Source organism: Gymnoscopelus braueri (assembly GCF_963280865.1).
Source record: "Gymnoscopelus braueri genome assembly, chromosome: 7".
Taxonomy (NCBI): Eukaryota; Metazoa; Chordata; class Actinopteri; order Myctophiformes; family Myctophidae; genus Gymnoscopelus; species Gymnoscopelus braueri.
Window position 1 is genome coordinate 40,378,921 of NC_137608.1, and position 131,510 is coordinate 40,510,430.

Here is a 131,510-nt window from a genome sequence, read left to right on the forward strand (position 1 = left end):
TTACTTTTCACCACTAGTAGCATGTGACTGTATAGTATGAATGTGAGGCACAGAGTGTATGGCTTGTAGATCGGCTATTTTTGTGTGTGTGTTTGTGTGTGTGTGTGTGTGTGTGTGTGTGTGTGTGTGTGTGTGTGTGTGTGTGTGTGTGTGTGTGTGTGTGTGTGTGTGATACAGAGAGAGAGATTGTTCGGTTGTAATCGCTGCTGCAGTGAGCCTACAATGTTTTTTTTCTGACTTCTTCTAACTCTGATCCCAGTGAATTTCCTCCAGTGTTGTGGCATGACCTGTTTTCCATGACATTCTGAGAGAAAGATTCAATAGGCATGCAAACATTACAAAATATCAAATTTATTATGATCTTTAAAAAATTTGCACATGCACACCCACACAATAATTTGTAACCATCAATATAGGCTGATATTTCTTATCATAAAGCTAGCACACAATTGCAGACTTTTAAACATTATGGTATTGAAGACACCATGGGGAAAGCTTGCACTGTTTGATTATAAAGTTAAATGTACAAAAAAGGCAGTTTGAAAATCAAGTATAAACATTTAAAAACAATTTACAAATGGACAAAAGTACAAAAAGAGCAACAGTCACTCAAACTGAACAGAAGCAATGACTGATAGTTATATGGTCCATAATAGGAAAAATGTACATCAATTCACTGTAGGTTCAACATGTTTGGCTGAGAATTGTACAGAAAGTTTTACAGAATGTTTTTTCATACATTCCTTTTTGGCAGTCTCAGTTTAAATGTATATAGAAAATATAGGCTAGATCTTTTTTTAAGGATCGGAGGATGGGATGAAGAACAAAATAGTATGAAGGAAAATGTGGAAAATCGTTTTCATTTCACATACAAAGACTTGGACATCTGCACAATCCTTTTGGGTAGCTTTTGATAAATACATTGGCTTTCATTTCTTCATACATTCACTACTCTATGTACTAGGGTGTTGGTATATTCAGACATACAGTACTTGGATCCTGCACATTTTAAACACAGGAGGAATCATTAATGACTGAATCAGATGGTTGGCTTCTATCAACTTATCTTAATAAATTCCAGATTTACCAGACTTTGGAAGGAAATGGGCGCTGTAGAGGTAGGCTTGTGTCTTATTAAGAATACTATGACAAAATAAAAGGGTTAAGGTTGCACAATCAAACCTCGCAACTTAGAAACCCAGTGAACTCCCCTCTCCTCAAAAATGAAGAAAACAATGTGTTGCATGGTTGGAAGTAAATAGAATGTAAGAAAGTGCAGCAAATGTTAAAATGTTAACATGACTTTACCCACATTGCTTATTACATGTGTATTGTTAACTTTATTCCAACTGTCCCTGAAACTGGTTTGATTGTGTGGAACCATCACTAGTGTTTCTTTCATAGAGTAGTCAATCTCATTTGCAAGTGCATCAATGTGGCATTGCTAACAGCAAGTTTATATCTACTGTACATCACGTGACAAAATAAAGTGCCTCTATAGTATCTTCCGTAGAACAATGATGCAACATAAATCTCTAAGTAGGGGGTAAATGTTTTGCCTTTCACCTACTGTACAGTATCTCGTGTCTTCTTTTATATTTTTTTAGGTGGGGAATTACGAACGATGGACAAGGACAACATCAGGGCCATTTTGAGATTTGAAATATACGTATGTGAGCACTGGTCTTCCATAGAATATGATGGTCACATAAAAGATTGCACATCACAAGTCACAAGTATATTTGCCAAAACCAAGACAATTTCATTTTGTGAAGTAATGCAACAACATGAATGAAAACCGGGCATACAATTGCACACTCCACTTGACAAAGTACAAACCATTGTGCATTTATAAGGCAAATACATGGAGGTTGGATATACTAGGCATTTCACCACCATTCAACTGAATGTAAATAATGTGATGCTGAATTCAGTTTAGTGACCCTGTAGCATATAGCATGTGCTTATTTAGTTGGATTCTGACCACTTCCCCACTTAGCATTCTTGTCTCTGTGTCTCTTATCACAAGTGTGTAGGGAGAGTACAACAGGAATCTATGATGTCGACTTAACTGTTAAAATCACATTACTGCATATTAGCCATGGTATACTGAAGTATTGCATGCTTCAATTACCATTCTGACATTTCCAAATCACTTTGCATGTGCTTTGAAGGGTCAGGAGGGAATGTGCTGAAGTAAGAACAGGCAAAACTCTCATACGCCTTGGAATACAAATTCAGTCGTTTTGAACGAGCTCAAGCCGGCACAGCCCCCCTGCCACCACCACAAAACCCAATTAGGTATTTTTTCTTGCATCATTTGTGGACTCCAAAACAGACTCCATGGTTCGAATGAGCCCTCTGTGTTTGTGTGACACATGACATTCTGAGTTGTGGTCTTTTTAATCTCAGTTATGTACAGAGACATTGATCTCACTGAGGACTTAACCTGGCATCAGACCATCCATGTTCTACATGGACAAATGTTGTTAAGTGCCACAGCCTAATCTGCAATTTCTAATTGCCGCTCGCTCATTGCAGCTCCCGGCAGCACTAGTTTGATCTAACCCAAGGCTTGGAGGTAAGATATTCGATTCCAGCCTACAGCATGAGGTCTCTTGACCAGAATATGAAATAATTTATTCAAAATATGTATTGTAATTAAATAACAAAATACAAATTCTACTATACAATGGGTGTACAAGAATAGAGCATTTGCCACACTGACCGATGCCACTTGAACACTGTAATTATTCTGCTGCACTGAATGAAAATAAATGCAATAAAAGAGTATTATATTCATGGTGAGGAAGTTGATGACATACTTTAGCAAGTAGATCCGAGAAATTATTTTGCAGTGCCAAGTCTTTTGAATAGTTTCTTCCCTTTGGAGAGCAGTCCCTTTTTCTTTTCGGAGTACATGTCCAGTGGGCCCCTGATGGGACTGCCAGGCCCCATGGTGGCAGGGCCCGAGCCAGGAATGTGTGGGCACACTGTGGGAGAAGCAGCTCTTCTGGGCGGACCCGATTTTTCCAACGGAACCTAATGGGAGACCCGTAAGGGACAGTTCAGGGTTGTTAAAAAAAAAAGCCAGCCGTCGCAACACGTCAGTCATTACTCACCCCGTCCACTTGGTCCTTTCTGTCTCAGAAGGGCCATCATAGCTCGGCATTTCCCCCAATGCTACTGTATTTCCCCTGTTCTTGGCAGCGCACATCGACTGCTCAATTCTTGTATTTTTGTTGTCCTGTGTACTGAGGAATAACCCCTTCCCTCCACCTCTCTGTTATGTAGGAACAGTCTTGGTCCAAACTACCACCAGTTAAGCTACAGCACCACAGCAGGTATAAGCAAGACAGCTCATATCTTCTCACTTCATTAGCAACAGAGTCTATCCAGACAAAATGACAAGCCAAGGCAAGGGCAAGTTCCTTTCACACGACAAGAGAGATACAGTTGTACGGTGTTACAATTTAGCACAAATGAGACATGTTCATAACACATTCACTTTTCTTCCTCTTAAACATATAATCACTCATACAACTGGGGTACAGAGTAACTACTAATATCTAAATATCACTTTTTTTGTAATCATGAGCTAAAAGGCTCTTTGAAATTGCACTTTGGCGGTATGATTTAAGATTTTGAATATTAGCTACAAGACAGAACTCGGCCATTGTAACATATCAAAGTCCAAATCATTAATAAGATAAATATGTGAAGCTGATTATATTATAAAAGCTTTACATTTTCAAAATTTTGACAATACATTTTTCATCAAGGTAACTTGATGTTGTTTCCAGTTTGTTTCCCGTCTCTGCGTAAACATGTCAGCAAATGTTCTGCCATTTTACATCATTGCTTCAATGAGAGAGAAAAGGTGCACCCTGCTGTTGATAAAGATATAATACTAGGCTTTAGCTAAATTATGCCAATTTCAAATTTCTTGACATCGTCATTGAGTAGAAGTTTAAGTGGTGTAGAATCAGAATTTCTCACCGTTATGGATTATGTAGGGCGGACCCAAACACAGCCGCCTGGATTTGTGCGTGGCTTCCTATTGCTTCAGCAATCTATGTCCCCGCCTCCCCTCCCCTCCCCCCCTCGGCCTGTGCACGGAACACGCTGACGTCACCAAATTTAGAGCGACGCCCCTCTGCACTCTGATTGGTAGGGAGATAACAAGGTCCAAGACCATCGTTCGTGCATCGCTCCCCCAGGCTTTTCTTTTTTGTAACAAAAAAAAATGCATGGGTTTCCGAGGCTATGGATTATGTGAGTCAGGGTGCACCACTTCAGGAAAAGGGGAAGGTATTTGTCTAGATGTCAGCAGGAAAGGTTTAACCATTAATGTCTTGACTACAGCGGGTAATTGAGGGGTGTGCAACAGATGGCCTTTTAGCTAACCATGAGTTACAGCAGGAGAGACTTATTAGGCTTAATTTATACTTCATCACACGACCGCGTTGCTTGACAAAAATGGCGTGTTTTCAATTTCTGGGGGAAAAAAGTGTCAATCCGGTCATGCAACAAAGTATAAATATTGACTGTGTGGGAGACGGACATTGTCAGGTACAACACTCTGAAGACAAACAACTGAAGATACCATACAGTACTTCCTCTTTAATGCATTGGCTCGGGTCGTTATCCTCCAACAAACAAGCACAGGCAAGATTTTGAGGGACAGAGGAAGGAAAGGGTCTAAAACAACTAGATAGCCCCCTTAAATGCAAGAGAACACCAAATGTTTCATATAAGTGTATGGTGTTGCATACCAGAAACTAAGGTTACCCATGTCATCTGCATTAGACGAGGAGTGCGTAATCTTGGTATCCTCAGTTGCTCACTTACGTGACGGTAACACAGCCTTTAAGGTGTGAAATGAACACTCTTCTTCTGTTTTGCCAAGCGGGTGGAGGAAAGAAATAAAAACAAATATATGTGGTGATGGCATTTCAATAATCTGCACTGTGAGAAATGTCAATTGTGAAACAAGGAAATAAACATCTGATGACACCTGTTGATAATCAAACAATTGCATTATTTGTTAAAACGCAAAGATTCACATCACGTTTACGAAAATTTAGTATGTGAAATTATTCTTTGATGGCAACATAGGCTAGGTGATGTTTTGTGAGCTACTTTACAAGAAAGCAATATACAAAACAAGGCTTTCAGGAGCAGATACAAAAGTACTGTACTAGCCATCTTTTTCTTTTAATATATGTATATATATATATATCTATATATATATATGTATGTATATATAAAAATGTTCAGGGAGAATCCATGCATCTTAAATATAGAACATGCTAAGCTATAGACTACATAGTTGATCTTTCAGTACATTAAAACTATTTACTCTATTAAAAATGATTTTGGATCAGAACACAGAATATTCATAAAGCATCTGTTACAATGCAAAATATGCATGTGCAAAAAATAAAATGAAAATAAATTAAATTGTCAATAGACCCCCCCTTTCTTTTCAAGACACAGTATGAATAAAAAGTCACAGGTCCATCTCTGCCTCCATGTTCCTCCATTAAATAATGCTTTATGAATAAAGTATATCCAGTTTTTTTGTTGTTGTTTTTTTGTTTTTTTTACAATGCATATCTTTCAGCAGTAAACATGAAAAATAAAAGTACCTCTGTCAAGTATTTAGAATGTTGTCTTTTTTTCTTCTTATCATAGATCTGACACATCTACAGTATTTACAGTAAAGCAATGCTCCAGAGTCAGACTTCCCATTGTACTTACAGCAATGAAACACACACAAGCACAGACACAGGAAAAACAAAAAACCCCAAAAGGAGATAAGAGGAAACTGAAAAAGAGAGTAAGACGGATGACAGAGGGGCTAGTACTGCGAAGGAGCATGTACCCTTTTGGTCTTTATCCGTGCTGGAGTGTCCTGGGGGTATCGAGATGGTGTGTCTGTGAGAAAAACCTCTACATCATCAGGCACTTCTTCTAGAAAGTTGGAAGGAACAAGTCCCTTGTGTCCATTGAGCTCACCCTGGGGGGTACAGAGAATATGAGTAAGAATCCCCTTGTCACATGCACACACCAACTGGAAAGCCCAACGCAGAGGAAAATGAAAGAAAAGGATATATAGTGCCAGTTTAACCGCTTTCTTGGTGTCCCTATTTTGGACATTAATTAATGTCACCAACATTTTCCAAAAGTTTGGAAAATAGCTGGCCCTTGGTAACAAGTTTGAAGTTGATCAGTCGGACTGTTGTGGGGGACATACACACTCACACAGAGACAGAGAGCGATACACAGAGAATCCTATGGGTGGTCGATTTGGATGCATTCTTACTCAAGAGTTAAACTAACAATGTAGATTTCACTGTGTAGGTTCACTTGCACACACAATACACTGACACAGATATACATAAAATAGCAAACATAGACTCCATGTTAAACGCGCATGTGCGTTCCCGATCTGGAACAGGCCTCCATGTTATGAAAAAGGTTAATAACCTTTTTAAAAGGTTTTAAAACATAAATGCTCAATACTCACATAGTAAAAGCCATCTTCATCTATTTCAGCAAAAACTGTTATGACATCACCGGCACAGAATGTCAATTCAGCCTGTCAGGGAAAGAGAGCATTGAGCTATAATTGAACTGTTTTTTGTGTTTGTTTTTTTCTTCAATTGCTCACAGCACCTTGGGGTTTGAGGAAGAACACACCTTCTAGGGTTTGATTATGTGAAATATTTGTAGGGGTTAATCGAACTAATTGATTTAATCGATTATGAAAATTATCAATGTGAATAAAATAATCAATAATCAAAATTTTCATAAATGTTCAAAGAATTTTAAAAAATAGTGAAAATAGCTGATCTACAAGCTCACAACACATTGCAAAACTATGCATTGTGAGTTTATAGATCGACTATGTTGTGCTACACATTGAAAAACAACTTGTAAAACGTGGCTAAAGTGATTAATTCGATTTTCTTTGGGATACGTTGATATACTGTATACATATATATATATATATAGATACAGTATAAATGCATAAAAAAACCTGCTTCTCTATTATTCATATCTAAAAAGTAAAGAAAATAATCGATAGTTGCGGCCCTCAAATACTGTGCTTCCTTCTCCAAATCAACATGATGCATTATCAATCCAAGTGTCAATTCAGTCTCAGCAGACAGACTGTTGCAACTGCAAATGCATCATATGTTGTAAATGTGAAGAAGACAAGATTGCAACACACAGAGTACATGTCTCCTACTGGGGGTGTGAGGGGGTGTGGGGAGGCTCTCTCTAGATCACACAAACCAAGCATGTGTTTACTGTAGGAGACTGCTCAACACAAAGACCAAACCGAGGAGGAGAGATGCTGGTTCAGGCAGATGCATGAGGGGTTGTGTTCATGACTACAAGAAATAGAGAGGGGCAAGGGGCGGGGGGGGGCTTGGAGCCCAATTGTCTAAAGCCCACCTTTTCTATGCACTCACTCCAGCCAGAGCCATATAAGGAGAGTTGCGTCACCTCTGTTCACTTCATCGGGGTAGTCTTCTACAGAGCCTTCTATTGGCAAATAGTGACAAAGCCCTAAACCGGAAGTTTACGGAATGCATTAGAGTCTATGAGCGTTTGTCACTATTTCGAGTTCCTATGAACCACGGGACCGGCGCTGTTTTCTGCCCCCGAGGTGACGCAACTCTCTAATACAAGGCTCTGACTCCAACAACAGGGAAGAAACCAGTGGTGGAAAGGGTACTACATTTCTTTACTTAAGTAAAAGTATCAATACTGCAATGTAGAAACCTCTGTTGCAAGTAAAGGTTCCGGTAATAAAGATTTACTTGAGTAAAAGTACAAAAGTATTGGCATCAAAATATACCTAAAGTACAAAAAGTAAAAGTACTCATTATGCTCACAACGCGTCGCATCGTGACACGTTGTGAGCTTGTAGATTGACTATTTTCAAATAGCCAAAGTTTAAATAGGGCTGAAGTGGTTAATGTATGCTTTGTAATAATAATTAAAATCTAAAAGTAACTAGTAACTTAAGTTTTCAAATAATTGTAGTGGAGTAAAAAAGTGCAATATTTGCCTCTGAGGTGTAGTGGAGTAGAAAGTGAAAGTAAAAGTATTGAAAATTGGAAATACTCCAGTAAAGTAAAAGTACCTCAAAATTGTACTTAAGGACAGTACTTGAATAAATGTACTTAGTTACTTTCCACCACTGGAAGAAACACACACACACCCACACACACACACACACACACACAGAGAGAGCAGACAGTAACCGTCCTCCTCGCCCTCTCACTCACCTCCTCATTCAGTCTGTGGCCCGCAAACTGTCGGTGGCAGTGCCAATACAAAGGTGACAATGAGTAAAAACCGGCAGGGGGACATGGGGCCATCAATACAACATGGGAAAGTATAACTTTGAGACTGACTTTGAGATAAGTCTCACACACAGAGTTGGGAAGCAACATAATGAAGAAATAACAGAGTTAAGTCATTCAATTACAAACTAAATGCAACTTACAGTAACGGAACAAAATGTGTTGTTGACTGAATAACAGTTACTAATCAAAATACTGGAGACTACAAAGGGTTACACTCAAATCTTTCCACAATAAGAAACATTATAATAGCAAAATCGAAAACAATATTTCCATGCTCTAGGTCTAGATTCTTTTTTTAATGTAATGGGTAATGGTCGGGGAAGTGTTCTTAAAGCTAGCATTATGTCCTCAAGCAAGAATGCCTAGTGTGACAACCTTGATCTTATATTTGAGAACTTTCATTTATCTATAATGTAATCAAAATGTAATCAAATGTATCAGTTTACATTACTTTGATGAAGTAATACAAAATATTATATTACTTACAGATTACTAATATAATAATCAGTAATATAATACCTATTAAAACTGACTATTAATATAAAAATCTGTCATCTGTAATGGGTTACATTTAAAAAGTAACCCTCCCAGCCCTGTGGGAAGCTCATACATGGTGACCTGTTTCCAATCCTGGGTCTAAATGAACAAATCCCCTTCCAATTAAACAAAAATACACAAACAAACAAACAAACAAACAAACACACAAAACAATGCATGTCTAATAGAAAGATGCGAAAATTGACAGCAGAATTAAAATAACATTTCTGTCTCGTTCACTTGACATAGCTCTACCTCACGTGTACACAGTATGCACTCAGCCAAATAGGTCTTAAGGATGTGTTCCCAAAGCACACATTTATGTCATTGTATTAGGGGACTACACTGGACAAAATTGTGTACGGCACTTTTTATATGAATGTATGGAGAGAGAAAATGTCATTATAAAGACAGTAAAGATCTGTAGCTGGAAAAAGTTGAGTACCTCTACATCAACATTAGGAGAACTCTCCCGTGGGTCATAGTCATAGAGGGCCACCATTCTGCGTGTAGACAATTGGTGTGGACGCCCACTTCGCCTGTTCCTCTCTAGAGACAAAGGGGGGAGAGTAAGGAGTGATCAGTTGAAATAATAAGTAAACCCTATTGAGAACATTGAGACATGACTAACAGCAATTATTCCCAAGCCTCATGAAGCTGATGATGAGTTTGTTTAGTCTATGGTCGTATCTCACTCTGGGCTTAGGTCACAAGATTGTCTGGCTCACAAAGCGAACTATTCCTATGGTCATAATGAATGTTTTTTGATTGTGATGAGCATATTAAGGTTAAAGGCACAGACATGCATGCTCTCACACACACACACACACACACACACACACACACACACACACACACACACACACACACACACACACACACACACACACACACACACACACACACACACACACACACACACACACACACACACACACACACACACAAAGTGTAAGTAAGTGATTGAAGCAAAGTTTGGAAAAACAAAGAGTGAGGATGAAGCTGAGGGAAGAGGAGCATTTCACTGGACACAGACCTCTCTTGGATTTTCTGGATCTGCGATTTATTGAGCGGCCATCTTTGAAACGGTCGCAGTTCACTTCACAGGAGAGTAGAGACAAAGAAAATTTAAATTGAGAAGGAAGAGTAAATATAAAGAGAAATGAGTGTTATCGGGAAAATACAGTTCCATATTGCGGAAAGCTGGCCAGGTAGAGGGGAACGGCAAAGTAAAAAGAAAGGGGTGGAAAGAAAGAGGTTCAGCTAATGAGAGGGATTCTGACCTAATTTCTCCACAGGAGTGTTGAGTGGGAGAAAACCCTGTTTGATCAGCTGGTCCATCATCTCGTCATCCTCCGTCTGGATCTCAGAGACCATGTTACAGGGGATCAGACCCGCACGATCACGAACCTCTGCCCTGTAGAACCCGTCTGTGTCTTTATTCCCAAAAACCTGAGGAACACAGACCAGATTTCAGGTGAAAAATAAATGGTGGCTGTTTGGTACTCCTAATTAAGCCCAATTTATACTTTGTCGTACAACTGTATCGCTCAAAGAAAATAACAGATTTTCCACGGAACAAGCATGTAATCCTAGATAAACTGTGACTCACTCTCAGTTTGCGCTTGAAATGTTTGTACAGACAGACAGATCGACCGACCGATCAACCGACCGAACGGCCAACAGAGTGGCATATACTATACTACCTTCAGCTACATGGTCGCAGTGCAACAAAAACTCACAACATGGCTGTTCAACAAAGTATAAATTATGCCGGCTTTAGTCAATCAGAGCCACATAGCGAAACACATCCATCTCAAGTTGTTATACATTTAACACTCCAGTGTTAATAGTCTTAAAAGTATTTACTCAGTAAGAGACAGAGATTAAATTAAATTAAATTCCCTGACAGTCTGTGTGTGGAAGCCCTACCTTTATGATCTGTCCTTCTTTGAAAGGCAGCTCCTCGTCAGCAGCATCCGGGTTTGGGGACATGGACAGGGGGTCATAGTCAAACAGGGCCACAAATATACGGCACAGTTCTTCTGGTTCTGATTCCTCATAGTACTCAGGTTCGCGCCGCCCCCTCCCATGTCCGTGGCTACGGCCGCCATAGCCGTCTGAAAGAAAAAGAGAGACCTCTGCTGCTACTACCTGCCTTCTACAATGATGGCAGGTAGTACAGTAGGCATTGATGGGAGCAGACGATGTCTCTTTGTTAGCGCTGACAGGGGAGAGGGACATGAGACACAAAGAGCCAGAGATCAAACGATACATAATAGTGGCTTTGGTTTAATGTGCTTTGCTTTCAACAGCTCAGTTGTGTTGTGATCACATATTCAGGACGCCTTTAGCATATATCTGTGCCAGAACTTAGAAAAAACACATCTGATTTCTGGCTTGATAGACACTCCTCTTTACAGAACAACTTTACACTCCAGCTTATGTTATGCTTAGCAAAAAAGTGTGCAATGTTACTCGACAAAAATAAAAATGTCAACTGAAAAGGTGTTGAGTTAAGTTGGACAAATCGCACCACACATTTTCACTGAAGCATAAATTAGGCTATGGTGTACACACAGAAACATTGACGCAAAGACAAAGGTAGGAAGGACATGTCAAGCCGCGTCGTTTGGTGCAAGGGAAAACTAATGACCATGCATGTTAAGGGAATGGAGGGAAACTGTAACAGCGCACTACCGTTCATTGCTGTTTCACTGCCTTATCTCACAGAGGCTGGACTCATGCATGCTTTCCTGGCATAGGCAATGACGTTTGTATTCAAGTATCAATGCAGAAGGGACATGCTTTACATGTCTGGAAACAGTCGTTAGCAAATGAATGAATGAATAAATAAATAGAGAGACATTCCAAAGAGAACTCAGAAAATCAAATGCCACAGCAGTTGGTGGCTTTACAGATATCAGTGACAGTGAGGGGAAAGGGTGAACCTGATATCAATTAACCATGCTTCTTATGGACCACCTCAAATGTTTCAATGGCAGAATTCTGGACTCGGCCTCAGTAACTCTGTCGCACTGCGACCAAAAGTGAACCAATAACAAATGCAGCTTATGATGAATATTTTTTGAATGAAATTCATGTTAGAACACTAGGTTGATTTTGATGGCAGCAGGTTTATGAATGGCTGATGGAGTGATACTGACAAGGCAACAATGCACTAACTCATCCAATGATGACTTTCCTTCTCACTGTTGGTGAATAACTTGTCATGCAAAAAAAAGAAAATAGTGAAAAAGAGGCAAATGGTCCTGGGAGACAGGAGGGGAAGGAAGAGCAGGGTTTGATAGGCAGCAGGGATGGGAAGGGTAGGTTGGTGGAGGATTCCTGGGACAGATGCTGTAAAGGGGAGAGGGAACATACAGTGGAGGCCAGGATGATTCTCATTGTCCAGCCACGGGAAAAGTGGCCATCTTGTCTTCTCCCGTCAGCTTGGCATCTGCTAAGCTAAAGCTAAAACAAAACCCATTGGCTACCAACAACCCAGAACAACTAGGAAAATAAAGGATCCGCCATTGATATCACTGCAAGGAACTCAAAACAAAAATATTTTCTTTTTTACCCCACTGCTTTTTTTTACCCCCCTAGTTATTTGTCAAGGTGAATTATCATCTGGAGATGAGGCTGCACCACATACCATATTGATGCTCTGAGGACATAGGCCATATCCTGCGTCGAGCTACACTGCCATAGTAAACATCCTCCTTGACAGGTGAGAGGTTCCCCTCACTCCCCTCACTGTTACTGTCCATGGTGATCTCTACAGAAGACACCAATCACAGTGTTACCATCAGAGACCCCATTCCCCAAAACACACACTCTGCACTGCGGTAACCCCCTTCCAAACATGCGGAGGGGCCAAGGAATGAAGGCGGCTTGGGGGGAGGAGGGGGGGAGGGGGCAGAATACCACAGGTTTCACTCTGGAGTTATTTGGTGTAAAACAGCAATGCTTTCACTATTGTGACAAGAGGGAAGGCAGGGGATCCTGATAAAGCAAAGACAAAGCATAAGATCTACAATATAATGATGTATCTACAGCGATTCTCTGCCAAACAACAGCACATGAACAGTTGGTGTGAACACTGACTCATAATGAAGATGAACAGCTGCTGCAGCGTAACATTGGTCTACAAAGTCATTTAACCACATGAACCCTAGCAACCCTAATTCTGAGGGGGAGAACGTTCTGTGAAAATAGCCGATCTACAAGCTCGTGACGCGTAACATTGTGACGCGTTGCGAGCTTGTGGATCGTCTATCTTCGGGCAAAGAGATTTGGTGTGGAGGGAGATGCTTGCGGCCCTAGTATGGAGCCCTGGGGGACCTCAGTCAACTAGGGCAGTGGTTTTCAACCAGTGGTCCAGGGACCACCAGTGGTCCTTGGGGGGGTACCAGGGGGTCCCCAGCTAAATATACAAGCTCATAGCGGGGGCACCGAGTGCCGCGCTATGAGCTTGTAGATCTGCTATTTTTGAAAAATCTTGAAAATGTGTGCATATCTTTGAATATTCAGTACATATATTTTAAAGGGAACACTTTTAACTCAAATCTTTGCTTCTGGGGGTCCCTGGCACAAAACATTTTCAGATGGGGGTCCGTGGCCAAATGTATATCAATTTAGGGGTCCTTGGCATGAAAGAGGTTGAAAACCACTGAAATAGGGTTTAAGTGGTTAAGCTTCATGTTGTCTGTGCCAGAGGGGATGTTCAGCTCGGCTCACGCAGGTCAAAGGAACACATCACTACACAACATCAGCGACCCCTGCAGGAGGCGGACGAGGCGTCTCTCCTCGTGTCGTGACCTCACTAACCAATGGAGGGAATGGGCCGTCGCTGAGGGGGGGCGCCGATGTGCGACGACCTCCTCCCTGAGTGGTCCAGATGGTCGGCCGAGCGTCCGTGCGACGGCGGGTTTCCAATGATCTTTAGAGTAAGAGACAACACAGCAATATGTTAGAACAGGTTCCCTTGTCCTGCAATAGCAAAGCAATTATATAAACACCAATTTACTGTAAAAAAAAATAAAACATTTAAACATTAAAAACAAACACTTAAAACAATTGAAAAAAACATAAGAGCAAATGTTGTGGCTTCCATTTGTCCTTAGGGGAGGAAAATATAAGAGCAATAAACCCATGGAAAGAGAAATAAAACACAGTAAACCAATAGACCATCAACAAAAGAAAACAAAATCAAATCAGCCCCCACACAACTGCATGGATTGGGGGTGGGAGGGGGTGGGGTTAGGCAGGGTTCAGATGTTTAGCTAAAGACCATTTGTTTTGTTCGTTTCGTTCTTTGCATGTCAGATACCTTGATGAGAAAAGTAAGTGACTGAAAGCGATAAAGAGAATGACAAAGATGAGAGAGAAAGAGTTAGAGTAAATGAGCATGGACAAAAGAATGGACACAAAACAAAATATGATGAGACATGGTTAGCTGAGCAATTCTAGTATCAGCCTGGGGGCCACTATTACTGCAGACTAAAGCTTGATTTATACTTAGTTAGGCGCCAGTGTCGTGCGCCGAAAACAGAAGATCTACAAGCTCACAATGGGTTACATTGCAACGCATTTTGAGCTTGTAGATCTGCTATTTTTTGGCATGCGATACTGGCGTGCAACTAAATATAAATACCGGTAGGTCTAAAGGCTTAACATGTGAGGAATTTGTGGTTGCCCTGCAAGCAAGCCTCTATAGTGAACAAAAGAAGGGTATTCTTTGCTTCAAAGCCCGAGAGAAGGAAAAGAGAAAATAGACCTAATATGATGCATATCAGCTGGAGGACTGAAGCAGAGTCAAATTAAATCTGCACAGACCACAAAGGGAACAGTTCTGCTGTTGTTTATTGTATGCAAGGCGACCAGAGTTGCTAGAAGATTCCAGCGCGACATAGAGCAATAAGGCTGCAGTACTAGAGGTCTAAAAGTAAGATGAGACACATCAAGCTGTTGGCTGGTGGAGAAAAGGAGAGGCCAGGGGAGAAGAGGGGAATGGTACAGTACATCCCCATGCATTGCAGAGAAACAACCATTAGTTGAGCTGCCATTGTCCTTCTCCCTCAGAGACATGAGAAACCAAAACTTAGTTAAATGGCCTTTAGATAATCAAAAGCTTTACTTGAAAAAAAACACAAAAACACTCGACAATCTAAGTAGTATATTAGCAAACTAATATACACACAAAATAAAACATCAAATAAGAACAACCATGAACATGTAATGTAACCTTTACAGAAATAAGTGAAAATGAAAGGAAAAGGGGGATACCCATGAACAAAAACAAACAACACATTAAGAAAATAGAATGACTGCTGCTTGCTGATGAAATGTACAGCAGAAAGCCTGAATCACACACCAGCGTCTGGTCCCGGTTGAGCCTGGACATAGACTGTGCCCTAGCCTCTCTGTGTGGACTGTAATAGGCCCTGTCCAGTTCGTTGAGCCTGCCCTCGCTCAGGGCTCCTTCCCTGGAGAAGCTCCTGGGCCCTGCTCCTCGCCCAGGGCCAAAGTGCTCCCTGTTCCTGAAATCGCCCCTGTGCACCGACGTGGCTGCAGGCACTGGCACGTCACAGTAGTCCTCCTCCATGCTACACTGACGTGTCAGAGTTCTTTTTCGACCCATGGCCAGGGCCCGCCGCTCCACTGGCCCCTCACAGTGGATGATGCGGATGGGCCCCCGCACGGGGCTACCATGGGTGTAGTAACCCCGGTAGCCTCGTCCCAAAGAGCCCTCCTCCTCGCTGCCACAGTCCAACCCACTGTCAGGACTCTTGGTGTTCTGACGGCTTGGTCGGCCCAGGCCACGCTCCTCTGCCGTGTATCCATAGTGGCCGTCGTGGAAGCGCGGCGAGGAGGACTGGCGCTGCAGCCGGCGCACGCTCTTACCGGCGGAGACGTGCTGGTCCTGCTCGTAAATGCGATCTCTCCTCCGCTGGGAGCGGGGCGTTCCCGGACGCCCTCCGTCCTCGTAGCACAGGCGCTGTCCCAGGCCGTCCACGCCGTCTGGCTCCTCCTCGGCCACCTCTGGGATGCTGTGGAGACGCTTGCTACGCAGCGACTTCTGTTTCACCACCTCCCTCTGGAGGTCCCAGCAGTCTCTCTCCTCTGCAAGATCCTGACGCTTGTAATAAGCCTTTAGCCGTGAGAACCGGGAAGCAACATGTCCACATTTCCCATAGTTCAGAATTCAGTCAAAAAACGTTTGGTTTAGATTTGAGGGAGGGTTTGTGCAGTTTTTGAAGGTTTTAGAACAGGTAGGAAACAATAATGTGTGTGAATAGAAAAATAAATTGGGGGAAAGACAAAATAAAGACAGAATTAGTTATTTGTGGCAATGCAGTAAGACATGCAGTCTCATTCCATGATGGGAAATGGCATGCTCTGGACAGGAAATCCGTGGAGTAATAAACGATAAATACAGCACTATGCATGAGTCTGGACAGTACACAGTACCCACACACATATGGGAAAAACTATCCATACTGCAAAATGAAGTGACAGCCATACAGATACATACTGCTGGTGAGGAGCAAACAAAACACTGAGGTCGATGAATTGGTGACAAACAAAAAGCCTGAAGCTTTGATGTGGATCAATGAAATGAAGTGTAAAAACAAACTATACTGTATGTGAAGGTAAGCAAGGAGAAACACCTACAAACAGTAGTACAATGGGATCGACAAGTCCAAGGTAAAACATTTTTTTAAACTTCAAAACAATTAAAGTATCTCCGCTTGTAGTGTAGGATGCATGCCCTCATAATAAGGATGATGTATGCAGTTATATTTCTATGCAGCCATGAAAGAATGTGTCATGTGATTACCAATTGTGCATGGTCTGTCTTCCTCCCTTTCTCTCTCACTCATTCATTCATTGTCTACATCTTTCCATCTGGGGCCAGTGATGACAATGTTTTGCGGTTGTGCGTGAGTATGAAAAGGCACAGGGCAATGGCGGGAAGGAATGTAAAAAAGATTGTCATTACATCATTATGGTGCAATTATGTTTAAATCAGCTTCACGGTTGCAATTTGAGATGTAAGTGTTAGGTTTTCGCTGCCACACACTCACTTTACATGTCCTTTGTGAGAGGAATTATGTTGAATGACAGTCAATTGTGCTTGAAACTGAAAAGGAAAGTAACAGCTATATCTGAAAGGTGGCAGACCATGCCCGCATAATCTTGGGGAAGACACCAATGTGTGTGTGACAATCTCCATGAGAGGGAGAGAGAGAATAGCATTTAACATTAAATTAAATTAGGGATGTCCTGATCAAATCCCACAAAACATGTCTCTTTTCAAATCCAGCATTCAGCAAGTCTTGTCAACATGTCAAAGACGGTGCTGTATTACGGCTATAGTAGTTTTGGCGCAAGCTTTGCCGATCATCTGCACTGTAAACTCTGTAAAATGAGCCAAAGATTGAAAAGGTTTTATTAGGTGTTAATCTAGTAAATTGCACACGCAAACTTACATGTCTTGTCTGTGATTGGATAGTTCTAGTCCATAGTATGGACCCTAGGCCCTACTCCCTAGGAACTACTGCTCTGCATGTGGGTCATTCCAGAATTGGAGGACATTTTACGTCCCACCCAAGAAATGTCAAATAATCCATTTACAAAATACTAAATAATGCAGTTGTCGTGTAACTTTGACTTGTCCTGAGACCAAATCTAAATCAACATGGAGAAAAAAATGTTTGAACATATCTAAAAAAAATACCAAATAAGTCTGTAGTACCCCTAAAATGCTACTTTTCTCTTGTCCCACCCCCTTGGTGACCAAATTGAATCTCAGATAAAACTGTTAAAATGACATCTAAATCTACTTTCTTTTGCATTATTTTGTTCATAGATGTCTCTTGTAGATGTGCAAACATATTTTTTAATTAACATAATATTTTAAATAAGTATTATTATGCAAGGAACCTGTGTCCCACAACTTGCATGCAACCCTGTTACCTTAACCTTTTTAGCATGGTAAAAGAAGAAGAAAAGTGTGAGTCACATGACACACTAGAAGTGACATCATCAAACACTTTCCTAACAGCATGGGTAGAGCAAAGGTATCTCCTCTCTTCTATTATTCATATTTTTATAACATTGTCAGCCTTGCTTGAATGTCTCAACCTACCTCACGCAACCCTGTTATGCATATTTCCAGAATAAGATAAATACTTGACAAAAAAATCTGTACTTATTTACTTATGTGAGTTTGTCCTCTTGGTAAATCCTAACAGCTATCTAAACAGCTAGCTTCTATTCCTGAGAAAAAGCTAACATTAGCATAGATTTGCAATCCTGTTACCTGCAGCCCTGTTACTGTGATTAGAGTAACAGGGTTGTACATCATTAACAGGGTTGCATTAATAGAATTAAAACACTATTATTTATGGTTAAATTAAAAACATTACATAATCTAAACTATAATTTAGGTTAATCTACGTATTTTAAACATTATTGAATTTTACAGACTATATTGCTTCATTTTATTTTAACCATGTAGTCAAAATGAGTTATAGTTGTTTGGTGGCAGTGGTGGGATGGTATGCCTTTATGAATTTGACAACTGTGAAGTAGACCATGATGCCAGGTGGTCGTGGAAGAGGCTGAGGCTACCAGGCTGAACCCAGTTGAACTGGGGAGTCAAGAAAGTGTTTGGCGTGAGGGGAGCATGGAGTTGGGGCCTCCAGTTAAAGGGGTTGTCATCTCTGTTCCCGATCCATCTGACTGTTCTCTGGTAGCCGCCAAACCAAGTGATTAAGGACCAGTGGTGCGACCAAAAGAGGCTACAGTGAGTACTCCAATGGCACCACCTGTTGATACTAGCTTCATGGAAGAGATGAGGAACTTTATGTGTCGTTCTAAACGGACTGAATAAATCTTGTTCTGGCCGTAACCAAGTCCAAACAGCTTCTGGTGCAATGGACACAGAGACATCACGACAGCCCATGCCACTGGATCAGAGACCTGATAATCCACCTAACCGAACTGTAGCCTCTCATGTTTCAGAACTGAGAATCCCAGACATCAGAGAAGGTGAGGATGCTGAGAGCTTCTCTGTGCGGTTTGAGTGCATGGGGGTGGAGGCAGGGAAAATGGGTTGCCCCGGTTGTCACTTTATTGACCAGACGGGCCCTTGAAGCATATGCTGGCATGGATGAACAACAACAGTCAGAGTCATATGAAGCTATCAAAACAGCAGTACCAAACAAATACAATGCTACTGAAGAGACTTATCGACAGAGGTTCTGCAGCACCATTGTTCCAGCAGAGGAGACTGTCAGAGAGATCTGACTGAAGGGGCTGTATAAGTGATGGATGCGTCCAGGCAGTCGTACCAAGGACGAGATTGGAGAGGTCATCATTCTACTACTACTACGCTACTACTTGCTGGGGAGGGAGTTCAAGCTGCTGACTGACCACTGAGCCCTAAGGTGGATGCACTAGCTCGATGCAACATCAGAATGCCTGCATCCTCCAGTCATAGTCTATAGCCCTCCAACCATACCAGTTCACTATTAAGCATTTTTGTGGTAAGAAAAACCTTATTATTTTTCAAGGTTATGTGTGAGCCAAAGGGAGAAGGGGTGAAAAATATCATGGAGGCTCATTTCTCCAGTCCCAAAATTCCAAACATGTAATCACATTCATATTCAGGTATGAGGTCATTGATTGTGTAATGTTTGCAAGGGGAAGGTTTGGATTCCTCTTGCTCTTGTTTTCACTATTCACTTTCACTATTCTTTGTCTACAGACTTAAATTCCTGGACATAACCATTTAAGAAGGAGTGTTCATCCCCCTTAAGTTGTCATGTGATTTCCTGGTTATATTGATTTTCTCGTTGTATTATTAATTTCACAGAAGGAAATACTTTGTTAATTTATTAACAATAACACAGTATGTGTTATTGTCTGCATTGTACACATGGTTATGGTAAATGGTTATGTCCTTTAACTTAATAGGCTTGACAGGTTAGGTCTAATTGAGGTGTGATCAATGCCACCTGTGTCTAAGTGAAACTACTTAGTTAGAGTCTTCCCTCAAGTTAGCTGGTGATCAGGTATAAAAGGTCTCCTGTTTGCAAAATAAAACCCTGATTTTCTGGAACAGCTCTGCTGCATCCTGGTCCATTTTCCGTTTCCACACTACGTACCAACCATCCTCATGTGAAACATATTAAAAGTTATTCAAATAATATTTCATTTTCTGTTATTAAAAGTTATTAAAAGACTAATTATGTGGTCATTTATTTGTCATGTTGAAAATAATCTATAATCAGAATTAATGTAGCTATTCAACCCCGTTACTGTAATTTCAACCCTGTTACCACTAACATTTTAATCAAATATTAACATAAATGTCTTTCTCAACGCATAAGGGCTTGACCTATTGTCCTTTAAAGAGTTTAAGTAATTATATGCATAATGGGTTAGAGCAAATATTTGAAAATTAATACTTAAATTAGTAAAGTGAAACATGCCACAATTGAAAAGTTGTGCAAGATAGATTTCAAAAGTTGCTTAAACTAATTGAAATAAATTCATATCTGAAATCAAATGTTTATTCGGAGAGAATGTTACTTCTTTAACCTAATGGTAAAGGAATTATATTTAAAAAATACATTAATGCACTTTTTGCAGGTTCCTGAGTGTTGGTAACAGGGTTGCGCCAGGTATGGCAAACAATTAATAAAACATGTAATACAAAAAATATCTTTAATGCCTGAGCTGAGCCAATCAAGCTTTTGATAGTTTAGTACCTATTATTGATGAATATATAACAGAAATGTGTCAAATAGAAGGTTAATTTTTCAAAAATTTGAAAGCCAAAATGTCCTCCAATTCTGGAATGACCCATGTAGTAGCCAAAATATGCATATAGCTTGTGCTGTTTTTCTTTTATTTATATAGGCTACGCACATTTGTCTTGGTTACTATCATTTCCGGTAAATTAGCCCCTTGGTGTGGTTTCTCCTTTTTACCTGTTCATTTGTATGGCGGGTTTGAGACGAGTAAGTTTAATAAACAGTATAAAACCCAATAAGTTGTTGGTATGGATTTGTTTGAATTTGTCACAGTTAAGAGCTTATGCTTAGCCTCTAGTGGCACCTTTAATCAAATGAATTGATAGTAGTTGCTATACTGCAATTATAAATGTTTGAAAATTATAGTTGTCGTTGACCGATTTGAAAAATATTTGAGAATTGAGGCGCACGCACGCACGCACGCACGCACACACACACACACACACACACACACACACACACACACACACACACACACACACACACACACACACACACACACACACACACACACACACACACACACACACACACACACACACACACACACACACACACACACGATCTCCTAATGGAGATAATAAGCCCGCACAAATTCAACACTAAACACTAAACTTAAGCTATATCAATTTGATTTGTCCTTTACCACTACAAGTATTTGTTAGTCAAACTAAATGGCCTTTTTCCACCACAGTTTTTTCATACAGATGGCGATAAATTGGGATGCAAGTACAATGATGAACTGATGGCAACATAGAAACAGGTGGATGTTGGCAACAAAGAAACAGGTGGATTCAACATTGATGTGTTTCAACCACACCAATGAAAACAAAAACACTACTGTACAAATATAGTTGACAAACACAAATCATTCACATTTCTCATAACCTCTCATATTAAGCTGAACAATAAACATAATTGTAATGTTTACTTTTTCAGTACAATGTCCTATTGGCCATACATCCACACAAAGTCAAAGACTAAATGACAAGATCATACATTGAAAACAGAGAAATTATACATTTGGACATGGGACAGACAAAGAAAAGTGAACAAATTCCATTTAAGTACTCACTTAAATGAGATTCCCATATGCACTTGATATGCCATGACCCTTTCTTTGCAAATTGTATACAACAAAACTCCAATTTCAGTGTCACACTTCATATTTCTTTAAAAAAAAACATATGTTGAGACATTTTGGTTTTAAGAAATCTAATGCTCATTCAATGCAATAAATACAATGCATCAAAATGCAAGCCAGAAGAACAGTAATTATGCCCTTATAGGTTACATCGTCTATCTATGGTTACATGCGGCATGCGAGGCATTCACATGAACTCAGCCTTAAATGAAAACAAGAAGTGATAGGGATTGAATATGGGGCTGGGTAGGTGGTTTGGGTTTGGGGGGGGTGGGTCATTTAGCTAAGGCAAGACTGTGCAGCTCAGCCACGCAAAGCCACGGTGGGCCTGAGCGTAGAGCCTGTGAGAAAGACAGATGGAGCCATCCTCCATAGAGGCCTTAGTTGTTCATTGTGGGGGTTGTGCCGTAGTTTACCTTGAGAGTGTTGTGGGAGTTGATGCTCCGCCTGCGGCCCTCCTCCAGCTGCATCTCAGAGTAGAGGTCCTCCTCGTCCTCCTCCATGATGTCGGAGAGGTCGGAACCCCGGCTGCTTTCCGTGTGGTACTCCTCACTGTGGCTGTAGTGGTGATGATGGTGCTGCTGGGGGGAATAGAGGCAGAAAGAGAGAAAGGGAGAAAGGTCAAACAGGAAGTGGTTTGTTTAAAAGTAAACCCTCTATGAGGCTTTGTCTGTCCCTCTTTCATCCATATATGGACGAAAACGGTTCAACGTTTTCGTCCATATATGGTCCTTTTGATTGGTCCCCTAGTTTTTAAAAATGTAAAGGACTTATATATACGTACGTCCTTGGCAGGCAATGTGTTAAAAGACAAATGTGTGCAGATAAAAACACCTGCACAAATCAGTGTTGTTCCACATGCATGACATCAGTTTGTGTTGTGAGTGACATCAGATCAGAGCTTTGTCAGCCTATATAAGCTGTTGCAGACATCTAGAGAGTTCGAGAGGAATATTGAGAGATTATTTGATTAAGGTGGTGACAGAGACACTGATACAGATACGTTGACAGAGAGACACACAGAGAAGAGACAGACGTGGACAGAGTGAGACACAAAGGAAGAAAAGAGAGATACAGAGATAGAGATGCTGTGCTGGTCGGTGCCTCTGAAAAGAGGACCACAGACAGGCTACTTCTATGGTTGTGCTGCTGGGCCATTGGAGGACAAGGTGTATTCCTTTGGAGGGTTCAAAAACAGGCTGGCCTACAACAAGGATCAGATTGATGTTCACGTCTTCAACACAGTGACTTTGTGCTGGATGACGTTGCCCCCAGTGACAACTGGAAGAGGAGAATGTTCCCTTGATGTTCCCACCATACGCTACAGACACACAGCTGTACTGATAGAAGATATCATCTATATCTGGGGTGGGACGGTGAATTGTGAGATAAAAGAGGACAACAACTGGTTTAAAATCACAGGAGACCGTGACAACGTTCTTTATGCATTTGATGTCGACGCCCACAGATGGTTCAAGCCAAAGATTTCTGGAACTGTTCCAGAGGCGAGGTCCGGCCACTCAGCCTGTGTCTTGGAGAAGGTCATGTTTATCCATGGAGGATATAACCAGCTGACTGAATCCACTAATGACATCTACAAGTTGGACACCACCACAATGGTCTGGTCTTTAATTAGCACCAGAGGAACTCCAGCATCTGTTTCATCACTTCACTCTGCCACCATCATCGGGACAAAGATGTTTGTATTTGGGGGATATGGGCACCAGGACAACAACATCAGAGTGTTTGACACAGAGACCAACTGTTGGCTGAGCACACCTTCTGCACATCTTCTTCCAGAACAACGTCACAATCATGCAGCCTTTTCCTACAATGGAGAACTGTACATATATGGTGGATACAACTCTGATCTGAGATGGGAGTTCAAAGATCTCTGGACATTTAATCCCAAGACCTTCTGGAGGAAGGTTGAGCCCAAGGGGAAAGGCCCGGGTTTGTTGGGTAACATATTCTGTTGCATGGTGGGAGATCGCATCATCCTCTTTGGAACAGAGCTCATCTTACATATCTTACATGTAGGTCCTAGTCTGAAGACCTTATGTAAGCTAGCAGTTCTTCAGAACGGTTTGGAGCAGTCAGGACTCCCACACAACATCAAGTGGGAACTGGCAGCCATGACAACAGACGAAAACGTAAAAGAGGCCTAGTTTTAAGACGTCTGGAGCTTGGGAATCTGATTAAACATCAGGAACTGGCAGCCGTAAAAAAAAGCAAGTGAAGGAGAAACTAGAAAAAGTGCTCCTCGGAGCACAGGTCTTCGCCAGGTCAGGTAGGTTGTTGTGGCCTCCTGTTGGCGCTATAATAGGCCAATGTGAAAAAGGTGCCATTTCTTCTTAGGCCTTGCACGGCAATCGGACACATGCATTCATGATTCGAGGCATTTTGTTCAAAAAATGTGTTTTGCTAAATTAGACCTATTGGTGGCGCTATAACAGGCAAATATTAAAAGGGTAGCATTTGTTCCTCAACATAGTGTGAATGTGCGTGCAAAGTTTGACCACAATCGGACGCTGCGTTCATGATTTGCGGCATTTTGTTCAAAACGGGCCACTCCTGAAAACTTCAGATCCGTCTTGATCACATGACTAAAGAGATCATGTGTACCGATTTGCGTGAGATTTGGATAAAATCGGAAGGAATAATGTAAAGAAATATGTTTTACATAGTCGGCCTCCTGGTGGCGCTATAAAAGGCAGATGCGAAAAATGCAGGGCAAAGGTTTTTCCTTGACCTCTAGGGAGTGTGCATACAAAGTTTTACACAGATTGGTGCAGTTATAGGTAAAAACACGAATCGGGCTGTTATAGCGCCACCATGAGGCTGATTAGAAAAGTCTCAAGTGGTATTTCATCCTCGGCATAGTGGGAATGTGCAAGCAAAGTTTCACGGAAATTACATGCTGTTTTCATAATTTGAGGCATTTTGTACAAAACGGAGCAGTCCTGCAAATTTTGGAAGCCATTTTTAGCCAATCAGGATGGAATATGAAAAATCTGAAAGACCTGTTTCGTTTAATGACTATAGAGATACTGTATACCGATTTGCCTGATGTTTGGACAAAATCTGTAGGAGTACTGTGAAAAAAAAGCAGCCTCCTGGTGGCGCTATAACAGGGCCATGTGAAAAAATTGGGGCAGAGGTTCTGAATTGGCATCCAGGGAGTGTGTGTGCACAGTTTCGCTGCGATCAAGCCAACGGTACGGGAGATTAGCTGTCCACAGACGGACAGACGGACGGACGGACAGACGGACGGACGGACGGACAGGGGGTAAAACATACTCTCTCGCCATGCCTTTCGGCCTGACAAAAAACTGAAAAAAACATACCAGAACAGTGATTCTAAACCTGTGGGCTGTGAGGATATTGCAAGTGGGCCCCCAAATAATTAACAAATTACTACGATTCTGATAACATAACATCTTATCTTACTACTATAACTGACAAAAGATCCGAAAGTTCGTCAACGATTCGCAAGCACAGGATCACTCCACATGCCTCCAAGACCCGCCACAGACTGTTGATCAGAGCTATGGCTATGACTCTCGGCTTGATTGATTCTCTGATTTGCCTATCAGACCCTCAGCCTGATCTGGCAGGTTGCCATAGCAACCAGATACAGGAAGTCTGACCTCTTTATCACATGACCGAGGTTGGGAGGTTGGGACTAGAGGTTAGGGCCACAAAGCAAAGCGGGGAGGGAGGAGAGGAGAGGAGAGGAGAGGAGCCGAGAGGAGAGGCCAGAGGGGCCGGACTTTGCATGACGTGTGTGCAGAGTGACTAGACCAGCAAAGGTCGCCGTCCTGAGGAGGAAATTGACTATTTAGAAGGGATGACAGTCGAAATGTTTTGGGACGATGATGAGTTTGGGACTCTGAGAATGGACCAACCTCGGATCGGGCCTAGATGTCTCACATCTAGTTAATATAATTAAAACAAAAACATAGGATATTTGCCAGACCCAGGGGGTCGGGCCTACATGAGGCTTTGTCTGTCCCCCTTTCGTCCATACATGGGCATAAAAGAGGTCTGTCTTCTGTCCTCTTTTTGATTGGCCAAGCTTAGCGTGACATAGCGCTCTGATCTTTCAACCACTAGGGGTCTGGCAGTACCAGGTCTCCTGGTTCCCTTGTTTTTTGGGCGGTGAAACCGCCCCTATAAGTGAGGTTTGGATATTTGTACAACAAATCCTGCGCTGTGATTGGCCAAAAATGTACCCCGCCTAACCCTGCACCGTGATTGGTCAATCACAGTCTATTCAGGACTGTGATTGGCCAGTGTCACATGACACATGTGCATAGCCCTATATAAGAAACCATAACTTTAAAAAAAACATAAATATGTTATGTTATGGTTTCTTCCATCATAAAGAGTGTTTCAATAAATGTATTTATTTTTTGTACATGATTGGTTGACTCCATTCAGTATTGTGATTAGCTAGCAAGACACCGCCCACTTCACACAGGGTGTGATTTTTTAATCTCAAAGGAACTAGGAGAAAACGATTTTCAAAAAGTTAATGCTCCATCCACCATTTTTCCTACCATTGTAAACACTGTATTTCTGAGTGAGACATGCCACTTTCAAACATCATACAACAAATGTCAACGAGGTCACAATGACCTCGTTGACATTTGTGAAACCACACCTGAATCACCTCAGTGATTAGCAACCATCAGGGGATCAATCACACTGAAGACAAACACTCTGTGACCAATTGAAAAGGTAAAATAATAGCCTAATCCTGGCACAGGGATCAACAAGCTTGAAATAAGCCTGACACTGAATGAGTTAATACTGTAGGATAGTAGATTCAGGCAAAGGGTAACCTCGGTCCCAGCCTCACTCATCTGCGAAGAGAAGAGCCTGGTCACGACCTAAAGCAGCGAGTGTCTAGGAAGTCCTGAGTGGACAGGATTTCCGTTTCCCCCGGAAACTATATTTTTTGACCAATCACAACACTCGTTTCATTCACGGAGAATGTTAACAGATTTGTGAAGCATCAACGTAATTTCCTTGGGTGGTACTTCCGCCAAATTCAACCATTTCCGGTTGTCAACTTCCTAGACAACCAACATCCCAGGTCTTGCCCAGGGTGGGCAAAGGGGGGAAAGACTCCAGCCAGAATCAAACCAGGGACATTGTAAGCATCTGGTTCAGCCAACAGTGCACACCAGAAATTGTATTTCTCTTTGGTATAGAACATTTTCTCCTCCCAGAGTGCAAACCTCCACAAATGCCTCAATCTCAACTCTGAGAATCCCCTGTCCAAGTTAGAAGCAGTACAAAGACTGGTGTCACCACATTCTACTGTACTGTAACTACTCTTTGTAAATAGATTTTAGACCACATTGTGTCAAATGAAAGTAGGAAAATTGTGCCAATGATGCTGGGGATTTCATAAACTCCTACAAATATACAATGTTCTACCATAGTGAATCAAGCAAGCATATCTTATATTATTGCCTTTTGTGTATAATACCTGTCTGCCAAGCTCTGAGCCTCTCAGGAATTCATCTACTGAAGCCCCTCTTCTCCTCGCATGAGGAGAATCATAACCGTCTTCTTCCTCATCAGAGTTCAGTGAATGCAGAGCATTACCACGATCACTGAAGATGTTCCTCTTCTCAACCTGAAAGACACAATGTATGTATGCATGTAATGTTTGCAAGCATTATTGCAATGTTTTGCTTAATTCATGTCATTAATTTTTAAAAAAGATCAAAATGTTCATCATGGTCTACTGTAACTTAAGCTAACCCATAATGGTGACATAAGGTAATTTAAGAATAAAATGACGGTACTGTAGATGCTCATCAGTGCTCTAAACAGACCTCTTGACGTTTACCCAGCAGTCAAAAACAACATTTCATGATGGATTTTATGATTCAATCACAATTTCAATTACAATTTCGTTTCAATTTATTTTATTAATCTTCTGTCGATCGATTAAGTAATTCTTTCACACGGTTTTGATCCATGTTACAATTGTAACATGTAACAACAATTGTTACAAAGCCGTGTTGATTTCGTCGACTAAAACTATGACGAAAAATGTTCGTCGACTACCCTTTTTCACTGACAAAAACTAAATAAAAACTAAATAAAAACTAAATATATTGACAATTTCATCAACAAATAAAACTAGACTAAAATGTTAGAGAGGGACTAGTGGAGAAGATATCTAGTAGAACTAAAAGACAAGTCATTTTATGTTTGGTTGTGCTCGGGTGTTGCGCTCTGAAAATAGCAGATCTACAAGCTCACAACGTTGTGAGCTTGTAGATCGGCTATTTTCAGCATGCAACCAAGTGTAACATCAGCCATTACGACACCATCAAGGCACTGCCAAAATACATTTTAGTCGACTAAATCAACTGTAGATTTAGTCGACTATAATATTATATTTAGTCGACGAAACTAGACAAAAAGTTAAACATTTCAGATGACTAAAATATGACTATATTATGAAACTAAATGGAATAAAACTAAATGGAATTTTATTCAAAAGACTATGACTAAAACTAAATCAAAATTTGTTGTCAAAATCAACACAAAGCACTGTAACTCCTCACGTACCCGGTTGCCCTCGGCGAACACCCTCTGCGCAGCTTCCCTGGCCATGGCCTTGGCGATGGTGTTGGGGATGGGGACTCCCTGAGGCTGTGGCAAGATCCTCTGCGGAGAGGGCGAACGGCGTTGCTGGAAGTGCGGCGGCGGCTCCAAGGTGTGCCGAGGCAGGGGTGAAGGTGAGCGCTCCCAGGGCTGGCCGGGCCGCAGGCCAGCCTCGTGCTCTTTGGTTTCTGGCTCTCTGGCACTTATTAAAGGTTTGGACTTGGACATGGGGTGGTGGGGCGGAAAATGCTGGGCGTGGGGATGGACTGACTGCATCTGTGTTTGTGAGTGAGGCAGCGTGTGGGGCTGTTGGGCTCGAGGCAGGGCCTGGACCTGGGGTTGAGGGTGAGTCGGGGGATAGGTGGACGGGTACGGCGTGTGTGATTGCACTTGGTGGGGGGGCATAGAGTGGGGAGACGCGGTGGTGGTGCGGCGGGCGAGGCGCGGAGAGCCCAGGAGATTGTGTGGAATGATGCCCACGGGCGAATCCTGGGACTCCCCTTGTGCTGATAACGTCCTTACTATGACCTCCCTGGCCTCCAGACACTGGATCCTGTTCAGCTCCACGGTCACATAGTCCGCCGTAGGGTACATAACCTCTGCTATCTGCACACACACAGGAGCCAGGACAAAATTAACTTAACTGGAAGTGCAATACCAGTGTATACCAGTGGTCTGAAACCCCTTTTTGACCTACTGTAGGTAGGCCTATGTGCAGCTTCTGCGTCCATTTATGAAGCTTATTTTCTAAAGATGTACAATAACATACATCTATCATCATGGCAAAAACTGGTGGTGAAACCGACTGAACTACAAAGCAAGGTCGGCCATATGGACCTAAAAGATTGAACCCTGGCATGAGTCACAAAGTTTTATATTTATTGTAATTATAGCAGCCCATTTCAGACAAATTGGGGCGGGTAATATAAACATGTTTGCCTGCCTCCCTCTTTCCCTCCCCCTCCAAAACAATGTTCTGATGACTCAATCCTGAGTGGCTGGAAAGACACACACATGAATGTGAATGAATACACACACACTGACACAGACACGACAAATGCCGTGCATCTCTGGCTGAGTATGTGGGATGCAGTATAATGACACACCTAAAACATTACCGCTGTTGTTAAAAGAGCCAGAGAGCCTATTACAGCCTAGTTCGCAAACCGCCTTACATAACTGTTGTTGCCATGGGCTAGAGACGTCAGTCTTCTATCAATTATGTCCAGCAGATGGCAGCACAGTCACGCTACCCTGACAATGATGGGGATTTGAACAGCTGACACCAGTGGTGGAAGATGTACTCGGATATTTTACTTAAGTAAAAGTAGCAATACCATAATATAAAAATACTCTGTTACAAGTAAAAGGCCTGTGTTAAAAATGCTCCTTGAGGAAAAGTACAAAAGTATTGGCATCAAAATATAGTAGTACCAAAAGTAAAAGTACTAAGATGTTTGAAAATAGCAGATCCACAAGTCGTTGTGAGCTTGTAGATCGGCTATTTTCAAATAGCCTATGTATAAAATAGGGCTGAATATCTGCAAAGTAACAAGTAACTAAAGTTTTCAAAGAATTGTAGTGGAGTAAAAGTACAATATTTGACTCTGAGATGTTGTGGAGTAGAAGTAAAAGTATTGAAAATTGGAAATACTCCAGTAAAGTAAAAAATACCTCAAAATTAGTTTCATTGCTCAAGTACTGTACTTGATTACTTAAGTAGAGTACTTGAGTACATGTACTTGGTTACTTTACACCACTGGCTGACACTGGCAGAATACATAGAGAAAACAGGCTTATTCTTATTTACCCCTACCTTTTGTCCCTTTGTCCATACCACATAGCCAATCACACTGGCACCATTTGAGGTCCCTGAAGGGGTCAGGGTTGGGGGTTTCCATCTAATCTGCACTACCCCAGGTGTTTGACCACCCTGGACCTGCACCTCCTGGGGGGGGAAAGGGGGACCTGGGGAACACAGTACACACACACACGGATCAGAAGAGAAAGTGTAATACATACAACACTGACTAAACCAGGGGTTCCCAAACTTTTTAGCTCGAGACCCAAAAGAGAAATTTGACGTCTACGCAGGACCCAAGCTAGTGACACACACTGACACACCTACACTTAACCGACCTACACTTACAAGCTCACAACACGTCGCATCGCGACGCGTTGTGAGCTTGTAGATCTGCTTGTAGATCTGCTTGTAGATCTGCAACTTCTTTTGGGTGCTTTTTTAAACATTTGTTTTCAAATTTATGGAATTTCTTAGATTTTGTATTTATTTATTTATGAAATTCTTTTGAATTTGTTTTTAAATAATTTTGAAAAAAATTCATTTTTGGGGTTTCTAAAATGTTTCGAAATAATACTTTTACTATTATATTACTCGCGACACATAAAAATGTGTCCGCGACCCACAATTGGGTCCCGAGTCACAGCCAAACAGTGAACTAAACCACTGGTGTTCTCTTTCATCAAGTGGAAAATAGATTTCTCATCTGATTCTGTAACTGTTCTCATATTTAACAATCATGACAGGATGTTATGAAATAAGTTATGTGAGGGATAATATATATCCACTGAACATGATTTTCAAATACAGTCTAATATCGTGCCCGCATATGGTATGCATGCAGGCATTATGTTCAGGCTCTTCGAGAGCATAATGCATAAATGGATGAATGTATTGGTATCAGAGAGCCTATTACAGGTATCTCAGGTATCTTAATCATCATATCATTTATTTAACAAGGTTACATGTCTCATTGAGATTAAAATCTCTTTTCTAAGAGTGACCTGGACAAGAGAACATTGTTACAACAATAAACACAAACAATACAAACAGACAAATTCAACTGTATTGTGTCCAAGTGAACACAATACAGACAGGGTCAATGACACAAAACAAGTTAATTGAAAAAGTTAAAAGCAAGCGCCAAGACAACTAATTTCTCCATTTTATATTCCCCCATAGTAATCAGCTCTGGCAAGTTCGTTTTTTGTGTGTGCTTTATGTCAGGAACATTGTTTGTAAATTTGTTTGCATTAAATGGTAAGGTAAGTGATTGCTTTTTTGTTAAAAAGGTCAAAGTACTATATTCTGATATGAATCATTGCTACAGAGCGTTTCTTCGGTCACAGGGGTCTCTCCAGCTCTTTAGTAAACAGAACATAGTACATTTTCAGGTAGGTGACAACATTTAAGCCAATCAGGTGAGAGCACTGAAAATGCAACAAACACGCTATAGCATTAATGAGTACAATCAGAATATAGAGCTATTTAACACTTATTTTAACCAAAGTAAATCACTTACCCTACCTTTAATACAAGTGAATTCACACGTAAAGTGGATATGCACTATAAGCAAATCTATGCATAGATTTTCAAAATAAGTAAATTATTACAAGGACCCCATGTAATTAAACCTTAAATGTAAATGTCACATTTTAATGCATTTATGTATACTATACTGTATCTATGCATTTTACTAGTGTGATTGCATGTACAGTACTATCCTGCAGCCAGTTTGCAGTCTTCACAGTGTATCAGTGCTGCCTGCATACTAACCAATAAGAACCTTTGTGCAGTGCTACCAGTATCTCAGCATATATATATAATATATTCAACCTATAGTCTATCTAAAAACCTTCATCAATACATCTTCATCACAATCCTGCACTCAGGGTCAGCCCAGATACTTCTTTCTAAAAGCAGATGTGAGCACTGGGTCTTTGGAGCAGTCGCTTTTCATTTCCATGTCATTTAACTATGCCTGTCAACCAACAAACAGCTCCTACGAGAACTAAAACGAGCGTTTGAATTCATATTTCAGTGTAGCTGACAGGCAGTTGAGTCGGCTTGTCGTGACTTGAGATAACTGCTGTACCACTTAAAGGGGAAATCCACCCATTTTCAATATTTAACTATGTCATTAATATAGCATAAAGGAGTTGTGTGGAAATAAGAAAAAATTAAAAAAAAAATTAACATTGCAAAAAAAATTAACATTGCAAAAAAATTAACATTGCAAATTACACTGTGATGACTCATCATGGTGTAATTTGCAATGTTAATTTTTTTGCAATGTTAAATTTTTTTGCAATGTTAATTTTTTTTTTAATTTTTTCTTATTTCCACACAACTCCTTTATGCTATATTAATGACATAGTTAAATATTGAAAATGGGTGGATTTCCCCTTTAAGCCTAAGTCATACCAGTGTGACTCGCCGAAAATAACAGACTTTTTTAATGGTAAAACGTGACACATTGTGTTGCACCACAGTCGTACAAGGTAAAAAGTAAAGTAACACATACTGTACGCCTACCATGAAGTCATATACTGTACCTACTACAGTATGCTACATATTGACAGACAGACAGTCCCAAAAGGCTGATGCAGAGACCGGCGCAACTCATTGACGTGTTCAGTTCACTTAATGAGCTCAACCTCACCGTGGGTGGCTGACGGAAACGGTCAATTTAAAGAGTTCATTAAGCTTTGTTGAATTATCCGACCGAAAAGACTAAATGTTGCATAAACAGTAAAGGAGTGGATGGAGGCATTAAAGGCTGCCATTAAGGCAGGACTGGAACGACACATGACAATGTGTGGGCGACAACGTGGGTCACGTAATTGGTGTCATCATTCCATGGGAACGAGATCATATCCTGGTAATTGAAAGCCTCTGAAATGCTGTCTTTATCTTATCGTGTGCCACCATCGCATGGCGGTACGGTGTTATGCCCCCTGATGTTCCCTGTAATAAGATCACTCCCAGGATACACTACTGCTATTTACGCAGAACTCCAGCAGCTTTCCCTGTTCATCCACACCTGCCCATTCTCCAACCTTCCTTGAAGCACTTAGTCACTCAAGGCAGTGGTTCTCAACCTTTTCAGGCCGTGACCCCCCAAAATAATCATATTTGAAATGGGGACCCCCCCCCCTACCCTGACAAACACTTGGAATCTTGGAGTTGAGATTTAGATTACGTTTAGTTTGACTCAGTTCTCCAGATAAATATTGTGAAAATAGCTGATCTACAAGCCCACAACGCCTTGCAACGCGAGGCGTTTTTCAAATATTTTTGCGTCTTTCTTATTTTATTTGATAATTTGGCCAATGTTTGACCAGTTTTTATAGTATAGTTTGTTGATTACTTTTGATGCAGTAATGGTCTTTTTCTTCCCTTTCTTTTTGAGGTATTAAAAAGGATCCCCCCCTGCCCAAATCATGTGGGGGTCCCGACCCACAGGTTGAGAACCACTGCTCTAAGGTACAGTCTTGGAGTTGAAATGCACTCTGGGTAACCAGACCTCTATAATTGTACTTGATGCAATATGTTTTGACCAAATCAGTTAGGTATAAGCAGAGGCTCATTCTGGTTATATCCTCATTCAAAAAATACTTTTTATTTTTTAGATCCAAGCTGTGAGACCCAGGTATAATGGTGCTGGCATCAGCTGTATGCTGTAGATGTGATGTCTCTCTCTCAGTGTGCAAAGCAGGAGGGGGACACACATACGGTGGCCTGGTATTTGCACTTTATCCACTTAAACCCTAATGTATATACTTTGTTGACCGGGGAAACCCATGGGTTTGTACTTGGGCCTCTCCTTTTTTCCGTCTAATCTCCACCTAAAATAGCTGATCTGCAAGTTATGCAACTACCGATTCAGATTTTCCTCTTGCCTGTCATGGCAGCTTCGTTCAGTGTACAATCCTTGTGGCGTGTATCTGTTCAATTTACTTTCCTCTTGTTGTTATTTTTCTATTTTCATTGATATCATTTATGTTGCTAATCACACTCTTACATACTCTAGAGGGTAATCTTAAAATGGCAAGCGAAAAAGGAAAACAAGGCTCAGATGTTCATCAAGTTCAAAGCTATACAAGTAATGGAAGCTTGTCAGTAAAGGAAGTATAAATAAAATGTTACCGCAGTACAGTATCAAATGATTATGATGATAAAGATCATGCACACTGATCTTAATCAAATTGATTAATACAATAATAAATACAGTGACTAATAACCGTTTAGGCTTTTTTTCAAATTTGTTTATAAATACACCCTAGAGGGAAAATACATACGAGAGAGAATCTGTATGCAAAGAACATTGAGCCTGCAAGTCTGGCAGAGTGAATGTAACAATGCAGAAGATGCAACAACTAAAATCCCTTAACGAATAGTGAGACATTTATGGTTTAATTAACGACATGGAGTCGCACTGAGTTTAAGAATTCCTTTTTCAATGTAGCAGCGGGAAAGATAGATAGATAGAAAAGCGAAGTGATGTGAAAGCAATGCTGACCTGCATGTTGCGTGCAGAACTCCACAGAGATCTCCCTCTTCTCTCTATGTTCCATTGGAAGCTGCCAAGGCACCTGATGTGGCCTCCCCACAGCCTTCACCTTGTAAACTGTCATGGGCTTCAGACTGAAAAATTGGTACTTGTAGCCCCCCGGCTTGACCATGTCATACTCTGCGCCATTGAGGAAGATGGTGTGGCTGTAGTTGCTGTTGCTAGGCATCCAGGAGAGCTCCGCCGAGACCTGTGTGATGTTGTCCACCCGTAGATAGTAAGGGGCCACCACCACGTCCTTGCCCACGAGTAGAGTGCACCGCAGCTCGTCCGACGGTCCCCGGTCGGTGATGCTCTGCACTGAGATACGGTAGGTGTTGGTGGCCAGGTTGAGCTTCTCAATAAGAGACTTTGTCCTGCCCCCGTAGGGGACACTCATGCGTACCTCCTTGTCAACCAAGACATTGTAGCCACTAATGGAGCCCCAGCCAGGCGGCAACACGGGGGGATCCCAGCCAATGATTACGCTCTTGGCCAACTGTTTGATCAAGTTGATGCGGCGGGGGTAAGGCACAATGTCTTCGCCGACCTCGTCGGTGCTGACGTCCAGGGTTCCCGTCCCGTTGCTACAGGTGCCCAGGAGGTCCATCCCTAGGCTGCTGGTGCTCAGGCAATCCAGCTTACTGTCGGACAGCAGGCTGCTTATGCTTGTACCCGTGCCAAGGCTGGAGCCCGTGCCAATGCTGGAACCCGTGCCAAAGCTGGAACCCGTCCCGATGCTTGAACCCGTGCCAATGCCCGAGCTCGAGCTCATGCCCGTGCCCGTTCCCAAGCCAATGCCCGCTGCTGTGCCAATTCCAATGCCCATACCAATACCCAGCCTCTGGGAGCTGCTCAGGCTACTGTGGTTGAGGTAGCCAGGTTCTTTAGTCCCGTCCCTGTGCTGAACAGAGGATGATGTCTCCTCGTCTTGGACAAAGTCCACAAAGTTGGAGGGGACAAGGCCCTGCTGTCCGTCCAGCAGCTCTCCTGAGGAGCAGAGATAGGAGCAGTGTTGATTTTGACAGCAAATTTGGATTTAGTTTTAGTCATAGTCTTTTGAATCAAATTCCATTTAGTTTTAGTCATATTTTAGTCATCTGAAAGGTTTTACTGTTAGTCTAGTTTTAGTCGACCAAATATCATAAACTAAATCTACAGTTTAGATTTAGTCGACTAAAATGTATTTTGGCCGCGCCTTGATGGCGTCGTAATGCCTGATTTTACACTTGGTTGCATGCTGTAAATAGCCGATCTACAAGCTCACAACGCGCCGCGACGCGTTGTGAGCTTGTATTGTGAGCTTGTATTTTCAGAGCGCAACACCCGAGCGCAAACAACCTTTTAGTTCTACTGGATCTCTTCTCCACTAGTCCCTCATTAACATTTTAGTCTAGTTTTTATTTGTTGACGAAATTGTCAATATATTTAGTCTTAGTTTTAGTCATCGTAGCTTAGTTTTTATTTAGTTTTCGTCAGTGAAAAAAGGTAGTCGACAAACTTTTTTCGTCATAGTTTTAGTCGACGAAATCAACACTTGATAGGAGGAAAAGAGACAATAATGATATCGCTGCATTGTTGTGAGAGGTTGATAAAATAAGACAATACAGTGTGGGGATGTCATACCGTCATAAAAGCCATCCTCGTCCATCGTCCCATAAACGTAGAGGTACTTCCCCGCCACCAGGGGAAGTTCTGCCTCAGGATGCTCATTAGGCCCGTCATAGGGATTATAACTAGAAAAACCATACAATGCAGCAGTCAAGGTGACATTACTGTACTGTATTTCAGACTAATTGAAAAGAAATCCCATCCAAGCATTTAAAACATCCTGACACTGGCATTTGTTTACATCTACAACACCACAATGTCCTATACAGTATGTGTATGTGGATCCAATAGGCTCCAAGAGAGAAGTATTGCTCAGCATTGGTTAAAACATCCACAGTATTTATTTTTTCCAGGCAAAAATGTGAAAGCAAAAAGGGTGTTGGTGGAAAATGCTGGGCTACATTGTTGTATTTATGTTCTAAGGATTCCAATTATTTTTTGTGCTGACAGGTAATTTTCTTCTGTGGGAGAAGCACTGCATCATTATTAGGCGCTGAGCTTACACCCCGTGAGACAATATAAATACTATACACAAGGTATGTCCATGCAGAGGTCTACCAAGGGTTTTTAGAAGCCTGCCCTGTTTATTATTAATCACACCCCTCTCTTAGGACATTCAACTAGCTCTCACTTATCTGCTCATGTACACAAGACCGTCTTGTCAAGACGTGTCATGTAACAATAAAGAAGAACACTGTGAACCTTGTGATTGCTAACGCTTACATCAGTCCGGGAGGAACTTTAGTTTGTTTGTGGCTTGTGAACACGTCTCTGCTTGTGTTGTGTTGGGAGCTCTAGTTAGATATCCTACCACAGTGGTTCTCAACCTTTTCAGGCCGCGACTTGCCAAAATTATCATATTTGAACTGGGGAACCCCAAAATGAATCATATTTGAACTGGGGAACCCCCAAAATAATCATATTTTAACTAGGGAACTCCCCAAAATAATTTTAACTCGGGACCCCCAAAAATAATCATATTTGAACTGGGGACCCCCCACCCTGACAAGCACCAGGAGTTGAGGCATTACATTTAGTTTGACTCTTAGTTTGACATTTGGTTCCACAGATAAATATTGTGAAAATAGCAGATCTACAAGCTCACAACGACGTTGCGAGCTTGTAGATAGGCAATTTTCACAATTTCTGCCTCTTTCTTATATTATTTATTTGACAATTTGGCCAATGTTTGACCAGTATTTATAGTATAGTTTGTTGATTACTTTTGAGGCAGTAACAGTGTGTTCATTAAAAAAAAATATGTTGGTATTAAAAAGGTCTTAAAATTCCTTAAATTGTCACTTTACTATCATCTGGGGACCCCCCCCCCAAAAAAAAGGAAAATAAATCATGTTGGGACCCCACAGGGGGGTCCCGACCCACAGGTTGAGAACCACTGTACCAGACCACACAATACATACCTATAGCGAGCAACACACAGGCGAACCTTGCCTGTGAACCTCGGTTTGGACCTTGTGGTTGGCTCCTTGTCCATCTAATAAAGGAAAAGAAAAGTAAACAAATAAATACCCCATTTTAAAGGAGCAGTTCGCCCAAAAAAATACTTTTTTTCAATCCATTACACACCCAATGAAGATTGTTTTATTTTTGTCGCATTCCTGAGCCAATAATTTGATGACCAGGTCTGGACTGGTCATCAAAATAGGAATGCGACAAAAAAAAAAAAATCTTTATCATGAATTCAATCAAGGCTTCATGGGGTGTGTAATTGATAGAAACTAAGTAATTTTTGGGGTGAACTACTCCTTTAATTATATATTTCTTGCCAGTGTTTGCTTCAGAAGCCTCACCTTATGTACTGTACAACCCCTAAAGGAACTACTGCACTTTCTAAGCTCCAAGGATTTTGCTTCATCTTGTGATAGCAGGCTACGAGAGACCATCATCATGTGATGGGATCACTCCAGCTGTGACATCATCAAATCGTGTAATTGCATTGGTTCTCAAAGTGGGGTCCTTGTGGGGATACCAGGGGGTCCCCAGCTAAATTTGTTATAAAGCGTCACAATCATTTTAACCCCTTTATCCATATTTGATACTTTGGCTATTGAAAAATTGCAAATCTACAAGCTCATAGTGCTGCGCTACAAGCTTGTAGATCTGCTATTTTTGAAAAATCTTGAAAATGTGTGCAAATCTTTTTTTCTAAAAGATTTTTTTTTTAACACAAATCTTTGCTTCTGGGGGTCCCTGGTACAACATATTTTCAGGTGGATGTCCACGGCCACATACATATCAATTTGGGGGTCCTTGACATGAAAAAGTTTGAGAACCACTGGTGTAATGGGTAGCTGCAGACTAACTTGGTTCTGGAGCATGGGTGTGTCAAGATACTGTAGGCTACAGTAGGCACAAGTGGCAGGCTGACACCAAGTTGTGACTGACTGGTCAATCTAAGTCCAAACTATGTAAAAAAAAATTGGCTTTTTTCCACAAGGAAATTCTGCTTTGCTTAGACTCACTTTATTTTTCATTTTCAAATATTAACCTTAAGACCTGAGGCTGATTCTACAAATGCCTTCTAAATCAGTAGTTCTCAAACTTTTTTGAGCCAAGGACCGCCAAATCGATATGTATTTGGCCGGGGACCCCCCCCCCCCCCATCTGAAAATGTTTTGTGCCAGGGACCCCCCCGCCCCCAGTAGAGCAGTTTTGTGTAAAACCACTGTTCTAAATCCTAAGAGTGTGTTGCTATCTATACTGTATAGCTACAGTACAATCTAAAATGACACAGATGCTTTCCTGGTTTTAATGGGTTAATGCAATTTCTCTGAGTTGCAACACTCAGCCCAGGCACTCGCACAGCTTATGTCTAGCTTGGATTGTAGAATACAACTATTCTGTATTTCAAGAAGTTTAAGAAATTATTAGTTAGTTATAATAATCTGATATATTTTATTACCCTATTAAAACACATAACACGTAATAGAAAACAGCTAAAGCTAACAGCCAAGCTAAAGAAAACAAACTATAGGCTAATGCTCATGTACAATGCCTGTCTGTAGCTACCTATTGTCTTGCCTTTGACGCCATCACATTTAATTGACAACATCTGTCCACAGAAATAAACAAACAGACTCACAATACAAGATGAAAACACAACCAAGCCACGCTGTTGCAGCTGGTTAATATTCCCCATATAAACCTTGAGACAAAACTCTCAGCAGTAAAGCGTGAAAACAAATTACTGGGTCTTTCTGACTTCAGTTTCTGTTCCCCACACTGACAGAATGATAGGTTCATATTATTTGCTGCATCAGCCTGGCCACTCTATCACAGTCACTCTAGCGTAGGGTGGTGGTAGCCTAAGGTTTGACAAGTAGACTCAAGACTGGATGGTCAGCAATTGAACTCTTAAAAAAACAGTCAACTGAAGTAATGAACCTCATTGTTCAACGGCCATCAGTGGAAGAAGAATATGGCTGTATTGGGCAGCAGTAACAAACACTTTCGATGGCAAAGAAATTAGAGCTACAGTATGTTTTGAAATGAGTATTGGGTTTTGACAGCAATCCAGTTAAAACAATTATGGCTACAATGAATATCTTTTCATCAAGCCTCCAGGGTGTTCATGGGGTATTTGTTAGCCTTCTGGACTCGGCTCAAATGTAATTAGACCTTCTTTATTGTTCCTCACTATTCTATTGTGCAGATTTCACTGCTGTATGTCTATATATTTTATATTGGGTTGTCACTGCACCACATGCCAAAGCAAATTTCCCATACAGCACTTGGCAATGGAGTGATTCTAAAGGTGATTCAGATGTTGGATCTATCTCCCTCATAAATCAAGGCCAATTACTCTGCAATTTGTTAGTCACTGTGATACAATACTTGAGCAAGCTTATAATGAATGAGTGGTGCTTTGAACGAGGCGTTGGTTAAACAAATAGAGGGTTACTGGGTCAGGGACAGAGGGGTCAGTGGGAAGAAATTAGTATGAAGTGACAAATGAATCATTTATTCCAAAATTAGGTATCATGAATTAAATAAAATAAATAAGCTTAGATTAGAAAAAGAGGACGCACCTCAGAGAGGAAAGCCCGGCCAGGGCTGCTGCCTTGACTGCGGGTGAGGAATGTTGGCTTGACAGACAGCAGCTCAGGCTTGTCCCCACTGATCTGGAGTGGTCGTATGAACTCAGATATCAGCGATCTGCTCATCTGCGTGTCATTGCCTTAGGGACAAGCAAAGGAAATGCTCACATGAAATCATAGCAACAAATGAATCTCGCTTGAGAGATTATAGCTAGATTTAGAACACTTTTCAGAAGAGTAGACATAGAGTAAGTATTACCATATAAGTTTAGATTTCTACTTATTCTATTTTCAATTGTATGTAAATGATTAACATTTTGAGTTTAACAATAGCACCATTTTATATATACTAGAGGCTCTATGGAGATGTCTGTTTCTGTCTGTCTACCTGTGTCCCCTTTATGCCCATATGGAGGTCTCTGTTTCTGTCAGTCCTGGTCCCTTTTATGCCCATATATGGAGATCCCTGATGTCATCAGTATATGCCCATACATTGGAAAGCCATATATATGGGCATATTGGTTGGATCAGTGGTTCTGGACAACTAAGATATCCGAACTACGGAGGGACGTATGCATATATGCAGGGTAAAAAATACGGCATAAGTCTGAATTCAGCCAATCAAATGAATAATGGGTGTGTTAGATTTGGGTGTGTTAATGTGCATTGGCACACCTGTTGACTACTGTGAACCTGTGCACACCTAAATCTAACACCCATTATTAATTTGATTAGCACTTAGCAGCAGCTTCGTTGCTTACTAGCCTGCTGTAGTTTTAAAACTGAACTGGAAAACAAACTACAAATTCAGCTTAGAGTTTCATGCCCCTTTAAGGGCTATTTCTCATCATGATTGATTTACTAGTAATTTAGAGTTTATTCTAGTGTACATCACAAGTACAGCCTTTCAGACTTGAAATTCCAGCAGCAGTTTCTCTCTTCTTAGACAACTTGATTGTTTACCCGACCCTGAACCATTATGAAGAACTGGCTTGTTTAATGCAGCGCAGAGTGGTTGCAAACAGCTCTCAAATGACAACAATGATGGATTTATTCACTAGCACTGTGGTTTTTCTAAGAGCCTGTCCATGACATGCAAAGTAGTCATGCCTAAAACCAAGTCCTTTTAAGAAAGTACTGAGGTTCGATAAGATTCCACAAACCTTTCCCTATTGATTCCAGTCCATTAAGGAGCTGGGACAGGGATTTGTTCGGCGATCCGGGGGATTCGCATAGATTTATGGGTTCAGTGCTAAGGATGTCAAACTTCCCAGCCTGCAGCCGGAACTTCTCCAGCTCTTTAGACAGGAGATTGAACTGCTCAGTCTGAGTCCGACATTTCTCCTCCAGCTCTCGGACCTTGGCCTGGTGTGACATATTCAGAGGAGAGAGAAGCGAGAGAGAGAGGATGGCAAGAGAAGGACATGACGAGAATGAGAGAGTAAGGGAAAAAGTAGCATGCAGGATAGAATGCCAGAGTACATCCATAGATCTTTACGTACATACACAGTGCTATACTAACATCTACACACAAACAGAATGTGGAATGGGGTCTGGGGACATTACTGTAAATATGGGGATAATTCAGTACAGAGAAATAGATGCAGAGACCTAACGAGCAAAACAAAGCAAACAATTCCTAAACACCTAAACTACAAACAGTGTGAAAGTCACATGCAGGACTACAGTTACTGCACAGTACACGATTCTAAAGAGTAGCCTCTTGCTCAGAGTCAGAATGCATACCAAAAACTGCACCGTGTTCAAGGTGCGGGAAACGCTCCTCAACTTCATTGAACAGGGATCGTAAAATAAAGGCAAGAAACCATCAGAAGTAATGAAACGAAACAAACGGGCCAACAGTAATTCAGTAAGACACCGTAGAACCATGCAGTCAACCCCATTGCATTTTGCAAAGTGAAATACTGCTACCCCACGTTTATTCTTTTGAATGTACGGCAGTTGCATGGGCAGGCGTAGTGGAAATTCCAGGTGCTAGTGCATTATGTCCTCTTATACGTGTAACAATGGTTTATTGTGAAGACGAACTCTTAAACACCACACAATCTCACATCCACCTAAGACAATCCTAAACCATGGACAATGGAGGGGACACACTATGTGGAATTTTCAGCACTGCCCAGTGCATAGCGACAAACTACTTTCTTAAGATGCTCTGTTAAAAATACTGTGTGGGCATCTCATGCAGGTGTTAATATTATTAGTCATTATAGGACGTAAACATGCAACTTGAGGTAGGACGACCCTGACTCATTCCAGCGTTTGATGTTGTGCTGACTGAGTACAGAAGGTGACTAGCTTGTTTGCATCATTCAGTTCTCTCCCGTATGGTGAGTCACTGCCTTACTGTATGTGAATTACATGCTTATAAGGGCATACTGTACATGCAATGCTCAGTTGACAATGAAAAGACAATCTCATTCATCACTGTCCAGCTGTTTGATCTCTGAATCAAATAAAGTAACATATTGTTACAAGGGGCAGTTAACTGTAACTGTATTAACTTTACCAAGACACTTTTAGACTGTCTTCCCTTTAGGAAGGGTAATTCTATATAACAAATCTGAAAGATACCAAATTAATCAAGTTTTAGTTCAAATACTTTCTCTTGGCATTGTTTTTCATTGCATTATAATTTAAAGTATTTTAGCTGTATTTATTTACAGGTCATTTGCAGCTTCTACTGCGGACAGGGATCCCTCAAAAAAGAGATTGTGTAATCTCAATGTGATTTACCTGGAAAAATAAAGGTCTAATAAACTAAAACTTTTAAATATTTTTCATACATATATATATATTTCTTTATATTTTTTTACTCAGATAAAGGCTCTATTAGCTGAGGTAAAATGTTTTATACGGCAATTGAAATTGTTTCCGTAAATATTCACCAACTAGCTGACTTTTTCCTTCTATTCAAGACTAAAAGGCTCCCAATTTATCCATTTAGAAATGTCAGCCCCCACAAGTCCACAACCCTACAGTAGGCCGTGCATGACCTTTTATCACTGTCCAGTGTTGATGAAACACTTTGATGACAGATAAGTGTGCTACTGTATAGCCTCTAGAAAGCACAGGGTTGAGACAGCAGAGTATTCACATTGAAAACCAAATTCAAGTTAAAAGCAATACATTATTTCAATACTACAGTCATTAAGATGTCTTTCACCTTCGCTGTACTACAGTGTATGCATTCAAGACACAATGGATCAGTTGTACCATTGATACTGATAATACTGATTCCAGTTATGGCATTGCATTCGGTAACCATACCTCCTGGGCCAAAGAAAACTAGGGGAGATACAGTATATCTAATGGACTGTACAGGGAGAGGTGGAAAGATATCAAGTAAATAAATAAAAGCAATTGTGAAATACCTGCATGCTGTCCAAGTGGTTCTGTATATGCATAAACACACAGCAATAACACAGTGAAGATCAATGCAGGAAATACATGAATCACACTATGAATATGTTCACTCATACAAATCTGGAAATAATTAGAATTTAAGGCACACGTGCATAATTCTTCATCAAACTGACTGTAACAATAGTAGGAAGATTAAATAATAGTAAAATGTTCATGTGTGACACAAATACAATAACTGTTGTCGTGGACTACAGTTTTATTAGAAATAGACTGATTAAAAGAACACTGTTGAGGCTTAATGACTTGAGCAGATAATCCACTAAATAATTAGGTTAATTATTAGCTACAATAAGTGTTAACATGCTAGCAAATGTTTTAGAGCAGTGGTTCTCAACCAGTGGTCCGGGGACCACCAGTGGTCCTTGAGGGGGTTCCAGGTGGTCCCCAGCTACATGATGGAGAGTTGGTAACTAAATGGACCTTTATAGATCATTAACTCTTGAGAAACCAAATGGACCCTTACGGGTCCATTTGGTTTCATTTTACGCTCTCAATAGTTAAATTATTGTTAAACATCTGCACTACTTAATTAAAGAATTGTTATTTTGATCAACGTTTGCCTGTTATCTCTCCACATCAATACAGCATGGAATTGTTGACAAAATCGTTTCCAACAATAACAAAATATTCTAAGTTTTGGGTTTGAGAGTCTGACTCTCATCAAAACGGTGGTCCATGGCTCAGACGCTGAATAAATAATGGACCTCGACATGAAAAGGGTTGAAAACCACTGTTTTAGAGAGGCATAGGGAATGGCTCCAGGCTTTGCACATGTTTGACTGGCAGGCTGAACCTGTCTCACTCAACTCCGGCAGCTGCCGCACACAATTTGACTCAGCGCCAAGTTTTCTCTCCTCTTTCCCGTCTCACTTCCCTCCCCTCCCCCACCCCCCAGATACTCACCTCTAACAGATGGACAGCGCCCTCATGTTCCTTCTTCGCTGCAACCTGAGCCTGAGATATACAGTGAAAACAGTGAATACATAACTATGCACAGCATGTACAGTACAGTAGTATCAAGAGACTTCTAGAAACCTTACCGGAGCCAAATAATGTCTAGTTTTAAATCTTAATCTGAATTCCATAAGGAACATGTGGAAAGTCTGACACAACGCTACCACAGTGGTAAAGTGCCTGCCCGCCACCCCCGTGTTTGGGGGAGGAAAGTCAGGTGGGGAGGCCAGGAGGGTGATAATTGTCACCACACGTATTCCTACGGGCTGGGGTGGCACCCGTCAGCAGGGAATGTTGGGCGGGAGGAGCACAGGACGGAGGAGGCTTCTCACTGGCAGGTGAATCAGTAGGAAACAACAGCAGTGACAACACACACACATGTGTGTGGGGAGGAATTAATTGGCATAACTGACTCAATTGGGGAGAAAAGGGGGTAAAAGAAATAACAAAAAAAACAAAGCCTTCTGTGGAGAGCATTCTCCCTTGTGTGTAAAAAAAATAGGAAATGTCCCAGTGCCAAAAAAACAAACTCTCGACAAATAGATGGCATTGGGAAGTTTTATGGCAGATTTTCACATGTTCTCCTTACAAAGAAATGATAAGATTCTGTTTAAAAACCAGCAACAATCTATTCTGAAGGTTTGTTTTAGCCAAATGAGTTGGTTTTGGGTGGGTGGAGTTTGCCATGAGAGAACAATGAGGTCAGGCTAATTTAGGACGATGATAGGATAATATTTTTAAATTAATTTATTACACTTTTCTGTGCTTAGCAACACACCATTTGAATTGTTCTGATCCAGCAAACCCCACCCATCTGATGCTCCAAAAGGATTTACAGCTATCGGTGGGCCCAGGTCTGAACCTGGCTACTGTGGCTAATTTTGCCTTTTATATAATAGCAACCTCTGTGGTCAGTGAAACGGTTAAAATGCTGTCAAAATGTCTGTTTGAGTGGCTGCGAACTTGTGACAGCGCTCTATAAGTGCAATGATCTGTTCTATGATTCCGTGCATATCAGTTATGTTGAAGCAATCTGAAACGATGCTCCCTTGAAAATACATGAAGATTTCCAGTGCACTCAAGAATAATAATCTTTGGGTAATATGGAATCACTGTACCGTATATAGAACATAAAATAATACATTCTATTTTAGTTTTGGAGACCAGGAACATCTGTTGGGAGAAAAACTAACGTTCCACTCGAATTAAAGAACATCTGTGGACTTTCCAATTTCGTGAATCCACTTCGCAGGCAATTAATTGAAGGGAATGCAGAAATGCAGGCAATGTCTCTGCAGGAAGATCACCCACTAATGAACTGCTGGTAAACGGAGGATTCTGCCTGTTAATGACTGACTCCAATGTTAATGGCAGGCTTTGAGCTCTGTTTCCAATCCAGACGAGGTGTCTGCGACAATTCCCATCACTTCCACAGCCTCTGCTTTTTCAGCCTTACTTTGAAGTCACAGATAGATCCTCTGCATATAGCAGGCAGACAAACTGCCAAAGTGTGAAACGGCATTTATTTACTTATTTTTAGACCCACTAACGGCAGGGCTCTTAATTAGGACGGCTGTATTGGTCTCTTGATCCGCCCAACACTTTGGTCAGAAAAAACACAGGCTAGATTGCCATGGAATTTGCTGTGCGCTTTCATACAATTCTGCTCATGGACATTCCTTGAGCGACACCAAAAGCCCAAAATGTCCACTTGCACACAAAATAATACTGGACAGTGGACATGTCCAACTTCAGCGCATATCGGCAAATAAGCCCATATATGTCACCCACTAATGAACGTCACCACAAATCAGTGTTGTTAGGCAACGCTAATGTCAGCGCAAAACACTGTTTTTAGTTGTGTGTGACGTCAGACTAGAGCTCGATCAGTGAGAGAGTCAGAGAAAGGGAGAGGGGGAAGGAGGGAGGGAGGGGGTGATATGGAGGGAGAGCTCAATCAGCAATATAGAGAGCAAGAGAAGGGGAGGGAGAGAGGGTGGGGGAGGGAGGGAGGGAGAGGGGGATGGAGAGAGAAAGAGGGAGGGAGGCGGAGAGAGAGAGAGACTATTTCACCCATGCCATAACCCAGCCAACTGAAACCTGAACATGCTGATCAACGCATCACTTTGTGACATGTTAGCACAATAACCCGGCAACGCGAGGGCAAGCTGACAAAGTGGCAAAAACACCACGTTTTCTGCTTGTACTGTGTGTGTGTGTGTGTGTGTGTGTGTGTGTGTGTGTGTGTGTGTGTGTGTGTGTGTGTGTGTGTGTGTGTGTGTGTGTGTGTGTGTGTGTGTGTGTGTGTGTGTGTGTGTGTGTGTGTGTGTGTGTATATATATATATAGACACACACACACACACACACACACACACACGTTTATAAAACAAAAAATAGTACAATTCCTAAATTACCCCGAGCATCTTTTTCTGCATTATGTTCTGTAAAAGAAGTTTTCATATCAGCGCCTTTTGGACAATATATGCAGATTCTGATATATCTGATATATAGGCCAAAATCATCCGACCAATAAATTGGTCAGGCTCTACTAACAAGAGAGGGATGGCCTTCCAATAACGTTTCTGTAGCGATGACTCCTAGTATCCCACTTACCTTCCGAAGGAGTTCAATCTCCTGCTGCTTTGCATGGAGGACAGCCAAGGCTTGCTCATGCTCCAACTCTAGCTGCTGCCGCCTCTCTGCAGCCTCGCGCATATGCTGTCCGCAGGGGGAGCCATGGATGAAAAGCGGGAGGGGAGGGAGCATAGGTTGGGGGGGGGGGGGGGGGTATAGAAAGGGCTACTGTTAGTAGGACTAAACATCTGCTGGCACTGAATCACAAAAAAGATCCCCAGCATAAATGACACAGGTTGACATGTGCATAGAAATAACGCACGTTACACACACACACACACACACACACACACACACACACACACACACACACACACACACACACACACACACACACACACACACACACACACACACACACACACACACACACACACACACACACACACACACACACACACACACACACACACACACACACACAGTCTGAGTATATCTGCTAAAAGTACTGAGACCCTAAAACCCTTTAACGTTGAGAATGACATAAACTATGTCACGGCACATACAGTATCATGTCAGAACAGTTTATGTCAACTGATCCTTTAGATTAGAAATCTGATCAGGTTTTTTTTTTATAAAGGAAGGACGCTTATGGATGAGGACTAGAGATGCTTTGCTGTGCAGAAGAAGAAAAACAATCATCAGTGCACAGATACTGTTGTTTTGCTGCCCCCTTTATAGGTAACACGATCCCTGATAGAAGTCTCATTACTGACACTGTGTGAAAAGCTGTCCTCAGCGATGTTGTCTTTGCATGATCAATACAGGGTTTTCAGTTACATGAAACGGGTGAGCAAAGTCCAGTACGTGGTCATCCATAACATAAGAAGCCATACAATACGACTGGATTGCGAGGCTGCTCACAGCCACATACTGTATGTATGTAATAGTGTCATCCAGTCTTCCTACTACTGTGCAGTACATGTGAACAATCAGGAAGTAAACATATTAGGGGAAAATAAGTAGATGACATCTTCATGCCAATATCAAACTCAATGTCAAGGATACTTGATGTCATCAAATGTCTACTGTATGTGGCATTATCATCATATAAAGCTTGATTCAATTAATCAGTTAATGTCGCTTGCCGACATTAACTAAGTTAGCTTCAAATTCCGTTTTTTCGGCAAATGACACTGGCCGAGCAGATAGGCTTATATGCTTAGTTTATACTCCGTTGCACAATGGCGCTGCCGTCCAAAAATAGCAGATCTACAAGCATCACAATGTGACAAGTTGTAAGCTTGTAGATCTGCTATTGTTTTAGTGTGACCGAGTATACATTAAGCATTACCCTCCCGAGATGCCCCGCCCCCAAACCCAGCCCGTCTATCTCTCCTCACCCACCGTCTGACTGGTGCCAAACTCTTTGGCCTGCCTCATGCACAATCGCATTCCACAGTGCTCTGGTCACATAGCCAGGTGCCCATTCGTGTGCCTGCTCGGTAAGCAGCCCAGAGATTACAGGGAAGGCGTAAGCACAGCCAATGGGGTGGAGAAGGAGCATTCAAAATGGGATTGAATAGGGATTCTCCCTAACATTTTGACATAGCAATGATACCTTGGAAATCTAGTTGGGGAAGAGAGGGGCTGGGGGCGGGGGGTGGGTGCGAGCAGGGATGGACGGGGCTGGGAAAGTGGGATAATGTTAAGGAGTAGAGGGGCAGACGGGGCAGACTGCTCCGAGCTTCTACTCTTTCACAGCTCCCGGTGAGACCTCCCAAAACGGCACTGGAAGGCAACAGACAGGTCAGGGACATTAGACAGATAGAGGAAGATTATCAGGCGGAGTCACTGTAGTGCAGGCAGGGAGGTTCAGACTCTGTAATAACACCTGAATTGGGACTGGCATAATACACACAAACACAATAGACACCACATCACAGAAAACACACAACATAACATAACATAGCATAAATAATAGGAACATGCATGCCCTGGAAACTGGTTTTCTTACCTTGAGCACCTGCTCTAGGTTCTCCAGTTTGCCTTGGAGCAGGTTCTTCTCCCACAGAGCTGAATTTCTCTCCTGGGTCACAATACCAAGGGTCTCTTTGACTTGGGCATACTCAGCGTTCACCTGTACATAAAGAATGAGCCAGAGAGTGATATAGATCAGTGGTGGGCCTTGCAATTTTGTGACAACCACATATTATTGTTGCAATATACTGCGTACAGCTATACAACTTTCGCCCCTGTCCGTCTGTGTGTGTGTGTGTGTGTGTGTGTGTGTGTGTGTGTGTGTGTGTGTGTGTGTGTGTGTGTGTGTGTGTGTGTGTGTGTGTGTGTGTGTGTGTGTGTCCGTCTGTCTGTCTGTCTGTCTGTCTGTCTGTGAGCAGCTAATCTCAGGCACCGTTGGACTGATCGGCGTGAAACTTTGCACGCACACTCCATGGAGGCCATGAGCAGAACCTCTGGCCCAAATCTTTCACATCAGCCCGTTATAGTGCCACACAGGAAGCAGATTATCTCTATAGTCATGTGATCAAGACGGATCGGCCTAGATCAGCTATTTTCTATTGGCAATTTGCTATGTATACATGTGTGTCTTGAGATTTTGACTTGCTCATTGCTCTCAAGTTTGAAAAACCCCTGCTGTAGATGCACACAGAGGGTAATGGCTAAGCCAGGACACCTTGTGCCCTGTTTGACGATTACTTATTTTTGAGGTTGTCTGTGAAATCCAACCAATGGTAAATAGTGATTGTCATGATTTATGACCTTTATCTGCTTGACCCAGTACTCGTACATGTGGTGACTCACTCATCAAAGTACGCATATTGATATCCGTGATACGATGACCATCAGCTACTTTATCAGAGAGACTGGCGTCTGTGCACGATGATACGAGATGCATGTTCTATTCCTATCCATTCTTGTCCTTCTGGTCACGTCATGTGTCCACTGTCCAATACTGTATATGCATTCTCTATGTGTGTATTAAACTTCAGAGCTTGTCGTGTGATACTGCCTGCTGTCATCTGGTTCTCCACGCACGTGACTCAACAGAAACATCACTCACCACCCTTAGTTAGAGGGAGACTCTTTAGGGACCACATGGTTGGTCAACCGAAATCACAACAGTGATGAAGGCAGTTAAAATTATTATAATGTGGCAATTTCTCCCAATCCCAAAACCAAGGGCTAAAACCTAGAATTCAAAACAATGTACACTATACTCACACTGTACAATAATTTAAAATAGATACAATCTGTATTGCACACTGTATGAAGTATCTGACAAATGTGTTTTGCATATTCTTATATTCATATTCTTGTGCATAGTCCAGTCACAGACCAATTGCATTCATAACTCAGAAGCTAGTGTGTTGCAATCAGCCTCCTGATTGCCATAATCACCAAGAAGGTGACTGGCTCCTGCAGCAATAATGTAGTGATATCCCTTTCTCAGTGCAGCCATGAATGACTAATGACTACTGGGAGAGGCTGCTTCAACAAACAACAACAGCAGCTATGAAAACAACAACACCTAGGCAATGGACCACAGCGCAGCTCAACCTCCACAAAGTGAAAAGTATCTATGGATACAAATGACTGTACAGACAGCTGGAACACACGTTTACAGATACAGATGTTGTCCATGTTGGCATTGGTGTCCCATCACCAAAAGGTTCTATTTGAGAGAAATCAGGTTTTGCAAAAAAATAAATAATAATACGGTAACTAGTTTCACAGAGTGCCGCGCTACGAGCTTGTAGATCTGCTATTTTAGAAAAATCTTGAATATTTGTGCAAATCTTTAAATACATATATTTTTTTGAAACAACATTTTTAACTCAAATCTTTGCTTCTGGGGGGTCCCTGGAACAACATATTTTGAGGGGATCGGTGGCCAAAAACATAATTTTGGGGGGTCCTTGACAAGAAAAAGTTTGAGCAGCACTGATATAGCAACAATAGTAAAAAAAAAAATGTTCGCTTTAAAATATATATATTCAAAGATTTACACACATTTTCCCGTTTTTTCGGCACTCGGTGCTGCGCTATGAGCTTGTATACGTATCTGCTATTTTTTGAATAGCAAAAGAAATCTAAAATGACACAGATGCGTTCCCGGATCGAATGGGTTGTAACTGTATCAGATGCCTTGGATCCATGTTGGGAGTGACAAGCTAACATGGGAATGAGGGAGGTTCTGCTCACGGCCACACCTTTCAGGCAAAACGATAACCATCTGAACACAGGGGGGGGTGCAGGCGAGGGGCTAATATCCGCACTGGCCCTGCAGAGTGGTGCTCTCATATCCGTCCGTGTGATAACACTAGGAGGATCGCTGCTGCGAGAGACGCCTGATAAGACATCAATAACCGGCATCCCACCCTCCTTCAACCCTCACAGCAGCCAACCTGCCAATCGCCTCGTCCAGGAAATTGCTTTCCCACCCGTATAGCGATGGCCTAGCTAGTGCTCAGTCTGTGTCCGTTCATCTTCTCCTCTGGCCCCCCTGTGTTATCGTCGAAAGAAAGCCTTTGAGGTCTATGAGCTAAAAAAAGGAAGGTGATAGTGCTTTAATCCATTAAGACCGGGAACGCATCTGGGTCATTTTAAGATTTCTTTGGCTATTCAAAAATAACAGATATACAAGCTAATAGCGCAGCACAAGCTTGTAGATCTACTATTTTTTTTAAAATCTTGAACATTTTTGCAAATCTTTGAATACATATACTTTTTCAAGCAAACATCTTTAACTCAAATCTTTGCTTCTGGGGATTCTACAAATCCTCGAAAAAAATAATTCGGTTCTCAAACTTTTTTCATGTCAAGGACCACCCAAAATGAATTGTATTTGTCTGCGGACACCCCCATTTGAAAATATTTTGTTCAAGGGACCACCAGAAGCAAAGATTTGAGTTAAAAATGTATATATATATTCAAAGATTTGCACACATTTTCACGATTGTTTTAAAAAAATAGCCAATCTACTTTAGTCTCCTTTCTTAAAGGTTGAAAGGCTAATCCTTGTGGATGACCCGTGTCGCACGTAATCTGGGGCAGCACTTCTGGGGAGAGGGAAGGGAGGCGGGAGGGTCCCTTTGTTTTTTGCTTAAGTTTGAGTGTATTCTTTTCATGTTACCCGTCTATTTTGTGTATATGTCTGTTTGTTTTTGTTTAAAAAAAAAGGAAGCAATCCATATATATGAACAGAAATGTATAATCTTACCCTGTGCTTCACAATAAAAAAGATTTGAAACAAAAATAGCAAATCTACAAGCTCATAGCGCGGCACAGAGCCGCGATCCCGGTCTAAATGGATTAATAGAATTGGAGGCTACAGGCTAGCTGGTGAAACAGCTCAACATCCGCACCGCGATCATCCAGGCAGCATCTTATACTGATGTACCTACGGCACCTTTAGTCTGACTGGCAGTGCATGGGACTAAAATATCGTAGAGGAAATGTGACGACAGGGGCAGTGCAGCCTAAGGTCAGTGTCTGAAGCAAACAACAGGTCATTTATTAATGTGACAGAAACACCATTAGATACACAACCTGGGGAAATAATGTGTCAAAGTAAAAACCCAGGAGATGTGGGTGAAGATAAAAGGCTCGGAGGCTCATTGTACAGGCATGAAAAGCCATGACCCAGTTTGTCATCTCTTACCTTCTCATACTCGGCTGCCTTTTGGCTATTGCTGAACAACTGGAGAGTCAAGTGCTTCTTCTCCTGTAGAACATCGTGAAGCTCATTCTCCTAGACGCAAGAGGAAAGGAAACGGTGTTTTTGAAAACCCTCAAAACAAGGTGTGATTGGAGCACTCTACTCTAACTAATGTGCTGTTAGCCATGTAGCCATGTATTATTCATCTGGGCAGGTTGTTCTTTCATCATCTGTCCTAGAAAGCATGACTAAAAAAGAGCAAAGGGAGGGGTCTGACAATAACAACAAGACACTTAACCCATTAAGACCGGGAAAGACAGTCATTTTAGATTTCTTTGGCTATTCAAAAATAGCCCAGAGCTTGTAGATCTGCTATTTTTTTTAAATCGTGAAAATGTGTGCAAATCTTTGAATATATATATTTTTTAAAGCCAACATTTGTAACTCAAATATATATATTCAAACTAAAGATTTGCACAAATGTTCACAATCCCCCCCCAAAACAAATTGCAGATCGACAAGCTCATAGCGCGGCACTCTTGTACAGTATATCTGCTTTTTTTGAATAGCCAAAAAAAAAAAGACAGATGCGTTCCCGGTCTTAATGGGTTAATGTGTTTGGCATACAACAGTGGAAGCAGTAAACTCATGAAAATGTGATTAACATAGGATGTAAAAATAGATTTGCATTTTTTATGCAACCCTTACCCTCCCCCACACCTCCCTGAAACCACCCACCACCCCCACTCTCTCCATCATCTCCTTCGACGCTCTTCTTCTTCCCGTCTAAGTGTGTCAGTCGTGGAGAGATTAAAAAAAACATTCCCTCAATGCAGAGGAGGAAAACTTAATTACATTCAATCAACAGCCATAAGGCGTTGCCACAGATGCGATTTGCAGTGTGAACTGGAAAGCTCAGCTCTGTTTCTTTCTCGATGGCGCGTTTTCACTTTAGCTACAGCAGCGCCAGGCAAAGTGTACAACACAAGGCAAAGTGTTGTACAGCAAAGAAAGCTCGCTGCTCATGCATGATAGATTTACAGTAAGTACAGTGTCCCTTAATGGCTCCTGACTGTGCACTGTGCTGTACTGCAGCTGCTTCCTGATGTTTTACTTATGAAGGTCAGCCATGTTTCAATGGAGGGCAAATGTGGACTGGGGAAACAACTGTTTATTTACAGCAACCCAATCAGTATACATGCACACAGTATGTAATTACGCATAATCAGTGTTGGGCTCGTTACAAAGAAAAGGTCATTTCAAAAGTAATATTATTCTTTTACTTTTTACTCCTTGCCAAAAGTAACCTGTTATATTACTTTTCCGTTACTGTGGTTTAATGTGCGTGCCCTCATCAGTTAAATTAATACTATCTTAGACTGGGATCAAGTTGATTTGCAGGTTGCTAATCCGGTCTGGGTCTAGAGCAGATACGGAAATGAAGCGTGCATGTACTGTATGTGTGCGCGCGCAAATGAATGGATACAGTATGCAGGCCCTAGACAGGATCATATTGGTTAATTACAGAAACCAAGCTTTCCTCATGACAATGTAACCTATTGCGGAGCGACGCTAGTATTTGGACAAGGAATAAACTTCAATGGAAATTCAGCTGAAGAAAGCATCTAAGGAGATGGACTATGTCTCTTCAACTGCCGACATCTGGACAGCTAAACATAACATAATATTTCTATATTAACTATCTTAAAATGAATTGCTGGACACACCAACTATAAACCCTCCCAACACACGCAAATCACGTTATACGTAACACATATGTCTCGGGTCTCGACCCACAGTTCCACCAAGGCGCAAGAAAAATGTTACTAGTTACTTTTGGTGAAAAGTACTGTAATATTGTTACTCAAAACTCTATAGTAGTAATATTACTCGTTACTGGAAAAGGCAATAAAATAAATGTTTTTGTTACTTTACTCTTGTTACTTACCACGGCTGGTGTGCAATGCATACATTACCTACAGTATATGCAAGTGCACACACACACGCACGCACGCACGCACGCACGCACGCACGCACGCACGCACGCACGCACGCACACACACAGCATTGGTATTTCCAATCAAATCTTTTGCTCTTTCAAATCAGAGCTAAATACAGGTTTTTACCTGGAGACTGTGGCTAAGAAAATGAAGTTCCTAATTGATTTACGTATTTGACTACCGTACATTTGTGTGCATGTCCTAATGAGAGGGACTGTTTTCTTCAAACACATCATCACTCATTGGAAAGTGTGAGGAAACTCTGAGATACGTCAATACTCTGTAATCACTTCCAGTGTGGGCTTCCTGACCTCAAGCTAGGGTGAGGTTAAGGGGCGAGGCACATGGGCCACATGGGGGAGCTCGCATCTGTTGGCCTTTGAGGTTGTAAAACTTAAGTTATTGACAAGTATCATTGTGTCACAAGCCCTAGTTTTAGGTAATTCACCGGCCATGTTTGAACAGCTGTGTGTATAAATGTGACATTGTGTCCATATAATGGAATTGAAACCCCTTCCTGTTACTCCTTTGAGTAATTGCGTTGATTGTCTAGCCATCTGTAGTCAGTCAAACAAACCACGCACCAGTCAAACGAACTATACACCAGCAAATAGGCGCTGCCCACAATATGCAAGACACCATGGATGATTGACGTGTTTGACACGTCGGCATGCGTTGGCTAATCCCCTGCAGAAGCATATGTGTGACTGTGCTTAGTGTGCTACAAGCTCACTAGAGCTTGTTGATCTGCAATATTAGCATTTGTGAAACATTTTGGGACATTTTTGGAATGCTTTTGACATTTTAACCTGCTAGAGGTTCAGGCCGCTACGCGGCCCTCACACCTACGTCGCACCACCGATCCGACCGAATGTCAGAGTACCCGGTGACGCATATATGGGACCGACCGGCCGATCGACCGACCACTATGCCCATATATGGTCATACGCGTATTATGCGTATGACCATATAGTACATATGCATAGTGGTCGGATCTGTGGCTCTGGACAAGGATATGCCTATATAATGGGCATATCAGGTTTGTTTATATGTATATATTATATGTCTGAGTCATAGTGACATGACCGTGGTCCGCCCCTCACATTAACCAATTTTAATATAGGATAGGAGGATAATGACATGCCCAAAATAGGGACCAGATAGAGCACCGAAGTCCTGACGTCACTCGTTCATCCCCAGGTTTGCGGAAGTAATTTCTCTATGGAGAATAACATTGGGTCGTCTTAGAATCGTCTCATATAAGAATTGTGGTCCAAAAATAAACACTGCGTGTCGGCGTTATTGTCAGGGAGGAGGTTCTGTATAGTTTATGATAGTCAGTCACTTATATTTGATACAGTCTGTTTCTGGCGAAAATGTAACTAATTCGGCGGAAGTAACATTATCGTTTTCTCACCGTCAGTTGATGCTTCATATCCATAAGAGTCAACCCGCCGTGGTCATTTGTTTATTTTTGGAACACAGTTCTTATTTGACGCGATATTAAATACGTCTATGGGATTCAGAACGGGGGTGGAAAACTGCGAACCAGGTAGACAAACAAAGGATGTGTAAATGACGTCAGACTTCGGCGGTCTATTGGAAGTGGTTAAGGCTTGACTGAACAAAGAGTGTTAGATTCTACTATTCTACTCTATCTAGATACTGTCTGGTGTGTGTATCTCATATGAGATCAAATGCTGTCTCATCATAATTATTCTGGTCTCACTTTTTGAAGAAATTAGCGAGGGAAAGGATCAATTGCAGAATACTATGGCAGCCTGTGGCCTACATTCACTGGCATTTCTAGAGCGCTGCTCAGCATGACATGGATGTTCATCTTATTTGAAAGCCTCTGCTTCAAAAAAAATCTAACCGCATTCCAACATCAACATTCTACAATCGATTTGTGCTGCCAGTGAAATCACTGTGTCTTGAAAAAACAGAACGCTAATATGACAGCACCAATGACAAAAACAACAAGAGAGTAGCTCATGAGTCAAAATGTAATGATTTCTGAAAGGGAAAATAAAGCCCTTGATGTTTCATCAATGGAGGAAGTCATTAAAATGTATTCCATTAATTCTGAGGAGCCAGGTTAGCTTCCTGAATAATGCAGTGTATGTCACTCTTTTAATTAGGCCCACAGTGTAGAATACCTGAGATTCTCCCTCCGTTTTAAGGCCTATATCAGTGTGTAGGCGGATGTGGTTTCTGACCAAACATGGTCAGGCTCGACCTACTGAGCTAGTGCTGTGTCTAATTAGAGCAAGGCTGAGGGTTGAAGCAGCCCTGCTTCCCTTCAGTAAACAAGCATTAAACATTTCACCTGAGAACTCCCTGTTTGCTTGACTTACTCAACACACAACGCAGGATGTATACTTTACTTCAAGATACTGTAAAACAGCAGTCAATTGCACGTTTGTAATAGTGATATGATTTCATTGCCTTTCTGGCTGGTCTTTTATTATACAGTACATGAATATTCTAAAGACAATATTGGGCCCTATTTTGTGCGTCTTAAGTACCAGGTCTTAAGACTTAACTGAAGACCTGGAGGCGTGGCCAATGCTGTTTGGCCACTCAAAATAGCCAAACAGCACGGGCCACGCCTCCAGGTCTTAAGTTACCTGGTCTTAAGTAGACCTGGTACTTAAGACGCGAAAAATAGGATCCCAATATCTGCATTCTCGCTCCTTAATGTTGGTTGCATGACTGCAATCCACACACACACACACACACACACACACACACACACACACTGTACATCAAAGTCGATTATTAGATTCTTCTTTTTTCAGTGGCTTTTCTACAGCAGACACGCAGCTGTGAGCTCTGGTGTGACGTCAACTCGCATTCCTTGAGTCGAGTCGTCAATTGGCAATTTTTTTTTTATATAATCAAATCGATTAATCGAATATTCGAATATTTATAGGTCGAATAATTCGAATGCTAAAAATCACTATTCGTGAATGCCCTAGCACACACACACACACACACACACACACACACACAGTCGTCTGGTACACACACATAAGCCTGTATGAGTGTGTGTGTGTGTGTGTGTGTGTGTGTGTGTGTGTGTGTGTGTGTGTGTGTGTGTGTGTGTGTGTGTGTGTGTGTGTGTCTGTGTGTGCACGCACGTGCACTATGACTAGGAAGGTGGAAGCGACAGATGGCTGTGTCAGTGTTTACTGTCAGCATCTCTCTCACACACGCACGCACGTGTGCACGCGCACACACACACACACACACACACACACACACACACACACACACACACACACACACACACACACACACACACACACACACACACACACACACACACACACACACACACACACACACACACACACACACACACACACACAGATGTGCGTGCGTATTACTGTCACAGCTATGCTCCAGGATCATTGCAGAGACGACAGCATTAGTGGCATTAGTGGCAGTGGTAATTTGTACAGTTGATATTGAATGTCGTCGGCGTGCAATCCTATAGGCTTTTGGTGTAAATGCATTATCACCCTACGCACCACAGCGAGAGGGTTGCATACGCTTACTTCATCTAGCCGTGTGCAGGCTCTAGTCAGTGAGTTTTCACCCGACAGAAGGAGACAGATAACAAAACAGAGACAAAGGCAAGACAGAGCCAAAGCAGAGCTGGAGAGAGATAAGACATTGGACAAGGACGGATGAGAGGACAGAAAGAGAGCGGGACACATACAGAGAGAGACGGACCCAGAGAGAGAGATAGAAACAGAGAAGGAGACAGATGGAAAGTGAGAGAGAAAGAGAGACAGAGAGAGAGCAAAGGAAACCAGAGCTAGCAGAGACCAAACAGGAAGTGACATTTCTGTCTAACCTCCCTGCCCTCACATTGGGGTTCACTTGTCCTGTACCTGTTTGTCTCCGTCCTCTGAGGACAACACATGAGGAGACGAGGACGGCACTGTGGCGCCATGGAGGCCGGCCTGCCTTTGCTGCATTCCATTTCGGGGACAGTTTGTCCTTTGGGTTAGTTCCCGCGGACTGAGGAACCTGACAAGGGAAGGAGAGGGAAGTGCTGCTCTGGGCTGGGCACGTGAGAAGATGGCAGAGTGTTAATGGAGTGTTTATCTGGGGCACGCAGGCACAAAGACGACGCGTCTAAGGAAGACGAAGGCCTGTAGGACACAAGGGACAGTGGCGTAATTTACATAGGGTTGCTGGGTTATGTAAACCCATACGCAAGGGGGCCCCCCTGCTGGCGAGGATTTTTTTAAATTTGTTTTAGTTCATACATTTTGTTTTTAATATATAAAAATAGCCATTTTTTTTACAGTTCCATTAGTTATGGTTATAGTTAAAATATTTGGACCGAATTAACTGATTTAAAGTAACAAAAACGCTAATACCCGAAACTTTTCGCGTGCGCGCACGCGCAAGGCCCGCATGCACGCTGCACGTGCGTGCATGCGTGCCAGGGCCCTTTTGATGAAAACCCATGTGTAATAAGGTCTGTGTATGCCGCTGACAAGGGATATGGAATTCAAATACTTCCACGCAATACCACTCACTGTAACACACTGATGGACACCCCCCCACACACACACACACACACACAGACACACAATTTCATTCCAGACAACTACAGCAGAACATCTATATTGTGTAGGTGATCTAAAAATGAAGTCTGAAATTTGGCCTTCTTGTTCTGCAACAGAAACAGGAACCTCTGCCAAACCATGATTTGAGAACCTCTCAAACAGGGTTCCTTCCTCCCGCACCACCATATAGCGATCCTCAATCCTTTAAATGAAACTAGATAGTCACATACTGTAATAGCAGCATCACAGAAAAGAGAGCTCATTTCAGAGGCTGTGTGTGTGTGTGTGTGTGTGTGTGTGCCAGCAGAGCTGCAGATGGGTGGGGGGGGGGTGGAGCATTCATCTCAGTATAATATGGAGTGATTAGTCATTGTGCATGCTGCGCTTCCTGTGGCTGTGGTAGGGAATGCCTTCAGGACCACAAATTTAGCATTAGCTGTGTTACTTACAGCTCATGGTACTGATGTTCTACATTAGTGAGGTCCTGTGGTGGATGAGGCCTGGTGGCCTGTGTGTGTCTGGCATGTTTAGCTGACTATGACTCACCGTATCCTTGACATTACTGCAGATTGTTTTCCAAAGCATTTTGTTAGATTTTCAAGGAAGCCATTGGATTCTATTAATTTCTGTATGGTATGAAAATCAACTTGCAGAGAGTAAAGAGATTTGAAACTAGTTCAGCGCAGTGAACTTTATTGTTGTGTTTTGAATAATGTGCAGACTATTTGAAAAGTCTAGCGAAAAATAATCCCTGAAGAAAAGGATGATTTACAGTACGAAAGAAATTCACTATTAACCCACACAATGATCCCAACTTTTACTCAGTTATTCAGCTAATTGTTTTATTACTGTGGGAAAAAGAAGAATAGGCAAATGGCTTCTGAAGTACAGTACATGCAGCTGATATAGCCATTATTTTTAATGAACCATATCTTAAAATGTCATGGTAGTCAAGGCCCACTTCATAAAGGTCCTTTAGAGGAGGGACGGTGTGTGTGTGAAATCTGAATGTTGCAAACACGCAACCAACAGTAAGGAGCAAATGCAGATATTGTCACTAGAATATTCATGTATTGTACAGTATCTGCTTCATCTTCTTTCCCTGGCCTTTTAGTCTGGAGTCAAGGCGAGCCCACAAGGCAGAGTGACATTTCTAGTACTTTCTCAGCAAATGTCCTTTGAGAATAGAAAGACGTATGGAAGCAGTGGATTTGTGTAAAACCTTCTTCAGAAGGCAACAATTACATGTACAGCATGAACAAATGGTACTGTACTGTACATGCAACATTGCTGTAGGCACATGAATTGTTATAGTATTATGCAAAAACTCTGTGCCCACTGTAGCCACAGCCTGCAGAAACCACGTATAGCACCCTGCATATAATATTATTCATACCCAGGTTTTGCCAGTGATGTACAACGCAAATTATTTCAACACTCACAGGGATGTAGACATCATAAAATTGTCTTACAACAATTGTCATCTAACCACTTAAACCCTATACTTCATTGGCCAGGATCTATGCATGGCCTCCGCTCCTTTTCTCCCTCTACACCAAATCTGTTTGCCGGAAACAGACGCCCTACAAGCTCAAAACGAGCTTGCAGATCTGCTATTTCCGCCTATTAATCATTCACTGCCTGAATTATTGCTGGCCGCGTTTGCCCACTGCCAGAGATTTTTCATTGAAAAAAAAAAGTACTCAGGAGCCGAGTTAACAAGGAAGTGGATGGGAGTGTAGATCTTCGAAAAATCATATCTCCTTGGTCTTTGGGTCAAATTTAAAAAAATGAAAATTTGAAAAAAATTAAATTATGTTTTTTACGTCAGTGGCAGTATTGGTAAACGGGAATAATGACGTTTATTACGTCAGTGGCAGTAAATGAGTTAAGACATGCCCAGAATCATGACGCTAGGGTTCATGTGGTTAAACATTTAAGCCATCATCAGTGTGTGTGTGTGTGTACTGCACAGTATACTATAGTATACATACTGTATGGGTCAAATACGTTTTCAAGGTATCAAACATTTTAAACCGCAATTAAAATACCTTAAAAAGGTTTTTATGTATATTATTTATATTTGAGAATAAATCCAATTGTTATATTTTATTGTCATTCATGCCATAGATACTTGATACTAAATGTGATTCCTTCAGCAATAACAATTATGGCCCTATGAACTATTATTACTAACAACACTATTCTTTTTCTTTTACCTATTTTTTCAGTTATAAAAACTATGCATACTAACAGGATAAGATGTTCAAAATGTGCAGTCATTATTGTTCTTGCTGAAGAAAGCTTTTGCATTTTATTCAGTGTAAGGCATATAAAGATGTCTCTTATAATACCTTGAAATGCCATAAATAGTTTAAAATTATGCTTTTATAGTTATAATAGTGTTCATACAACAATTCAATATTATTTCATGCAATTCATTTTTAATTAAATGTTGTGAACTAGTTAAAACAAGGTCTACGATAACAGGCAATTCCTTGGCCACCTATATAAAGTAGTTACCTTGACCTATAGAGATTATCATTACTGTATTATTATTATTTAATACATTTATGATTGAATAATAGCATTGAAAGTATTTTTTCTGTGTGTTGCACTGAATGACATTTTTTGTTCCAAAGCCGCGTGTGTGAGAGATTTAGTCAACTCAACACATTGATAGAAGGACTTCAGTAGGTCCTCTTTGTTATGGCACATACAGTCACATGGTTAACATCATGTAATATGCTTTAAAATGGCTTTTTACCTGTGTTGCCCTGAATAACATCGAGTGCAAGATTCCGGAAGTTTTAAAATACTTTTTAGATATAATATATCACCCATTTGTTCATGTTGTTGTGAACACTAGCACAATTATGCCATGGTGTTCGTTTATTTTTAAGGATGGATTAGAACATGTATCCTTTTTTATGGCCTCTGGAAAACACATTTGCACGTCTCGTCTTTGACCCATATACAGTATACTATATATACAGTATGAATGTGCGTGTGTGTGTGTGTGTGTGTGTGTGTGTGTGTGTGTGTGTGTGTGTATGTGTATGTGTATGTGTATGTGTATGTGTATGTGTATGTGTATGTGTATATATAAACTGCAGCTCATTGTCCCCAGGGAGCACAGTGTTTGATTGTACCAGGCAAGGCTATTAGGGACAAATCAATTTGAAGCCTCAGACTTTCAGCCAGGGGCCGGGGATAGTGGGGTGTGTGGGTGCGGCGTTATATTTCTGGAGCACTTACCAAAGTCTGACATGTCTGACTCTTTTTCTTCACCTCCTCCTCAAGTGTTTCACACTCCTTCCTTTTGGTGCTGATCTCTGACTCCTGAGGAGAGAGAGAGAGAGAAATGGTGTGTCAGGAACACTGAAAGAAATCAGAATGCAGTGAAACCTCAAAGGCTTTGGGCATGTCAATATTTGGCACTGTGTAAGGTGTGTGTGTGTGTGTGTGTGTGTGTGTGTGTGTGTGTGTGTGTGTGTGTGTGTGTGTGTGTGTGTGTGTGTGTGTGTGTGTGTGTGTGTGTGTGTGTGTGTGTGTGTGTGTGTGTGTGTGTGTGTAGGTAACTGTCATACATACGTACAGAGGATGCTATCTTTATTCTTTACAGAGTACACAATGAATGCTATTCTTACAATTTGTAAGAATTTCTCTTACAATTTTACCTACTATACAGGATGTCTCAGTTTTATTCTGTTATGACTTTTTCTAAATTTTCATTGCAGCTACTGAATCCTCCAAATGGACTGACTTGTTTAAATAAAGGTAAAATAAATATGTAAAAGCTGGGAGGGTGTAGCACATGCAGAGGAACACGCCTCTCTGTGACCTTGTCCCCCCTAAATTCGAGACACTCAAGGGTAAAAATGTACTACTACGCACTGGCCACCAACAGTGGAATGCTCTACCAGCAGCCCCGAAACTTTTCCCTACTAAATTTTAAGTCTGCCCTAAAATCATGGCTCTTCTCAAATTCCAATTGGTTAAACATGCTCTCCCACTAGCCTGCCTGCCTCTGGGTTGCAAACAGCTCACTCTTTTAGTGAGCTTCACAGCGTCTCTTGCGAGTGGTATCCTCCATGTGTTCGCATCCATGGTCCCGCCTCTCCTTTTTAAGTTATCGTCATGAATTGTTTGCATATTTTCTATATGTATTTTTCTTTGTGACGTTTATTTGTTGTATTGTTGCTTGACCACACTGGAAACAAGCCCTTGGCTTTTTTTGTGGTTATCCATTTGGCTTTTTAATGTACTGCTGTACTTTTAAGCGGTCAATAAAATGTTCAATCAATCAATCCCTGTTCCTCTCCTTACTGAACAGGGGACCCGACCAACCATAGAGTCACTAGCGCAACGACAATCCCCTCCCCGGCTTCCCGCCCATTAGAGCACCCAGCCAACGAACGGTGGTGGGTGATTAATTTACCTTGTGCCCAGGTTCCCACGTGTCATGTCATTAAAATCATGCTCATCCTACTATAAATGTGTAAAATCTCTGTCCGTGCGTCTGTAGTTCACGTATTTCGAGAACCGGCCGACCGACTGACTTCAAACTCGGTTCCACCATTCATCACATCTTTGAATGCCTTCTTTGCTGATTACTTTTCTATTGATCTGTTTAATTGAACAAACAAATACAGTGTTATCTGGAAAATTACAGAGGAGTTAGAGGTTCGCTTGTATCGGGTTCCGCAAATAGAACCAAAAGAATAGTCTTTAGTTCTATTCTGTGGCAATTACCAGAGACTGGCTTTTATAGTCTGTCATTGTTATCCAGAGAGTTATTCATCACAATTGGCTTTTGACTGGGACCAGGCAGCCCAAAAAGAAGATGTTGCCCATCAAAGCTGCCTGGGTGTTCTGACCGCCGTGGGGCTGCCATGACTAGCTGCGACAATAATCCAATCAAGAGATCCCGCTTCAGTTTCATCCACCCAGTAGTGTAGAGAAGGGCACAGCGAAAAAGAAAGTAGCACAGTGGAGGGTATATGGACACTCAAGAGCATTCCCAGCTCCTTTTCCAAGCATTTAGTGTACACCCGTCTACAGCAAAATCCTACAGATTTTCATGCCAGCATAATTGCAACTGATGAGAGATAACATAGCAGGGTCAAAGTAAATATGTGTCCAGCTCTTCCATTCAAGTACAATTCAGGTTCAATCACATACATTTTCAGCTTTAAAAAAATATTTATGAAAAATGTAGGATGAAAGAATCAGTTAATAGTAAAAAGAAGAAGAAAAGGAAAACCAAGATGATTTTACATGCAATTCTATTTAGGTTTGGTAATTTGTTCATTTTAGCTAGTTTTGCATTGTTCATTTTGGTTTTAATTTTGTTTTCAGTTAAAATGATCTTTTCCCTTTAAGTTTTAGTTTTAGTCTTAGTTTTAGTTAAGTTTAATAATCCTGATCCTTACCAGTGATAGAGTAACAAAAGAGTGCCAAAGTGCAGCTGGATCTTCTAAGATTAGTGAGTAGAATTAAAGGGGATTTTATCTGTGTCAATGTGTTCTATAGACACACACTCCCTGATGGCATGGAACCACATCCCAAGATAGGGCTAAAATAAGCACGGGAGAAGCCACTATAGGAGTCCATGGAGAACACAGTGAATGATGTACAGATGGATATGCACTTATATAGTGCACTTCTAGTGCTTAGAGCTCAGTTAGATTTTTGATACTGGAATCCAGTCAAATGGCAGACATTTTGGCTCTGCTACATCTCTGTATTCCCCTTTTGACCTTGGAGTGTTAGTTCTATTTAATAAGACAGTGAGGAATTAAGGCAAAGCAGAGGCAGAGAGTGGGTGGTGGAGGAGGAAATGTCATCCGTTACTAGTGGTCGACAAAGTACTCAACCCAAGTACTTGCAAAGTATAGATCCTCCTGTATAAATATTTCTCTACTAAAAGTGAATGTTGCTCAGTCAAATTTGTACTTGCTTAAACATTTTCAATACAATTTATATATATTTGTATAATATTTTTCTTTGAAATGTAGTAAAAGTAATAAGCTTTAAAAAATACTCAAGTAAAGTAACATATACTAATACAATGTACTTAACAACAGTACTCAAGTAAATGTACTTTGTTACTGTCCACCACTGCCTGACCTTTGATCAGACAAGTGACATTTGGTATCATTGCAGATTTGATCCCTTTTCAGCAGGTCCACAAGGCCATGATCATGCTTAGTGAGAGAGAGTACATTTTATGTACCTTCATGTAATCAATGTATCATCAATATGCTACCACTTTTATTGGACTTATTTACTTTTTTGTATGTTATTATACTGCCTATTCATATGCTTTATCATAGCCAACATTAAATAAATCAAATAGGAATAGGATATTATGTTGATAGATGACTAATTACGCTGGCAAGTTCTAAAAGATGACAAACTGACTGACTCACACCAAAGATACTCAAAAGAGAAGATGAGTCATTCCAAGCTGGTATAATATTGTGCACACTTCCAGTGTCCTAAGTGGGCGTCGTGACCTTCTGCAAACGTGAGCTGTGTTGCCAGATCTCACAAGAGTGTGTCACTGAGACAGAGACAGGTCTCGAACAAAGTTAACTTTGCATTTAACCCTCCTTGTATCCCTTCTTGATGCTAGTTCACTATGCAGATACATAGTATATCTTGATTACTCGTTCTCTTTTTTGTTTCTTTGATTTGTTTTTCCTCTACCGCAAATGTTAATGTTATTCTGACCTGGCATTCAAGCTTCTTCTTGCTCTCTCGAAACTCTACTTACAGTATATGACTATTTACTGAATAGATATTTATTGAATAGAGTGCATGCTTACTTACTTACTGCTAAATGCCTAAATTGTAAATTGTTCTACTAATTTGTCTCTGAAAAATGCAATTTTTGTGTCAGAATGTTCAGAAGATATGTGGCTGGAGAAAAATGGGTCTAATATTTACTTACAAAAATATGGGCCAAAGGAATTGGTCATAATCTGTGCTCATGTTCATTTCTCCCATGAGAAATAATAGACTCATGGGACCTGCCACTGGTCTCCCAAAGGAGCGAGGCACTCACGTGACGTGACACAGACACAGAAAAACACACATACTCAATGTACACTCTTTCCAGCAATTCCCCTTCAAATGTCAAACACACCGCATTACTGTCCTATCCTCCTCCCCTTCTCTGAATCGTGTCAGTCACACACCTGCAACGACCCGAAATGACTCGGCCTCTACTGACAGTGACACGCCACTTATCACTCCCTCCTTCTTTGCTTCTTTTCTGAGTGGGAAGCAAGTCACACAGCTATAACCTTAAAATACCCTCATCTTCAGGTCTCAGTATCTAACTGACGCTTTGATTCACAATAAATGATATAACCATCCCACTCCTGGTTATCTTGACCGATCGTAATCATGTCATTTCCAACTATGGCTTAGTGTCATTTGCAATCATGCACTATACTAATGCATTTACTGAGTTCATATGGGTAGGCTTCTTGCCTTCTCCTGGCACTCTTTTTCTTTGAAAAAATGTGTGTACACATTTTGTACTGTTTTTAAAATTGTGCTTAATAAATCAAATCAAATCACTTTATGAATGCATGTGGATCCTTAAAAGACAGACAGAAGAAGTCTGTCTGTGTCACAGTTATCATCACAACAAGCTACAGTATGTCTCCTCTTTCCTCATAAACTGACTGCATTACTACTGTGTAGCCTACTCTTCCTTTCCCTTTTCTTTTCAAATCATCTTGTGTCCTCCTCATTTCCAGTTCCGCTCTCCGATTCCTGTGCCGATGCCATTTTCTGTCTCCGACTCCCCCCTGTCCCTCTGCGCCACCCTCCCTGTTGCTATCCTTAAGGTGGTCTCCTGTCAATGGAAGCAACATATATAATGATATTGTTTGGAAGACAAAACATACACAGTGTGCACATGAAGAAATATAAAGTCTACCATGCTAAAGAGAGGTAGTTGTGTTTTCTAACATTCTCTCGACATCATTAATTCATCGTGAATCATCACGTACGCCTGGCAGACACAGCTTGCCATCTCCCTTGTGGCTGGGTATATAATGTCTTCTTCTTTCGTGTATCTCTGGGTCTCCTGAAGGGATGACCGTCAACGTGTACAAGCTTCCAGCATCGACACTGTCCGTGGCCCTCCCGCTTGTCCTGTAACCTGCCATCTACGCCGGTGGTTTCAACTGCGAGCACACCGACTGGGATACTCCCACACAACACCAGGCGGTGAGACACTGGGTGAGTGGGCCTAGCCTCGCGTAGCCAGACAATATCACACTGCGTGGATATTACTGAGGCAATTTTTTTTTTACAATGGCAGATTCGACTGGAACCAGGCTAGAGTGGGCCTCCAACACCGATGCTCAGCTCCTGTTCGACCTAAAAGAGCCATCCAAGCTTCTACTCCGCTAGATGGGACACTTACACCAACCTGGACCTTGCCTTCGCCGCGTAATCAGCTTACTGCGACGTGCTACGTGCATGAGGGCAGCAAAGACAACTATTCCACGAGGCTACAACGCAAACTACATCCCGGGCTGGGATGAAGAGTTCAACCACCTCCTGCATGACCACCAGCAGACCAGTTAGAGGGAAGAAGTGGACGCGACAGCAACGGCACTATACTGCAGAAGCTGGATGCCACCCTTAAGGCCAGATGGACTGGAGTCGTCGAGTCAATCGACTTCACCCACTCCGGTCTTAAGGTGTGGCAGACCATCAATCAGCTGACTGGCAGAAAAACAACGCCCCCCAAGAGTCCGGTAACAGCAAATGCCTTCGCATCCCAGCTCCTGAAAAACGCCCGCTTCCCAGATGCTGATAAGAACTTACAGTACATACTGTATCTTCTCTCTCTCTAGAGTGGCCAGTGTCGATACTGACTTATCAGGAGACTTCTCAACATCTGAACTCAGTGCGGCCATCTCCAAACCCAAGCAAGGCAAGGCACCTGGCCATGATAAAAGTGCACCCAGAGTTTGTGATCCATCAGAGTGATACAACATCTACGTGGCTCTGCGCCAGTGATGGAAGAAGTACTCACATATTTTACTTAAGTAAAAGTATCAATACTGCAAGGTAGAAATACTCTGTTACAAGTAGAAGTCCCGTATAGAAAATGTACTTGAGTAAAAGTACAAAAGTATCTGCATCAAAACATACTTAAAGTACCAAAAATAAAAGTACTCATTGTGCAGAATGTCCCATTTCACAAGTTCAAAATGTATAACACATATTTTTTTCAAAATAGCCGATCTACAAGCTCATAATGCGGCGCGATGCGACGCATTGTGAGCTTGTAAATACTGGAGAGGACGATCCACAGCCGCATCGAGCCAGCAGTGGACCCGCAGCTAACAAGCCGGTTTCCGACGGGGCAGGTCGACAGTGGACCAGGTAACACCGCTCACGCAAAGATTTGGATGACAGCTTCCAGGCCAAAGAGAAAGCTGAGGTCGTTCTACTGGACCTGACAGCCGCATTATGATACCTCCAGGATACGCTCCCTTCACCATACGTCAAGACGGCGAACCACCCGCCTATGCACAGCCACGCAAGAACACCAGAACCTGCTCTCGGCCTCCCAGGCTCCAATACATGCAGTTCATAGAGATCTCCTGACCACCCCTCACACTGACTGTTGAGCTGCAGTGAACCGGAACCGTTTGATTGGCCAATGGAGGCATTACAGTATCTTACTTGGCTATTGTTCACAATTGCATCTAATACATTTTTTTTTCTGGCACTGCGGACTCCATCTGAAGCTACTGAGGACAATCCCATATCGGCATATGGTGAACTTCGTCAAGGAGATGCTGCCAAACTGCAGCTTCACCCTACAGACCAGTATGTAATGTGTACAGTTTTCAGAACCAGACGGCTTGACATCGTGCCAAGCTATGAATATTTATTTTTCTTTCCCTCTCTCTCTCATCGCGTGGACACACACATACACACACCCACACCCACACACACACACACACACACACACACACACACACACACACACACACACACACAAAGCTCTCAGGCTGCTTACAGGCCCATTTGTTTGGAACACATTCGCCAATGTTCAATTAAAAAACCCTGTGATAAAAGATTCAAATGGCTGCCATTGTGAGTAATGAGCTCAGGGATAAAGTGAAGAGGCGTTTACTACACATTAAATGAAGACAGATGAGGGAGTCTGAACCGCTGTAAGCTGGATCTTGCATTTGTGCCTCAATGGCACTAATGCAAATACACATCCATAGCGATCCATATTCCTTCCATGTCAACCCACATGCTCTACAGTAGGTGGGAATTATTGTTTGCGTTCCAGACTGCTGTGTTGTGCTGGCACAACCTTGACGTCCCCGTTTTGGGCATGTCATTATAGCTTGTTGTCATTTGTTATTTATCATTTGAATTTTTATTGACTGTTGTTGTTTATCCCTTTTGGCTGTATTTTATCTTGCTATTGTAATGCACTTTGTAACCCCGTTTCAAAAAGCGCTTTATAAATGAAGTTTGTCTTTATTAACAACATTCAAAAATCTTCAACATTCTTTTGAAAATAACAAGTCACAAGCAACTCCTAATCACTGACCCACTGAGCACAACAGCAGACAAAGTTAACAGCAGGAATGGCAAGCCAACAATTTGTAACTATGCTTCAGCTGCCAGGCCTGAGCACACGCACCCACGCACCCACGCGCGCACGCACACACAGACACGCACAGAGCTCAACACATGGTCACTATACAGTAGCTCTATGTGTGGACGAACAATTTGTACGTACAGTATGACAATCCACTATTAAAACCACAATATCACCCTTTCAACAAAAATTCGGTTTAGATAATATTTCTTCAGCGATGACTTAGTAACAGGAGGATTTCCCCGCTTTCTCATTTCCCTACTTTGATCTCCTGATCGTTTGTAGTTGGAAAAGCTCTTCTTACAAGCTCTGCTGAGGAGGGGTAACCTCATTTTCTCTCTCTCTCTCTCTCTCTCTCTCTCTCTCTCTCTCTCTCTCTCTCTCTCTCTCTCTCTCTCTCTCTCTCTCTCTCTCTCTCTCTCTCTCTCTCTCTCTCTCTCTCTCTCTCTCTCTCTCTCTCTCTCTCTCTCTCTCTCTCTCTCTCTCTCTCTCTCTCTCTCTCTCTCTCTCTCTCTCTCTCTCTCTCTCTCTTGCTGAGCTCAGTGGCTTGGACAGGTCAGTCCCTGGCGACGGTGGCAGCACGCAGCTTCATTTGGATTCTGGCACTGCATGCCAGGGCCTCTGGTCCTCTGGAGGAGAAGGAGGAGGAGGAGGGCGTGTCTGTGTGGAGCTGCTGTTGCTACCGCTGCCTGTGTGTGTGTGTGTGTGTGTGTGTGTGTGTGTGTGTGTGTGTCCGTGCGTGCTTGCGTGCGAGGGAAGGAGGGAGTTGAAAAAAGGGAGAGGGAGTGATGGAGAGACAGAGATTGGGAGAAAGAGAATGAAATTGGACCGTCTACCGTTCTTCCAGGCCGGAGGATTCAGAGAGAGGGAGAGAAAGTGAGAGATACAAAGATGGGGACGCAGAGAGAGAGAGAGAGATTGAAAGAACGAGAGAAAGACAGAGAGAGATAGAGGGACGTCGAGATAGAGAGAGGGGGAGGGAGAGAGATGGAGGGAGAGAGAGGGCGGGAGATGCAGAGAGTGGCAGACAGACCGGAGAGCAAAAAACAAGGAGACGGGGAGAAAATGGAGAAGAGAGCTGGAACCCAGTGGAGGCTGCCTGCCACTGCTGCATGACATTTAATATGCCTGATAGAGCGAACACACTCTCATACCCAAGACAAAATACTGCATAGCCGAGAAGCTTAGACGCTAAATCCTGACTGATGACATTTTTCATATCTCCCCTTCTACCGTCCCTTCCCCATCTGTTTTCACCTCTCTCGCTCTCTCTCTCTTTCTCTCTTTCTCTCTCTCTCTCACAAACCTACTCTTTCAATTGCTCACCCCTCATTTTCACCACACGCTCACCCTCTCATATTTATACAGCTATCTTTTTCCCCCTCCACACGCACGCATGTACGTACGCACGCACGCACACTCTCTCTCACTCTCACTCACACACACACACACACACACACACACACACACACACACACACACACACACACACACACACACACACACACACACACACACACACACACACACACACACACACACACACACACACACACACACAGTCTACACAAACGCATGCACAACAATCACATGCGCTCCACAAATCGCACCGCACGCATAGACACAGCCATTCCCACAGCAGCAGATACTGTATTAGCAGAGTGCACACAGACTTAAGCTGTTGGCTTATGTAACTTGCCCTGCCATTTCAAATGATTCCACATCATGATGATGTACTACGCAGCAAAATCCTCTGTGAGAATTTAACCCTGACAGTGTAAAAATGGTTAAATGAACACTAAGGACTTCCCTGCGTATGTGGGACCAAAGGACTCGATTAGTCCTGTGTCTGAATTCTACACTGTAAATTCCTGAGCGATAATTTAACTCACTGAGAGTGTACAAATGTAACCAATTACTCAGTATTTTGCCATGTACAGCCTACAGGACATGTACTGTAGACAGTGGTGCTGTGTAGTAGCTGGAATCCCTTGGAATCCCTTGAGAAATGTGTGTGTGTACTTGTTTTACCACATTTCTGAGCTCCACATGTCCCCACAAGTATAGAATTTGAGAAATAGTCATTGTGAGGAAAATTTTCCTGATCCTCAAAAGGTTAAAAAGTGGTTTTGGGGAATTAGGCTTATAATTAGGAAAAGATTCAGGTTGGGGTTAGGGTTAGCCGGTTAGGTTCACGGGTTGTCACGGGAGTTATGCCTGATTTAAACATAGATGCGCACCGGTGTTGCTCACCGGAAAAAGCGGATCTACAAGCTCACAAAGTGTCGCACTGCGATGCGTTGTGAGCCTGTAGTTCGGCAACGTGTGTGTGTGCGCGCGTGTGTGTGTGTGTGTGTGTGTGTGTGTACGTACATGGGTCTGTGTATGTACATTTGTGGCTGTGAGGGGATTCTCTTGGGGGTTTTAAACCCTATAACCCACCGCAATGCTAACACTGAGCACTGCTAGCTCTGTATTTTCTTCCACAGTCTGCTCTGGCTGTGTCGGTGTGGGAGCAACCCCTATACGCTGTAAAATCCCAAGGGCCCTATTTTCCGCCCGGTGCAATGCAGCGCTAGCGGAAGCACACATGTTAATCCTATAACTTCCGAATTGTGTACAGTAGGTGCCCTTTGCGCCCCTGTTATCTAAATATCAAATGATCGTGCCGATGAATTTAGGCCGGTGGGTGTGTTGGCCCTAAAACAAGGTGTGGTCAAGCTCTCTCCCTCTCTGCCCATGGAAGTGCAACATTGCCTTGGAATAAAACTATATTTGATACACAGAATTATCACTCACACATTCTTGTTATAGAGAACTTTAAATGACAGAAATCTGCTTGTGTTCTGGATTAAACAAAATGGTCTGGTGGGAATTTTAGGGATAACGCAACAACACACCCACCACGGGCACACCTCCAGGCGCAAATAACGGAGTCGGCATAATGTACTGTATAGCGGGTAGTGCGGCCGTAAGATACCGTTTAGGGACAGTGCCTGCTCCCTTGTGCGGGTAGTGCTAAGGGGTAAGGCGCCGCCCAAGATAGGGCCCGACGTATTAAAACCCTGATGTCTGAAAATATTGATTTGAAGATTTTCAAAAATAGCAGATCTACAAGCTCACAACATGTCGCAAGTTGTGAGCTTGATCAGCTGTTGATGGAACCTTTTAAATAGGCCTTAATTTTCACTCACTCACTCTCAAATTAAGGATTCTACTGTGTACTGTAGCTTGGCTGTGGTGTGGCTGTGCCGTGGATTTTCTGGAGAAAGCATGCAGTGAGCACAGCGTAACAGGGAGCCAATGTCTATAAACATGTTTATTGTGTCAATCGCTGTGTGTTTGTACGGTATATTAGAACAACAACAATGGCATTTTGAGAGGCAACAAATTAGCTCCGAAGCTGTGTGCTCCTGTCAGTTGTTAATGTACAGTGCTGTTGGTTTCTGGATGTTACTGTTACTGTTACAACTAGAGCCAGGCTTATATATCGGTTTGGCCGATATATTGCATCATTCAGCTGCTCTAAAATCATGTGGTCCCCACATGATTTTGGGGGGGTCCCCAGATGACCGTGAAGTGACAATTTAAGCCTTCTAAGGACTTCTACATCTACTGTACATGGATCACAATCAGACATCTTTGATAAACGCCAGAAAGAGGCATTCTGAACATTGTTGGAGGCAGAATTGGGATCAGAGAGAGAGAGAGAGAGAGAGAGAGAGAGAGAGAGAGAGAGAGAGAGAGAGAGAGAGAGAGAAGATTGGGAGAAGACGGGTCAGAAAGAAAGTGGTCTGCAGCATTTAGACTTCTATTCTCGTGTATGACGTGGCGTAAATGTTCCCTGAGTGCCGCAGCGAAGGGTCAACATGAGGAAAATACTGTATAAAGTGACGTGATGACATTGGTTGCATGGGAGCTGAACAAAAATAACATTATAAGATCTAATATTGATGATGATGAAGAAGAAGACGACGAATTAGCAGTAGAAGAAGCAGTTGTAGTGCAAGGTGTAGTAGTACACTCTTGCGCTTCTTTTCAGTGTTATCAAATAAGCGAGTGAAGAGAGAACACTGAATGGAACAGAAGAAAAAAGGGATGAACTAGGATCCATAACAAAACCTAGTGCCGTTGGAATGGCGGCCTAAATTGGATGAGAGCTGAGTGAACGGGATTTGAGGGATAGGCCTGTAATTCTGATAATCCCGCTGCAAGAGCACCGAGCTTTCAGATGACACCTTTATTTTAATGGAAACTAAACAATGACTCATGAAGCCATAATGAGACAGCAACCGACAGAGGAGAGAGGAGGGAAATGGTGGGGGTTTTGTACCTTGCTGAAAATGTCTATTAACAATGCTACCTCGAATAATGCTCTGCATGCTCTATATCGTTGCTGTCGGGCAGAAACCTTGTATCTCCTTATCTCAACTTTTAGTTTTCTTTTATAAATGAATGCCAACATTGGAACGCGGGTTCTTCTTTCCATTACCTGAGAATTAATGGTTTTGGACATACACGGTTTCCACCCGACAGGGACGATATATAGAAGCCCTTATAACAGCAAACAAGGAGCTTACTGTGTGTGTGTGCGTGTGTGGGGGTGTGTGTGTGTGTGTGTGTGTGTGTGTGTGTGTGTGTGTGTGTGTGTGTGTGTGTGTGTGTCTGTCTGTGTGTCTGTGTGTGTGTGTGTGTGTGTGTGTGTGCGTGCGTGGTGACTGGGGCCATTTAGCTGAGCTAAGGCGCATGTGATGATTAGCAGCCTAGCCTGTAGCGGCTGTCTGCCGACTGCTGCTGCCCACTCACACACTGAAGCTTACTCATCCACAGACTGTGAGTTGTTCTTGGTCTAACCTCTGCAGACTGCCATTCAGTTCGCATGGTAACCTAGAACAGCACATCTCTGCTGGGAGAGCAGTAAACACCATGCAAAGAAAGAAGCTCCAGGGTATTGCCTTTTGACGTTGACTTGCTGGTCAGCCTTCCAGGCTGCACAAGGCCGCAAGCACGCACTGCCCTCTATGTGCAATTTCAAAATACGTTAGAACTGATTTCCACACTATTGGTATGCAACTCGGATGGTGCATACCAATAGTGACATAGTGTCAACAGCACGGCCATCACACCGTGCATTCGCTCAGCTAACACCTCGTTTGGACGTGCCTCGTGGGGCTCAAGCTCCTGTCCGTGCGCCTGCTTTGTTTTCAAGGGATGTAAAAAGTCATGCATTTATTGTGAAACCGATCTTTTTTTTCCAAAAGACAGGAGTCGGATTCAGACTCGGGTCCACACGGCTCACAAGGAGAATTTGGTCTGTGCACTATAACTGGCTGAGCCACCAGGGCTCGGCATCCAGACGATTTGGTTCGTGATCTGATTTGTTGTACTCAAGGGTGTTGCACGTACAGTCTAGTGTGTGTATTGTGGGCACATGAGTAGGTGTGGTTGTGTGTGTTTGCATGTACACACAATTGCGTCAAAACTGCATCTGTGCGTGTGCATGCGTGCGTTTATGCAACTTCACCCTACGGCAAGAAAGCAGGTTCCTGCGCGCACGCACATGCACACACACACACACACACACACACACATTTTGTCTGCATCATCGCTCTCATGTGCATCACATTTTGTTCTGCAATCATTGTCACACATGCACGCACGCCACCCACGCACGCACAAACACAGTGTGGTTGACTCAGGTCTGTAGTCATTGTGATGAAAACATCGGCCAAAGGAATAAAAGACACAGCGGTGATAGGTGTGTGCAGGACCCTACTTTCACTTCCAGTGTTTTTTTTTACTTTTTGACTTGACCCAATTATTCATAATGCCAATTCCTGATTTCCCTCTTGTACTGTAGTCCCTTGTCACTGCTGACCCTGCTGGTTTGTTAGGGAGGGCGTAGGCCGCGACCCCCCAAAATAATCATATTTGAACTGGGGACCACCCCTCCCTGACAAGCACTTGGAATTGTAGAAGTTGAGGCATTACATTTAGTTTGAGTCGGTTACACAGATAAATATTGTGAAAATAGCCAGTCTACAAGCTCACAGCACCTCGCATGGCTATTCACAATGTTTGCCTCTTTCTTAGGTAATATTTGCCGAATTGGTGTTAAAAAGGTCTGAAAAGTCATTAAATTGTAACTTTAGAAATGTGCAGATAGCCTTTATACACTTATACTCGTATGATGGTTTGTTTACTGTTGAGTGAGAAAACATTGTTGCACATTATGCTAATCATCCGGGGACCCCCCAAAATCATTTGGGGACCCCCTTGGGGATCCTGACCCCCAGTTTGGGAACCATTGGCGTAGGGCAGGCAATCATTTGTCTTCTCTGATACACATGACGCCGTCAGTCCATTTATTTTCACCTGACCAGAGTTTCACCGGAAGGTCGTAAGGCACATGGAGGAACACGCTACTCTTCTCAGTTCAGCTTTGAACTGAGACCAACCTGCATGTAGGAGTCTCTAGCGTAGCAGCAGAGATCTCCCCCTCTAGTCTCCACCCTGCTTCACACCCATAGCCGCGGGAAGACCTTTTAGGTTAGGGGTGCGGTATGCGCACCTCATGCACGCGCGCGCAGAACCGCGAAATTTTTTCGTGGTTCTGGGCGGATTGGGTTCGTTTTTTCCCCAGTTTTTGGTTACTTTATTTCGGTTTTAGGGTTAGTATTAGGGTTAGGTTAGAGTTATGTTATTTCATTCTTATTTTTGCCTGATTTTACCGATTTATTATCTTTGGTACCTGGGGGGAGGGGGGGCGGCCGCGGTACTGTTCACACCTCACACCCTCGAACACCGCCACCCGGAACGCTCCACATAACATAAGTGACATTAACCACTTAAACCCTCTAGTCTTGACCCGAGTTGCAACTGTACTCAGATCGCTTTTGCCATATACACCAAATCTCTTCACCAATGAGCTTGTAGATCTGCTATTTTTGGTGAACGTTCCCCCCCAGAATAGGCCTGCTGGGGCTCAAGTGGTTAATTAGCAGCAGAGTACACTTCTTTTTTTTTTACCCACGATTTTGTAACTCTTTTTCACCCGGTGTCAATTATCTAAGTGATCCTGGGCGCTACACTCCCCCCGCCAGCCTAGGGAGCCCAGAGCCGAGCTCATGCCTCCTTCAATGCATGAGAGCCAACTGACCTTCTTATCACCTGACAGGGGAGAGTTTCCCCGGTACGACGTAGCGCGTGGAAGGAACACGTTATTCCAACCAGTTCCTTTCCCCACCATCATACGCCCCGGCTGTCATGGGGGAGGCAGTATAGCGACCAGGATTGCTACATGTTTTTGTGAGGGTATTACCTACCCTAGGAGACACGGGAGAACATACAAACACCACACAGAGTAGGTCCTTTCGCCAACCCCACCTAGGGTATGGGCGCTGATGACGCAGAGGAGAAGACACGCCCCCAGCGCCCCCAGCGTCCCCGGCGTGAATCGAAACCAGGACCTTCTAGCTGTGAGGCGACAGCACTACCGACTGCGCCACCGTGCCCCCGCACTACACTTATTCCCTTCTCATCACTTCACATCCATGAATACCAAAGATCTTCGTTGAACCATTTCTAAACCATGTACTGGTTAAAAAAGCATTTTGCTGTCTGAAAAAGCAATATAAAAAATAGGAATTAACCACTGATCTGGGCCGAACATTTTGTGAAATATGTGATCTACAGGCTCACAGCACGTCGCAGCGTGACACGTTGTCTCCGGTCAACGTAGTATATAGGGTTTAATGCAGTTAAAATAGCCGATCTACAAGCTCACAATGCGTCGCATTTTCAGCTTGTAGATCTGCTATTTTAAAACGATTTTTATACATTTGAAAACTTGAAATGGGACATTCTGCATGATGAGTACTTTTACTTTTGGTGCATTTAGTACATTTTGATGCCAATACTTTCGTACTTTAACTCAAGTACATTTTGAATTCCAGATTTTTACTTGCAACAGAGTATTTCTATATTGCAGCATTGATACTTTTACTTAAGTAAAGAATGTGAGTATACTTTTTCCACCACTGCTGGAAGCATTGCTATAGAGTTTCACGGCTCAGTCCCCCATTAGAGCAGCCACTGACCAGTGAGCTCCTGAGGCTATCCACTGTTCTCCCACTGAGCAGCAGGGACAGAGTGTTCATCAGCACGGCCTCAGGAGACCTCCTCTGCACAGGTGCGCGTACATCCAGCGTGCAGTGGGAACGTGCTAGTGGGGCTCACAGGGAGCCCGTAGCTGGGTTTCAACACAGGGAGAGCAAGGGAGTGCGGGGAATTAGGCATAAACACTCTATAAATAGAGTCAAGGCAATATGATGCAACCATAAACACGCACCATGGTCATCCCAGGTACTTCTAGGGTAAGCTGTAGCGCGGCTAATTCACTTAATCATTCCACCAGTAAAGTACCATTAGTCCTGTTAGAACCCTGCAGAAGATAATATATATCCACTGACAGAACAGGGGTTTATTTGATCAAATAATTTATCTTAAACCGGCCCGCGGACATTGGCTGCCAGCCGTGACCCACAACTCAACTGACCACTAATACAAAATCAATGTACCTCCCACTCTACCGATGCAGTCGTCTCGCTCTCATGTGCAGGATTGCACACAGCGGTGCCTTCATTCCCTCCACGTTGCACACAATGACTGCTATTAAGTGTCAGGTAAGAATCTTATGAATAAAAGGTATTTGGTATGAAATTATGATGAGGAGGATCTGTCTGTCTGTCTGTCTGTCTGTGCGTTTTCTTTTCTTTTCTTTTTACTGAGAAAACGGTCATCCCTTCTGGGAGGGCCAGGTGGAGAGAGAAGCCATCTTTCGCTTCATTCTGTCCTGACTTCATGCCAAAACCACTCTGTGTGTGTTCTCACATCTGAGACCCTCTCAATCAGGGACCCACTGAGAGAGAGAGCAAGGGAGAGGGAGAGAAACAAAGAGAGAAGGGAAGAGGGAGAGAGAGAGAAAGAGAGAGAGGGTGGGGGGGGAGAGAAAGAGAGAAACAGAGAGGGGGATAGCAAGAGATAGAGAGAGAATCTCAAAAACCTGCCATGAGCACATTAATTCAGATCAAACACAGGCTGCATGTTTGTCTGCACTCTTGGGCCCCAACCAGATAAGCTGATTATGACACAAAATATTACATGCTGTCCTATTTTGTTCTGATCCAGTGTTATCACAATGTACCTGGTAATACAAAGTCACTGACCTATGAAATGTCAAGGTAGACAAAGAAGGATAATTACCGGACAGACAATGGCGATCCTTCAGGAAGCTAAAGGGCGCACGTCTGGCCAATTAGAAATGTTGAAAAACATGATTGGTTTTGATGAAGTAAAACTGAGGTCAAATTATTTCACCTACTGTACATGGTTCATGTTTGAATAACAGGGATAACAGTCAACAATGTTACCATCTACTTGTATGTGTATTTATGTGTATCATCTACAGCGGTGGTTCACAAACTTTTTCATGACCCCCAAAATGATATGTATTTGGCCACGGACCCCCATCTCAAAATATTTTGTTCCAGGGACCCCCAGAAGCAAAGATTTGAGTTACAAATGCTCGCTTAAAAAATATATATTCAAAGAAGAATTGCACACATTTTCACGATTTTTCAAAAATAGCAGATCTACAAGCACATAGCGCGGCACTCGTGCCGTGCTATGAGCTTGTTTATCTGCTATTTTTCAATAGCCAAAGTATAAAAGATGGATAAAGGGGTTAAAATGATTGTGACGCTTTATTAACTAATTTTGCTGGGGACCCCCTGGTACCCCCCCAAGGACCCCTGGGGATCCCCGGACCCCACTTTGAGAACCAATTATCCACAGTACACAGTAAATCGTAGCACATACAGTATCAGACAGTAGGGGCACTTGCATGCTGATTCTGTGCTGGTATTGAAATTCACATCACAGGGATGGCAGCCTTTGAAGTGGAATCGGCTCTAAGTAGCATATGCTGCTCCGGAGGCAAATGCCTCTTGCTTTGCCTCAGATGAAGGTCCTTCCCCCACAGTATGAAAAACTTAACTGCAAGCAAAGACTAATTCCGTGCCGCCACTTCCCTCCCGTCAAAAACAGCAAGACGGTACGTGAGGGGGGGGGGAGAGAGAGAGAGAGAGAGAGAGAGAGAGAGAGAGAGAGAGAGAGAGAGAGAGAGAGAGAGAGAGAGAGAGAGAATGCAGGCTGTAATACTGCAGGTAGAGAGGGCTGTTACTGGATGAAGAAACAGTGATTCCCCTTTGATCCTGTGCCAGACACAGTGTATGCCGTCCAGCCCCACAGGGAAGAGATGTACTGAATGCAAAGAACAGCGTTCCATTCTATTCCATTCATTAAACTCGTGTTGGTATGAGCTGATTATTGAAGTCCCTTTCATCAGACAGCAAAACAGGATGCAAAACCTACCTCACTCGAAAAAGAACCCCGTAGACTGCTATGTTGCGACAGGAAGAATCTACTCTGTTTCTTTTGTTTTGGAGCTTGAGATAAATGGGTCTGCAGAATGCTGGCAGTAGACCCAAACTCAGCACCAGGCTTCAATATTCTACAATTTAGCCAAACCCCCCATTATTCACCAAAGTTTCCATCACTCTGGGTTCCCACCCAGACAGCCAACAACTCCCATTATCGGTACCATGCCAGAGAGGTAATACCGGACCTGTTACACAGTAGTTATGTGTCTGTAATAGTTTGTCTAGACTCTAATGGATTAGTAAGCTAAATGCAATTTATTTTGGCATATTATTCTTATTTTATTCATCTATTTATCTTACCAACTACTAAGCTAATTACAAAGCTCATTAGTATAAATAAATAGTAAAATACTAATAATTATCTTCATTTCTTACGTTGTGGTCATAACACCTGGGCTGGTAGCCAGACAAGCTGAACTTTCACATTGGAGCGAAAGGGTGTGGGTGCCCTGTGTCCTGTAATGAGAGACAGGTGGTGCCTAGGAGGAGATAAAGAGGCTACACTTTCACCCGCACAGGATCCTGGCACAATCACAGTAGAAACAGACGTCACCGCCAACCCATCTGGATGCTCTCTTAACTCACACTCAATTACTGGCCATTACATGGATGAAGGACACACCCAGCACCTAAACCCTTCAAGTGCCAAATCACACAATTCGACGGGAAATGGAAGCCGCATGGATTGGACACAGACTGATCTAATTCTGCTCCGATAGCATCACACTGTGTGTGGAGGTTTATCGTTGTGCCTTGAAGAAAATCTCAGGTAATGAATTGATGCAACATAGTAATAACGGTACACTTCCCTCTGTGGTGCTTCCAGTAATTTCTTTTATCTGTGCATCAGGAGGCCAAACGGAGAGTGACAGAAGTGCCTAGACACTTAAGTTAATGGGGCAAAACGTCCACAAAACATAAAAAAAAGAAGTCACACAGGTTTTCACACACACTATGGTCCGTGGACACTATATGGTCACATGCATACAGTACAGTAGGGCTGCAACAGTTAATTGAACTAATGGATTTAATCTATTACTGTATATAGATATATAAAAATAAATGATGATTTTTCTTTTCTTTTTTTCTGGTGAACGTTACAGGAGTGTATGGTGTGTGATATGAAATCCAATCTTATCATAATGAACACAATCAATATTTAGCTAACATCAAAATGTTTCAGTTTTGCATGGAAGGGGGGGAAACAGTCCATTACATTTTTCATTACATTATTATATTATATTATGTGGCATTTCTTTTGTTTGTCCGCTTATTAGTAATTATTTCTAGGCTTGAGTAGTTTGTAGTCAATTGAATATACTGTAACACAATACACAGACATAATACTACAGTATGTTGTTTGTACACGTTGTATGTACCATGAAGTATATAGAACAACACATTCTCACAGATAGTCGTCAGTTATTGCCGCTCTATCATTTTCACTCCCTATTGCGTCACTATAGAACAACTAAAAGGCAGGTATTGGAGCTTCAAATAGTACTTAAATCGAGCTTTGGCCAGCTGCCTCGGTAGCTTGCCCCTGGTAGCATCGCATGATCACCTCTGGTGATCGAATCCCACCGTGGGTACGTCTTTTCTTTCTCCGCATAGTTTTTGTGGGGTTAGGGTTAGGATTAAGGTTAGGTTTAGGCATATTTTTGTGAAGTTAGTATGGCATCCCGTCCCGTCAGGGCTACTGATAGAGCGGCAAAATGTGACGCCTTGAGAGTGAGAACGGGTTAATATACACACACACACCACGCACACGCACACGCACACACACACACACACACACACACACACACACACACACACACACATTGCAGCCCTACATGAGAGTGGAACAAATGAGGAGGTGTCCCCGTCGAGGCACAATTGAAAACAAATAGGTTATATTTTCTACAGCAGTCCTGTAACTCCGGGGTGGATGAGAATTGCAAATCTGAATCAAATTTTCTCTCCTGCTGTTTTCCCATAAGCCACGGGGAACTGCAATCAGCAGCCCTCCACTGGCAGACCAAATTCAGCTGGTATTGTATAAGCCTATGTGATCTCACTCATGTTACAAATAAAAGAGATGATTATCATCAAGGGAAACATTCTCGTCAGCCATATGCTGGCCGATGTGATTTGAGATTAATGTGAAGAGGTATATCCTGGAACTCGGGACCACCGGCGGAATAGAGAGCCAGTCAGAGTCACATGCAGTGGTGGAAAAAGTACAATGCATTGTGAGCTTGTAGATCGGCTATTTTCAAATGGCTGAAATGTATATAGGGCTGAAGTAGTTAATGTATGTTTTGTAATAATAATCAAAATCTACAAAGTAACTAGTAACTAAAGTGTTCAAATAATTGTAGTGGAGTAAAAGTATCTGAAATATAGTGGAGTAGAAGTAAAAGTACAGAAAATTGGAAATACTCCAGGAAAGTAAAAATACCTCAAAATTGTACTTAAGTACAGTACTTGAGTAAATCTACTTCAGTTACTTTCCACCACTGGTCACATGCGTGTGTCATCGCTGTGCATTAGCATATAAACAACAGTCCGGAACTAGACGGAGGTCTCTGCCGCAGCCACCAAGCCACTTGATTGTCAATATGCTTCACCGGTCCCTCATCCAGAGGGATAAGAGAGAGAGAGGGAACTGACAGAACCCTGATTCCCTCGCAGTCACGGAGAGAATAAACAGCAGAGAAACAAGACCCCTGCCTGCCAATCAATCACCTGTCTCTACCATTTCATTCTCAAACAGTTCTGTCTCGTCTTTTCCGAGAAATGGTTTGAAGAGACTGATAAGAGCGGCGGGGTCAGATTGGGGGGGTAGTAGAAAAGGGCTAGAACGGTTTCATATTATGTAAAGAACAATGTCAACCTAACAGTAGACTTTGTTTTTTGTTTTGTTTTTCAGCATTAAACTAATTCAGCTCTTCTGAATGCATCCAAACACTGAGGTTAATCCCGAAAGCATGAAAGTCATTGTTTTTGTGTTAATCAATTTCAAACTGTGATGCTTGCTGTGTGACCACTGTGCTTCTCACACTCTTTGTGACTGTGTATGGTTCAGTCTGATTTAATGCCCTCTCTCTCTCTCTCTCACACACAAAAAGGTGACAGCATTTCTCTCTGAGAACACAGGACCCACCTGACCTGATTGAGAGCAGAGCAATATGACTCATTTTCCCATACAGAGAATATTAGTGGATTACAATTAAAATGTGTGCGTGCGTGTGTGCGTGTGCGTGCGTGCGTGCGTGCGTGCGTGCGTGCGTGCGTGCGTGCGTGCGTGCGTGCGTGCGTGCGTGCGTGCGTGCGTGCGTGCGTGCGTGCGTGTGTGCTTTCTGGGAGAAGCTGTGGTTGTTTAGACCATTCATCTCATCTGCCGCCAGTCAGCAGGGGGGAGTGGCAATCTATACAGTAGTGTGATACTGGAACTCACAATGAATGTCTGTGTCCTCATAACACTGGTGCTATAACCCTGTTTACAAAGGCTGCACAGAGCAGCCATGGATTGTTATCATGTTGACTTTTCATAGCTCAGTAGTGACTAGTGTTGGCTTACACGGTATAACAAACAGCATAGCCTATGCCATTTGGCAGTGGTGGCAAAAGTACTCAAATGTTTTACTTAAGTAAAAGTATCAATACTGCAAACGTAGAAGTACTCTGTTACAAGGAATAAAACATTTATTTGAGTAAAAGTACAAAAGTATTGGTATCAAAATATACTTAAAGTACTAAAATGTTTGAAAATATCAGATCTACAAGCTTACAACGCGCGTGTAGATCGGCTATTTTCAAATAGCCTATGTATAAGATAGGGATAAAGTCTATTAATCTGTGTTTTACTATATAATAATTTATATCTGCCAAGTAACTAGTAACTAATGCTTTCAAATAATTGCAGTGGAGTAAAAGTACAATATTTGCCTCTGAGACGTAGTGGAGTAGAAAATACCTCAAAAGTGTACTTAAGTACAGTACTTGAGTAAATGTACTTAGTTCCTTTACAGTCATGCTTTATGGTTCAATGAAAGCATGCTTATTACACGTACACTAACCTCTAAACCCCTAATTCTGATATCTTAATACACAGACGTGCCATGCTCCCCATTGAGCTTGATTTAACCAATTAAGCACAATTTACATTTCGACACACGCCGGTGACAGCGTCAACTGAGAAATCATTTCTGTCAGGCAGAACCCTCTTATCACCATATTTTAACCTTTTATGTTTTTTTTTCATAAATGAATGCCCTAGTTCGTCATACTACAGTGTGTCGCATAAAAGTAGCAAAAATAGCATATCTACAAGCTCAAAACGTGTCATATATCGCATTGTGTTTTGAGCGTGTCGATTATTTTATTTGAATCCTGAAAAGTAACAGTTTGGGACATTTTACTCGGTCAAACGAGGACACCATTCACAGTCACACAGTGGTCACTGCATCACAGTTTGAAAATTGATCTCAGATGTGATTGTTTTTTTTCTCACTCCTTACCATCTGCTGAATTAACACAAAAACAATGACTTTCATACTTTCATTGTCCTCGACCACAGAAACTTGTGCCATGTCAAGGTCCTCTGTGTTCTGCCTTTTAATGCTCCGTGTGGAGAACGCGTGGTTTTGGTTCTCGACACAGACCATTGATTAACCTATTAAGACAGGAGGCCGATTCCACTAATGCTTTCTAAATCAGTAGTTCTCAAACCTTTTTTTTGTGCCAAGGACCCCTCAAATGATATATATATGGCCCCCGGACCGCCCATCTGAACATGTTTGGTGCCAGGCACCCCCAGAAAAGAAGATTTGTGTTAAAAAAATGTGTCAACCACTCAAAAATACTGCAATGTACGAGCTCGTGGCACGGCACGAAGTGACACGCTGTGAGCTTGTAGATCTTTTGAAAAGCCAACGCTACAATCTAAAATGACACGGATGCTTTCCCGGTTTTAATGGATTAAAAGGCATTTTTTTATGTGTGTGGATTTGAGCTTTCTTAGAAGTCACAAATCCTGGGAGCAGTTTCCATTACATACACTGAAGGCACCCGTCAGGATGCTCTGGGCATCAACATGCATGTGGCATCGCAACCATATGGCATTGTCTATCATGCATGACTTTTAATCACTTAACCCTTTAAGGCCGGGAAGGGAACGCATGTGTGTCATTTTAAGATTTCTTTGGCTATTAAAAAATAGCAGATACACAAGCTCATAGCGCGGCACCGAGTGCCGCACTATGAGCTTGTAGATCTGCTATTTTTAGAAAAATCTTGAAAATTTGTGCAAATCGTTTTTAACTCAAATCTTTGCTTCTGGGGGTCCCTGGAACAAAATATTTTTAGATGGGAGGGGGTCCGCGGACAAATACATATTATTTTGGGGGTCCTAGACATGAAAAAAGTTTGAAAACCATTGAAAATATAGCAAACATAAGTTTAAAAATAAAATAAAAAAATTAGGAAAAATTTAGAAGACATTTATAAAATCCCCAGAAGCAAAGATTTGAGTTCAAAACTTTCGCTTTAAAAAAGTATATATATTCAAACTAAAGATTTGCACACATTTTCGCGATAAAAAAAAAGCAGATATACAAGCTCATATCTATGAGCTTGTGTATCTCCTATTTTTATAGAGCCAAATAAATCTTAAAATGACACAGATGCGTTCCCGGTCTTAAAGGGTTAAAGTCGATGTTATACAAGTTGGGCATACAATGTGCTCGGGTGGCGCAGCGGTGAAGTGCCTGGCCTGCCACCGCATAGGTTGTGGGTTCGAATCTACTGTGTGGTGCATTCAGCTTTGTCGAGCATTTATACGAATATACAATTGGCCCGTGTTCGGGGGAGGGAAGCGGCGGGTGATATCAACTCCTACGGAGTGGGGGCGGCACCTGTCAGCGGGGAGTGTCGAGCGGGAGGAGTAGCACGAAGGCTCTACCTCCTCCCCATTGGGGCTCCTCACTGGCAGGTGAGTCAACACAAATGTGTGTGGGGAGAAATCAATTGGCAAAACGACTTGTGAGAAAAAGGGGTAAAAAGCGCCCCAAAAAATAAATACACTTTATGCTGTACTTATGTAAATTAACTCACAGTGGCCTCTCCCTACCAGATCTGCTCTAATCCTTAAAACACTTGAATAAAGCTCTTACTTGTAAAACAAACAAACAAACAAACCAGCACTGCTCTCTCTGACCATTAAAAAAAGGCAAAGAGATTGAGGTCAATGAACAGCCACTAGATGAGTGCTGTAATAATAACAACAACACAAAGAGCAAGTGAAATGGACACATTGAATTGGTATCCCAAGACGTTTTAAACCTTCAAATATAATTATCACCTCCTGCGTCGTTAGCGTGTTACCCGGGAGACAGCCCATTAGGGCTTCAGTGCACGTGTAGCTCTTTGTAACTTAACTGTAATAAGAGCACGCTACGCCATTAGAGACAATGAGAACTGGCCGAATGGACCCCGTTGGCCGTTTACAATCCACAGAGTACATCCACAACACGTGAGAACTCAACCATCTACTGTACGGTAGTTACTTAAGCCCTGTACCCTTCGTTGAACAGAGTCCCCCAGGGGTCTATACTAGGCCCCCTCCTTTTTACCTCTAACAAATCTCTTCGCCGAAAATAGGCGATCTACAGGATCACAACGAGCTTGTAGATCGGGAAACTTTGGTCGGACTTGGTAGGGTTCACGTGGTTAAGAGGTAGCGCTACGTGCAGGAAGATGGCTGACAACAGAGGACAGAGCGTATCATCCTGTCTTGTTCCTCTGACCCCGCTGACCTGTTTTCACACTTCAATACACTGAGGAGAAGCCCTGCTGCATGCTAACAGCCATCCACGGCACCTGGGGTCTCCGCCAGACAGACTGATAAAAATGTGGTATGCAACAACAAATAAATCAACGCTGCAGTGCAGACTCCTTTAGTTTGGGAGAGAGGAGATGGGAGAGAAGGACAACAACGCTGGGACAAGAGACAGACAAGGAGAGACAAGGGAGACAGACGGAGAGGGAGGAAAAGAGAGCGACTTGAAAGAGAGAGAGAGTGACACAGGACGAGGGGAGACATAGTCATAGACACACAATGACAAAATAGAGAGGAGATGAGAGAGAAAGGGAAAGAGAGAATGACAGACATAGAGACAGAGCGAGAGAGAGAGAAAATATGGGCTGGAATGTGATGGTAGTAGCTGGCCCTGCCCTGCAGCCCAGCGCCTGAATGAACAGCGTTGCGTAATGGGACTGCTTAGTGTGAACCACAGCAGCCAGGGCCTGAGCCCAGGCAGCCAAAGAGACCACTACAGCCTTCTGGGGAAGAGGAGTTATGTCAGCCGATGCACACACGCACATACGCACGCGCACACACACACAAACGCACGCTCACTCGCACATATGCATACACGCACGCACACATGCACGCACGCTCACTCGCACACACACACACACACACAAACGCTCACTCGCACACACATGCATACACGCACGCATGCACGTACGCACGTACGCTCACTCGCACACACACACACACACACACACACACACACACACACACACACACACACACACACACACACACACACACACACACACACACACACACACACACACACACACACACACACACACACACACACACACACACACACACACACACACACACACACACACACACACACACACACACGCACGATGAGACAGCCTTGTTTTGACACCATGTGCTAGAAGTAGCATATTGTTAATAGGAAAAAACTGAGTGCCAGTCAAATCCAGACTGGCATGAGAGAGGGAGAGAGATCAAATATTCCCCTGCAACTGTGGACGGGCCTGGGTGCTGAATGACGACCGGGGGAGGGGGGGTGGGCGTGTGGTAAATAAAAGTACAATGTAAAAAAAAAAAGCCAGTTCTTGTGATTGTGATCTCACCTGACACCCGTGCTTTAGCGCGAGGGCCATGCAGCCGCTATCGGATAAAATAAAGCAACTGCATTCAATTAAGAGCGGGCATGAGTAACTTTTTCAGATCGGTTATGTAATCCTCAGCCTTCGAGGTCCCTCCGTACGTTAGGAAAATGGCGGCGGGCCCGGGCAGGCTTGTGTTTTCTGCTGCACACATACATGACCATTAATCACGCTCCGTCTCTCTGCTCTTTTCACCATTTTCCAGAGAGAAGCAGATTGGCCCGAGGGCAGAGGACCTACAGCACTGCAGCACGTGCAGACCGGACCTCGGCATCACTAGAAAATGTCACACAGCGTTAGCTCACTCACTGGAGGGCAGCCTACAGTGACAACCACGGCATGGGGATCATGAGGACATTCTATAAATGGCCACTTTACACCCAGTTCTTTAACCCATTGAGACCGGGAACGCATCAGTGTCATTTTTTGATTTATTTGGTTATTCAAAAATAGAAGATATACAAGCTTGTATATCTGCTATTTTTGAAAATCTGTGCAAATCTTGTTTTTTTAAGGTTGTTTTTGTTGTTTTTTAAAGCGAACATTTGTAACTCAAATCTTTGCTTCTGGGGGATTCTACAAATGTCTTCTAAATCCTAACAGTTTTCTGAAACACTTATGTTGTTATAATATCAGTGGTGCTCAAACGTTTTCATGTCAAGGACCCCCCAAGATTATATGTATTTGGCTGCGGACCCCCATCACAAAATATGTTGTTCCAGAAGCAAATATTTGAGTAAAACATTTTTGCTAAAAAATATATATATTCAAGGATTTGCAGACATTTTCAAGATTCAAATAAAATAGCAGATCTACAAGCTCATAGCGAGGCGCTCATAGCGAGGCACTCAGTGCCGCGCTATGAGCTTGTAGATCTGCTATTTTTGAATAGCCCAAAGTATGAAATAATGGTTGAAGTGGTTACACTAGATGCGTTCCCGGTTTTAATGGGTTATGTATGCCATGTCCGTTGATTCATGTCATTGACGCGTCGCTCACTCTGCCGAAATAGGCTCCTACATTTCAAAAGTGTCATTTAGGTCTTGACTCATCGTCTCTCTCAGTCGCACTTAACCACTACTCGTATGATGAATAGCAAGCGCTTTTTGAATAATAGGAAATCTTTGTACATTTATGCCCAAAGAGTGCAGGTTGAAAGTAGTTAAACGTGGTGGATACATGTAAAATGCACTTCTGAAGCCCCCCGTCAAGGAACATCTGTTGCCTGGATGGATGAATGTATAACGCACATTCTGGGGTTTAAAAGTACAAAGAAACACCAGCTGCATTGCCAGCGCTGGTGGGAACCACAGAGAATAGTATGTAGCATGTAGGTATTCCCGGAGCAGGCAGGGGAGGCACAGATAGAGCAGGTACAGTGCAGCAAGTTGCCTACAGGAATTCTATGCATCGAAGGCACATCAAAGAATGCATCTCTCTCTCTCTCTCTCTCTCCCTCCCTCTCCCTCTCCCTCTCTCTCTCTCGCTGGAGAAAAGACTTCTGCAGGGTGTGTTGGAGTGTGAGTCATCGCCAGTGCAGGGAGAGAGAGAGAGAGAGAGGGAGAGAGAAAGAGAAGTGGAGAGAGGCATTCTTTAAATCAAAGGCCGTGCTTACAGCAGCAATGCAGCAGGGAAACACCCTAAGCTGGAATTAAACCCTTTAAAAAGGGCTTGGATAGGATCTGGCGCAAACATCAAGCAGCAGCATAGGTAATGCATTGGACTCCTCCCAGGTGATACAAGCTAGGCTCTGTGTTATGTAACAGCAGGGTACCGCTGTGTGCCATGAAAACCACGGCTTATAAGGGCTGCAGTGATGATGGTCAAAATCAAATATCATTATTTATTTCTTAGCTTTTAACCCCATTTTCTCCCCAATTTAGTTGTTATTAGGGATGGGACGATATGAAAATTTAAATAATTGCGATTTACAATATTATCGCGATAATCAAAAATATGCTTAAAACTCTTAAAATGCCACTTTTGTAAACCACTTCTTGAACCCCAGAATTCCATAGTCTGGAGTGGAACGTTTGCCAAAAATAGCAGATCTACAAGCTCACAATGCGTCGCAGCATTGTGAGCTTTTAGATTGGCTATTTTTGTCAAAGAGATTCATAGAGTGAAAAAAAGACTGTATCAAGTACGTTCTTTACAGGTGCATTTGGCCAATTCTAGAGGGTTTAAGTGGTACCGGATATGCACCTCTGCAAAGGTGAATTGATCCCAGTGTATGACGGTGGACAATTTATATCTCTGCGATACGATTAATGTGATTTTTTTATCACGATAAACGATAATAACGATTATCGTCCCATCCCTAGTTGTTATGCCAATGAATTCCTCCCCACACACATATCTGTGTGTTGTCACTGCTGTTGTATCCTACTGGCTCACCTGCCAGTGAGGAGCCCCTCAGTAATCATCAGTAATGCCTATAATAATAAATCATTGGGTAAAGGCAATAGAACAGCTATAGGACACTCCTTGGCCTTAACAACCAGGAAAACAACGTGCTACCACACGATATTACAATATCGGAAAATCTAGTCTCATATCACAATATCGATATAACATGAATATATTGTCCAGCCCTATACCACAACGTGAGCAAGTCATCAGACAGTGTGTATAAGGCTGGGCCGCGGCTTCAGCTTACTGTTTCAATAATGGTGACTTTCCATTGACACCCCTGATCATGTTACTGTAATGACGACACAGGCCTGCATGTACCGAAGTACCTTCACAACAACACACAAGGTAAATGACTGGCTACAGACTGCAGGGCAAAATACTCTTTCAGTTGCCAATATTTATTTGATTGTCTGCATTATTGAAGGAGCAACAACATATTAAATCATACAAATATCTGTAATTTATCAATTCTTAGTGGCAATTCTTTTTAATTCTGTAAGACGTAAGGATGTCGTTTAAACTGACGAAAGGCAGCATGCCAGCAGTTTTTTCTGTGTTATTGCAGAGTGAATGGACAGTGCTCAAGGAGGACAGTAATGGAGCCAGTGAATTAGGTTGGCAACTCTTACCATAATAATACATTGCATCATAAAAACACAAGCTGCCACAATTCAATTCAATCTGCTTTCACTCCCTCCCATCATCACTGCCTTCTCTCCAACTCTCTCACCAACACTCTACTGTACTGTATAGAACAGATAAACTCAATATACAAAAGTCTCATTTTTTCCTACATGGTTGTTGAATTAAAGTCGCATTGTTTGTTTATCTCCATGAGAAATGTCTTGAGTGGGGAAAATAAAACATTTCGGGATATATAAAGCATCGTCTGCGAACCAGATATACGAAAGACACTACATTTCAACATTAGAAGACACTCTAAATTGACTTGAAAGTGAAGACAACAATACATTTCTGCACCACAGCACAGGTTCGAGATGAAAGAATGAAGGCGTACTGTACATCTACAGTATGCTGGATACAACCAAACAAAACATAGCTACTGTATATTTCCCAAGCATTCTCTCGCTATATAGCCTTACCTTCTCCCACACACAGACAGTGCAGGACTGAAAAACGAGTTCCCTCATTTCCAGCGAAACAACGAGAACCTAACAGCGAGCATCCAGTCTTACACAGAGGGCTGTCGGGACCAGAGGCGAGAGATACCTGCTCCTCTCAACAGAAGTCTGACACCGCGCGCCGCGCGAGACTGCAACCCAATCCCAGAACTTGGGCTGAAGCACCGGCATCATGGTGCTACCCGAGCCTGCCGATTGAATTACAGCACGCTGCCTAGCTCTTTCTAGCTCTTTCAGGCACCCGGTAACACACCGCCCCCTGCTAGGAACAGACTCTAACTGATAGACTGTGTGTTTGACACAGTAAATGAATATGGAGAGACACACTGCCAGCATACCAACGCGTCCAAGTGCTTGAGAGGATATCATTGCCATCCAACTGTTTATGAGCTCTTCAGCAAGCAATACAGTAACAAAGCGCCAAAGCACTTTCACAATACAAGCAGTAAAGGCCACCGCTTTTACCAGCTGTCATTTCGATATGCTTCAGCAAAGTATAGAATACATTATAAATGCTATATACTGTCTGGAAAGGTGCATCAGATTGCATGTGTAAAGCAGTGGTTCCCAAACTTTTTAGCTCGAGTCGAGACCCATAAGAGAAATGAGTGGTTTACCTGGGACCCAAACTAGTGAAAATAGCAAATCTACTAGCTCACAACGAGTCGCTTCGGGCCGCGTTGTGAGCTTGTAGATCTGCTATTTTCACTACTTCTTAAACAGTTTCTTTATTTATAGAAATTATTTGATTTTCTGAATTTAATTATGAAATACTTTTGAAAAATGGCAGAATTGTTTTTTAATTGATGAAAAGTTGTAATTTTTTTGTTTAAACTTTTTTAAATCTTTTGAAATAAAATATTCTTTTAAATGTAGGAACAAAAAAAAGGGGGGGGATATTTACTCGCGACCCACAAAAAAAATGGGTTCGCAAGTCCTGACCCACCGTTAGGGAAACAGTGGTGTGTAAAGTGTGCAATATGGTTTGACCTGCAGAAGGCAGGCAGTGTAATTCGAGAAAGGCCTCTGGTAATTTGCTCACGTCTCCAGACGATGCTCTGATCTCTCTCACCACCCACAGCGCCTCTGAGGAACAGCAAGTTGGCAACATTTCATTCCTCTGCGAGTGACTCATTCCTGTATGTCTCGCTTGGTCAGGGGGGTGATGGAAACAAGAAAAAAGAAAGAAATGCAGCCTCGGATCCACACAGTCAAGTTGTCGTGGTAGCTCTCACCTATTACAGTATCTAACTTTGTGTTTGGTGAGTCAATTGAGAACGAGATTGATGTATATATGTTTGTTTGGATTCAGATGCAGTGGAGTGTCAGTGTCTGGTTATAACAGGCATGCAAACAGCCCCGAGGTGAAAAAGGTGACAACATGTTGTTTTCTTTCGGGTCAGGTCCCTATTTGGGTTAAAAAAGGTGACTGTAGCTGAAAAGTGACACTTTTGCATGTCTGTATAAACGGTGACCGAGGCCCACTGGTACAAGTTCAGGTGTGTCTTGGCTGGGATTTTGTCACAAGAATTATTATTGCAATATACTACAGTACATACAACTATACAAAACGTTACTTTGTGAACAATAATTTCCCAGTAGAAGGCAAATCCTAAAACATTATATACATTTGAACCGATTTCAACCGGCATCCTTATTTTGTGTAAGGGGATTATTATTATTACTATTATACATTTTTCCCATAAATACAACATAATAACAGCAGATCTACAAGCTCACAACGTTTCACGGTGTAATGCATCGTGAGCTTGTACTGTAAATAAAGCTATTTTTGCTATGAATACAGGTGTGCCTTGAGATTTTGACTAGCCCGTTCGTGTGCCTTGGCACAAAACGTTTGAAAAACACTGTGTCAGCACATTCGCTGGACTCTCCCTTTCAATTCTGAGGGGATCCTGAGCTGGCTTCCATTTCACTGGAAAAGCCTGTGACACCTAAGCCATCAAATGAGGACCAGACCTGGGGCTGAGAGAGAGAGAGTGGGAAAAAGAGAGAATAATAGTGGGGAGAGGAGTGTAATCCAAGCAGATGAACTAGCAAACAACCTTCTCCTGGTGAATTTTGGGAACAGAAACACCCGCCATCAGCAGCATGACTCATCCTGCCAGTCAGTCTGTCAGACTCAGGACTGTACACCTCTCAAGCCCATCCTCAACCAGTGCCTGAGAACGAAACATAGGCGTCAAAAACCATAGGTGTCCAGATGACGCATCAGGCATGCAGCCTTCCAACCGGTTGTGCCTAATTGGAGAGGGGGGGTTCTGCAACAAACCGTGACATTTGTAGCATTTGTGGCATCCCTACGGGTGGATGGGAGATAGTTTTTCGTTATTTTTAGAGGCCCCTCTATATGCGATTCAAATGTGGGTCAGATCAGATGCTCTGTTCAGGATTGTTGCAATTTTTTGCAAACGGGAACCTCCTGCAAACTTTGGAAGCCACATTGATCACATGATTCCAGAGAGAATGTGTCCCGATTTGCATGAGTCTGGACAAAATCTGTAGTACTAGGAATAGTAGCAATTTTGTATTGTGCGACCTACGGTTCAAAAGTTATAGGGCAGAACGTGAAGCGGCCTGTTATAGCGGCACCACAAGGCCTGATTTGAAAAAATGTGGGCTTCTTCCTTGGCCTACTGGGAGTGTGCATGCGAAGTTTCACGCCGTTCGGTCCAGCGGAGCCCGAGATTAGCTGTTAACAGACAGACAGACAGACAGACTCACAGACAGACAGACGTACTCACGCGAGTGAAAACATAATTCCCCACCCCACAGTTCCAGCCTATAGAGGTAACAAAAGAACATTAAACAGTAAAGACGGGAAGACCAACAACATTTTTGGTCTGATGTAGATTTTGCACTGCAGAACATACTGTACTCAGTCTCCGAGTGTTATGAGAACGGGCTCCTGAACCGTGAATAAAACTGAGAAGGGTGTTGAAGGGGTACAGGGGGTCTGAGGCAGTGCACAGAAATAGTCAAACAGTCACACTTCCCCAGCCCTTCTGACACCACGAGTAGCTGGAATAACAGTTGGCACCGATGTCTATTAGAAAAGGGCTGGCAGCCATCTTTGCCCTTTCCTTCCACCCAGACAGCCAATCTAATTAAGGAGCACTAGATTGAACCCATCCCACCTTCTGATGGCGTGAAATTAGATGTTAAAGGATTTGAAAATGCAATCTAATTTGCCACGTTGTGTTTGTTTCTGTCCCATGGAGTGTGTGTCTGTGTAAGCCAACAGTGCGTGCGCGTGTGCGTGTGTGTGTTTGAGAACATTCGTTTTTTTTAACACTTTCATTATCCCATTAAAACGGTCATTTTACATCATTTTGTCCCACAATAATTTTAACCACTTTGACCATATACTTTGGCTATTCAAAAATAGCAGTTATACAAGCTCATAGCACGTCATTTTTGCAAAATCGTTAACATTTGTGCAAATCTTTGAATATATTTTTTAAGCGTTTTTCTTTTCAAATCAAATCTTTGCTTCTGGGGGTCCCTGGAACAAAATATTTTCCAGGGTCCGTGACATCATTTTGGGGCTCCTTGACATGAAAAAGTTGACATTTGTAATGGCTTAATGTGGAATGGTCGAGCATATCTAAAATCATGATCATAATAATTAGAACTAGTAGGACTTTTGATGCCGTAAAGTATTTTCTTCTCCGGTGTCACAGTGGTCACACTTGAAAACAGGCTTATGATTTTCTTTCTTTCCCAGCTCTTTTAGTGTGTGTGTGTGTGTGTGTGTGTGTGTGTGTGTGTGTGTGTGTGTGTGTGTGTGTGTGTGTGTGTGTGTGTGCTGTGCTGTGGTTGTAATACTGTATGTATGTCAATATGTTGCAACGTGCAAGAGCTTGACTTGATTTGAGCACTCGTAGAATATAATGTGAGAACTTGTGGAACAAAAGTCTCAACTTGTATGTAGAAATTTGCACAATTAAAATGGGCTAACTCCGCCACTATGACTAAGACCAAACCATATATAGAGTTCCCACTGCAGCTACATCCAAGACTGTAGCTGCAGTCTTGTAATATGCATGTATCATGCATGATAGACTAGACAAGACTTGTATCATGTATCAGCATGATACGCATGTATCATGCTGACAGCATGACATCAGACCCAAACAAACAATGTCATCATGACATCAGACTCAAACAAATAATATAAGGATCCATATAAATTAGGCGGATAGGCGGTTGTCAAGATCCGACAATCCAACCGACAATCCAATCCAACCAATCTCCATATAGGCATAATATATGGATATCCAGTTGTCCAGAACCGCCGATCCAAACGATATGCCCTGGTAAACTATATTCACAGAATCTGAATGTGAAGTCACAGAAGAAATATTCTCAAAATGTTTAGGTCGACAGTTGCAAATTCTGACTTCCAAAACTTTGGAAGTCAGATTTAGATTTAGAACCTGGAGGTTGTCAGCATGATCCCATCCCCATGCATGTGGTATCATTGGAAAGCCCAGGATGTCCTCTTCAGATGACAACAGGATTTACTATTTTTACTCAAATGAGATGCAAGAATAAAAAAAAGTCCACTACAGAGGACGAAAACCTCCAGCTGGTTCTCAAGTTCTCCAGCTGGTTCTCTCTCTCTCATTTTTTTCACAACACAAAGGTTTCCTGTCCTAAATTGATCTTTCACTTCACAGTGAAGTGGGTACTTCAGTTTAACACAATGTAATTAGCCATCACTTAATAAGAATGACCCTATTTAGGTGCTACTAGGCCTGAGGCAGATTTATACCAATACTAATATGTTACCAGTATGGATTATTTTTCATTATAGTCATTATGTCAATTCCCAATTCCCCCATGTAGTCCCTGTTACTGCTGTTGACCCTTACTGTTTGGTTTTGTGTCTCAGCAGCTACTTTTCACCAGACAGCAAGGAGTTTTGCCGGGAGGGTGTAACACATGCAGAGGAACACACTGTCCTCGCATGTTCCGCTCCCCGCTGAACATGCAAGTTCCGCTCCCTGCTGAACTCGCAAGTTCCACTCCCTGCTGAACTCGCATGTTCCGCTCCCTACTGAACACGTGCCCCAAACAACCAGTAAGAGTTGTTAGTGCTGCAACAGAGATTGCCGTCCCCAACCAGCTTCCCATCCTCGAACATGGCCAATTGTTTGCGCACGCACTCACACACACACACACACACACACACACACAGGCAGGCAGGCAGGCAGGCAGGCAGACAGACTTTAGTCTCTTACTTTTATCAGATGCCATTTTATCAATGTATTATTTCTTTATTTACTTTCCCCACACACTCCTATGCAGACTGTGATCCTCTTTAGGAGGGTAAGTATCAATATTTATGCACTGGTTGAGTCCATAAATCTCTGTGACTGGTCCAAAAATCAATGCAAACCTGAAACATATTTTAATCTCCCTATGAAGGTCACATTACTCTTACAGAGCCAAAAAGGACGAGGCATGCACGCACACATGCATGCATGCAAGCAAGCACACACTGCACACATTGATCAGTTTTTGCCTTCATGCTCTAATACAGCCAATATTGGAGGACCACATTCCATACTGAACAGGTCATCCCTTCGGCCAAACACAGACAACCTAAGCCATGACAATAATAGACAGTCTAACTTGTGCCTGAAAAGGTTTAGCCCAGTGAACCACATGTATAGTACATTATGGATGAGGCAGAGAAGGGGAGTGTTCAGAGGAGCGCTATCGGTTACCAGTAGGCCATTCTGAATCTCTGCCGTCACGGTTAACCTCTTTCTCAGAGCCACAGGTGTGCCACAGCAGCAGGTAGGGCTCATCTCTCCCGCTCCCTGCAGTCTAAACTTCGGTACAACGCTCACAAGCTTGTGTGGAGGCATAGCCACTTAAGCCATTAAGACCTGAGGCCGATTCTAAAAATGTTTTTTTCTGAAAAACGTATGTTGCTATATCAGTGTTTCTCTAATCTCTCAAGAACAGATTCTGCTCTGCGTTTGAATCTGTCGGGGGGGTTCGTCATATCGCGTACGCACTGGCCTACAAGTGGGCGTGCCTTCAGATCAGGAAGCAGGCCGCGCTTTACCCAATCAAATGTAGTGGGTGGGATTCACGTGTCCGTCGATCCTTCCCCACTCGAAACCAACCGAAACTAATTTAACAATAGCGTCCGCGGAGCAGACAAAACCACGGAAAGATATTCACATTTTAACTTGCTCTTTCATCATAGAAACAAGTGGGCTTATAACCAAAACGATCCATGATCTCTGGGAGAAGTGGTGTTAGTGTTCCGTGTAGAAATATTGTTAGTGGGAATAAAAACATAGTCGCACCACCGGAAGTGATGCGCTGAAGGCAGACCAAAACCCTGGTTTCCTTGCGCACGGGTGCTACGTCAACTTCCTCCCAGAGCCAACTGAGATAGTCAAAAACAGCAGAGGGCGCTGTTTTTCCTTTTCATTTGGCGCTGGGTTCCCAGATTGGTGTTTCTCAAACTATTTCATCTGAAGACCCCCAAAATGATATGTATTTGGCCGCCAACCCCTATCTCAAAAATATTTTGTTCCAGGGACCCCCAGAAGCAAAGATTTGAGTTAAAAATGTTAAAAAATATATATATTCAAAGATTTGAAAATAGCAGATAGCACGGCACGAAGCTTGTGCCTTGTATATCTGCTATTTTGGAATAGCCAACCAGTGTGCTATATATAGTTAAAATCTAAAATGACACAGATGGATTAAGCCCTATATACTTAGTTGTGAGCTTGTAGATTGCCAATGTTTTAAACAAAATGTTTGAAATGTTTTTAACTTTTTCAGATGTAATGACACGCCCAAAATGGGGATGCCAGGTTCAAAGTGGTTACGCTTCTTTTATACTCCATAGCACAACAGTGTTGCTTGCCTAAAAGAACTGATCTACAAGCTATAACAACAGATTGATGTGCTGTTAGCATGTAGATCACTTATTTAAGCCGAGCAACACCATCATACGGCAGAGTATAGAAAAGGCTTTAACCTATTAATACCTGGAACGCATCTGTGTCACTTTAGATTTCTTTGGCTATTCAAAAATAGCAGATATACAAGCTCATAGCGCGGCACCGAGTGCCGCGCTACGAGCTTGTAGATCTGCTATTTTTGAAAAATCGTGAAAAAATATTTTTTAGATTTTTTTCAAAAAACTGTTAGGATTTCGATTTTTTTTTACGAATCGCCTCAGGTCTTAATGGGTTAATCAACAGTGAGGGGGGGCTGTCATCGCATTAATTTGTCACTTGGCTAACAAGGCTTATGAAAGTTAGATGAACATTTTACGATCTTGTTAAAACCGGCTACATTATTAAAAGGGCACATTCATCCTAAGAGAGGCGAGAATAAGAGCCCCTGCAGCAGATTGAAATTTTAATAAACTCATGCAGTGGCCGCAGATTGAGGAACTTCGCAAGGATTTAGATTTGCAATCCTGAATATGGGCAACGAGATCATTTAGCTCCATTTGGGTTTCAGGCCTACACTTTTGCAACGGTTCAAAAGAAAGGAGATTATGCAAATCTTTCTTAAATACATTAAAAAGCTACACTTACATCATTTCATCTCACATATAAAAGCAGTATTTCCGCCGAACCTTTATGGCATAATGAACTATGCTGGGAAGTTTTTAAGTAAATAAAATATAGATATAGATTCTATTATTAAGTAATAACATTACTGTTATTTTGGGCTTGGGAGGTACATGCCTCAGTATATTAGGCTAACATTATGGTATTATTTCTGTTTTCCTTTTTTTTAAATCAAGCTAAGGCACCACACCATAGCGGAATTGAATATAAAAGAATAGTAATGAAATATTATGACCATAATGGCAAACTAGCGTCTAGACAGAGTAGAGTGTCAGCAGCACTAGAAATATCTGACCCTGGAGGAGACTAGGAAGGACTCTCAGAGAGAGACAGAGAGAGTGTGTGCGTGTGCGTGTGCGTGTGTGTGTGTGTGTGTGTGTGTGTGTGTGTCTTTCGCTCTCTCTCTCTCTCTCTCTCTGCTATCTTTGAAGCTGTAGTAAATGTTATCTCGGCATCCTAAGTATAATCGGGTAAATGCTCTCTCAGTAGCCATACAGGACAGCATTCATTGTGTGTCTGGCGGGGTTGTGTCTTACAATGCTGGTGACATCATGCTAGCATGACACCAGCCCCCTTCAATATCACCCTGTGTTTTTTCTGTTAACCCCTTTCACCCTGGAGTCCCTATTTTGGGCATGTCATTATAGGCTAAACATTTTCCAAAAATGTTCAATAGAGCTTAAGAGGTTGATGCACAATGGCTAATGGCCTTGCAGACCTATTACAGCATAGAAAGAAAGGCTGCCCTGTCCAGTCTTTAGCCATCATTATTTTCTATTGTGTGCCATTTGTGAATGAAGCCACACAAACCACAATGCAGTATCCAATGGTAAAGCTGCACCAAACTGGCTGGCTGCTTAAGTTCACAAGAACAATGTTGGTATAATGTATGTAAGACATAAAAAAAAGTCACATAGATCATCACAGAGAAGCATATCTAAACTTGTACTGTATTTTGGTAGCCTGTCAAGAAATGTCTGCTGTCAACAGACTGGATAATACAACATTTTCGCTGTTCGTCATACAACATATTATGTTGTATGACGAACAGCGAAAACAGCTGATGTACAAATTCTCAATTCTCAACACATTGCGATGGGACGTGTTGTGAGGTTGTAGATCTGCTATATTCCTTTTTTTTAAGTGTTTAAACAATTTTGAAACTTAAAAAAATAACAATAACTAAAATTGAATAGTGATTTTAAAGACAAGGCAATATGGGGTGCACCTCCATCAGAGGATCAATGTACAGTACAGTGCAGCAGCCATATGACTGTCTTCCCCACTCTGCCGTCAGCTTCCTGTCTTTACTCTCTATGCTCTTCTACCCAAAAAAGAAAAGGACAAATAAAGAGCTGTACCCCGGCCGCAAGTACTTGGCTGGCCCTTATACATCGACTGTGCTCGGCAGGACTATGGCCAGTGTGCTTGTTATATCAGAGTGGTGCAGGATGCTGAGAGTGAACGGTGTGGCAGAAAGCAGCACGGTCCTGGGCCGTCCAGCAGCATCAGAGCGTTAATAAGGGGGGTAATTGAATTAGGGGATCAGTGGAGGCCTGTAGTGTTGGTGCCACGCGGCTCTAATTTCATTACAAGTGATGTAAACACGGGGCATTCGAAAGCTGGCCCCCAGCACAGTTGCCTCCCACATCATCAATACACAAACACATCGTACACGCGCTCACGCACGCACGCACCCACGCACGCACTCACTCACTCAGAGTCCTTCCTAATCTCACACACTGACAAGAACACTAACACATTTTGGGGCCACAAGCCCACTCCCATATGTCTCTCTCTTATAACAGATACAATATTATCCCGTCTCAAAATCTGTTTCTGCCTATGTGTGTGTGCGTGTGCGTGCGCGCGTGTGTGTGTGTGTGTGTGTGTGTGTCTGTGTGTGTGTGTCTGTGTGTGTCTGTCTGTCTGTCTGTCTGTCTGTCTGTCTGTCTGTCTGTCTGTCTGTGTGTGTGTGTGTGTGTGTGTACATTCTGAGTATGCACCAATGCAGTAATAAAGACGGATCAAAAAGTGCTCAGCACAGTATGACACGGGCGAAACAGAACACAGCGAACTCGAAGCAGCGTCAGCTATTTCCCTGTCTTCTACACTGCTGCTTATTATGGTAAAGTATTCATAGTGTCATGATGAGCTCTGAGTATCAGTATGTGCTGTGACTGCTACTGTAGCTCAGTGAGCATAGTATTAAGGAAAAGAATTGACAGGACTCGCAGACTTTGAGACTGCGCTTAGTTACGGTTGTAGTGCAAAAGTTCATGTTAACCCATTAACAGCCTGAGGCCGATTCTGCAAATGCCTTCGCAGTGGTCCTCAAACCTTTTCGTGACTAGGACCCCCAAAATGTATTTGGGCGGACCCCCCCATCTGAAAATGTTTTGTGCCACCCCAAGAAGAGAAGAAAAATTCAAAATGTACAAACATTTCCAAAAATATCAGATGTACAAGCTCTCAGCGCAGCACGAAAACATATGTGTAAAAGTAAATAAACGTATGTTGCTATATATAGCTAAAATCTAAAATGACACTGGCTTTCCTGGTTTTAATGGGTTAAGCAGGCATCCAGGTGGATTCAGGGTAATGTTCCGGCCCACCACCGGGGAGACCGTGGTTCAAATCCTCCACGGTGCATTACGATTGGTCGGACTCTCCAACAAACACAATTGGCTGTGTTCGTGGGTGGGAAGCCGGGCAGAGAGAGGTCCACCACTGACTCGCGAATCGTACAGGTTGGTCTGGCCACCTGGCCAGATGGTAGTTAAACTTAGAGGGATAGCGTGTCGCTACACATGCATTAAGTCCTCCTAGTGAAATTCATCACTGTAAGGTGAAAAGAAGTGGCTGGCGACATCACGTGTCAGAGGAGACACAAGGTTTTCTACGCCCGCCCCAAGACCAACCAGTAGGGGTCATCATCACCAGTGACAAGGACTATGGGGAATTGGGAATTGGCATAATGACTAAATTGAAAAAAAGTTTGGGCCGAAAAGGTGCTCTTAAAAGGGATATTTCACTTTCAAACATGTTTGGGGTCATTTTAACGTCTACTCTGGCTTTTGTGATTACCCCAGGCGGTTGCTTGATTCAGTATTTAGATATTTGATATTCATTTTATCTGACACACCCCCTTCCTATACAAACCCACTGTAACTTGAAACTCCATTTTAACCATGATAGATTAATCGAAAACACCTGTCCTTGGTTCTGGTGACTGATATTGTCCTTCCAATGCATGAGGGGACGTGTTTTTTCAATTACTTTATGTATTTTATTATTTTTTGTTTTTTGTTGTTGTTTTTTTAATTTTCTTGTCACCAGAACCAAGGACGGGTGTTGTCGATGAATCCATCATGGTTGAAATGGAGTTTGAAGTTACAATGGGTTTGTATAGGAAGGGGACGTGTCAGTTAAAATGTATATCAAATATCTAAATACTGAATCAAGCAACTTAAAAACTGTCTGGGGTGCTCACAAAAGCCTGAGTAGATGTTAAAATGACCTCACACATGTTTTAAAGTGAATTATCCCTTTAAGGTGCGTTATGAACAAAACAAAAATCCCCCATATGACCGACTCATAACTATGAAGTGCCATTGTGCGGTCGGATGACTGGCTTGACTGACAAATCAAGCACGGCACATGTCAACCTGTAGTCGCCTGTAAGCCACACTCCAGGGATGAATATTTATGACAGTGTCGAGGAGACTCATTATAATCTCATGTCAGACTGAGCAGATTTAGCTTGTGTCCCCACCTAGGCTCTTTAAGTTGAAAATGAGAAGCTCCCAGAGACAGTTGGGTGATGGGTCAGATTCCGACCTGCTTAATATGCAGGGTAATATGCTCCAATCACAGCACTGGAAGAAAAGAGATGCAGAGGCTGGAATAGTCTCTTGCTGAACAGACAGAGCCTCATTCATACTAAACAGGAACAATAGGCCAAATCAGACTCTTCACTCTTAATCTTTCTCTGGCATAGTTTTCACAATAACTATTTCACATAAATGTGCTTTTCTCTAAAGAACATTTTAGTCACCAGGGTTTGTCCCCGACACTCGCACCAAAATGACGCAGGCACCGGAAATGTATTTATTTATGCATTTTCAAGTTAATACATATATAATTTCTGACGACGCTACTGTTGCTTTCCAAAAATATCCTCAGTGTTTGGACCCTGCAGCATTTGTTTTGGAGCGGTACTTCCTTGGTTTTGTTTCAAACTGAAGTTTGGGAATAGCAGTTCTAATAGGCCAGACAGAGCAGAGGTGTTACCAAAAAGACAACTGAAATGAATATTGTGCAGTACGACTTTAAAATGCTTCCTCAATATTTTGTCTGTTATGAGTCACATTGCTTGTACTAACATTAGGCAGAGCGTTAGATTAACTATAAAAATTACCCATAATGATACATTTGCAGAATAACAACCCAAAAGTAAATTTTCATCCCAGAGCATCTTATAAAGACAGCAAGTATACGACAACATTTCCAGCATAAAGAAAGATGGCCACTTTATGAAGACTTCTCTGTGTATGGTAGAAATGCTGCATGGCATGGAAAGACGTAATGGTCATAGACAGTCTGTGTAAATGAGAGTGATACCTTTGCCAGCATGTCTGCAGTTTGTTGATGTCATCTTCAGATAACAGGCCTGCAGCCTAATGGGGCTTGCTGCAGATGTACCTCATGCTCGGTCAGTTTTCCGTTAACCACGTCACTCAGTCTTTGACATGAGAGCATCCCATTTTAGCAATTACTGATATTACTGATACCACACCAATCCATAAGCGGTTATTTTTCCTCTTAAGGGGATGAACACAGCAACCCCAGCACCTACCCTCCAACCCCCAACCCCCAACACACACACACACACACACACACACACACACACACACACACACACACACACACACACACTCAATTCTCTCCTCTGCCCCTCTACCTCCTCCCGCCCCATTTCCATGTTGACTGTGCAATGCAAAACACACAGCTTAATGACACGATAGCATGACTTCAAAAGCGCTCGTTTCATAGCAACCACCAGGTACAGAGCATTTGCCGTGACCAGAGCTCATACAAGGATGCTTCCATTTTTGAATGACTCACCGCCTTATGCCAGGATGAATGTAACACCTGCCAATAAGCCTCTCAGACCCCGCCAATTATTTACAGGTCCAACGAGACGAGCGGCATCATCCAACACACACACGCACGCGCACGCGCGCGCACACGCACACACACGCACACACACACACACACACACACACACACACACACACACACACACACACACACACACACAATTATGAGTGTCGGTGATGGATATTATATTATAGTCAGTCTCTCAGTCTCTGGCAGACATCCTAAGACAATGTGGGGTTCTGAGAATTAAAAAGGGCAGGCAGTGTTCATGAAGATGTTTAATTATTAAGTAGCCCTATGACTAACCAGCTGAAAGTACAACACTGAAATTCACACTGCTCTGACTTGGCTACTGATCGCATTCAGCGGCCATCAAAGACTTGATCCTGATGTGTTGAAGAGAGAAAACCCTGATTGTTGCTCATTGTGTTGGAGAAATGTCACATAGTCCAAACTGGAAACCTCAGGTGAAGCTTTGAACAGAGAACATGGAGCAATGACGACCATCGCTTTCCTTGACTTATTGCTTATTGTCTGTCTTTCCAATTCCTGGAACTCTTTTCCAATTCCAGCATTACCAAATCCATTTTGGCAACATTGTGCACTCCTTACCACTAGGCTGTAAGCACAATACTCTGTTTATAATTCAACCAAAAGAGCTTTTTCTGTCATGTGAACCATCTATGAATACAGCCTGGAGAGTGCCAAGTAAACACAGGACAGTGAGCCAGCAGACCAAGACATGAGAAGCCCCTTCAACACATACTACACGTGTGTGTGTGCGCACACACACACGCGCGCGGGCGCACACACGCGCACACACACGCACAAACACAGCTCATCCCCTCTATATGAGCACTACACCGAGGGCTAATCGATGCAGCTCATTCATATTGAACCACAGACGTCAGGGGAAGCCAGGGGGGAATTACAAGCAACCTCCGCTGTGAAGTCACAGGGTAGACGAGGAACCCTGAGGAGGCGTAAATGAGCTTGTCTATGGAAACCTGCTGTTTTACTGCACAGGACATGTCAGCAACATGGCTACTGTACTGACTTGTCTTGCCTCACACCATAGGATGCGTACAGTACCACTGTTGGGCAAACAAGAACAGCAATACCAAGCAATAACTAAAGCCTTTGATTCTTCTAAAGACAGTCACAGGTGGAGTTTATGAAATGTCTAAGCACAAGCTTAAAAGTATTTATTGACTGTGTGCTGATATACAGTAGCCACTGATAATTAAGACAAGATAGAGCATTGAGTGGAAATGCATGGTGGAGAATGCCTATTCGCTGAACAAGAAACAGTGCCAGCCATAACCCTATAGGCTCGTCTTCCTCTGTATCATCTTGCATATAAATGATACAATGTATGAAGATACATTTAAGACACAATAAGTTAAGAAGCATTTTCTCTCCTGACTGTCTAAATCACACAGTCAGTAATAATTAAATTTTGCCCCAGAAAAAGGCACACGGACTCCAATTAATCCCCCAGACAACTCAAGACAAACAGAGGAGAGGAGCGCTCAAACGTATTGAAACTTAAACCAAACACCGGAGGGTGGGTGGAAGTAATTCATGGTTCACGGGTTCATATTCCAAGCACGGGGTGGGGTTGGTGGGGGGGGGGCACGAAAGCCAGACAATCGCCGAAGGTCAAGCGCGCCGATGTCTGTCCTCAACCACACTGCAGTGACCCATGCTTGTTGTAGCATCAAACAGGCCTTTAACTCCATCTTACTCACGGAACACTCACCAGTAGTAACTCCTGCTGCAGCTGCTGGTGGCTGAAGGTCCCCGGCTTGAGTCTCACAGCTCTGTTTTTGTTGTTGTTGTTGTCCACTAGAAGTCGGAAGCTGTCCGTGCACTGTGTGTCTGAGAAGTGGAGGGGCCAGGCTTCATTTCTTAACTGTGGGGGGAGAGGACACAGATGGCAAGAGCTGCAGTCACAGTCACTTATATTCAGTCGGGAAGATGAACATGGCGCTGTGCTATACTTTCAGCATACCACACTTCAGTACTGTAAAAGTGACATCACAGGACACAACAAAAACAACTTTTCTCCCAGCTTTGTGTGTGACTAGAAATATTACATGAATTTGATAATAAATGTGGTGAACTGAGCTATTCTAGAATGACCCCAGAATGCTGCTGTATATATAGTAAATTTTGATTAATGAAATCAAATTGATTTCAAGATTTTGCACCTTTTGGGCAAAATCATTAGTTTTTAACAAAATATCAATACAACATCTGTAATTGGTGATCCATGACTCTGGAAAACAGGATTCTGCATCGGACTCAAAAATGCGGCATTGGTAGGGCTCTAAAACTGGCCTCCTAGGTTCGCTGTCAGTCTAGGTGAGGCTCAGGGCCAGCAGGTGTTCTGGCTGGAAAAACAGCCAAAAGCTATGATCATGCAATGCATAATGAGTGTTTATTCCCTCTCCCTGCTGCACTATAGGTTGGGTTTTTACAATACGAAGGATTAAGAGGCTGTGCTGGACCACCTGCACACCTGCTGCCCAGAGTAAACACTGTTTTCCAAAGAGCTTTCCACATGAAAAATCAACACACATTGAAATGCAATGACACGCTCTCCAGAAACAATTCTGTGTAGGAGAAAAGGGAAATAAATATGTAATGAATATATTTCCATAATGAATGAAGTGAAAGATTAAGTCTAAACAGAAGCATCCTGGTTGTTGGGTGCTTGTGAGTGACATTGTGTAATAAAATGGTCACAACGCATCATCTGTACAAACAAAGGCGGTCAAATTGACCAAACCAGACAATAAATTGCGTCACACAGTCAGCTAAAGTGACATGCTGAAATCTAGCTTTAATTACACACATTCTCCATTTTGAAATCGAGCAAAAGAAAACGTCATATGACATCCGAGAGAAGCAGGCACTCATTACACCAAATACTTACAAAACCACACAAGTATAAGTTGCCAACGTGGTAAAATAACATCCTCTCTCCATGTTCAACCACTTAGAAGGCAATGCTGATAGTGCTCCCTAAACTGCTTGTTATTGCCAAGCCAGTAGAGCTGGCTGGAAATAATAATGCCCTCTTTTCAATTATTCATAGCTCCGGTCAGGTGGAACCAGATGCTGCTTTTGTGTCATACAGGGAGAGCTGTAACTCGACTCACGGAGGGAAGGCCATCTCTGTGTGGTAAGGGGTTCACTTCATGGGAATTTGGTTGGATCTAACTAGCATGGGCCTGGAACCAAACATTTAATGTCACATGCTCAACAACAGTATGAGTGTTTACATGTGACTTCTCCTGACTATGTACAGAGGATGGTGAATCAGTGGGCCGGCCCATATTGCCCTCACCCTAAGGTCCTGCCACCCTTCCTTATGTTGGCATTGCTCTGTACCCTGCCCTGACATTTTGTGGCCATGGCCGGAAGATGACCTCTTTGAGCCCATGCCATGCTGTGGAGCTGAATGCTAATGCTATGTGTGTCGTCTTCCCTCATGGGAAGAGGCAGTGCTATTTTTAGCCACTTGTCCCCAGCTGTACATCTGTAACCCGAGGCCAACCGGCAATTAGTGTTTGTTTCTCCTGGCAGGGGGCCGCTTCATAACCTCCCTAACGCAAATGGACATCTGGGCTCAGGCTGTCTTTGTCCCGCCCCATGCCCCTGCCGTAAGGCAACGCATTTCCTGTCACACAGCCCTCTTTCAAACAACTTCAACCGTCCATGTAGGTGCTCGCTCAGTAGCCCGTTTTTATGACAGTCACGGTAACATCTACTACTCTTTACTCTGGGGACATATTGACTCATTTAGCATTTCTCTTCACGCTCCGTGGCCTTGGCTGAAGATTAAATCTTCCTGTGTTTACTTCATCAATCTGGGATAAAAGCGACTCCTCTGCGAGTCCATGTTGGAGTTTCATAATCAGATGAGGCAGTCTTGACACACAGGAATGTAGAGTATAGAACCCTATATGTCCGTAACTTTGTTAGGACTGTGATTTTCATTGAGAGGTAACATTTATTCACAAACACGTATTATCTATAAGAGTTGGTTCACTAATGCACATCACATCAGCAAATTAATTTCATTTCTGAGCGTGTTATCCCGTCAACAGTCCGAGGACTGGGTCTCTGTCATGAATTATGACCGTTATCTGCTTGACCCAGTACATACATGTGGTGAATCACTCATCTAGGTAAGCATAATTGATACTCTTGGTACGATGACCATCAACTACTTTATCAGATAGACTGACGTCTGTGCACAATGATACGAGATGCATGCTCTATTCCTATCCGTTCTGTTCTGTTCTTGTCCTTGTCTCATATCTTCTGGTCACGTCATGTGTATTAAACTTCAGAACTTGTCGTGTGATACTGCCTGGTGTCATCTTGTTCTTCGTGCTTGCGAGAAGTTGCGACTCAACTGAAACATCACCACCTCTGTTCACCCTTGAATTCATCGATATTTTTTTGTTTTTGTCACATTCCTAAGCAAATAATTTGATGACCGGCAGCGGTTCGGGTAGGAGACAAAAAGAGTCTCCTTTGTGTCTCCTACCAGAACCGCTGCCTACCGGTCCGCTGGTCATCAAATTATTGGCTTAGGAATGAGACAAAAACAAAAAAATATCCATGAATTCAAGTCTCCATGGGGTGACTAATTGATAGAAAAAAAGTTATTTTGGGGTGAACTATCCCTTTAAGGGACCACATGGTTGGTCAACCGAAATCACAATCTCTGTCTCAGTTTTCATAGACCAAGTTCAACACAATATAAAAAACATCACATGCTGATTTTTTTTATTCCATCTGTACTGGAGGTCTGTCTGGGCTGCAGCCCTGGTATGTCAGCATTTATCTGAAATATTACGGTATGTTTAGTTGAACAGGTACAATGAGTCAATTTAGGAGTCTGCATGTCATGTCTACCTCTTTAATTCATTTTAGTCAGGGCAAGGCTAATTCAATCCAGCTTATTACAGCTTCTTCATGCAATTACCCTGTGCCCCTGTTCATCGATGGGCCTGTATAGAGACCGGAGATTAGAGACAAGGCTTACAAACCCTGTAGAGACCTATTACACTGCTGTCTGTCCTACTAAAGGGTTAACAAAGATTTATAACCGCAAAATGGCAGAAGAAAATGATACTTTTCTAGTAATCTAGTGTGAAATTCCACTTGATCAGGACCTGTGAATCAATTACATCCCCACACCGAAAACAAAGCATTAACAACAGAGCATATTAGCATGCCATTAATCATCTTTGGAATTAAAAGTGGTGTGAAAACAGCCAGTGCGCCTTGAACAGGCTGGCAGAGTGGGTTGGTAGCACCGACTGCCAATAGCTCTGTAATCAAGGCTGTCCAAATAACCTCAGACATGGTGGACAATACACAAAAGGACTTAGTTGACCGGAGTCCACCAGGGCTCTATACTAGGCCCCTTCCTGATTTTGCGCCACACTAAATATCTTTGCCAAAAACTGCTGATCTACAAGCGGCTATTTATATTTGCAGGATGTTAAACCCAGAATAGGAACGATAGGGTTCAAGTGGTTAAAGAGAACTAAAACACAGACTGGATATTTTCACCATATAACTTTCAAATCAGGGGATTATGATACTGGGGACAGTTGTACTAACTAAAGCATATAATGAAACAAAAACACGAATCGATCAGTGTGAGTATTTTCAGAAAATAAGAGTCCTAACAAATCACCTGAAATTCACTGCTAAATCAATGTATGATGTTTCAAATTTTGTTTTAGTCAATTAATAACTTGGTTAGTCTGGATGTCTCATTTTGGACACACACACACACACACACACACACACACACACACACACACACACACACACACACACACACACACACACACACACACACACACACACACACACACACACACACACACACACACACACACACACACACACACACACACACACACAAAATAAAAGGATAATAAACTAGAAAGATTTGCTGCTCACCAGGGCGGGTAGGTTCATGATTTGGGGCATTTTGTCCAAAACAGGCTTTCCTGCTAACTTTTGAAGCCAATCTTAGCCAATCAGGATGGAATATGAAAAATCTGAGAGATACGTCTTAATCACCATAGTTAATGTGTACCAATGTGCGTGATGATGTTTGGACAAAATCTGTAGGAGAATTATGAAAAAATGTTTTTTTAGCAAAAGTCGGCCTCCTGGTGGTGCTATAACAGGCCGATGTGAGAAATTTGGGGCGGAGGTTTTTTACTTAGCTTCCAAGGAGTATGCGTGCAAAGTTTCACACCGATCGGTCCAACGGTGCCAGAGATTAGCTGCTGGCTATAGTGCCACCATGAGGCCCATTTGAAAAATATAGGATGGCATTTCTCCCTTGTCCTAGTCGGAATTAGCCTGGCTCCACCCCCTGAATCCTTTGCCTAGCATTCAGGGTCTGGTGACGCTTTCGAAGGCGGGTGTTTCTCGGTTGAAAATCTGTACGACGAATCGGGATCGGGACAATCCAGTATGAACCAATCGCGTTGGTTCATAGTGGAGTCCCACTTTGGCCACGCCCCCATCTCAGAACTCCGCTGCATTGAGAGGGCTTTCAGACTGAATAATGGAGTGAAACGAAATGAAAATTCAGGCTGAGTGTCAGGCTAAGTCGGAATGTGTGGTGCCGCAGATTAGTTGCTCACAGGAATCTGCCTGTTATAGGGCCACCATGTGGCCAATTTGAAAAATGTAGGGTGGCATTTCTTCCTTGGCCTAGCGGGAATGTGTAAACAAATGTGTTTAGCAAAAATCTGCCTCCTGGTGGCGCTATATTAGGTGAAAACAGTCTCGGCCACACACTGGCGGAGTATCTGAGACAAAAGAAAAGGAAGAGTATATTCATCACTATTTTTGAGTGCAACATGGGTGACTCCTCGTAATGTTATTCCTATTTAAAAAAAAGGCTAAAGCAGTGACTGTCTCTGTCTGATAGAGACAGAGACAGTCAGAAATTGAACCCTTTGGAGATAAGCTTTTTTATGACAATTCAAATCCTAGCAAATAATCACTACCCTCTCTGGAGTTTGTCAAAACCAATGTAATCATCCACCACAACCCCTTAGCATGATCTGCTGCCTTTGAGGACAGATCTCCACCTCCCTGACCCGAATAGACCCCACAGGCTTACTACCACCTGAATAGCCTGCAGGCTTACCAGAACAAGAGAGGAGCAAGAAAGGCTAGCCTGCAAGCTCATTATGCAACTGATCCCTCTACCAGTAGAAATGATATAGCCTAAATCAGTGATTCTCAACCATTTTAATTTCGGAGACCCCCAGTTTAATAAGCATTAGGCCGCAAACCCCAGATGTGACTGTGCCCGTCCAAATCAGTGAGAGCGGGAAGAGGTTTCAAGCAAGCGGAGCAAACCAGGCTGTGAAGCGTGACATTCAAATAACTACCGAAACCAACTTCCTCAAGCTGCCTCAGCGGTAGACTTCCATTCACAACATCATGGGATTGAACCCCATTCTCGACGCTACTTTTTCACATCAGGCATAATTTCGCCACTTTAGGCATAATTTTGCCACATTAGTAGTGATGTGTCGTTCATGATCGATTCGTTCAAAAGAACTAGTTCATTTGCCGTGAACGTGAACGAGCTCGTTCACTTTCTGAAACTGTTACGTTCACGTGCGACGTAAAAAAAAGCTCCCGCGATGGTGTTTTACACACATTATAAAAAACACACATTAACCACTTTAGCCCTATTTTGTACCTAGGCTATTTGAAAATAGCAGATCTACAAGTTCACAACGCGTCGCATCGCGACGCGTTGTGAGCTTGTAGATCGGCTATTTTCAAATATGTTAGTACTTTTACTTTTGGTTCTTTAAGTTTATTTTGATGCCAATACTTTTGTACTTTTACTCGAGTAAATTTTGAACACTAGAAAATAGCGCTACTGAACGAGAACGTGAACGAATCATTTGAACGAATCATTGCCGTGAACGTGAACAAAATCGTTCGTTCACTGAAATGAACTTTGTTTCCCACCACTACACATTAGGCATACTATCTCCATGGGCCGGACCCCACATTGAGAACCCATGCCCATGTGGCCAGGAACAGCTCTAACACCATCATCAAGTTTGCCGATGATGACACAGTGGTGGTGGGCCAATCTGTAGGAGGTGGCAGGCCCGTCGCCAGGAAAACAACCTCTTTGTGTATGTCGGAAAGACCACGGACATGATGGTGGACTTCCGTACGCAAAGGCAGAGGTCTAATTACACGCTCATCCTGATCAACAGGGCACCAGTGGAGAGGGTGAGCAGCTTCAAGTAGCTTATTGTGCACATCACTGAGGACCTGACTTAAACTGACATGCTTCTGCTCTGCTACCACCCAGAGCATCCTGATAGGTGCTATCACTGTTTAGTATGGGAATAGCTTTTCTATCCTGAGGGAGGTGGTGCAGTCGGGCCGGGGCGTACCCCAGGGAGCTCCCTGGATGCATAGTATGACAGCAGGTGCTTGAGTAGGTCAAAAGGTATCACAAAGGACAAACACCACCCCAGTAACAGACTGTTTGTGACAATGCAGAATGGCAAGCGCTTGAGTTGTCTCAAAGCCCTGAGTTAAGGCTCAGGAACGGTTTTCCCTGAGGCTGTCAGTGTCAGAGCCCTCAACAAGGACAAGGAAAAACAAAACAAGACAAAAGAACCAAAAAACTAAATAAAATGAAAACTGCATTCAATCTGTAATAATCCCGAGCAGTTTGCTCGGGATTTCATATATGTATGGCACATCTGATATCATTATTCTATTAACCCCCCTCCCCTTATTCTGCAAGAGATTTTACCATACCTGCCTAATAGAGGTTTTGTCATACCTGCCATTCTTACCTGTACAATTTAAAATTATCTATCACTTCTTTAATTTTTTTAATTACATTCCAGTATTATTATCTTTTTATAATTTATTGTAAATTATTACTATTATTATTATATTTCATTGTTGCGGAACATTTTGCTCCTTGTACATTCATGTGACAAATAAATCCCTCTTGATTCTTTAAGTTTTTTGTTCATTCATATACAGTAGCCTCTTCCTGTTACCGATGTTATGGTTTGTTACAGCATCGCATGTGCTGCCTGCTACAGACGTTAGTGCTTGTAGTAGTACTGATGGTAACATTAACCTACGTAGGAGGACTAGTAGCACCAACTAGTGCAGATGCTAGTAGTAGTAATGCTTGTACTACTAGTAGTTTTTGATGATGATGATGATGATGATGGTGATGACGACGGCAATGGTGATATTCCTGTTACAGAACCAAGCATCCATGCTGGCAGTGCCACAGCCACAATCTACTCTTTATTCATTGACTTAAATCAGTGGTTCCCATAACTTCCTAAACTTTTTTCATATCAAGGACCCCCAAATTAATATGTATTTGGCCGTGGACCCCATCTGAAAATATTTTGTGCAAAAGACAGTCAGGCCCTTCCCTCCCCTCCCTCCCTCCCGGAGGTCTAATACTTTTTTTTGGGGGGGAAATAATTTAGTTGATCTACTAGCTCACAATGTGTCGTGATCTTATAGATCAGCTATTTTCACATAGCCGATGTAAAGTATATAGGGTTAAAGTGGTCAAACTGATTTTGATGAGATCTTTTTAACACATTTTGCTGGGGACCCCCTGGAACCCCAATATGAGAACCACTAACTTAAATAACTATCTACCGATCTACCCCCTCATGGCTTGCAATATGCATAAGCCATAGCCGGGGGCCTCATACTACGGTTCGCCCAGGGCCTCCAAATCACTAAGACCGCCACTGCTTGTAGATCAGCTATCTTCACTGAATGTTCTTCTACTTCAGCTGAATGCTTGCCTATTATGACATGCTCAGGATAAGGACACTTGGGTTCATGTGGTTAACTTTTCCCTGCCATCTGTAACCAACTGAGGATGAAATAGAAGCTTTCGTTCAGCCAACTTCCCAAAATAGAATTAAGATCAACCTTAAGATATCATCTAATTTCATGATCTTTAAAGCCAGATCAGTGTGGACCATCTGACTGAGTGGACAGACAGGCCCCCCTGATCAACTCTAGAAACAATCAATTATGAATGCAGTCAGATCCCTGAGGTGATTACTGGCCACTCTCCCCTGACCTCCAGCACTGTCAGCAGACAGTCGGTCCCTCCCCTCCCTCCATGAAGTCTAAAAAGCACAGGTTTTCAAACAAAGTGGGGGCCGCAGCTCCCAGGGTGATGGGTGGGGGGGGGGCAGTGGGCACCAGGAGGGCCCTGGTGCTCTCTCTCTCCCTCTTTTTATTTTTGCTATTTTCAAGGGGGGCGGGGTGTTGACCCATTAAGACCGGGAACGCATCTGTGTCATTTTAAGATTTCTTTGGCTTTTCTTTGGCAGATATACCAATCTTTGGCAGATATACAAGCTCACTCGGCACAGAGTGCTGCACTATGAGCTTGTAGATCTGCATTTTTTTGGGATATTTTTTTGCTAATCTTTGATTATATATTCTTTAAAGCTAACATTTGTAAAATATTTTGTCCCCAGAAGCAAAGATTTTAGTTCAAAATATTCGCTTAAAAAAACAATGCTCAAAGATTTGCACAAATGTTCACAATGAATTCGCTTTTGCAGATCTACAAGCTCGTACCGCGGCACTTGGTGCCGCGCTATGAGCTTGTAGATCTGCTATTTTTGAATATCCAAAGTATAAAATAATGGTTATAGCGCAAATCTAAAATGACACAGATGCGTTCCCAGATTGAATGGGTTAAGCCATTTGGCAAGGGGTCCACAGCCAGAGGCTATGACAATTTGGGCCCACTGGCATGGAAAAGTTTGGGAACTCCTGGTCTAAAGCAGGGGTTCCCACACCTTTCAGCTCACGACCCAAAAGATAAAGTGTATCACCCTGGGACCCAAATACCTTATGAATGAACCACTTAATCCCTGTTAAAAAAATAATGAAAACAGCCGATCTACAAGCTCACAGCGCATTGCGATGTGATGCGTTATGAGCTTGTAGATCTGATATTTTCACTATTTCTTAAAGGTTTGAAAAGAAATTGGAGCAACTGTGTGCCTGTGTTCCCCCTGGTGTGGTCCCTGGTCCGACAATTGCCATGGCAGACCCCCGAACAGTGTTTGTACCAAGGTTGGTGTGGATCAGAGCAACGGTGCCCCTCGCAAGTACGGATGTTCCATTTGTGATGTCCACCGTCCATGGTCTACCCACCCTCTGGGCAATTTTAACACATTCACTGCCAGGGGTTTTCTAAAACAGGCTGTAGCTTCTGCCAGCATTTTTAAGCATTCTGACTAATCTTTCAAGAACCACAGAATATTTATCTCCAGTATGATCGATCCCCTGATGGTTGCTAATCACGGAGGGTTTCACTGTGCTTCCGTGAGAAAAAATATATATCATCGCAACCTCCCGGTCGCTTGTTATACCCAGTTGTAAATAGCATGTCTCGCCAAAAATAAAACACAGGAGCCGAGATACAGAGTATTTCCCAAATACTTTAACCAGGAAGTGAATGGAGCAGTAGATCTTTGGATCACGTTATCTCCTGGTTCTGTGTGAAAGAAAAAAAGAAAATAATAAATAATAATTAAAAAAGAAAAAAATACGTTTTTCAAATTATGGAGATCTCCGTCAATGGCGGTGAACGGGTGGATTTGAAATGACGGAGATCTCCGTCAATGGCAGGGAATGCGTTTGGAATGTATTTATTATTATTATCATTATTATTATCATTTATTTTAATTTTGTATTCTTTGAAAGTTTCTGACTGTTTGACTTTTTGTTTTAAAGTTCTGAAAAATCTTAATTGTTTTTGTTCTCTTTTGAAATAATGACTTGATTAATTTTTTTGTAGGAAAGGTCAAATTTAAAAGGGACATTTACTCACGAGTCACGAGCCATAAAAAAATTGGTCCAAACCCATTGTTTGGGAAACACTGTTGTAAAGCATCCTGACCACAGCAGCCAGCAGTACGAACTACCGTCACGATGACAGCTGGCCCAACATATCCACTTACATTACATTTGTGCTTTGGGAGCTGTGTGAGAACACAAACATGCACACCGTATGTAAACATAACATACACACATATGGGTGTGTGCAAGCGTAAACTAACACACACACAGAGAACATATGTATGTGTGTAAAGGATCTAGCATAAAGAGGAATTACAGGGCTTATGAATCTACTGAATAGTGAATATTTACATAAATCTGACCACCAATTAAACAGACACCCAGCTTGCCAGCTTTCAGCAAGAGAGAGTAGAAAACGAAAAAAACACACACACACACACACACACACAATCTTGCTTCGTCATGCACAGGACGACCAACGGTGATGGTTCCAGAAATAATCTGTGTGTGTGTGTGTGTGTGTGTGTGTGTGTGTATTCATGCATGTGCATTTACATTTGTGTGCGTCAGTGTACAGTATGTGTGTGTGTGTGTGTGTGTGTGTGTGTGTGTGTGTGTGTGTGTGTGCCTCTATGCGTGCGTCTGTATGTAAGAGTTATGTAACAGCGGCCATGGCCCCTGCTGTTCATGTCACTAATGCCTGGTCGTACCGTGGCAAGGCAGCCACGTGCCTCATCCAGGCCACATCCAGGCGCCAGCGGCAGAAGCAATACCTCCAGCTGTTACTACAACTGTAGCGTCGCTCACCCCAGACCATGCTGAGCCATGCTTCTCTTCACATAACCCCCCCTCCTCTACGAAGCAGCCATGCCAGCCCTGATCAACACCTCTGCCCCAGCTCTGGTGAATCCACTGTGGACTCACCTTTTTCGATTTATTAAATAATCGAGATGCCTGTTTTATTTTATTTTCAATTTATTTTATAGAGCAATGATAGAATAGATTTTTTATAATAGACTAAATAAATTAGTCTGCTTAACCACTTAAGTCCTATTTATACTACATCATATAACGGCATGTACAAAAATAGCCGATCTACAAGCTCACAACACGTCACATCGTGACCTGTTGTGAGCTGGGCAACAGTCCCCATGCACAATTCCAACAAATTGTTGCATAAAAACACAGTTTAAAGTATTATGGAACTCGAACCTTGTGGGTTGTATAGTTACTTGGGCATGATGTCAGTCCAAATATTGACAGTCATCTTTATCTGCGGAGTGATCAAGGAACCGGATGTAGCATATCCATTCACTCTCGCTGTATGATGAACAAGGTCTCAAAATCACAAAATGAGTCGGTACGTAATGTTTTGTCACCTATTAGCGGCGGCAACACTCACAGTAAACCAATATTGTTGACCTATCATCAATGTTGTGTACAGAACATGCTAAAGTGTGATTTGGAGATCAGCTTTGCCAAACAAGGTTCAGTATCACTTTAAGGAACTGAAGAAGGATTTGAAAAGACTCATGTGTCGTCTCATTTGGTTCCCTCATAAGAACCCATTTACAGTGAAGTTCCAGGTAGAAAAGGACGAAAAAAAAGGGTATAACAATGGCGCTGCTTCTCTGTGGATCTCTGACATCATGTCGATGACGTCATGTTGATGATGTTAGTCCTGCCCAAAAATGGAGGGATGGATGGCGAGATGGTTCTGAGATTATGAATTCAGAAAATGTGAGGAATAGCTGAATATTCACACACAATCAAATATTCCCAATATCTGAAAAATATTCAGGGATTTACTTCCTTGTTCTACTGGCAGTGTGCACAAGACTTTTGACACTGATCAATGTAGTGGTTTGTCAGGTTAGCCGCGGATAGACACACATACAGTACATACAGACACACACACGCTCTAGACGGCTCGCCCCCTAGACGCCACACCGTAAAATAACCTGCACATAATGTATCCACAAAACAAGGAGCTGTTGCAATGAGACTGACACAGCTTTAATATGTCATGCAAAGCCTGCACAATAATACTGGAATTGAGGCTTCTTAGCAGTGTAGTGCTGTATGTTGCTGGTGTATACTGACAACACAATGCAGTCAAATAAAATAACTGTGATGTGATGCATTGGAAAACTTGGGGCAAAAGATATTTAGCTAAACATTTATAGAATTTGCTTTAATTTGCGTGGGTGGGGGGCTTTATACAATTACATGATGAGTGCAAAAACATGACTGGCAGCTTACTGAATTATCCTATCAACGTACACCCTACACATCAACCACTCCCAGTAAATTAAAACCTACATTAAGTATGATTCACAATTACTGCAGTATGTGACCTATGTGTGCATGTGTACTACATCTCTACTAGGTATGATTTCCCTTCCTCTCTCACTTCCACCTCCTCTCCCTCTCTACCTTTCTCTTCCTCTCTCTGTCCTGCAGTCTTCTTGCCATTTCCTTGCAGGGCGAGACTTTTAAGTTAGAAATATGGATAATTGGATATCTGTGCACTGTGCATAGTGAAGATAAAAGGCAACTCGCTGGCAGCTCAGGGATAACCAGTGAAATGATGAATGGTCATTCCTCTTTGTCAAGGTGGGCTGAGGGAGCTATGAATGGGAGTCTAGTCTAGGATTACTCTCACACAGCCCAGGTGTTGGTTGAGAGTGACAGGCCTAATTATGGCACCTCTTCAAGTGAGTGACCTTGGGAAGCAGCTGAAATATAGACGCGCGCACACACACACACACACACACACACACACACACACACACACACACACACACACACACACACACACACACACACACACACACACACACACACACACACACACACACACACACACACACACACACACACACACACACACACACACACACACACACACACACACACACCTACTGTACAGTATTACATATTGTATTCCAGTATCTATTCTCTCATGCACTCCTAAATCACAGATCAGTGCTTTTCACTATCTCTCACCACTGCCCTCTAAAGGATCTTGTCTCATTGCAAACTGCTGTTCAGTTCTGAAGCTGAGAGACTGGATCCATAATGTCCCCGACGTGCTATCAGCCCATCAAAGACACAGATAAAAACTGACACACAAACAGTACAGACACATATAGGCTGCTGTACACATACACATGAGTGTACACAGCCGTGCACACACACACACACACACACACACACACACACACACACACACACACACACACACACACACACACACACACACACACACACACACACACACACACACACACACACACACACACACACACACACACACACACACACACACACACACACACACCCCACACACACACACACAGTCTTGTTCTTGAAATAACGCCCTCACTATAGCAACTGCTTTAATCTCCTCTAAAAAATTAATATCACAGGCCTTCTAATAGCCTGACGTCAATGAAAATAATCTGTCAAAAATCAAATTAAAGGCAAATTAATCAATCTCACACACGGCCACACTGTCAAATCCCAATTTGAAATCTCCCTAATTAACATGATGTCACACGTTCCAGTCATGAATACAAGCTCGCTCCCCCAAATGATAGGTCTCAACTGAACACCAACACAGAGCCATTAGCCACGACACTGACAGGCTTTCCACACACACGGTAGTGAGAAGAACCATTACCAACATTAACACCACAAGCCATGTCACCCCATATACTGTGTAGAGCAGTGATTCTCAACCATTTTCATTTCAATTTGAAACCACGGACGGATTTAATAATATTTGCTATATCTGGGACCCCAATCTACACTGTAAAATCCTCTGTGTTAATTTAACTCTGAGAGTGTACAAATGGAACCAAATGGTTGGGGTCCATTTGGTTCCATTTGTACACTCTGAGTTACAGACCGGTAAGGGTCCATTTGGTAAGGGTCCATTTTGGACCCCTGGTGAGCCCCGGACCGGACGTTGAGAACCAGTGCTGTAGAGCAAACACACTGCCCCCCCCCCTCCTCTACACACACACACACACAACTACATCTTCCACATCCTCAATAAGGCAATGGAGCTCATGTAGCCAAACACAGAAACCTGGGAATAATTCCTTATCGTTATAATGACAGAAAAAACATCCATCCGGTTATTCTAGCGTTTGTCAAACCCAAGACAACCTGCATTCCTCTGTGCAGCATCTCTAAAATAGGCAAATCCGCGGCTCTCTGTGAAGACATCCTCATATGTATGTAGGGCATAACATATATGCATATGTAACTAGATGGAGTGTGCAGAAACAAAAATGTAAGCTGCTTTCTCTGTGAATTCTAATCTTCCCCCTGCACAGAGTCTGAGAGACACGGCTGGTGTGTTATGATCATCCTCCTTATTCCCCCAGCAGCAGCAGCATCAGCAGCAGCATCAGCATCAGCAGCAGCAGCACCGCGATCCTGCAGCAGAGACGCTACAACATGCACCCCTGCCTGAGAAAAACACAAGGCTCGGAGAGGAGACACACACACACACACACACGGATACGGTACCTCAGCAGTGGTCGGTCACAGGACTAGTGTAGAGGCAGCTGTTTCCCCCTGGGGCGGACGGACAGCAGAGCAGCAGCCGGCAGTGGAGCCAGGTCGACTGTCGCTATGGCAGCTCTGTAGCATAAAAGGGTTCATCAGCACACAGCAGAGAGAAAACACAGTCAGCAAGGCAACGCAGAGAGAGAGAGAGAGAGAGAGAGCGAGAGAGAGGGAGAGAGAGAGAAACAGCGAGCATCATTCAGCTCACACAACCGTGGCCGTGCAGCAGAGCACACGCATCTACACGCCCCCACCCCTCTCTCTCTCTCTCTCTCTCTCACTGTCTCTCTCTCTTTCACTCTCAGCTTATGCTCTCTCTCTCACTCTCTCTCACACACACACACACGCTTACTCACACAGACACAGGCACGCGGGATGGGTGTGCAGAGGCAGTGCAGTGCGCAGCAGCACTAAGCAGCTCTCTCTCTCTCTCTCTCTCTCTCTCTCCTTCCCTCACTGTCTCCAGGATGCCTTTCATCTTCCATAATCAGAAACGGTCTTCCTCTCTGTCTTACTCCCAGCAGTCACAGAGGACGCTGTCAATAATAGTACCTCTCTAGCATTGTGTTTCTGCCACAGCCGTGGCCCACCTCCCCACCACGGATGAGCAGCAGCCATGATTGAGGCTGGCAAGGTCATATGAGGTTCTGTTTGCCTCTGGCATCCCCTGGCTTGGTTCTTCCTCCTTTTGCCTCCGTTGCATTGCCTCTCAGCTTTTTCTTTGTGTAAGCTGATACTGGAAGCCTCCTCATGGGTCATTATGCTTAAAGAGGCTCCCCTGAGGCTTGGCTTGACGAACCCTCGCTCACTGCACACTGGGGCCAGACCAATCAGCTGTTCCAAATAGCAGCAAGAACATTACCATCCAATCACTGATCGGGAAATCAAGCACAGAGGGGTATTAAGGGGGGATTATTTGGGCTGTCCTGGGCTTTTCCTCCATGGAGGAGATGTGGAGGAGCTGTGTGCACATAGTGTGCTGTTGGGCTGCCCTCTGTGGTTGTCAGTGGCACTGCAGTCTGAAGAGGGAGGGGAGAGAGAGAGAGAGAGAGAGAGAGAGAGAGAGAGAGAGAGAGAGAGAGATTGAAATAGAGAAGGGGGCCAGAGCCCAAAACAGAAACGCTTTCCTCAGCTCAGCTGCCTAGCAACTGTAGCAGCTCTTTTCCTCTGCTCAGAACCCCCCCCCCCCCTCCTCTCCAGTGGGTCCCTCCTGCAATCCCAATTGAGAGGCTCCATTGCACAGACAGACAGTTTTAACCACTTAAGCCCTATTTCAAAAATAGCTAAAATAGCTGATCCACAAACTCACAACGCAACATATTGTGATGCAATATTGTGCATTATCTTCTATTTTTTGCTGTTATTTTTGCGTTTTTTTATGTTTGAAAATGTTTTACGTTTTTGGACAGGTTCGGAAAGATTTTGAATAATTTCGCCTATAATGACATGCCCAAAATAGAGACGCCAGGTTGAGAGTGGTTAACACTGCAACATCACAATTGGTGTCAAATGCTCCCTATCTGTTCTCACAATTGGTGTCAAATGCTCTCTATCTGTCCTGCTCCTGAATGCAAACACACAAGGAGCAGAGCTGAGCTCCCACAGTGAGCTGCAGCCAGTGACGCTTGTGATAGGATCATCAGAACAGCAGCTACTATAGGCTACGTTACAGTACACAGTAACGTGCTAAAGTGCTAATTTAACCGTGACCCATCAGTTTACTGTGTACGTGCACTCTCTATTGTAAGGATGTGTAAGCAAATTCAATGAAACCATTGCACACACAGTGTGATAAAAGAAAACTAAGCTAAATTGCAATTACAACAGATTGTTTCCTTTTCTTCCCTTATGATAATAAGAGGCGAAGAAACTGTGTTCAGTAATCTGCTTCAATTTTAGAGTGCATTAAAGGGGTATTTCACTTTCATTTTTATAAAAATAAATGAAAAAAGTAATTGGAAAAAACACGGCCCCCTCACGCATTAGGAGGGCAGGATGAGTCACCAGAACCAAGGACGGGTGTTTTTGTTGAATCTAACATGGTTAAAATGAATTTTGAAGTTACAATGGGTTTGTATAGGAAGGGGGCGTGTCTGTTAAAATGAATATCAAATATCTAAATAATGAATCAAGCAACTTAAAAACTGTCTGGGGGGTTCACAAAGGCCTGAGTAGATGATAAAATTACCAAAAGTTTTTTTGAAAGTGAAATATCCCTTTAAGATAAATGAATGCAGAGGATGACCTTCAGCTATTGGCACTGACTGCTGATTTAAGTTTCCCAACATGAGAATGGCTAATGTATTCTTTTATTGCATGGGCGCTTCCTCAGTCCAAGCTTTTTGTCTTGTATTTCTTTTCTTTTGCCATGACACATCAGAGCAGTGTGCGTTAAATAACAGTTCTTTGTTTCTAAAGTTCAAGTTGGCTGGGGAAAAAAGACACAAAGGTGACCACCAAATGTCACAGGTGGCCAGCGTGAAAACAATAGTTTATATCTAGCTGACACTCTTGTCTGTGGTCTGAGGAAGACAGGCAACAGACATGCACTGAGCTGCACCTGGTTGGATATTAGAGAGGGAATAAATCCAAGGATTCCATATATACAGAAATGTTGTGTGATAAACCTAAACCACTTCCAGTCTCTCGTAAGAACAATAAGGTCATTTATTATTACCATTATTACTGACAGCGGACACAGTCACCAACAAAAGTCCTTTCCATGTTTATCCCCACCAGGCCGGATCAGCTGAAGGCAAGGGATTATGTCTTCGGTCCTGTGTGTTCTTCCATCCGTCTGTCCGTACATCTGTCTGTGAGCAGCTAATCTCGGGCAACGCTGGCTGAACCGATCAGCGTGAAACTTTGCACATACTCCCAGAAGGCCAAGGAAGAACCTCCACCCAATTTTTCACCACCTTATCGGTCTCATGGTGGCGCTAGAACAGGCCAATTTTTGCAAAACACACTTTTTGCTACTACTCCTATAGATTTTGTCCAAATCTCTCACAAATCCCTACACATTACCTCTGTCGTCATGTGATCAAGTAAGATTTTTCATATTCAATTGGTTATGATTGGCTTCCAAAGTTTGCAGGAGTGGCCCGTTTTGCACAAAATGCCACAAATCATGAACGCAACGCTAGATTGCAGTGAAAATTGGCACGCACGTTTTGCTTTTTTTTTGTTGTTGTTGCAAAACGCAGTTTTTGCAACTACTCCTACACATTTTGTCCAAAACTCACCCATATTGGTACACCTTTCAGATTCCATTCCGACTGGCTACGATTTTGCTCCTTCTCGTCTGGCTGAACGCCACTTGTCCCTCTAAGAAGTTAGTCACTCCACCGACTAAGAACGGCCATGATTGGCTTTCAACGTTTGTGGGAGAGGCCCCTTTTTGCACAAAATGCCACAAATCATGACAGCATTGTCTGATTAGCGCAAGAAAGAACTGTCACCCCAAATGTTTAAAGTCGGCCTCATGGTGGCACTATAACATCCACAATAACATTTGTATCAGCAGCTACGAATGTGCGGCTATACTCTTTTATTATTTACTATAACAGGTCACAAGTTCAACACGGCCCTGGATAGGCAATTAGGCCTAGCAGGGATCTGCACTCTGAAGAGCACACTTTTCTACTTAGATTTTCTGTTTTGTGTGTTGTATTGTGATGTGATCTGGTTTAGATTGCTCATGTGAAAAGAGAACAAGCATGTTTTCCTTATCCTGTATGTAGGCTACTGTATAATCACTGATGCAAAAACAAAAATCTGGTGTGAGCGTGCCAGTACAGTGCAAATGATATTAATACTGACATGGGGTACATTACGCAGCAGGCTACTATTCATGTTACATAATGTCATGTTAGGTAATCCCTTTTTAGAAAGAAGAATTACTTAACTAAAAGCACTATGGTATCTTTGTTGATGAGCGGTTCACTGAGCTACTGAGCTATATGTGGAATCAAACAGAGCATACATTCACAGTGTCAATGAATGCAACATATGGCTCCTAGCAGGACAACCCTGGACAATTTTAAAGAGCTTTGTTTGTGATACGGAGGGTGTCATGAGATTATGACTGCAGCAGCAGGGGCCAAACATCATGTGATGACCCTGCAGGCATCCTGACTGTGGCTCCTCCCAATGGTCATTCTTCGAATGCTCTGGCAATTTGCTCATCTTGTCTCTGTCCTTTATTTGGGTGTTTTTCTTTGTGATCACTGACCTTTGTCTCTGGCTCCACAGTAGCTCCCTCTGCGATTGTTTCAGAAGCATCTCCACCGTGCAAGCTTTCAGACGATCCATTGAGCCCAGATATGAAAAAAAAGAAAAAAGAAAAAAAAAACACAAAAAAACATGCATCAATAGAATTAAATCTTCATGATTATGTATTTTCCTCTCTGTGGCCTCTTAACAGGGTCCTGTGACAGTTTCTATGCTTCCCCAAATGACTGTCATGATGATGCCATAACCCCAGCATGTTGAGATTATTTTCTGTTTTCAGCCGAGTTACATAATAATGTATGCTGGATTATTGTCAGGGCACAGGGACAGCAAATATGGCACATGCACACAGAAATGCCTATAAATATGAGGCCACACGAAAGGATATTTCATAATGTCATGCAGGCTAATTGTTCTAAAGCACTGTCACATTTCTCTCTACTGTCATTATATCGAAATGACTAATGCAATTGGCATGCTGAGATGTGGTTCATGTAAATATAACGGGACACCAAAATAAACTATAAATAAACAAATTAAGCAACTAAAACGTAACTCTTTTTTTGCATCTGATCTTTGTACAACACATCCTATTAGAATATCCTTCTGTGCAAGGTCTACAAAGTAGGTAGCCCCGGTTGGAACCTCTCCCTCCGCTATATAGCTCCGAGATGAGCTATACAGCGGAGGGAGAGGCTCAGATTGGAGCTACAAAGTAGGTAGCATACTTCATCTAATAGTATTGACACATATATGGTAGACCTACACAGTAAAATCCTCAGTGTTAATTAATCTATTTGTAATTCAGAGAGCGTACAAATGTAACCAAATGGACCTTTAAGGCAGGATTTTACTGTGTGTCTAGCCACACAAACCCCTCTCCTCACCCTCCCACTGTCTCTGTCTGGCCTAAGCCTTGATCTCTCCTGAGTCACAAACATAGCCTTTTATAAAGCATCACGTTAGTTCATGCAGGACAATGGGAATCATACACGCCCCCCAGCTGTAATCAGCTATCAGCCAGCTTATTGAATAATTGTTTCTAATCAGCCATGCTTTTCTACACACACCAATCACAGCATTCCCACAACACGGCTCCCTCCTACACAGGATCTCATGCTGCTGCTGCTGGCAAAGCTTGCCTCCACCACTAAACGCACCCCATGCTTCCACAAATATAGTTCAGATTTTTTTGCATGGCTCAAAGGTTTAACTGAAAAGTTAACTGAAATTAATGTTTGCATGGCTCTAAAGTAAACTGAAATTCAATGTTTGAATGACTCTAGTTAAACTAAAACTCTATGCTTTATATGGCTCAAGTTCAACTGTCTTAATTGCTTTGGCCCCGGCTCTTGTATTGTAATATCATTGATATATTGAGATGAAACATTAAAGGTAGATAGACTGTCTAGACCACAGGTCACATATAGGAAAGAAATATGTATATCCTTTGGCAGGGGTCTTCAACATGGGGTCCGGGTACCCTTAGGGGGTCCTCAGAGTTACTACAGGGGGGGCCGCCAAATCTTTGTGGGATAGTATATATTTTTTATGAACCCTAGCATCCCTTTTCTAAGGAGAACTTTAGCCAAAAATGGCAGATCTACAAGCTCAAGCTTGTAGATAGTCTATTTTCGGCAAAGACAGGGAAAAAAGAGCAGACCAAGTACAGAGTGAAAGGTCAAGTTTACTAAGTATTTGACCGTTTAAATGGTTAAATGTCTGAAAATACACATTAATATGAATCCAACACTGATGATAGTGCTGTCTAACAAGTCTATGAAGCTCTATGAAAAAGTTGAATCTGCGACACAATTTTATACAATGTAGTGGGGGTCCCTGCTTCATCTCTCTCTCTCAGCTAGGGGGGTCCTTGGCCTGAAAAACGTTGAAGACCCCTGTCCTATGGTATATTATGCAGGATTGCAGGTTGTAACATGAGGCTACCTCAAGAGGGCGCTTGGGTCCTTGTTTATGCAGCAGAACAGGCCTGGACCCAAAATCCAGTGAGTGAAGGCAGTCGCCCACACCGGGACTTCACGAGACCCGTGAAAGTCTAGTGTTCAGCAGAGCTGTGCTGAATAAAAGCCAGTTACAAACTTATTACATTACCATCATAAAAGATCAAGTTTGAGTTGAGTACCAGGTCATGAACCACTCTGAAATCCGGATGTGTTAAGTGGTACTGGGCTGGCCCAGTGGGCTGTACGACGGGCGACGGCCTTTCTTTGTGAAACCGCGGCTCAACATGAGAAAATAAAACCAAGTTCTTCTACCTATGGTGTGGTCATCCAGAACTGTCCAGAAGTGTTTGGCGGCAATGTCCAAATGGGCTCGGGCACAACCTTGGCCGTGGTCAAGACGGCTGCTGACAGGCCTGTGACTTCTGGTGCTACAGTACGTGCCAACAGCCAACTAACAAGGAAATGTAACAACTTGCCTCTGCGTTAAACACTCACACTCACAAACATGCAGAAGAACTGTGTTCTTTAGTTAAAGGAGAGAGCCTGGCTCGTGAGGCTAACTAAAGGTAAAGCTAATTTCAGGTTTCTTGAGGATGTACAATACAAACCAGAACATGTACCCACTCAGCCGATAGATGGCACTAGAGCGAATTGAGATGGCTTATATTCAGTCAGTGCTGGAAAGTAACTAAGTACATACTCAAGTACTGTACTTAATTTTGAGGAATATTCACTTTATTGGATTATTTTCACTTTCACTTTTTACTCCACTACACGTATTTGAAAACTTTAGTTACTTGTTACTCTGTTGTATATTATTATTACAAAACTTGCATAAACCACACCACTTTATCCCTATATACTTTGTCTATTTGAAAATAGCAGATCTACAAGCTCACAACGGGTCACGCGATCTTTTGTGATTGCGTTGTAGATCTGCTATTTTGAAAATATTTTGAACACTTGTGAAATAGGACATTCTGCATAATGAGTACTTTTACTTTTGGTACTTTAAGTACATTTCGATGGTAATACTTGAGTACTTTTACTCAAGTCAATTTTGAATTCCTGTATTTATATATAGCAGTAATACTTTTGCTTAAGTAAAAAAAATGAGTACTTTTCCCACCACTGCTGATATTCTTGTTCTCCGTCTCAACCAACCACTTGAAAATGTATGTTTCTGTTCACTAATGAGCTGGAGAGATCATGGAGGAATATCATGATTTGAGCTTTAATTATGATACACTTTAGTTTTCACTTTTCTGTGGGTGTAGTTGATAAATTGCTATTTAAATAATTCCTATTGTTAATCCAGTATCTTATTTTTATTCATTTCTTACACTTTCATGTAATGTTGGCCCAACCTTACATAAAGTTTAAGAAATGAATAAAAATTAGATAGGCCTATTGGATTTACAACAGGATACAGGAACAGGAATAAAGTAGAACATTCTTACAGAAGAAAATGTATATGTTCTTCTAGGAAGAGGAATGTTTAGAATTCAAGAATCATGATAGACTTCTTCTTATCACACTGACTGGACACATGATTATATTTCTTAATAACAATACATTCAGTTTATAGCCTTGAGTCTCAAGGTGGAGGTGAGCAACAGAAGCCCATGGTCGACTTCCTCTTGTTCAGCTATAGGGCATAGCAGTGGCGGCCATTTTCTGGTTCCACTTCAAAATACTCAATGCATTTTTCCCATTGACGTTTCCAAAAATATTTATATCAATTAATTTAAGCCTAGAATCAAGCCATCCAGGGTCCTGGTGAATCATGAAGTGAAGCGAAGAGAGAAAAAAAAGTCCGCCGAACGTAGCGAAGCAGGCTGGATACCATGCAAATTAACATTGTTGCATATACCTGTAGAAGGCTATAAGGGCAACCATAAACGGCCATTCTATCTCCTGAGTCACAACCTGTGGCTTATACCTTAATACATGACATGACTGTTTGCTCAGAGAACTGATGAACTCTTAAATGAACTCTGAACTGTAGTCTGAAGCCACCACACAAGCAGTTCATCAACTTAGAAAACAAAACATCTTAAACATTTCTGTTAAGTCAGTGACTGCATACTGGGAAATGAAGAGTCTAGCACATAAATTATAGACCTATAGCAGTAGTCAACTTTCAAAGCAATGAGCATGTTAGACATTACTGTTATCAGTCTATACTCAGCAAGTAACTATTGTCATGATTGACATCCAGAAAAAAAGGTGTATTCAATATGCCAGGTGAGTTTGATTAGCTTTTATTTCACATAATCCATTGATTCAGTGCTTGGATATAGCATAGTAGCTCCTAGTAGAATAACACTTTTATTATACAAATTTGAGCTTTTTATAGCATGCATTCATGTTTGTTAATCATTCTAACTGACCATACTCTGAGGTTCTCAGAGTATGGGAAGGTGGGAAGGTCGTGGGAAGGTGACCCCACAGTGACAAATGAAAATTGTATACAAATGTATTGTTTAATTTGTATGCATAACCTGTGAATGCATTTTCTGTATGTTTAATTTAATTTACATTATTATTGAGGTTCTGGCAACAGATATGGGTTATACACTAGTATAGATGCTTACAAATGTGTAAACACTTATACATCATTTTTATCACAGCATTTTAAATCCATTTATAATAAAAATCTATTCAAGCCTACCAATTTACACAATTTACTTAATTTCAAATGTTTTTTACTGGTTTTATTATTTTGAACCCTTTTAATCAATACCCAAACAAGGTTAGGCGATCCCCATAGATCTATAGATGCAACGTTTTTACAAATCGCAGTATAAATACCCGATAGTGGACCTCAGTCCATCTTGGTGATATAGTTAAATAATTACAAATTTCTTTAACTGCAGGTTAATTTATTAAAGGAATATGTGATACAGAAAAAAGCAGTAATAAGCATAATCAGTACAAATTCAATATAACCGGCAAATTATAAATAATCAAATTAATGAAATTCTTCAGAGCACCAATGTCCCACTGACATATAATGCATGTAACTGATTCGACTTAAAATAGTCATGTTTGATCAGAATCATGAAAACAAAGTAGACGCTCATTACCCTTTATAGTTTAGGAGACCAAATCTACGGTGATCAGCCGCTGTTCTGCCTCTTAACGATTTATCAAAAAGTGATAAATCAGGGACTAGGGGCGGCCATAGCTGAGTGGTTAGTGAGCCCGCCTAGGGAGCCAGAGGCCCTGGTTGCCCCAGGTACGATTCCAGGCCACGCCAGCATATGTGTCACTGAGCAAGACTCTTAACCCCTAATTGCTCACAGGCCCTCATTGGAAACAAGCCCGCAAGGACTTTCATGAACGTCCTGTTAAAAAGGAATTATCCTAATTAAAAGGAATAAATTATCCTTATACTCTCTTCAATTTGGTTCAGTATATCTTGGCTAGTTTTAAACTTCACTGACTAGATGGACCCACTGCTATGCCGGCTGAGAGTATACACCCGTCCCCGTGCAGTCCTGACATGC

At 42.4% G+C, this 131,510-nt stretch overlaps 1 protein-coding gene across 1 annotated transcript; it reads right to left on the reverse strand.

Moving 5' to 3' along the window:
• Nucleotides 1-479: 479 nt before the first annotated feature.
• rimbp2b (RIMS binding protein 2b) lies at nucleotides 480-92,547 on the reverse strand. The gene is made up of 26 exons (XM_080433902.1): nucleotides 92,460-92,547; nucleotides 63,058-63,141; nucleotides 53,214-53,303; nucleotides 49,548-49,670; nucleotides 47,570-47,674; nucleotides 44,905-44,955; nucleotides 43,950-43,970; nucleotides 41,718-41,919; nucleotides 40,546-40,694; nucleotides 37,918-37,991; nucleotides 36,512-36,621; nucleotides 34,856-35,875; nucleotides 30,349-30,500; nucleotides 28,497-29,138; nucleotides 27,400-27,549; nucleotides 22,316-22,468; nucleotides 15,304-16,080; nucleotides 13,758-13,869; nucleotides 12,583-12,705; nucleotides 10,857-11,044; nucleotides 10,208-10,376; nucleotides 9,961-10,023; nucleotides 9,370-9,473; nucleotides 6,533-6,604; nucleotides 5,888-6,022; nucleotides 480-3,042 (listed from the first exon to the last, which is right to left on the reverse strand). The coding sequence occupies exons 1-26, from the start codon at nucleotides 92,505-92,507 to the stop codon at nucleotides 2,848-2,850; spliced, it is 5,112 nt and encodes a 1,703-aa protein (XP_080290028.1). The 5' UTR covers nucleotides 92,508-92,547; the 3' UTR covers nucleotides 480-2,847.
• Between the last annotated feature and the right edge of the window lie 38,963 nt (nucleotides 92,548-131,510).

Coding starts and splice junctions, on each gene's coding strand:
- rimbp2b (XM_080433902.1), bottom strand. CDS start 92,507: ATGAGGGAACTCGTTTTTCAGTCCTGCACTGTCTGTGTGTGGGAGAAG. Junction 16,081..22,315: donor ACTCCCACAACACTCTCAAG/GTAAACTACGGC, acceptor TCACGGCTAAAG/GCTTATTACAAGCGTCAGGA. Junction 10,024..10,207: donor CACTCCTGTGGAGAAATTAG/GTCAGAATCCCT, acceptor TCTCCTGTGAAG/TGAACTGCGACCGTTTCAAA.